The sequence below is a fragment of the Triturus cristatus genome, chromosome 12 (genome assembly GCF_964204655.1).
Source record: "Triturus cristatus chromosome 12, aTriCri1.1, whole genome shotgun sequence".
NCBI lineage: Eukaryota > Metazoa > Chordata > Amphibia > Caudata > Salamandridae > Triturus > Triturus cristatus.
This window is the reverse complement of record NC_140595.1, coordinates 516,789,815-516,933,993: the sequence shown is the minus strand read 5'-3', so window position 1 is coordinate 516,933,993 and position 144,179 is coordinate 516,789,815.

Genomic DNA, 144,179 nt, shown 5'->3' with positions numbered 1-144,179 from the left:
GGTGACATAACGGATGGGCCCCGAGTCCAACTCTTTCCCATCTACAGCATAGACGAGTTCAGGCGTGTGTTTGGGGAGAAGAGTGACCCCCAGCTTCTGGGCTTCGGTCTCGTCCAAAAAGCATCCTGTGGCCCCAGAATCAATCATGGCCCGAATGGTCCGAGTGGTATGGTCTATCACGACTTGAAGCGTGAGGAAGAAGTGGTCCGGCTCTGCCTCAGCATCGGCTTCCACCGGAGGGATGGAGTGGTAGCTTGAAGGCTTCCCTTCGAGGTCCTTCAAGCCTGGGCGTTTCCCGCCTCCCCTTCTCCTGTCACTGCCGCGGCTTGGCCTGCGCGAGGCCTCCTGACCTTAGGACAAACGGGACATTCTCTGAGGTAATGGCCTTTCTTGCCGCAGTACAGACAGAGGCCCTGCTTCCGGCGGTAATCCTTCTCACTCGAGGTTAGGGACGCTCTCACTGCCCCTATCTCCATGGGTTCGGGCCGGGCCGGCCCGTGATCAGGTGCTCGTGCCAGATCCGAGGACGGAGGGGGCCTTTCCTTTCTCCTATGGTCTCCTTTCCTTTCTCGGAGGCGGTATTCCAACCGCGAGGCAAGTTCCATCATCGCGGCACAGGAGCGGGGTTGGGGATCTATTTGTGCAATGACGTCCTTCAATTCTTCCGTCAACCCCCGGTAAAAGATGGCTGACTGTTTTGCTTCAGGCCAGTCAGTTTCCGCTACCAGCCTCCTGAAACTGTTGAGGTATCCGAGAAAATTGGAACTGCTCTGTTTGAGGTCGAGAAGATCGCGATCCGCGGAGAAGGTATCGGCTCTTCGGTCGAAGGTTTTCTCGAACTCTTCGCGGAACGTATCCCAATCATAGAGCAGGGCGTCGTCCCTCCTGACGATAGGCACCGCCCATTGGGCCGCTTCTCCTGACAGGTACGAGATGAGGAACGCTACCCTAGCCTGGTTAGTAGCGAACAGCTTGGGTTTACAATGGAAGTTGAGGAGGACCTGAGTCATGAAGATCTGTACTTTCTGCATATCCCCATGGAACCGTTCAGGAGGGGCCAGGGGAACATGCGCGGGCATCTCTACCACTACCTGGGGTGTGGAGGCTGGGCCAATACTCCCGGCATCAAAGGGATTCCGTTGGATACGGTCCATCCGGGAGTGTAGGGCAGCGGTTTCTTGACGTGAGGCGGCTAGTTCCCCCTGGACAAGAGCCAGGGCTGCCACCACGTCCTCTAAGGTGGTCATCCCCTATGACAGCGTGATCGGGAGGAGCGATAATTCGTGGGCCGATGATTCTGTCACGATGGCCGGGGAAATTCTCTCCTCAGGATGACGCTGAAGTTAATGGGGTCCACCTCCCATCCGTCCCCAGTCCGGAGAACGTGTAACACACATGGACTATGGAGACAGGTGGGCGAGGGAAGGAAGGGAAGGAGCAGCTGGGAGAGGGATCTGGAACGAAACAAGCACACCGTCAGACACCCGTCAGTAGTGACCCACTTGTTGCCTCCCCCCTCCCACTTTGCAGTGGTTTCTCACCTGTCACCTTCCAACCCGGGGTTTTGAGGGTTCTCTGGCCTGGCCTGCGTGACGCTCAGTTGAGGTTAGCACTGACGTATCACCGCAGAGCCCGGGCGGACCCTTGGGATCGAACCGGAAGGGCAGAGGGACTCTGCCCACTGGGAGCAAAAGCCAGCACTTGAATGTCAGTGCTTGATGCCCCCCAGAGCGCGTCCTGGATCAGGGTCACTCCCAAAAGAACGAGGAAATCGCCTCCCTGAAGGCTAAAGGAAAGAACAGTACTCACAGTTGTTTAGTGCTGAAAAAAGGAACGGGCGCTGCCACTCTAAACCCGGAACTCCATGGGCTGAGGAGCGCCCCAGTTCGCGCTTCCACTCTGGACCCGGTTCTCCGTGGGCAGAGGAGCGCACCAGTTCGCGCTACTACTCTGTACCCGGAACTCCGTGGGCAGAGGAGCGCGTGGAATGGATGAGGGAAGAAAACAGGAACGAGGAAGGTGGTTCCGACGCGTACCAGCGTCGGGGCTCACCGGCGAGGTTTTCACCTTCGCGCTACCACTCTGGACCCGGTAATCCTTGGGCAGAGGAGCGCTGATGGAGTTTCCCTGGAGTCTGGATACAAGGACGAGGGTAAGGCCGAGGACGCAGGGCTGGAACGTTGTTTCCGAAACAAGAGTGCAAACAGGACTGGCTGGAATCATCGGCACCGCTTGGTGTTTGTTGGCGGTTTTAACCGCTGTCGCGCTCGGCGCCGAACACGTGGGGCGTGTTCTGCCGGGCGTCCTGGGAAACGTAGTTCCCCCACGTGGCGGGGATGCGAGCGGTGTACTACCGGTTCTCGCCACCTGACAGCACTATTTTCAAATATAAACTTTAACAATTCATAATTCTGGTTCTACTGATTGGATTTGTATAATTTTTGTGTCATACAATTAATTTGACTTTATTTTTCTAAATTGTTTTGGGATTTATCTTATTTTGTCTTTTCAATTAATTACTTTTTGCATGCTGCATAAATACACATAACCTCTCAGTTAAGCCTGACTGCTTTTGGACAAAACTACCCAGGTTTAAGCACCGGTTAATTTAGTGACTCTTTGTGGGTCACCCTGCAAGAGATTGGGGCTGTTTTATGACCAGGGCTCACACCACAGTTAGCTAACAACCCAACTTCTCACACCTCAGTTACCATTCTGGAAGATTGACAGACCTGAACTGGTTGTGTGTGTGGCTTCCCTCAAAACAGGGTCGGACTGGCCGTAGCAGGCACCAGGCATTTCCCTGGTGGGGCCCTAGGGTGGTGCCGTTTTTAGGCCCCTGGGGGCCATTTTTATTACCGGGGTCGGCATTATCGGCCCCCTGTAACAAAATCTGCTGAAACCGGCCCTTGCAAACTGCTCAGCTGCATCCCCCCTCACCCCAGGGGGGCCAGTTGAGCAGTTTGCCAGGGTCGGTTTCAGTTCCCAGTCCGCCCCTGCCTCAAAATAAGAAAAGTATAGATATCCCTCTGTACTAGAAAAAAGAACTGGAGTTTTTACAAGGGAAGGGCCATAGAGGAATAGGTTACTGCACACTTCGTATTTTTGTCCTGAAGATTTCTTGCTGGGTTTGGATTCTGAATGAAAAGCATCATTCAACCTTTGTCTCAAATCACTTCTGCATCATTCACCCACATAATGTTTGCATTTTAGGGGGGGCAAATCAAGTAAGTCCAATTTAGTAATTTGACAAATATATGATGTTTGAGCAAATGCAGGCACTAATATTTGTTGAACTTTTTGGATTTCTTTCTTTTTGATTGTTAGATGACCAGGATTGTGGTGTAGTGAAAGCATTAAAATATATCTCACACTTGTCAATGTTTGTTTTTGGACAGATTTGTGCTCACACTGTGGTGTTTTACTGCTTGGGATCTAGACTGCTAATGGTCAATGTTTTTCTCAGTTATTTTAATGAATCTTTCACATTTTCACTTCTGCTGTGCTGGAAATATTTTAGTGCCTCTTATATGGCCTTGAATTCATGCACAAATTAGGTTATTTTGTCTGCATGTGTCTATTGTTGACTGGAGTGGATGTGGCTCTAGGAGTCCAGGTCCATGTAGCCAGAAATGTTCCTTTGTTCTCAGACAATTTCTTCCCCATTTGCTTGTCTAATGTTGTGTGCGTATGAGAGGGAGAAAGTGTATGTGTATAAAATTGGTTGATTATTATGCAACTTCTAAAAGTCTTTGGCCGGGAAAATTTCATGCCCAGGGCTTTAGGACATTTTTTATGTTTATTTTAATCTTTGTGTCCGTTTTCATGTGGCTGTTATTATTTTTGTATCTAATGTTTTTCCTTAATTTATTTTTTGCATTCTCATTGCTGCTCTTTGATGTGGGGTAGGACAGTATATCAGCTCAGATACAGTTTGGCTACATATTTAAGCAGTCCTTTGCTGGCATGCTGCAAGTGTTTGTTGGTGGATGAGGATAAGGGGATTCCAGAGGAGGCAGCCATGATCTATTTGTTATCCATATCTCCTCATACTGTTCCATGTGTGCAGGGGTACAATTAACATTACACCAGTGTCATTCATGTCCTTTTGGGAAAATGTATGTTACATTTGTTATGCAAAATTCCCCAAAATATGCCATTTTGACACTTCATGTAATTACGCGCCATTCGCAATAAGAGTTTAGAGCAAATGGACCATTCATTGTAAAATATTACAGCACAGGAACAATAGAATATAATTGGCTTTTGTTTAAAGTGCTTTTGCTTTGTCCACTATTCTGTGCAAAATGTGTTCTTATGTCAATTGAGTCAAGGATACATTTAGGGATAAAATATAGTACTAAAAGACAGATTTGCATTTTGCATAATTGTGCATAATTTCACATAATTTTCCTGTAAGTGTGCAAAATGTATACCATCCCCTACAAAGCAAAATGGAGCAAATAGGGCAAGGAAAAATAAGTGACTGTAAAGGGATACACAAAGAACTGTCAGAGCTTAACCCCTTCAGCGCGGCGCGGATTACAGCGCCGTGCTGAAGGTTCCGTGCGCGGGCGGGTCCATGACATAGCGGTTCCGTCATGCGCACAGCGCAACTGACGCGCATGACGGAACCGCTCTGTCACTCGCATCGAAGGGGTTAACAGTTACTAAAATAGATAAAAGTGATAGTTAAGAAAAATACAAAAAGAAAATTTAGAAGGTACTGCTTTATAAGAAAGAGGGAAGATTAATTATTGCTAAATCAATGACAAAATAAACATGACTTACCAGCAGTGGGCATGCCTTGTTTGGACATGATGGAGGTAGCAAATGTGGTGTTGCTGTGTTTGCCCTTCCCCCGGTCTTATTATGTTGCCTTGAGACACTGATGTAGAAACTAAAAAGCAATCTCCTGCTTCAGTGACCAGTTCTCTCCCCCTTTTATCCTTATCAGAATTCCCTGTCCTACAAAGAACGAGGCTTGAGTTCAGGCATAAGATTAACATCTTGTGATTTCGGGCAAATCGCTTTATCTCCTCATGCCTAAAAGATTGATTCTAATGTTGTGTAGTATAATGGGTGCTCATGTAAAGTGCTGCAATGCCCTTGGGCTGAGTTTGTCTCCTCCTTATCTTCATACAGCTTCTCTATCATCACACTAAAGCTATCCCAAAGTCACAAAACTTACACTTCACAGAGATGGAGACTGTGTTGCAACACAGGAGTCATTGAGGAGCTCCGTTAAACTTGGGATTTCCCCCCTTACTTTTCAATGAATCTTTTTTCTGAGTACTACCATGTCATTATTTAAGACTTTGTAATTATTGCTTACAAAAATAGTTCTATCTTTTTGGCTGAATGTTTCCACAGCCTGGCTGGGGGTCTCTAGTTGGCAGCGGTAGGTACCTCAGACCAAATAGGGACCCTTGCTTCTAGTCAGTGTAAGAAAGATACACGCTTGTCGATAACCTCTGCTCACTCCCTGGTAACTTAGCTCGAGCAGACAGGCTTATCTTCAAAGGCAATGCGTAAAGTATTTGTACCAGCACTCACAGTGATATTGCGATAGCACCAAAAACGGACTCCACACCGGTTTAGAAAAATAAAATCTTTACTAAACGTTTAACAAGACCAACACGGCAAAAAGAGTTCACATAAATAAGGTTACTTTGTTGAAAGGTTTTTCTTGGAAATCTCGTTGCGAATCAAGATTATGTAGTAGAAACAGGTAGCTCCCCCGGGGCTACCTTTGCGTCAACAACACCCACAAAGTCCAAAGTTCAACACTGCCTGCGATACTCGCAGCAGCAGGTGCAGAGTCACACGGACCCATGGCAAAAGTACCTCAGACAGAGATGGTGATGACGAAGCACGGCGTCAGGGGAGAGCGATGTGGTCTCCAGCAGGTTGCGACGTCGGCAATTCCTGTGTGAACGAAAAGCAGATTCCGCTCCTCTCATGCTTACACAGCTCCTCGGTGACAGAAAGGCTGTACTCTCAGCTTCAGGCCCTCCTCACGACTGGAACGCCCAGCAAGAAAGTTCAGGGGTGCTGGCGGTGAAGTCCTTTTGGGCCTGGGACTTCGTAACAGGAGACCAGCTCTACTCTGGTCCTTGGAGACGCTTCTGCTTCAGCTGGACACTGCACTTCAGCAAAAGTCTGTCTTCAAGTAGGGGGACAAAACTCACAGCTGAGTCCCTTCGTTTGCTCTTCAGTGGCAACAACAAACTGCAGGCCGACCCCAGACACACAGCAAGGGCAGTCTTCTCCTGAGTCTCTTCAGCTGTTCCTCTTCGGCAGGGATTCCTCTTGATCACGAAGGTAGTCAATTCAGACTAGTCTAATTCTCTGGGGTTTCGGTTGGTGTACTTATACCCCATAAAGGCTTTGATCTCTTTGTGTGAGGGGTCCAGGACCCAGCTCGAACCAGTTCGGGGTACCCTCAGCCAGGACACGTCTTTGTCTCTTTGTGCAGGTGGGCCAGGGTCCTCAGACGCACCACAGGACATGGAGCCAGCTCTGTGGAAGGCAGGCACAGCCCTATTCAGGCCCAGGCGCTAGTCCTCCCACCACTATAGATTTCGGTCGGCCTATTCAGCCCACTATCAGCTCATCCGGCCCTCCCAGGGATCATGCACATCACACCAGACCCTGTCACTCACAAACCCAGACGGTCAATACACACCACAGGCCGAGGCACATGGAACGGTCGAAGACGAGAACAGCCACTTTCTAAAAATGCTATCCTCAAACACAGAATTCAAAAACCATCCAGCCTAAAAGATGCGTTATCGAATCCTGCGTTCAGGGGTACCAGACTCCGACTCCGTATCTCGCTCCTATGGGAAGATAGACGGGTAACCATGATACACAGCCTTCCCCATTCTATCCCATCAAGCAAGATAGCCCCTCAATAGTGAATGATCATTTGGCGGTCTTTCACTAACAGGACATGTCACCCACACTAGGACATGTCCTGCCTTCCTCAGGCACTGCACCCTGCCCAGGGGGTACCTAAGGCCTACCATAGGGGCGACTAACGTGCACGAGAAGGGAAGGTCAGGCCTGGCAGGTGTGGACACCAGCAAGATTGTCGGTACAGTCGACAGACTGCACGGGCACGGAGGTGGCCGGCCCGAGACATCATTTCTGCGCTACTCGTGTGGGGGTCACAACCAGTGCTGCAAGCCCTTTAGTAGCATTTGACTTATCAGCCCTGGCACCTGTAGTGCACTCTACTAGGGGCCTACGGATAACACAAATCTGCCAGTCGTTGATAATCTATCACATACAAGGAAGCACTCGCACTTTGGCACTGATCAGCAGAGGCAAAGTGCCCGAAGCATTTAAACCAGCAAAACCGTAATCCGACACAGTGTCAAAAAATACAGGAGGTAGGGGCAAAAAGTGAGGGGTGAGGGGAAACCACGCCAAAAGATGCCAAGTCTAACACTGGCTCTGTAGTGGCTCCGCGTTTTGGCACTGAAAGTACTGACAGAAGAAACTGATGTCAGCGCATCAGAGGGCATCTTAAATGGACTCTGGTGACATTTAATGCATGGACAACATCGCTACAGAGTCACACAGTGCCCACTGCAAAGGCGCAGAGGCACTGCTGCTTGAAATTTTCTTGATCCAGTCTGGCGCCTGACGAGAATTCAAAGTTTAAGAATCTGCTGCTAGATCATATCTCTACTAGATAAGGCCTTACCAAAGGTAAGTAACTTCTCAGCTAGGTAATTTTTAATATCTTTATTTTGTGTATTAAATCTCCTTTTTATTTTTGAAATATATTATATATATATATATATATATATATATATATATATATATATATATATATATATATAAAACATCACACTATAGTACCCAGTGGCGGTCACCACTGGGTAGTTATAGTTAGGAAACATTTTTTGGGGTTTGCTTATAAATTTGGCACCATTTGACGAATGTTCGCAAACCTTACCAATAAAAGTATCAACCACCTCAGCTTCTTTCTGGAAAGTTTCAGGGTGATCCGTCAAGTGAGGCCAAGAAAAAGAGGGCGTTCCAAAACATTTTTTCCTCATTCTTTTTTCCATAGGAAATTTAGACACAGCTATAGCCCAAACTGCTGAACGGATTTACACAAAATTTGGCAGAAAGTTAAATCTTGGTCCAAAAAGCGTGATTTTGAGTAAATTGATACAGTAGTTTTCATGAAATTAAGGCTGAAATACTTTGTTTTTTATTTCACAGTTAGGAGGATCCATGGAACCGTCATGATTTCAAGACGAGATCTGATTGGCCGATGTTACACCAACCACGATGTGGTGGCAGCCAACTTAGCACTCAGTCCCTTGTCCTGAAACAAAGCAAAACTAAAAATATAAGGGGCCAAAAATGTTTTTTTTTAATTACTGCAAATTCACTATGGATCTGCGAATCTGGTAGAAAATGAATTTAAAATCGTGGGCACCTGCGCTATACAAAAAACAGCCCTAGGGCAATGGCTGGGTGGCATCACATATTGATTGTTAAGGGGCAGCCCCCAGGGATCCCAATCCCCAGGGTTGCATTGAATTTTAAGAGTATGGGGCATGCGACCACCTCCATGAACTGTGAAAAGGCTCCAGGGAACACATCCCCCAGTAAGTTACAAAAGGAGAAGGGTGAGCATGGGGTCCCCTTCCCAACCGATGATCGAATCAACTCCATCCCTTGGGACACTGCTGTTCTATGCTCTGCAGAGTAGGGGCATACCCTTTCCGCAATCTCTCAGGTAGAAAGTTGAACTTTGCTCCCTGCTGGCCAGATGTAAGCAAAGGAATGGTGCTGGCTCCCGCCAGCGCCCAGTATGGTGCTGGCTGGGGAGCCGACTAGGGCTGTGGGGGCCTTTGTTTGCTCCTGTAGCCCCAGAAGGCCTGGATGTGGGTGCCCTGATTGGGCACCAAGTCACCCACCAAAAAAGGAACTGATTGCTGTCAGGGGTCACGGGGGCCCTCGGACCCCCCCCCCCAACTTAAAAAATGCTCTGGGGAACCCTTGGTGGGCACAGGAGTACCCCAGATTCATATTTAAACAAAACATTTAATAAAAAATAACATGTTTCCAGCACCTGTGCAGCACATGGGGCTGCTTGCAATAAGCCAGCTGAGCCACGGGGGCTATGGGGCTCCCCCTGTGGCTCCAAACACAAATGAAAGATGTGGGTGATGTGGGTGTGCACCAGAGCACCCTAAAAAATATTTATAAAAAGATAAAATGAATACTAAAAGAGCAGCAGGAGCAGCTCATTTATTATTCAATGCTCCTTGCAAGGAGTGCTCCATAATGTCCCATGTGTTCTTTTTAAATATTTTTTGGAGCTTTGTTGTATCCCTAGAAGGGTTCAGGCACCATGAAGCCTTTTTTGTAATGTTGTGGGGCGGCTGCAGGGAGTGCAGCATCACCCCCAACAACCATAAAAAAAACAGTAAGTCTGCTGGGTCATAAAATCCATTATACCAGGAGAGCCTACTATATTTTTTAAAGCCCTCCTAGCTGGAGTTCTTAATTCTTCAACAGGACAGCAGAGCCCCCTTGTGGTTGGTTCCATAGCTGCACTTTTCAACTTGAAAACTTTTTAAAAAAACTCTAAGATGTTGACTTTTTTAAAATGAAGCTTTATTAAAATGTTTTTATGACAATCACTTTTATTAAGCATTGCACAGTGTGAATAATTGAAACATACATTTGATTATAACTATTGATGATTTGCTTTCTTGACAAAGACAATCGGTGTGCTTTAAATATGTTGATATTTTGACCCCTTCAAAAAGTCAGTAGACCCGCTTTTTATATTTTGGTGTTCTTACACGTTGACAAAGTCAGTGGGTCTTACTAAAAATTACTCCTTTTATATTGTAACATCACATAGTCAGCTGTGCACACCCATGGGAGTTTGGGTGGGTTGGGGTGCCAGGCACTAAACCCAATCCCCAACTCCCTATTGGAGGCCAGGCGCTGCAGCCAGCACCACTCCGCATAGAGCGTGGGGTTGGCTGCCCACATGTGTTGCACACTGGGGCTAGCCATGCACTGTGTAGGGTTGGCGTTATGTAAGGTAATAAAATATTACTTTATGTTAAAAAAACTGTATGTTTTAACGGACATGTTAACCTAGCTATAATGTTCCTTTAACTTGGTTTTTTTGTGAATGTTTATTTTTTTCAATGCAAAGTAAGATAATATTGCCATACCTAACTATAATGTCACTTTAACCTTTTGTTTTTTTAAGTGATTTTGTTTAAGGGTGATCCTGCAATTGCCTGAAAAATTTCCAGGACCCCCAGTATCACTTTCAAGAGCATGATAGTTTCAAAAGAAGTAGTACCAAAACAACCATACAAAAACTTGGCTCCACCAAACCAGAGGTTTCTGAAAATGGAGCAAACGCTAGGCATGCCAATTTGGTGTAAATACCACTGAGTATACAACTCTATTCCATGAACAAACGACAAAAAATTTGGGTGCTATTCACGGCAAAAGTGAATTTTCAATTTACGTGCTATCCTGTTCATGTAATTTTAGATATGTGGGGCGCACGGTATGTTAGACATGGCATCTTTTGGCGTGTTTCCCCTGAGTTTTTTTGCTTCCTGACCTCCTGGTTCTGACTCTGTTTGTGCTGGCTTAGTGTTTCTGTGCACTTTTCTCACTGCTAATCAGTGGTAAAGTGCAAGTGCTCTTGAGACAAAATGTGTTATGGATTGGTGTTTCCATGATTGGCCTGTTTGATTTATGTGTCAGTCCCTAGTAAAGTGCACTGCGTGTGCCAGGGCCTGTGAATCAAATGCTGTTGGTGGGCTGCAGCACGGGGTTGTGCCACCAATAGGAATGGCCCGTAAAAGGTACCTTAGACCCGCCATTTAGGAGTCTGCGTGCAGTTTGTAACTGCCATTTCGATTTGGCCAGTGCAGTGTATGTGAAAGGTAGGACATACCCTGGTGTGTGTGGGATGTCCTGATAGTGAACTACGGCCAATTTCTTTTTTCGCTATTGCAAGGCTACCTGTTCCCCATTGGACAGAATGGGGAGTTTGTTTATAACATCTTATAAACATAACTGGCCCAGGGAATTAGGTAGCAAAATAATGTTTAGTATGCCTGAACTAAGAATCTAAAGATGCATCTTTTAGTGAAGGTGATTATTACATTCTGTGTTTGAAAATACCACTTTTAGAAAGAAGGTATTTTCTTTCTCAGTGATCCCCTGTGCCTCTGCTGGAATGTGGATCGCCTGTCTGGCTTTTGGATGACAGAAGGCTGGGGAGCAGGATTGGCTCCAGATAGTCTAGGTGGGTCAGGAAAGGGCTGAATAGATCTGGCGTGCAATTGGGGAAGGGGGAGGAGATTTCCTTGCACCTCAAAGGGCCTGGTCTGCATCTGCCCATGCAGTCTCCACCTCCTGCCAGGAAGTCACACCAGAGAAGGCAGAACTGGTTCTGGCTGGGCACAGACACTCTCTGCCTAAGAGATCAAAGGATTTTGGGATCTAAATATTGGGTCCCAGACCCTTAACTTTTAGAACTCTTTTGGACCAAGAAGACTGCCAAGAAGAAGAGCTGGAGAAGCTGTGAGGAGGAATTGCCACATTACTGTGTGCTTTGCTGTGTTGACCTGCAGTGGCTGCTTCTGTCTTGTGCAGTGAATGGACTGGACTGAACTTTCTGCAATCTACGTTTGTGAGTTTCTCCAAGGGCTTGAGGTAGAGCTTGCCCACTGTTCAAGAAGTCTCAGGAACAGCAAAGACTTCAAGCTCTTCTGCCCTCAGCACTGGGGACTATGTGTTTTGTGCTGCAACAGGAGAAAAAGGATCCAACGCCGTCTACGACACTGCTGCCAACACTGTGTCCTGAAGGAACCGCAGAGGGCACCGCCACAACGCCACACCGTGACCCTGGTCTCACCGACGACAACTGCTGACACCGCCATCGATCGCTGCTCGCACTGCGACCTGTGGGCACTGCACTCTGCACTGCCTCGCTTCACAACGATGCCTTGGTATTCCTGGCTACGCCACTCAACACAGAAATCTACGCCACTGCTTCCACCGTGGTTCGAGGGCACCGCTCGTAAAGATACACGATGTACCGCTCTCATCCCGCACCGCAGCCTTGGTCTACCGGCGCAATCGACTCCAGTTCGTCAGCCGACGACAGCGCTTCGGCAACGACGATGCCGCTGCGTGCACCGTGACCTGCCAGCACCATGACGAGCACCACATTCACCTTGCACCACGACCCTGGTCTCACCGATGCCGCCATCTGAAGCCGCTACCAAGCCGCTGCTCGCACCGTGATTTGAGGGCACCGCACACCACACCGCTGCACTTCGCACCGCAGCACCTGACTCCAACAGGGAGGAGATCGATCTGCAACGCGTGTGACTACGAGGGCCCCGATGACTCCTGCGCCGACCTCCAGAACCAACGCCTGCAGACGCCATGCTTTTGGAAGCACAACGAGAGGTCGCCGATGCCCTGCATTTCTAAAATGTACTGTTTGTGGATCTTCCCGACACCGTAGCTGGCCCGCGACGCCGCGGTCAGCCAGAACTGTTTGGATTTGTTTGTTCACGACGCCATGATAGCCTCGGACGGAGCTATCAACATCAAGGAACTGTTTTTCAAGCATATTTTGATAACTGAAGATTTTTAAGTACTGTATTGTGGATTTTTATAGTTTTTGGTCTTGTCTTAAGTGTATAAAAATATTGGCTATTTTTCTAAACTGGTGTGGTGTCCTTTTGTAGTGCTTACACTGTATTACTGTTGGTTATGTGCAAATGCTTTACACTTTACACCTCTAAGATAAGCCTGACTGCTTGTGCCAAGCTATCAAGGGGGTGAGCAGGGGTTATTTTAGCAGTGTAACTCCCTTATCCTAACTAGAGTGGTGGTTTCTGCCTGGCTTTGGCACATGCCCTAGCCTACCAAAAATCCAATTTCTAACATGGTATTACAGGTACAGAGGAGAATCCTGCAGCATTTCAGGGCCATAAAAAACAAGGACTAGTCTTACCCAGTAGCAAGGCATTTTGATGATCAACACAACAATAAAATAAAACAGTTACAATATTTTGTGGTTGATGCAGCTCAACAGAACTATAGGTAATCGTGAAGGAGCGTTAAGGCAATTAGAGTCAAAACATATACTTGGGTTCGATAGCAAGATACCAAATTGCCTAAATAATGTAGATGATCTGCATACATTTTTATAATTTCTGGTAAATCACTTTCCTCCCTTAAGCCAATAGTGTTTTATGAAAATGTATATTTTATTTATTTACAATTATTATGAGCAAAAATAGGCAATTTTACTCAGTATTGCTTCTTCTTCCCCATTGCCATCTACATTTCCCTGGAGATTTTTGTAGGAGCTTTATAAATTATCACAGATTGTGTAATAAGTCACTTGAACAGGACACTTGGGTGGAATTGAGGGTATAGTTACACATACATAGCAAATTATAAAGTGATGTTTCTGCAGTGATGTACAAACATAGAATTAGAGTTGGGCGAACAGTGTGTTTTGCATATAAATCCACATGAATAGATTGTGGAATGAAATGCGCATATTTACCATTGATTTTCCTAGAGTGTGCTTAACATGTAACTAATTGTTCATAAATTGTTCATTTTTGATTCATTTTTTCATCATTTTGATGAATTATTATTATTATTATTCCCTAAATCACCCACTGTACCCAACAGAGTCAAAGTGATAATGGTAAGCAGGGTAAGAAGGGAAACAAAACAAGGAGAGGTAAGGGTCCCACGCCGAACCCCAGGCTGAAACAGAACCAGGCAGGGACAAGGCCTAAAGAGCTGTAGATAAGAAAACATAGATAACTGGTAAGTACATGGAAAAGTCACCTTAGTTTCCTAATTCTCTCTAAAATGCTATTTCCTACCTTAATAATTCCCTTCTTCTGAGGTATTCATATGAATGAACTTAACAGGCATATATCCAGGTCTAAGGGAAAAAACAAGAGACTACTTAGAGAAAAGGAGACTGACAGAACTGTAGAGAAACAATAAGAATACCCATGCTAAAAAACCTACCTTGTTGCAAGACTTCTGTATGTATGATACATTCCCAAGAAAATGTTTACTGCTGGCAAAAACTAAAAGTATGAACTTCTTTCAGGCAGAACAAAAGTGTAACCTTCTTTCAGGCAATTAACTGATGTCCCTTTTTGTGTTTATGATAGGAGACTATGCAGACTGAAGGAGCGGAGTCCACAACGTCTGGAGCACTAGATCAGATAAGTATGTATATACAAATGATAGTACATAAAATGGCAGGGCAAAGCGCGGTTACCGATAACACAGTAATGGAGCTTTTCTTAATGTCTTCTTCCTTTACAGGTACCACGTAGGAGAAGAAAACAAAGTCTTGTGATGCTGGAGGAACACGGAACGGAATCACCAGGACGAAGGACCGGGCAGGAGAGACACCGCCACGAAGCTGGACGCCGAAGAGGAACCCGACGCCCCAGGAAGAGATGCTGTGAACCAGAAGGTAAGTGTGGAACTCCCACGAGCTAGAAAGCAAAGTGTTACGGCTTGGGAGGGGCTGCGCTTTGATCCGACTAGTCGGGCACTGCGCTTGCGCGCCACCGAGTGTCAGCCATGTTCGTAGTCTTTGTACCTGCCCGGAGCCTGCAATCACGACACTAGTAAGAAGAAACGACCAAAAAAGGCACCCCTGCACCCGATGCCCATGGCCTTGCGTGGCCCAACTGATGGTATCTAACCAACCCTCAACATCCCAACTTGCCTCTCCAAGTGGTGGTCACACCCTGAAGACCTTTGTCCCCGAGCCTGCAGTGTGTTTGTAAACCGGAGACTCCCCATTGAAAGGTTACAGGGCACCCAACGCCAAAACAGCACTCTGCACCAGGCCGCCCCAGTGCCGCTGAGGGTGGACCTTTTATACTGACTCATACCCCCATTTGCCCTGAGCGTAAGTCCAGGCGCTTTGCTCCCTCAACCCAGTGGCCTGCTAGTCAGCAGCCACCATCCTGTTCCCCCGTTGGATAACATTGGGCCTCAGTACTCTGCACCTGACCGCCCTACTGCCGCTGAGGGTGTAACAAGAGTGCATCCTTCACCCTGGGGGACCCGAGTCTACCCCCAGAATACCAAATCCCACAATCGAATACTCACCTTTGAATGGATACACCTATTTTCCTCTATAGGATAACATTGACTATTTTTCTGTGAAAAGTTTTTAAGTGTGGAGTTGGAAAATCTAATAAACCCTTTAAAACTGTAACTAAATAACAAAAATGCTTTTACTTACCTGTTTACAGGAAATGTCCCAGTGCAGTATCCAGGTATAATGCAATGTGTAAGAAAAGTAATCTGTAAAGTTATCTACTTGACATTCTACTAAAAACCAAAATAAAGTAAATGTACAGTATATCAAAAGCATTGTATTACTAATATATCCACTGTAATCAAATCAAAGTGCATATACAATTGCAATTCAAAGTGTTTACAAACTGCATTACTACTGAAAAGTATTTATTGATTGCCTGTGCCAGGCTTGCTTGGTTCTAGAAAATAAAATAACTAAAATAATATTTTGATACAAAACCAATTGGTCTGAAGTTCATTCTTTGAGTGTGTGATATCATTTGCTGATTGAGTGTGTACAACAAATGCTTAACACTACCCTTTGATACAGCCTTACTGCTCGACCACACTACCACAAATAGAGAGTAAGGTGCTATCTACTTTTACCTACGCCTACCTTTGGGGTTCCACTGGACTCTGTGCACACTATACCTCACTTTGGTGTAGTATATACAGAGCCCGCTTCCTACAGATGTCATCATGGATGTCATGAGTGATGTCACGGACCATGTCATGGGTGATGTACTATGTGAGGTCATTAGCAGTGCATTGTAGGGGTTTAAGTTATTGTTAGTTCAGGTAACCCTAACTGCTGAATTTTTATGGTTTTGTGAGTGTAAAATCTGAGCGTAACTATAACATCCCTGTAACCTTTGTTTTTTTCAGTGAATTGTTAAGTTTTTTTAATGCTATTTCCTAACTATAATGTCCTTGTAACCATTGTTTTTTAGTGAATTTTCCCAGCTTTTTTCATATAATTTGCACTACAATTTCACTTATAAGTTCTGTTTAGTAATATACATTTTTACAAGTTCATAAACACATTTTATTCACACATTTATTCTTATTATACATTTTAAAAGTAACAATTAACAAAGGTAACGTGTGTACTCTTTCTATTAAGGCAATACACCAAGTATTTTTTTTTAATTCATTTTATGCCTCCATGGAGCCACCCCATATTCGAGAAGAGAGCCCATATGAGTACTCTATGGTTACTCATTTTCTTGATGAAATCATGGTGGATACAGGGATTTGATAAAATGGTAAAAACAAATTATTTTAATATCATAAACAGGCCCCACAAATTTTAACATGGACATCAGAGAAACCATATCCATACATTAATATTTGGAAGTCTATTTGTGTTTCACAACATACTTATTTATTTTCCAAGTTTGGCGAGTCCGCAAATTCGCCGCGAATCCACCGCGGATCCTTAGAGTTTCCAGGTACAGGAACACACCCAAACCTCAACTTCTCCTTGGATCCAGTAAGTCTCCACCCATGCAGATTGCACACCACACCCTAAATCAGTTATTTGAGTTTCACATCTCTCTGGAGAAAGACTGAAAACCACAGCTCTATCATTTTTTGTGTTTCCTTGAAAAGAAGGGAGTTTTAAAGCCAAGATGTTTCCTGCTGAAGATATGAGAGAAGGAGAGGAGCAGGAGGAAGAAGAAGAAGACTTGCCATTGCCAAAGAAGGCCTCTGATGTTTTAAACATTTCTCCAAAATTGGGCAATGCAATATATGCAGCAAACAACTGTCGAGAGATATGGGGACGATGTATTTTCATGGCACATCCTCCATGTGCAAACATCTGAAAACCATACATGAAAAGATGTATGAAAGGATGATCAGAGAGAGCGAAGGTGGCGCAGCATCATCAGCAGCTGGACCATCTGTGGGACCCTTACCACCCGACCAGATGGTTATCATCCCCACTCTTTTACCGAAACTGAAAGATATGGTGATTAACTGTGGTAAATACCATATGCCAGTTGCATTAAAAATGGCATCTGATGCCTAGTTTATGGAAGTTGTCAATAAAGATAATTGTTATTTTTTTTCACCTAATCCTTCCACCTACCATTCCTCTTTAAGACTCAAGCCAGTTGCTTCTTCCAAGGTGCCTTCCCTTACTCCTTTTACTACCCCTGTTATTTTTCCAGAAGAAAAAATCCCCCAAAAATCAAAAACAATTTTTGGAGAAAATCCACCGCAAAAAAATTGTTCTTGTAGAAGCAATTCATCTGGTCAAAGAAAGAGCAAACTACATGTTTTATGTTTTTGTACAAATGTATGTTCAAGTGTTTGTAAGTTTATCTATGTGTGTGTGTGTGTGTGTGTGTGTGTGTGTGTGTGTGTGTGTGTGTGTATGTATATATATTCACTGAAAAAACCATAGGTTTTACAAACGTTATAGTTAGGAATTAGCATTTAAAAAACCTTAGAAATTCACAAAAAAAAACCATAGGTTTCTGGGACGTTATAGTTAGTTGAACATTTGACTCATATAAAACCAGAGAAATTCGCCTGTTTTAGTTAGTTGAGCTAACTATAACTCGTACGCCCGCAATGCACTGTTGATGATGTCACATATTACATCACTCATGACATGGTCAGTGACATCACTGATAACATCACTGATGACATCTCAAATGACATCACTCATTACAGTGAATGTGTGTTTCTATAAAAAGTAAATATGGTTTATATATATATGCCAAGGTGTATTGAAGAATGAATGCATTTACAAGTGCCTAAAGGAATTATTTCATATGTGTGTGACTGACTGTATAAGTGAGTGATTGAACGTGTCTTACTGAATGCATGGGTTAGTGACTGAACTGTGTAAAAGTCTGTATTAGTCTCTCCATTGGTGTGTAAGCAACTGCATGGGTTGCTGAACACCTACATGAGTGTCTATATAGGTTATTGATTTGTTGTCTGAGTTTCTGTATGGGTCCCTGAGTGTCTGTGTGGGTGGGTGGGTATATGAGTCTGTGCATAGATGTCTGAGTGGGTGATTCAGTGGTTGTATGGATTAAAAAGTGCATCTGGAAAGGGCTGTGTGGGTGAGTTAGTGTGTCTATGGGTGTGTTGGTGAGTGAATAAATGTCTCAGTGGTATATCTGTGACTAACTACATATGTTTTAAGCCACTATATGTGAGTGTTGGAGTATATAAATGAGTATACGTGAGACTATGTTATTTCAAGAGTGGGTGTATAAATAAGTGTCTGCTTCTATCAGTGATTGTATAAGACAGTAAATATGTGCTAGTATCTGTATAAATAAGTGAAGTGGTATGTATAAAAATAATGAAGTTGGTGTGTATAACTGTATACATGATTAAATGGGTATGTGATTCATTCTTGCATTACTGAGTGTGTGAGTAACTCTATGGATGAGTGGCAGCGTGTGACTGCATATATAGATGTATGAGTGCATATTATAGTCCTCTATTGATGAGTAATTACATGTATAAGTGACTGGATGTGTGTGTAGACGTAGGTAATAGTGAGTGCTATGTAGTATATGGCATTCTTCTGTATATGGTTTCAAAAATAGTAGTCAGCATTTTAGAATGGGTGTATCAAAGTTTATATTAGAGCATCAGTATGTGCATCAGATTGTCACGTGGATGATGTCATGAGTGATGTCATTTGAGATGTCATCAGTGATGTCACTGACCATGTCATGAGTGATGATATATGTGACATCATCAGCAGTGCATTGCGGGCGCTCGAGTTATAGTTAGCTCAACTAACTATAACAGGTGAATTTCTCTGGTTTTATATGAGTCAAATGTTCAACTAACTATAACGTTCCTGAAACCTATGTTTTTTTGGGTGAATTTCTAAGGTTTTTTAAATGGTAATTCCTAACTATAACGCCTGTAAAACCTATGTTTTTTTTGCAGTGAATTTCAAAGGTTTTTTTAAATGTTAATTTCATATTTTAATGTTTATAAAACCTATATTTTTTCTATTATATTTTTAAATATTTTGGAACTCTATCATACTTCTTGTTTTTAACTTTAAAAATCATGTAATGTTTTATATCTTCCCCAAAAAATATGTATATATTTATTTTTGGGGGGAGAAAACTGCACTCCCATACCGGTAGCGTACCAAGCTCTTTCACCACACGAATCCTCATCGCCATATTGCTAAACTCATAAATGATGCGTATTTCGTGTCCGACGAGTTTGTGGCACCGTATCCCGCGTAACATCATATATGCATGAAGTCACCCTAGGTACTACTTTGGTATCCGATGGGTACGCATTACCAAGCCACGTGTTACGTCATGAATGTATGGGGTCGCGCTTGCTGCGCGTTGCGTATTCGACGAGTAAACGCTGCCAGGCCCTGTGTTACGTCACAGACGTATAGTAATGCACCGGGTACGCCATTCCCTTTTTTTTTGTCTCAAAAGTATATCTCAATAACTTTAAACAGTATATGAGAGCATGCGAAAATCTAAATTATTTTAAACATTTATATATTTCTAACTGTAATTTTGTCAAAATCGCGTCGGGTGCAGCCTCTTTGCGCGCTCGGTGCGCGATTGCCATGTGACCTTAAAAAAAAGTATTTGATTGGTTCATAACATTTCCCATTGTAACAGTTGTACGGCCCCACCCATTTTACTCATTCTCTCTACAGCGTTTGATGAGAGACACCTCTTCTGCTTAGATAGCTTTTTTGAAAAGTGTTTTCCTGTATACACATATCTTATACTACACACAACATGCAACGATCATCTTGATCAATATCCATGCTCTGTACATTAGCCTTCCACGTGTGATTGCCATGCATCCCAAACGCTCCATCAAAAAACAAATATGTGTTACACGATGCCCCTGGTGGGTGTGTCTGCACATTATTGTGCTCCCTTTCGGCCTGGGTATTGCTGGCTCTAAGGCGCATCATCAGCCACGGGCAGACTGCACATCCTAGATCACATGCCATCTCATTAACAATAGTTTCCGCCCTCCCGACACATGCTACACTAATCTAAATTGCACACTCTGCGAGGTCAAAACTACAAAAGAAACACACATAAGTACACTTCCTGGCCAGGCAGGAACTGAACAACACCCAAGTCCCCGGAATAATTATTCACACCTCTATGCTGCCCTGGAGTACGCAAGCCCAGCCCACTTTGCATACGTATAAATAGGATAACCACAACGCCACATGTCCCTCTTCTTCCACACTACCTCAAATGATTTGCCGCATCCACCTCGCATATCACAATGCGCAATAAAAAAAAGAAATGGATCCATGAGGTGTACTCCATCCTTGCAATCAACATGGGCTCTAAATTGTGAGCCCTACTGCCCGTCGTCTACGAAAGGGATCCATGAGGTGTACACTCTCCTGCAATCAACACTCCATCAGAATTGTAAGCACTGCTGCCCGTAGTGTTTGCTCACACAACAATGACAACAGGTAAGCAGAGCGGCCTGGGTGCACAGGGCCTCCAATTGAGCGCGCTGCGGCAAGATGGGTGGGGTGCTTCAGCCTAGCTGCGCAGGTCCATACAAACGATATTGCCATGTGTTATGATGTGATCTTTGACCTCATTCAGTCATATCTCTGTCTCATTTTAAAGACCTGCTGGACTGTACTGTAGGCCTGAGCCAGCGGGCAGCGCTGCCCTACAGACACCTCTTCAGCGCGGTGCTGCAGGAGGGATTGGATGCATCAGCCAGACTGCGCACGTTCGAATAAGCAATATTGCCATGTGTTATGATGTGATCTTTGAACTCATTCAGTCACATCTCTGTCTCATTTTAAAGACCTGCTATACCATAAGGTAGGCCTGAACCTATGGGCAGCGCTGCCCTACAGACACCTGTTGAGGGCTGTTCTGTGGGAGTGGTGGGGGTCCATCACCCTGAGTGCGCACATGCGAAAAAGCGATGTTGCTGTGCGTAATGATGTGATCTCTGACCTCATTCAGTAACATCGGTCTAATTTTAAAGACCTGCTGTAGGCCTGAGCCAGCGGGCAGCGCTGCCCTACAGACACGTGGCGTAGGATTTTAGGACACTGTAGTGAGCTCCTTACTAATTGTACATGCACACAGGCTCCCACCACTGCATTACATGCGCACATTATGCTTCTAGCATGCACTCTGTTCCTTTGTATGTGAACGTTGGCATAACATATTATTATTTAACCTTGTGTATTCTCGTGCACTCCAACTCCTCTTTGAACCACGATTACCACTAACAGTTGGTAGATCGTACTTCAAAAACGAAGGATGCACTCAACTCCTATTTTCTGTCAAGCTTGAAATAAACCTTCATTTACCTCCAGACGTTTCCACCATTAAATTATTTCTCCCTTTTCAGACATTCCATTGATTGCCACAAGAAGGGCGGAGCGGGAGCTGACCCGCAATGATGCCCTGGCATTCTGACACCTTCCATCGTGGTATCAAGACACCGTCCCCGACCGGAGACCTGGTCTATCGTACAAACATACCCCGGACTAGGAGCTTGCACCAACACGTCATGGGACACACCAGTGGTGTCAGGTGAGGAGTGAAGCCTCGGTGTGCAAGACCTACAATTGAGCACAGTGCGGGGGAAGGGGTTGGGGTGCAGCACCCTGGGTGCACAGGTGCATGCAATCGATTTTCCCGTAGCTAATAATGTAGGACTATATTATCAAACAACGGTGATAACATTATCACCCCTTTAGCGACAGGAAACTGCTGCTAAAGTGACGATAAGGGGTTGATAATATGCCCTTGTAAATTCCCATAGAAGCCCAGGTTCACACCAGAACCTGGGCTTCTAAGGGAATTCACAAGGGCATATTATCAACCCCTTATCGCCGCTTTAGCGGCAGTTTCCTGCCACTAAAGCGGCGATAATGTTATCGCCCTTCCTTCATAATATGGCCCATAATCTCTGGCCTCATGTATTTAATTTTAAGGACTTGCTGAACCACACTCTTTCTCGCAGACCCCAGCGTCCTAGACAAACGGGTGACGGAGGGTAAACACTAAGGGCTGGGTGCAATAGGCTGACGCTCTGTCTCCTCCTCCCTCTCTTCTTTTGACTCTCCCTCCCCTTCTCCCTTCCACCCACTCCCCCTCCCTTCCATTCTCACTATGATCCTTTCATTCGGACTACCTTTCTTTAACTCTTCCACATAGCACACATATTTATGTTTCATTTTTGTCTTGCAGGTTTCCTACGCTGCTTCTACTGGAGTCCAACCCACGTTTTTATTATTATACTGTTCTATTAAAGTTACATTTCTATTTATTTCTGTTTTAATAAAGGTTACTTATTTTTTCAAATAAATAATTGAGTGTATACAATTTCTTTTTCTGACGACACTTGTCTATTGTTTATTGCGAAAATCATCTGTTTATAGGAGATTTTAAGGACAACATTATTTAATATTAGAGTGCACCTACCAAACATAATCTAACTGACTATTAGACAAATGAAGCCTGGGTAATTGTACAACTGCAAGAGTTCTATGAGTGTATCACTTTATAACACCATAAGTACTGCCCGTGTGATTACAGAACAAATAAGGCACTGCCTAGGACCACCGAGGCTTCAGGGACTGCCGAGGCCCACCCTGCATATTTAAATAAAGACCCGGAGTGTGGCGATCCCCGGACTTCAGTTGGCCTCGAACCTCCCGAACAATTAGTAAACAATACCCGGGAAGGTGGAGTTCCCCTAGGCTGCAAAACGTCTCTGTGCCCTTCTGCGCCTAATTTACATGTGACATTAAGATCCCCAGTCCTACAGAGAGCCCGCAATATAATAATTGGATTGGCCACGGAACTTTACCCACCCCCCAGGGGCCTCATATAAAAGAACGGGTGAGACCCCGCTTTTTTTTGTTTTGTTCTTTTCTCTCCATTTTTACCATCCGCATCCCCTCTATTACAGCGATACAAGCTTTTCCTCCTCTCGCTTCAAGTAGTCGAACAAGTATTTGCTATCACAGGGTGGAAGCCATGCACCACCCTCTAATAGCAAACACAAATGTCCAGCGAATGCACACCCCGGGACATTGTATGAGCTGCGCCTGAGAGGTCGCCCTCCCTACTACCATGATGCATTTGTTAGTATAAACACATACTAACACTACCTACACACGTGTAGTACAGCGACCAGAATGTAGTGAAGAAGCAGAGGAAGCGCAAAATCTAAAAATATAAATCCTACCAGAAGTCGGATGACATAGTTCAATGAGCCGATGACCCTGGCATGAGTAGAAACAGCTACACGAACAAAACTGGTTTTCAGCACAACGCAAGCAATTTTGAAATATTGCCTTCTTTTTGCCTTTTCCCACTCGTCGCCAAATTTATGTAGTGAAGAGGCAGACAGCAGTGAATCCAATAAGTAGATTACTTACAAGAAAACAAGACACCTGAAGCAATCACCAACAGGAGCAGACAGCAAAGCAACCGTTTAATCCAGCACCGTGTACAAACTCCGCAATGTTCCCCTCATGACAGCCCTACATTCTAACATTCCAGACTGAGGGCCATATTATCAAGGAACAGCCTTAAATTTATTGCCGCTTTAGCGGCATGAAACTTCTGCTAAAACTGCCATAATGAGCTTGATAATATGCCATAGAGAATTCCAATTGAAGCCCATGTTCTTGTGTTAACATGGGCTTCTATTGGAATTCTCTACGGCATATTATCAAACCCATTATCGCACTTCAGCGTCAGTTTCCTGCCGCTAAAGCGGAGATCATTTTAACGCCGTTCCTTGATAATATGCCCCTTAGATTCTAGTAGAATTACATACTAACATTCTACTATGACTTACAATGGAATACTACACAGAGCACATGACTTTACAGCAATGAGCTCATAGTTTCATCCACGAGTCTTAACTCCGGTAGGGGTAAGACTTTCGCTTCCCACTCCCTATATTGTATAAACATAAACTAACACTTCTTCCACAAGTATGCTACAGAGCCCAGAGCACATCACTTTACAGCAATGGGCTCACAATTTAGGCTCACTGTTTAATCCTAGAGTCTTCACACCAGTAGGGATGAGTAGTTTGCTTCCCACTCCCTATATACTATAAACGCATACTAACACTACTTACACACTTATACTACAGCGGCTAGTATCCTACACTGCCCAGAGCCCATCAATTTACAGCAATCAGCTCGGTTTCATCCACAAGTCTTCACACCAATAGGCGTAACTACTTCGCTTCCCGCTTCCGGTATACTATCAACACAGTAGCGGTCAGTAGTTCGCTTCCCACTCCCTGTATGGTATAAACGCCTACTAACACTACTTGCACACGTATGCTACAAACACCAGACCACATCACTTTACAGCAATGACCTCACAGTTTCGACTCTCGGTTTCATACCCTAGTGTAGCACCATATCATATCACCACCATGCCACTCTGAGCCACACCGCACTTTCAGACCGTTAACAGTGATAACTACCTACTGGCGACCGCCAGTAGATAATCAAGAACAAATTACAATACTTCCTTGATTCTTTTAGCTTTAAAAAATTATCTCTGTTACTGTCTTTCTACTTTCCATATAAATAGTTTTTTTAATATTCAAGTAAACAGCGAGGTCAGAAATGCAACGTATTCTATCAACACACTTTCTAGAACATTCTACAACACGTGGAGCTTAAAAGTTCATCAATTTTTGTAAACGTAATGATATTTTTTTGCAACATTTCGCGAACATTTAACGGCACGTGCAGGTTAAAAGTTCACGAATGTTTTAAGTTCGAACAATGCCTTCCAAGTTAGTAGTAGGTGTGGTCGAGTTGAGCAAATTTTATCCTATATTATGTACTATAATATGTAAATGCAAACTGCTTTTTCTTAACCAATCACAAACATACTTTTCCACAAAAAAAATGCGCACCTTACTTTTAAAAAACAATGCTTTTCATCTCCCAATCAGGTACCGTTTTGTATGTGAAAAGAAACTATTTCCCTATCTTTAAACATATCTCTTATTCTACGAAGGAACTGCATGAGCTGCAGACATCTTCCATACCTTCCAGCCATACCTTCAAAATGCTAGTGTGGATCGTAGGACATAACTATGTTTTCTGGTGCAAGAGGTATGCAGAACAGAGACGTATTGACTTAGACCTAGGTTTACAAAATGTGGACGTTAAATGGTTTGGACAGAGAGGATTGAAGTGGCACCAATTGTTGCCTTTGGTTAAAACCTGTTTGCATCTCCAACACCCTGACCTCATGATTGTGCACTGTGGTGGAAACGACCTAGGCACATTGACTGGGGTAGATTTGGAAATGCTTATGAAGGACACCTTTGGACAATTGATGTTGCTTTTGCCTCAAACTGTCTTTGTATATTCCAATATATGCCAAAGACAGAAGTGGAAATGGTCCAAACAATGTTGTCCTCTGATTGAAAAATCTCAGAAAAAAGTCAACAAAGCTGTCTCTGCATACCTCAGAGACCACAAAATGGGGTCCATATACAACAACAACATACGTTTTGATATGGCGGATATATACAGAAGTGATGGAGTACACTTCACAGATCAGGAAAACCGAGTTTTTCTGAATAACTGGAAGCTGTGCATCCGCACTTATATGTAGCTCCAACTAATGAACACAAGGGCTCTTTTTAGAGCCACCCTATAACTTACAACTTAGGCCCCCTATTTTAGGGCCATATAACGCCAACTCCCGCACCCTCGCCAGAATTTATTCTCCACACAGCTGTGGTGCAGCGGCCAGACCATCTCACTTTGCAGCACAGACCTCTCGCTTTGATCCCCAGCTTTACTCACCCATAGGGGTGAGTGGTTTGCGCTCTACAAATACCATATTGATTTACCTTCGCACTCCCTATACAACACCAACTAAGCACCAAACACAAGCTACAATGTTCTAAACAAAAGTTCATCCAATTATCTATAACTACATGCTGACACTACTTGCACAGATGTGGCACAGCGGCCAGAGCACATGACTTCACAGCATATGACACACAGTTTGGGCTCACGCTTTAATCCCCGACTCCGGCAGCAGCTCAGTTTAGCAACATGAGACTCTAGACAATACCTCACATATGTTCCGTACCCCAGGACTTTCATACCAGTACGGGCCAGTAGTTCATCCTAGTAGTTATAAACACATCTGAACACTACTTCCACAACTGTAGTGCAGCGGCCACGGCACATGACTTCACAGCATAAGACACACAATTTGGGCTCACGCTTTAATCCTTGAGTCCCGCACCAGCTCACCTTACCCGCATCAGACTCTACCCAATACCTCACTTAATTTCCATAGCCCACCACTTACACACCGGTAGGGGTAAATACTTCGCTTCGCACCCCCTCTATAGCACACTCTAAACACCCCACAGAGGTTACAGTGCTCCTACCCTCCTATTTCCCATTTTTTCCCCCTTTTTTCACCTTACTCACTTCAATGGAATCACAAAATGGCGGCCAACACTTCCTAGTTGCAACCGCTCGCAGCCAATCAGCAACAATCTCATGCTCGTAAGATGGCAGATTTCCCAAATATCGATATCTCTCAAAAACTACTGAACGAATTTACACCAAATAAACAAAAGCGTGCTTTCTAGACCAAGACCCTTCTCCCTGCCAAATTTGGGGTAATTACGTTCACCCGTTTGACCTGTATGCTTGTCTAAAGTTTCCTATGGAAATTAACAGGGAGAAAACACGTTTTGGAACCCCCCTTTTTTCTGGGCCCCCCTTGACAAATCACCCCCAAACTTTCAACATAGGAGCTGATCTCAACAAAGAATTAGTTTTGAAAATTTCGCGAAGATTTGTCAATCGGCGCCAAAGTTATTGGGAATAGAATGTTGCCATTTTCCTATGGTAACTAGGTCCTAACTATAACTACCTATATATAACTACCATATATATATAGAGGAGGTATTGCAGTTGCAAGGATGATATACTTACTGGCCAAATTGACACTGTGAACAGATTTATACAAAGAGGTTAGCAAAAAGATACACTTCAGTCTACCTTGGTGAAAGCAATTTGAAAGAGTAGAGAGGAACTATTATTCAAAAGATACTTCAAAGTATCTGATCTGTCCATCAGATCAATAGTGGGATTCAGCAAACAAGATAAACAAATAAGGGCCATCTTGAGATAACAGTGGCCTTCACTGAAAAGTGATGTGTTATTAGGTCCTTCCTTGCCCAAAGTTCCATCTGTTGCATTTAGGAAGGCTCCATCTATGAGAGATGCTGTAGTAAAAAGTAGTCCAGAGGTTGTGGAGAAAAGAAGTTGGCTACAACCAAGAAATGGCTTCTAAGTGTTCGACATGTAGGGTCTGTAACTTTGGTAAAAACACCCATGAGTACTCCACATCATTTAAGGAAATCCACAGAAAATCAGAGACATATTCAGCACTGAATATGCAGTCTATGTTTTGGAGTGCAAGTGTGAACTAAAATATGTAGTAAGTACTAAGTTACAGGCCCACAACAGAATACTTCAATACCTTAGAGCGATCACAAACGTGGACTAGAATTATCCCATTGCACACCACTTTTTAAAAAAAAAAATATTTTTATTAGTGCATGATTTCAATATTATACAGTGATCTTATAGCGTAAAAGAAAAAAAAATCAAACACACAAAAAAAAGTAAAACGTTAAGTCACATTTGTAACATTTCAAAATTATAGTTTCATGCATATTTTTATACTTTTTCTGCCACCCCTCCCCCCTTCCCTTCCCTAGGTTGACCATCTAATTACATGTAATATCCTTTTATAAAGTCCTTTAATTCCCAAGCCATTTAGTCAATGGTTCCCAAATTTTTAGACCTTTTGAGCGGGATTGGATCCCTCTTTTCCTATATAGAGCTTTTTCAAAATTATAATTCGCAATTAACCGTGACAGCCACTGATGATATACTGGCGGAGATGGATCTAACCAGGCTAATGTAAGGGTAAGGCGATATATTGACATACTTATAAAAATATATTGTTCTCCGGGCATCCCTTGGGTCTCCTGATCTACTCCTAAGCAGATCAGGGCCGAAGAGAGATTAATATCTCTTCCTAAAGTCTCTTTTAAAAATCTCTTAATATCAGATTTTAAGATATTTAGTGTAGAACATGATGCCAGCATATGCTCTAAGTCCACATGAGGCAGCGAGCATCGCGGGCATAGAGTCCCCTTACCAGTTCCCCATTTAGCAATCCTTTTTGGTATAAAATAAAGTGAAAAACCGGTTTTATAATACTGCGCCTGCAGTCGTGCTGGTATTAAAAGCTTCTGTGCTAGTTCTGTGGAATATAGAAATAGATCAGGTGAAACATCTATTTCTTCTTTCCATTTGTTAGCCCGATGTCCCATGTCATCCATCATCAAGGAATTGAGCGAATTATATACCATCCCGATTGATAGACTGTTCTGTCTTAATTTATCTATAATGGAGTTGCTTAAAAATCCTATTGGTCCCCCACCCTTCCTACGTAAAAAATCACGTATTTGTAGATACTTAAAAAAATCTCTCTAATCTAATCCATATTGTATTTTGAGATTTTCAAAAGTGAATATATTCGTGAGAGAATAAAAATATCCAAGCTTGGTTAAGCCTTTATCTATCCATCTCTTAGTTGTAAGATCTGTAAATATTCCCGGCAAATTAGAATTATTATTTATCGGAGTGTAATAATTCAAACGACCCAGTCCCAACATCTTCCGAATTGCCTTCATAGTTTTATATCCTGCAACCAGCGTCTTATAACGTACCTTTTTGTAGTGGGAGTCATTTAGGAATTTCCAGGCCCAACCCCAAGCTTGATTGCCCATTATTAATTCTATAGGTGTGGGGACATAGCTGGGCAGCTCATCTAGTGGTTTATCAGAGAAAAGGGTATGATTATATAAAAGAGTAGTTGCCCAATAATAAAGTTTAATGTTTGGAAGAGCCAAGCCGCCCCTATCCCTTGGTAGAGAGAGGAACCTATATGCCCTTCTAGGTTTGCCATAAGACCAAATAAACCGGGAGAACATATCTTCAATCTTTTTTATACATTTGGGATTAAATTCCAGTGGGATAGCTCTTATCAGATATAGGATTTTAGGGAAAAAGATCATTTTATTTATATTGCATCTTCCAATTATAGAACGATGCAAGTTGTGGAGTCGTCTCAATTCTGGTTCTATTTTATTGATCATTGGATCGATATTTGCTTCAACTAGCGTTTCGATATTGGCAGAAATATCTACCCCCAAATAAGTAGCATTCCTTACCTGTCTCATGTCATCGCCCATGTTGACATTTTTACAAATGATCTGGGTTTTAGTTTTGTTTAAGGAGTATCCGGCCACAAGGCCGAATTTTAACGCTTCCTGCTCTACTTCTACCATTGATTCTTTCGGGTTGGATGTTACGAGTGCTATGTCATCGGCATACGCCAATACTTTTGTTTCCCAGCCTTGACTGACAATTGGCTTGATCCTCTGATTATATTCTAACATGCGTAAGAAGGGGTCGATATAGATGGCAAAAAGTAGTGGTGAGCTGGGGCATCCCTGACGTGTGCCACGGGTTATTTTAAAAGAATTAGTAAGTGAACCATTTATAAATATTTTGGCGGTTGGATGAAAATACAGCATCTTAAATGCTTGTATACACCGTTGGCCGATCCCAAACCTCGACAGAGACTCCCAGAAAAATGGCCAGGAGACTCTGTCGAAGGCTTTCTCGGCATCAAGTAAAATAAGTGCCATGGGATTTCCGGAAATTTGTACTGTATCAAAAAGTGAAAGGGTTCTTCTTATATGATCTGTGGTACCACGTCCCAGGATGAATCCATGTTGCCTTGGGGATATTATTTTATGGATCACCCCTGCTAATCTAGTCGCTAATATTTTCGAATAGATTTTACTATCCGTATTTAATAATGTAATTGGCCGATAAGAAGCAGGCTCTAGTACTGGTTTATGTTTTTTCAAAAAGACAATTATTTTTGCTTGCGACCATGATTCTGGTGGTCTTCCCCCCTTAAAGACATGTATAAATAACGGAAGCATAGCTTCTCTTATTTCTGTCATGAATTTCTTATAAAACTCGGCCGGGATAGTATCTAGGCCTGTAGCCTTACCATTAGAGAGACTATTGATACACAGCAGGACATCGACCCACTGAGGAGGCACCTCAAGTTGAGCCTGATCATCTGAAGATATTTGTTCTGTTGAGATTTGATTAAGATAAGACGTAATACGATCTGGCTGGGATTTGGTAGATTCTTGATATAAATTTTGATAATATCTAAAAAATTCATTACGTATCCTTTCTGGATCTGTAATTATAGTCTGAGAGATGTCATTCACGGCTGTAATAGTATTTTTTTTTGCTTTTTGTCTAGCTCTAACTGCAAGATGGTGTCCAACTTGTTCACTACATTCGTACGCTTCTTTTCTCCAAATCTCTAGTTTAAGTGCTGCATTTTTAGCAATGACCTCCATAACCAATGACTTAGCTGTAAGTATTTTCGCCAATGCTACTGCAGGATCCTCCCCCTCTCTATATACCTTAATCAGGTTTTCCTCTGCGGCTGCCAGTTGTATTTGTAAAAGATCCAATGATAAACGTTTGTCCCTATTAAAAGCTAACAAAAGACTCATTGTCTCTCCCCTTATAGTGGCCTTGAGTGCATCCCAAACCACTTCTATCTTGGTACTGGCCAAATTCTCTTTAATAAATTGGGGGATCCATTGTCTCATATGTTTGCAGTATGCGTCATTTGAGAGCAGAGAGAGATCGAATGACCAACTAATCATATCTTGGTTAACCCTTGTTTCTCCTCTTATTTCTAAAACCGGATTGTGATCCGACATGATTCGTGTATGTTTTTCAATTGAACACTTATGGAGAATAGTGTAGGATGCAAGAATGTAATCTAATCTGACCGGTTTTCTATGCGGAAAAGAGTAAAAGGTGTAGCCTGGGTCAGTAGAATAATATGATTGCACACCACTTTGCTGAGAAACATAATCACAATTTGAATTCTATCAATTATTTTGTTATAGATCCAATCCTAAAATTGATAAGGGGTGGTAATCGAAAATGGATGCTGAGGCAGTTGGAGACCAAATATATCCCTTTATTGTTCTAATAAGCACTTTAGTCACATGATGTGGTTTTACTTAGTCTTTTGTACTTCAGCACTTTATATGAGGGATGTGATTGATGCCAATACAATCCTAGATGAGATGAGATTATAGAATTTTAGAATTGATTATATTTTGGAATATTGCATTTATACATAAGGGATGGTGGCTATATCGGTTTCTTGATTGTGACTCACTAATAATTGAAAGTTTATGGATTTATCCAATAATGTTGCAAATTACTGTTAGAATGGTTTAAATATTTATGTTGGGATATAATTTGAAGAAAGCACAATAGCTTCTAATTAATGACAATAAGCCTTAAATTCTGCATTTAAAGATTAATGAAAACTTAATAAATTATTATATGATTGTCTTTCTGAGGTGGAAAAAAAAATGTAAGGAGAAAATAAAGTTCAAATATTTTTAGATTGTTATTATTGTATTTAAACATGTATTTCCATACAGTCATATAATAGGAAGTTGCCTCTTTGAATGCGATGTATGTCTATTGATCAAATAAACCTTCTAAATGTGTTAATAGGTATGTAATATTTTTTACTTAGATTTGTATATATATTGTGTGTCCTGCACAAAAATGAAGAAAGAAAAAGAAAAAAGAAATGATTTTGCACTTTTACGGTGATTTGCATAGTATTTTGTCTATGTTTACTCATCATGTGGTGTATTTGTCGTGTACTTAAGTCTGTCATAAATACGTAGCGTGTATGTGATCAAGGCCAGGACAGGGCCACACGTGTCATAAACAGCATTTTAAAAATAAATTGATGAAAGCAGCAAACCTGGTGTCCGCACCCGATCTTTGAATTCGGTAGATGGGAGGGATTGTGTTTATACATATACAGATATATATATTTTCAAACAAAGTGCCCTAAAGCAGCAAGAGGTCACTCAACGACATTCCGCCCTCCGGCTTGATAATGCAATCTGCCTTTCACATCCATAAGGTAATTCATATTGCCGACGCGTTGCAAGGCCATAGGCCCCTTCTTCTTGGGCTGCCACAAACCACACAGCTGAAACTCACATTGATTACATTGCTGACTTTATTCACTCTTAGACCTGCCCCCAGTAGGCATGTGCTGAGTGCAATATAACCTTGGTGCATTATGGGGCATGGAGTCTTCAATGCACGTGTGAATATTAGCTTTGAGTACGTTCAAATGTGCAGTTCAATTTCAGGCTTATTTTATCCTTTAGTAAGTAATGAACATGGAAGCAGATTTTGTATGCATGTGGAATGCTGTGCTGTTATGTTCCCGAACAGTTCGAAACATCATCCTCTCTCAGCCGGCGATTCTCTTCCTCACCAGCTGATGATGGTGCTCCTCTCTGCGGCTGGGCGGGCATGTGTAAATCTTTTCAAAGTGCCCTAAAGCAGCGAGAGGTCACTCAACGACATTCCGCCCTCCGGCTTGATAATGCCTATGGCCTTGAAACACGTTGGCAATATGAATTACCTTATGGATGTGAAAGGCAGATTGCATTATCAAGCCACGGAATGTATTCGAGTAACCTCTTGCTGCTTTAGGGCACTTTGTTTAAAGAAAAAAATATATATATGTGTGGGTGTATATATATGTATATATATATTCACTGAAAAAACCATAGGTTTCACACACGTTATAGTTAGGAATTAGCATTTAAAAAACCTTGCAAATTCACTGAAAAAACCATAGGTTTCACACATGTTATAGTTAGCTGGACATTTTACTGATAAAAAACCAATGAAATTCCCCCGTTATAGTTACTGTAGGCAACTATAACTCACACGACCGTAATCCTCTGCTGATGCTAATACTGTATTTAGACACTTATTTGCCCATGTCTTCTTCCATTAAATTTTAGCTATACATATATTACAAATATTTTTTTTTCATAAAGACACATATGTCATTAGCAGAGGATTACGGTTGCGTGAGTTATAGTTGCCTACAGTAACTATAACGGGGGAATTTCATTGGTTTTTTATCAGTAAAATGTCCAGCTAACTATAACATGTGTGAAACCTATGGTTTTTTCAGTGAATTTGCAAGGTTTTTTAAATGCTAATTCCTAACTATAACGTGTGTGAAACCTATGGTTTTTTCAGTGAATTTGTACGGTTTTTTAAATGCTAAGTTACTTTACACCATTTGTGGCGTGCGCGCCCACTTAACGCAGTTCGTTCCATGCGCGCACCGTGCGCGCACAGTGAGCACGCGGTGCACTTCGCGCACCGCGTGCCCACGTTATGCTAGATGGGCCATGAACGCACGATGCGCTTCGCGCACCGTGCGCACATGGAGGTCATATGATGAGCATCGTTGTGACAGGTAAAATATATGTTTTGTTTATCTGTGAAGGGCCATGCACAAAATGGGGCCTTCGGGCACCTTTTGCACACGGGGTGGGGAGAATGTGGATATTTTTTGTTTTTTATTATTATTTCTTACCGTACGCGTACGGTAAGCATAATCGGCGAAATTTTCGAAAAAATTAAAATTGCCTTTTTTCACTTGGGGGATTGTTGGGGACTCCCTCAACATGGCTAGGTGCTTGGGAGCTGTGTAAACAGCCCCTTTACATGATTTGCACTTTGTTTTTCAACCCCCTGTCAGAGTGCGAGAGAGAAAATGGCGGCCGCCGCTTCCTGGTTTCGACCGATTCGAATGTTTACTAAGATCTAAGGGCCAATCAGAATCGTGCTCGCGCACGCCACCGTACGCGTACGGTAAGCGCACCGTAAGCACACCGTAAGCAGCCACAGATATATATATTGATTTAAAGGCTATTTTCTCAGAATCTACTGAACAGATTTACACCAAACCTACAAAAGGCACTTCCTTGACCTGAGGACTACCTCTCTGCCAAATTTCAAGTAATTCTGTTCAGCCGTTCGGGCTGTAGCTGTGTCTAAAGGTCCTATGGAAAAATGCATGGGAAAAACACGTTTTGGGACCCCCCTTTTATCTCAGCCCCCGCTTGACGAATCCCCCTGAGACTTTCAGGGTAGGAGCGGAGCGTAGCGCCCCACCTATTTTGAAAAATTCACGAGGATTCGTCAACCGGCGCCAAAGTTATTCAAAATAGAATGTTGCGGATTTCCTATGGAAACGTGGTCCTAACTATAACTACCTACTGGCGACCGCCAGTAGGTAATATATATATATATATATATATATATATATATATATATATATATATATTCACTGAAAAACACAGCTTTCAGGGTCTTTATAGTTAGTTGGACATTTCCCTCATACAAAACCAGAGAAGTTCGGCCGTTATAGTTAGTTCAGATAACTATAACTCATGCGCCCACAATGCACTGCTGATGACGTCACATATTCCATCATTCATGACATGGTCAAGGACAGCAGTGATGACATCACTGATGACATCTCAAATGACATCACTGATGACATCATCCAGTGACTGTTTGTTTCTGTGAAGTTTAAAAATATTTTATATATATATAGGCCAAGAATGAGTGGGTGTATTAGTGTGTGAAGGTATGATTTAGTAGATGCGTGACTGTCTGTATAAGTGAGCGATTAAATGTGTCATGCTAAATGCATGAGTTGGTGACTAAACTGTGGTAAAATGTCTGTATCACTCTGTCAGTTGCTGTGTAAGCTGCTGCATGGGTTGGTGAGTAGCTACATGAGTGTCTATCTGGGTTATTGTTTGGTTGTCCGAGTATCTGTATGGGTACCTGAGTGTCTGTGTGGGTGGGTGGGGGGTGGGTGACTCTGTGCATAGATGTGTGAGTGGGTGATTCACTGGATGTATAGGTCCAAGAGTGCATCTGTGATGGACTGTATCGGTGGGTGAGTGTGTGTATGGGTGTGTTGATGAGTGAATGGATGTCTCAATGGTACATGTGTCAGTAACTACATTTGTAAAAGGCAGTATATGTGACTGTTGGAGTATATAAATGACTATATGTGAAAGCAAGTGATTGTGAGAGTGGCTGTATGCATGAGTGTGTGCTTGTATCAGTGATTGTATAAGAGAGTAAGTATGTGTTAGTATCTGTATGAATAAGTGAGGTAGTGTGTATAACTGTATAGGTGAGGAAATGGGAGTGTGGTTGATTCTTTGCATGACTGACTAGGTGTGTGTGTTACTCTATGGATGAGTGACAGTGCATGACTGTCTGTATAGGTGTATGAGTGCAAATGATAGTGCTATATTTATGAGTGATTGCATGTATGAGTGACCGTATGGGTGAATTAGTGGATGTGTGCGTAGACCTAGGAATCAGTGAGTGGGTATGTAGTAACTGGTATTGGTGTGTCTATGGTTTCAAAAATGGTAGTCTGTATTTTAGAGTGGTTGTATCAAAGGTTATGTTAGGATGTGAGGAGGTGTATCAGATTATCATGTGGATGATGTCATCAGTGATGTCACTGGTGATGTAATTTGAGATGTCATCAGTGATGTCACTGACCATGTCATGAGTGATGTAATATATGACGTCATCAACCATGCATTGCGGACACGCGAGTTATAGTTAGCTCAACTAACTAAAACGGGCGAATTTCTCTGGTTTTATATGAGTCAAATGTCCAAGTAACTATAACTTCTCTGAAACCTATGTTTTTTTCAGTGAATTTCTAAGGTTTTTTAAATGCTAATTTCTAACTATAACGTCCCTGAAACCTATGTTTTTTTCAGTGAATTTATAAGGTTTTTTAAATGCTAATTTCTAACTATAACGTCCCTGAAACCTATGGTTTTTCAGTGAATTTCTAAGGTTTTTTAAAATCAAATTTCTAACTATAACGTCTGTAAAACCTATGGTTTCTTCAGTGAATTTCAAAGGTTTTTTAAATATCAAACTACTATTCTGCTATTTGTCATTAGTACTGTTTTTTCTAACTTTCTAACATTTCACAAATTACAGTGACTTTTTAAATAATACAAAATAATGTAACATTCGGAAAACAATTTTCTCCCTTTTTTGCTGTCATCAGCTTCTGCTTAACTTCACTATTCACAGTGATGTCAGTGTAGTTTCATCATAAACAGCAGGAGGAAAAAAACAATCAACTAGATTGTTAAAAAAAAAAATCCCTAATTCTCGCGAATATAATACAAAATCAACACAAATATCACATCCAAAACTATTTATCTTCAAATCTTACCTTTACTTTGTAGTTTCTGTTCCCATTTTCCCAATACGCCAAATAATGTATCAAAAATTTCGCTTTGAAATCATCCAGTATGAATACCTTAAAGTATCTTTACACCTTCTCACAAGGCCAAGTGATGTATCTAAAATCTTTGTTTCAGAAATATCAAGTATGAGTTGGGTAATTCAGAAGGCAATCTCGGTTTAATTTCCAAGTGTGTATTGTTGCAGTGACTCCAACCATTATTACACTTTAAATACATTTTAAAATGTCCACTTGTGGTAGTACTTCCAGCATGGAAAACAATAGCAACTGTTGCAAAAGTTCTTCCAGAAATAGATACTTGACCAGCAACAACATTTTCAAATTTTGGTTTCCACTTTTCTTCCATTTGGTCTACAGCATTGCAGCATTATAATCAAATATTTTCCATATCTTTGTAGGCATAATGTTGATAGCATTGTTGATTTACAACGAGAACAGATCATCTCGTGATCAGCTTCTTTTACTAATTTGGAAAATGGTACAGATTAGCAGTCAGGTATTGTTAAATATGGAAATCGTTCTCTGTCAACTATAGTGCTTGAAGTTAATGAACACTGTTCACATTTATGTTCCCATTTGTAACTGAGTCCAAATAAACTCTCAATCTGAATTCCTTCATCTTCTAGTACTCCAAGCATAACCATCAGAAATTCTTGTGTATCTTGTTGTATATTAGCACTGAACGTTAAAGATCAAGTACATGTATCAAACAGTTGACGAATACCAAAAGCAGAATGGATCTTACTTCTATCAGTTCTCAATTCTTGAAATAAATTATAAAGTGGTGAACATAATCTTTTTTCCTGACTTTCCATAATTTCACCATAAACATCTTCAAGATAAAATATAACATTTAGAATAACATTACCATAGCAGTTGACACCAGAAGCATTTTCTAATTGGTATCCAACAACATCATCACTTGTTTGTCTTTTCTGCTTCTTTACATCTTTTCTTTTCTCTTGATTTTGTTTCTGCTTTTCAACCATAGTTGATTCTTCAACATGTTTGCGTTTTGAACACACAACACGTTTCTCATAAATAGGATATTCACCTAAATTTGGAGCATAAAGCCTTCTCAAACGATTATAGTCTCTTACACAATTAACTTCATCACTAACCTTGTTCTCATCAAAATCAATTAAATACAAACCAGACAATGTTCTAACTCGAGATAATGCAACATATACCATTCCCTCTTTAAACACAGTTCTTCCTACATTTACCAAAGCATTATCTACACTTAAACCTTGAGATTTATGAATAGTTATTGCATATGCTAAACAGAAGGGAAACTGTTTTCTACAAACATAAAAGTCTTTCACAAGCAAAAAACGTACAGCACAACGCGCAATCTGTTTTACATCTGTAATCTGATCAAATTTAACTTTCGAGAATTCAATTCCATTTCTATTTTGTTATTTTACAAAATCAACAACTTTCCCCATTGCTCCATTCACTAAACCTTCTTCTACATTCAGATTATGCCTCAAAATTACCCGACAGTTTAAACATACATCTAAAAAAAATTCTAAGCCAGCAGTTTTTGATACAGACTTTTCCAAAGAATGCAATTTAGTCTGTAGTTTTTCTGAAAGAAGAATTGTTATTCCTTGATGCTTAATTTTAGCAATAGCTTCGATGTGAACTATTTCTTGATTTTCCAATTTCATAAGCTCCCTATTAAATGTATTACACTCTTCCACTGTAGGCATTAAGCAAACTATAGACTTTTTTTCTTTCATTTTCTTGTACATTACTTCTGCTGGTGTGTTTTCATTTGTAAACAAGTTCTTTAGTAGATTACTTTGAAAAGCTTGTTTACCATGTTTGCTTAGAACACCATTTCTTACATCTTTTAGAATATTTGCATAATCTTCATCTCTTGCTTGTCGCATATTCTGAGCGAGTTCTTTATATTGAAAATGTAACCACAGATTCACATTTCCGATACTTCCCAGAGATTTCTTAGTGTCTTCATGTAGAAGAGTTTTAAACACTGGTTCTCCTTTTACAGGAGTTAGTTGCAGCAGATATCCAAATACAATTAAATATTTTCCTCCAAAGAGTACGTCGTAATCTGTTTTTAATACCTGTTGCATTCTTAAGTGTACAAAAGCAAGCATTAAGTTTGAGGCCATGCTCACCTAGTCAATAATTAATAGTTTCATTTTCTTCAGCACTCTTGACACTTCATAAGAAGCTTCTCCAGACAACTTCTAATATTGTAATTTATTATTATGCTCAACTGGTAACATCAGTAATCTATGCAAAGTAACTCCTTTAACATTGTGTGCAGCTTATCCAGTTAGAGCTGTTACCACACAACATAAATGTGATCCAGTAGTTTTTTTTTAAGATAACTGGTCAAAACTTTATTCTAAAAACTTTTACCTGTCCCAGCTTGACCACTGATGTACATCAGAAGAGGTTTAAAAGATGAACACACACATTCTTTTTTTTCATGCAACAAACCATGTTCTATCTCTTCTCTCACTTGTACATATATTTCTTTCTGTTCAACATTTAGTTGTTTTTCTACATTTTCCAATGTAATATTCTCCTCGTGTGCCTGTTGCATTGCAATTTCGACTTCATGCATAGCAATTGTTGCTTCATTTTCCAGTATTGGTTGTCCAAGAGGATCTTGGCTATATGGACCACTACTTTAACTATCTTGAGAACTTTCATTAGCTATTTCAGCTGTAATAGTCTTTTCCTGTTCAACTTCATCATTCAACATTTTTAAATATGTAGGGAAAATTGTACATGCAGTGCTATCTTTACATGCATTAAAATAATCTTCGTAGCAGTTAAAGCCTCCAAGTAATTCACTTTCGCTATGCCATGGTTTAAAGAGTTGGAGAAGTGCTAAATAGTAAAATTCTCGCTTATCTGGAGTTTCACAACTGAGTCTCTTGTGGTTTATAAGATTACCCTTTGCGTGTTTTACTAAACAACCATGACATCCAACCACTGCATATTTTCCTTCTTTTAAATTCTGTTTAACATTTCTTTTGAAGCTGTAATATTGAAGTACCTCATACAGACACAGCTGTTCCAGATGTCGACTCTTTTTCGGATAGTATGTGTCCAACATATTAGATTTAAGAATGTCTGCACTGTCAGGTTCATTTGCTGCTAAGTGTTCAATTTCTTCTAATGATTTCAACACTCTATTCCGTGAGCAGGCAAGACCTAAACTTACCCAAATGATTCCTTGTGACTTTGAATATAAACTTGAAGAGCAGAAGCGGTCTGAACATTCATAGGATCCAATTTCTCGGTGGGAAAGCACTTTCAAAGTAAAGCTGTACAATTTTTTGCTAAGGCTTTTCTCTTGTGCAATTTCTTCCCACATTTGTTCCATCTCTTTTTTCTTCTTTTGTTATGTACGATGTAACAAAACATGCAACAGCAATTGAGTTATCTGCAACATACGAGCTGCCAAGCTTTTCTCCCATACACTCATTGGAGTTCCCTGTGATTTTTTCATTTGAAATAACTCCATGCTGCTTCCTATTCTTTTGAATGCAAAGGACATATTGTGTAATGTTCATAAGTCTCTTCAGTCCTTGACTTGTCCACTTTCTCTATTTGACCACTTGAAATTTCAGATTCATCTTCTAAACCTATTACCTTTTCATCCACATTTACAGTTTTGTAATAAATATTGTTCTCTATAAGATATAAGGTAGCCTTTTCAACTTTATTAACATTCACAAAATCTTGCCATATTTTCCGACTCTTTGTTGGTACACCATTTACTAGAATGACTACTGCCTCATTTTCCTCTTTCTCTCCAGCAATAGTTTCAATATTTTTCTTAAAATCCAAAGGTAAGTACACCACTCTTCCTTTCAGCCCTCTTTGCATGTCTGTTGATGGCAGTTTACCTGTTTTAGGCTCCATCCGAATTATAGTTTGAAAAGGATGAACAGATTGAATTAGAACTGACTCATAAGTATTCAATTCTGCCAGTTCCTCTGGAATAGCTACTAATTCTAAGTTATTATGCACTGCTCTAGCAGGCATTTTGTTCTCTTCTAATTTGTTGTAACAATATTTACATATAAGTTGATCACTACCTAACTCAAATTGACCTTCCACCAACAAGTAAGTTGCAAATTCTTCCCACTTACCATTGTTCTCCTTTTCACTTTTCAAATACAAATCAACATTCCTAGTTTGACTTTTATAATGAGTGCGTCGACAACAAACACAAACATAGTTTGGTATTTCAGAGCACACTACATTAAACTTTCCAATTTCTTCTTCAAACTGATCAGTGCTAATCACTTTCCCATCTCCTTCAACATCTGTAATTGTCAAACTTTCACTTTCTATGGACTGCTCTTCTGAACCAAAATATTGCATTTGAATATCATCACACTTTTTTTGAACATCTTATAAAGAACCATGTAAAAAACCTGTATTCAGTTCACTTAAACATAATGCAAGACTTTTTACATAGTACAGTTTCCTTACAAACTTCTGCATTTGTGAATGGTGTACTGCTAACATCCTCAAGTGATGAAAAACACTTTTACACACTTTACTTGAAAGACAAGCCAGAGAATGCCCATGATTCTCAGTATATTTTCTTACATTACATGGATCTAGTCCTTGTAACAACTTAATCTTCTGTTTAATACTTTTCTGTGTATATTCTCGTAGCAAATTTCGCATTATATCAATAGATTCCTGTCGAATACTACAAATACTGCTACAACTCCACTTATACACAGGAGCTTGTGTACGTTTCCCTTGCACTTCTTCAGCTATTAACTCTTCTGCACTTTTACCAACCATTTCCGCTTTTGGAAGGGGACAACCATCCTGAACTTCGTAGCAACGGCCTCCAGTATCAACTGCAAATGGTAAACTATTTTCCTGGAAGTAATTTTCCTCATTAAAAAAAGGCTCACTAGTAGAAGTATGTTTCCAATGTCCACTAAAGATTTAGCAAAAGTTGGTTCTGTTCACGAGTCTTTTTCTTCTACTTTTCTCTTTCAACACTTTGATTATTTTATGCAACGCTTTGATCCTCTTCAAAATCACAATGAATAACTTCTGTTTTAAAGTGAAAGCAGTATCCACTATACTTTCAATACGCTGCTTCTGTTTGAATTGCAGCACTTTCTTTTTATATTTGCAGCATGTTTTCATTAAATTCGGAATCACTCTAGTTCGAAAACGTCTCTGACAAATTTCTTGAAATTGTTTTGCCTCTGGGTAACAGATACTGTTTCTTTATCATGTTTTCTTTTCCTGTTATTTGAAATTGAAGTCTGCTTCTCCTTACTTGAAAAATTCTTCTTTTTCCTTTGTGTGAGGTTATTTTCATTAAATGTTCGTAATATTTTTTTCAGAAATTGTTTAGCGTTTTTACCAGAAGAGACTGTTTGTGTAGTACTCTAATTTTTTTCTAATTGAAAATCTTTCCTTTTGTTCAAATATTTTTTTTTCTTTTCTTTTTTTTTAGTTCTTATAGGCATTTTCAAATTTTAATCCAAACAAAATAATTTTCTGAAAAACAAATAGATTCAATTATCTTTTACATCTGTTCAATATGTTAAAATAATAACATACAATTACATAAGTTCTACTGACGGCTTCCAGAGGCAGTGCAGCAGCGTGATGGAGCAGGGCAGGGGAGCAGTAGGATGACGGGTAGTGCCATAGAACATAGAGCAAGTTTTTATTTAATTATTTACAAACACCTTTACAATTTATATGTAACTGCACTACCTCGTACTTTTCACCTCTCCGCCGCACCCCACCACCCCACAGCACACCCTCTGCAACCCACCGCAGACAACTTTATAGATAGTATTTTTAAAAATTGGAATCTATGTACTTAGGATGATTATATCAACCAAACAGCACACAGAAAAATTGCCATTATTAGCCTAACAATTTTATCTACAACTTTGCAAACATAACACTGCACCCAAAGCTTTAAGTGGGGGAGGTCTGTGGGGGTCTGAGCACCGGCAGTTTATTTTTGGGGGCCTCAAAATGGGTCTCTATAGGGCTCTATTTTCGGGCCTCGCAAAGGTAGTCCGTTGTTTTTTGGTTTTTTTATTGGACTGCAGTGAGACAGTGAGAGCATGCACATTGCTCACTACTGAGAAGTGGAGACATCATGCCAGGTGAGTCGCGTTGTAGGAGAAGGGAAATCCTTTAAAGAGCCATTTTCTCTCAGGATTTCCCTTCTCTTTTTGCAGCGCAGGAGCAACATCATCGTGGCGTGATTAGCACAGAGACCACCAGGTGCGCAAGGCCCATTGCCCCGAACTCCCTGAGACAGCTTCCCATGCGCATACACTTAGCCGCACCCGAGTACTTCACTGGTCTTCAAAAGACCATTTGCTTGTAAACGAGGCTCTGTTCCTTTTCACCCCTTTTTAGAGCCCCTACATCCCCACTCTGCCTATTGCTGAAAGAATTAGCCTCCCCCGAAATTTCGTTCCGGTTGCACCGTTGGAGACGACCACAGGCAGCCAACTCTAGCACGACCCTGCTCTGACCTTTCACACTGTCTTGCTTTAGTGCTACGAAAACACACGCTTTGCCTGGCTCACTTAGGGGCATATTATCAAGAATGGCGTTAAAATTATCGCCGCTTTAGAGGCAGGAAACTGCCGCTAAAGCGGCGACAATGGGCTTGATAATATGCCCTTGTGAATTCCTATAGAAGCCCAGGTTCACACCAGAACCTGGGCTGCAATGGGAATTCACAAGGGCATATTATCAAGCCAATTATCGCCGCTTTAGCAGCAGTTTCCTGCCGCTAAAGCGGCGATAATTTTAACGCCGTTCTTGATAATATGCCCCTTTGTTCTCACACCCCTTCTTTAATAAGAAGATAGTAGCTTTAGAATTACTTTTATATTCCTATGCTGTGCTTCACATGGAAATATAGAAGTGCAGGTTCTCACCACCCCAAATTAGCTGTCTGGTATGCTCTCTCAAATGTAAGAACAACAGGTATTCAGTATCTGTCAGTCACTGCCAGTTTAAAGCAGTGTTTCTATATAGAAATGGAGAAAACGTTATGTTTCTAAATTAACGTCTTACACTGAAAAGCTGCTTTACATTTCTTTCGCTGGATCAACCTTTGTTTAAAACACCACCAGAGAAGGGTGGTGAACTATGGTCCACAAAGAGCAACTCAAAGCTTTCTTGTTCGTTATTAGAAACATCTGCCTGTCAATGCTTATCGCCAGCATTTTCGGCCCCGTAAGAGGCTGGGTGGATTAGTATAATACGCGGTTTTTAGGATCGGTGGCAGAGGGTGCACGGAAATAAGGACAGATAGTTGAATAAAGTGCGAGTGAATGGATGGCCAGATGGATGAATGGATAGCTAGATGGATGGATGGATGTATGAATGGATGGAAGGATGAATGGATGCATGAACCAGTACTTAGGATAGATGGGTGGGCTGATAGATGCTTAGGATTGGTTCTGGGACAGATGCATGTATAGATATATGGGCGTATGGCTGGATGGATGGCACAGTGCTTACCATAGGCGAGTGGGCTGATAGATGCTTAGGATAAGTGCAGGGACAGATGTATGTATGTATGTAGGTAGAAATGTATGGATGAATTGAAAGATGGTTGGATGGCGCAGTGCTTGGGTTTTAAGTGGGCCGGGTCTGAGCACCGGCAGTTATTTTCAGGAGGCCACAAAACGGGTCTCTATCGGGCTCTATTTTCGGCCCTCGCAAAGGAAGTCAGTTTTCTTTTTTTTTTATTGGACTGCAGTGAGAGCATGCACATCGATGTGTGCATGCTCATTTTGCTCACTACTGAGAAGTGGAGACATCATGCTAGGTGAGCCACGTTATAGGAGGAAGGGAAATCCTTTAAAGAGTGTGTTTTTCTTAAGCACACAATGCTAGTTATCTTGAATTAGGCCACGCCCCTACTTGGATAGCCCACATCCCTTTAAGAGGTTTGCCCTGCACCTTTTAGAGCATCTCCAGTTTTTTTCCCCACTTAAAGCCCTGACTGCACCATAGTAGCAAATACATGGTCCACGCTTCCATTCAAATCTACAATGGCACCAAGTTTCATAGTTTGCCATCAACGCTAGCAGCCTTCTACCACAGTGCAAGAGTGTCTATCAGCACGAAGATTTGTTATCCACAGAAATGTTGTATGATTTGCGTGTATTAAAACATGCAAATTTGCGAGTAAAACATATACCATACCATAAAGCGGTTAATGAATGGGCCCAGTGGGACTACATCACCTTTACTAGCTACACATGTGCACGTTACAAATGTCCATGTTATAATCAGCAACATACCCACCTCTCCCACCCCCACCCCTGCCCTTGCTTATCCTTAAGAAATCAAACAACAAGCCCCAGCACTCCCGTTAGCGCCACTATAGCCTTACATAGACTTAATTTCAACAGGTGTCTGCTGGAACGCTAATCAGCAAAAGGTATTGAAACCTGCAATTTTGCAAGTGAAACATACACCATACCATAAGGCGGTTTATAAATAGTCCCAGTACCACTACACTACCTCCACAGCCGCCCTTGCTTAACTTTACGCAATAAAACAAAGAGCCCCAGGAAACCTGGAAGTGCCACTATAGCCATACAGAGGCTTAATTTCAACAGATGTCTCCCGAAACACTCATCAGCAAAACTTATTTAAAACATGCAAATTTGCGGGTAAAACATATACCATGCTATAGGGTGCTTTATAAATGGTCCCAGTGGTACTACATCTCCTTTAGTAGCTAGACATCTGCACGTTACTAAAGTCTGTGTTTTAATCACCAACATACCCACCTCCCCCACCTCCCCCTTGCTTAACCGTACGAAATCAAACAGAAACCCCTAGCATTCCTAGTTTCGCCACTATACCCATACACGGGGTTAATTTTAACAGGTGTCTGCCAGAACACTTATCAGCAAAAAGTATTCAAACATGCAAATTAGCGGGTAAAACATAAACCATCCCATAGCACAGTTTATAAATGGGCCCAGTGGCACTACATCACCTTTAGTAGCTAGACATCTGCACATTACTAAAGTCGTTTAAACACTCTGTAGAGTGTATAGCAGAGGATGGGGAGAGTAAACAAAGTTCTAATTCCCAAACTTTTGATATACCGTCCCTTTACTGTATGTAAATTAAGGACATTAAATGGAAGGAAAAAATTGACGAGTGTCTCAAAAGGGATAGTGAAGCTGAGCACCGGTAAAACCCGGACCACTTAAACACCTACGTATATTCAGCACAGGGACACAGCCTGACAATTAGTATCACTTATAATCACATGTAGTTTACTAATGTCAAGAAAGTCATACAGAAAATATACCGAACATTTTAATTTCTTTTTTATCTCTCACACATTTATAAATCATCTCTTCTAAAGAAACACTCCCCAACCACTTCTATTTCATAAGAACAGACAATCATTAATATGTTTACTACCATATATTTTAGTATATCTACCTTTTAATTATTCACTAATCAGAAACTACTAAAACTATTAACTATTCCCAAATGCAAACCAGAAACCATGTTCATATTATATCTCAACCTATGATCAAATGATTCAAACTATGCGTACATATAAAAAGGAACGTATCATTTTTACTATCTCCATCTCCTCTCCATGTAATCTCCAAACACTGTAGACGGCCTCACAGTACAACAACCTACCTCGACTTATATTCAAATCTACCTCTCAGTGTCAAAAATGAGACCACAACCTGTCCACATAACATTTCTTGGTTTGGTTTTATCGCTTTTAACTTAATAACACATACATCTCCTACCGCCCCCCCTTCCCCACTATTTCCACAAAAAGTATAATTTGCAAACGTGGGACATTTTGTTTATCTCGCCTGAATACATTAGCAAACCCAAATTAACGCTGTACCTCATTTTCAAAACCATACAGTCCTTTAAAGATGACAAACTACACTTCTTCTTCCTAAACATATATAAAGTACTTATTTAACAACAGGTCAAACTTTATGCATATTTTATAACCAATATGAAACACCACACTTTACTAACAGTATATTATTTTGAAATAAAAAATACTTTCAAACTTAAAAATATCACCTTAAATACTTAATCACTACTACAGAACACATAACACACCTTGTTCATTTCTACCTCACCTTTGTAGTTGGTATGCAGATTTCAAATGTCACACACGCATGCAATTCTTTCTTTGTGACACAGTACATGTAATGCACCGCTTTCATCAAGAATGGAACGAGTAATGGCACAATTTCTCTGTCGCTCCACATATAAATACATGTAAAGAACAAATCAGAATACTTGATTCCTTCATCGATATTCCAAAACGCATCTCCATTGGTTATTTTTGAAGTTTCTATATGAAAAGCTATTTAATATTCCGCGCCACATACAGGTCAGAAGTTCAGCCTATTTTATCACCACACTTTCTGGAACATTCTACGACACCTGCAGGTTAAACGTTCATGATTTTTTTTAAACGTAACTTTTTTTTTTTCAACATATTCTCGAACATTTAACAGCACCTGCAGGTTAAAAGTTCACCATTGTTTTAAGTTCCAAATGTACCTTCCAAATGCAAGTAGCACGTCTGGTTGAGCTGAGCACATTTCATCCTATCGTATGTACTCCACGTTTAGACTGCTTTTTATTAACCAATGACAAACATGCTTTTTCACACAACTAATATGCACCCTAGTTTTTAGTACCTAATGTTTCTTATCTTCCAATCAATTATCGTTTTCTGTGGAAAAAAAAAGATTTTTCCCCATCTTTAAACATATCTCTTACTCTACGAAGGAACTGCATGAGCTACAGACATCTTTTCATACCTTCCAGCCATACCTTCAAAATGCTAGTGTGGATCGTAGGACATAGCTATGTTTTCTGGTGCAAGAGGTATGCAGAACAGAGACGTATTGACTTAGATCTAGGTTTACAAAATGTGGACATTAAATGGTTTGCACAGAGAGGATTGAAGTGACACCAATTGTTGCCTTTGGTTAAAACCTGTTTGCATCTCCAACACCCTGACCTCATGATTGTGCATTGTGGTGGAAACGACCTAGGCACATTGACTGGGGTAGGTTTGGAAATGCTAATGAAGGACACCTTTCGACAATTTATGTTGCTTTTGCCTCAAACTGTCTTTGTATATTCCAATATATGCCACAGACAGAAGTGGAAACGGTCAAACCAATTTTGTCCTCAGATTGAAAAATCTAGGAAGAATGTCAACAAAGCTGTGTCTGCATACCTCAGAGACCATAGAATGGGGTCGATCTACAACAACAACATATGTTTTGATATGGCTGATATCTACAGAAGGGATGGAGTACACTTCACAGATCAGGGAAATCAAGATTTTCTGAATAACCTGAAGCTGTGCATCCGCACTTATATGTAGCTCCAACTAATAAACACAAGGACTCTTTTTAGAGCCACCTTATTACTGACAACTTAGGCCCGCTATTTTAGGGCCAGGTAACGGCAACTCCCGGACCCTCGCCAAAATGTATTCTCCACACAGCTGTGGTGCAGCAGCCAGACCATCTGACTTTGGAGCACAGAGCTCTCGCTTTGATCACCAGCTCTAGCGACAGCTCAGGATAGCACCATGTGACTCTAGGCAATAGCTCACTTAATTTCCACGCTGGCCCCCAGCGCCTGCAGTCCCGTACGAGTGAGTAGTTTGCACTTTACAAATACCGGATTAACTGGAAATGGCAGACTTGAACTTCACACTCCCTCTGTAGCACCCCCAATAACCCTACAGACGTTACACTGTTTAAAACAAAAGTTCCTCCTAGTACGTATGCAAACATGCTGACACTACTTGGACAGGTGTGCCGCAGCAGTCAGAAAACATGAGTTCAGAGCACAGGGCTCAGAGTGTAATCCCCTGCTCCGGCAGCAGCTCAGCTCAGCACCATGTGACTCTGGGCAATAGCTCACTTAATAGCTCACATAATTTCCACGCCGGCCTCCAGGGCCTTCAGACCCATAGAGGCGAGTAGTTTGCGCTTTACAAATACTGTACTGATTTACCTTTGCACTCCCTGTATAACATCACCTGAGCACCATATACAAGTTACCGTGTTCCAAACAAAACTTCCTCCTACTACGTATAAAATATTGCTGACACTACTTGGACAGGTGTGGTGGCACAGCGTCCAGAGCACATGACTTCACAGCATAGGACACACAGTTTGGGCTTACGGTTTCATCCCTGAGTCCAGCAGCAGCTCAGTTTAGCAGCATGACACTCTAGGCAATACCTCAATTGATTTCCCGACCCCGCACTTTCAGACCGGTAGGGGTCAGTAGTTCAGCGGCTTTATCACCGAGCCCGGCAGCAGCTCAGCTTACGCCCCCAGCACCATCAGACTCGTACGAGTGAGTAGTTTGCACTTTACAAATACCGAATTGATTTGATAGCGTGAATTTACCTTCGCACTCCCTGTATAACACCCCCTAAGCACCATACACAAGTTACAATGTTTGAAACAAAAGTTCCTCCGAGTAGGAATAACTACATGCTGACACTACTTGGACAGATGTGGCACAGTGGCCAGAGCACATGACTTCACAGCATATGACACACAGTTTGGACTCACGCTTTCATCCCCGAGTCCGGCAGCAGCTCAGCTTAGCAGCATGAGACTCTAGACAATACCTCACATATTTTCCGTACCCCAGCACTTTCAGACCAGTAGGGGTCAGTAGTTCGTCCTAGTAGGTATAAACACATGCTGACACTACTTCCACAGGTGTGGTGCAGCGGCCAGGGCACATGACTTCACAGCATAAGACACACAGTTTGGGCTCAATCTTTAATCTCCGAGTCCTGCAGCAGCTCACCTTAGCAGCATAAGACTCTAGGCAATACCTCACTTAATTTCCGTAGCCCAGCACTTTCAGACCGGTAGGGATGAGTAGTTCGCTTTGCACCCCCTGTATAGCACACCCTAAACACCCCACAGAGGTTAGAGTGCTCCTACCCTCCTCTTTCCTACTTTTTTCGCCTTACTCACTTCAACAGAATCACAAAATGGGCTGCCAACACTTTCTAGTTGGAACCGCTCGCACCACTTGCAGCCAATAAGCAGCAATCTCGTGCTCGTAACGCCACAGTCAATCAGATGGGAGAATTCCCAAATATCGATATCTGTAAATTTCAATATTTCTCCAAAACTACTGAATGGATTTACACCAAATAAACAAAAGTGTGCTTTCTAGACCAAGACCCTTCTCCCTGCCAAAGTTGGGGTAATTCCGTTCACCCGTTCGACCTGTAGCCTTGTCTAAAGTTTCCTATGGAAATTAACATGGAGAAAACACGTTTTGGGACCCCCTTTTGTCTCGACCTCCCCTTAAAAAATCACCCCCAAACTTTCAACATAAGAGCTGATGTGAACAAAGAATTAGTTTGGAAAGTTTCATGATGATTCATCAAACGATGCCAAAGTTATAAGCAAAGCACAAAATGCTTTTCCTATGGAAACTTGGTCCTAACTATAACTACCTACTGGCAACCGAACATCAGAGCCCTCCAATTGGCCCGGTATTATCCAATGGCTGAAGTGGACACAGTATAATTGTCCAATCTCATACTGTGTACCATGGACAAGCTTCACAGCATTGAAAAGGCGATGAACGCCGAAACGCGTCTGCTGTTAACAAATAAAGCCTGAAATGAGCCTGCGAGTGCCCCAAATCAGATCGGAGTTGCTGTGTAGCAAGAGTGAGGTCCCACCCTCACTGAAGGGAGATAGCCCCCGCCCTGAGTTCGGAGTTTGAGGTGGGAGTCGTATGGCGAATTTTGGTCGAACTCCTGAACCGCCGCCGATGAGTTTTTCCAGTCGACGAAGGAGTCGCAAGTTATTCAAACTTGGGGATGCCAGTTATTTATCCGACACCTGTGGGGGAAATATCATATCAAATCCGGCGGCCGTGGCGAAGGACATGGGCAATGGAAATGGCGATGAAAGCAATTGAACATTGGCCGAACTGAACATCAGAGCCCTCCAATTGGCCCGGTATTATCCAATGGCCGATATGGACACAGTATAATTGTCCAATCTCATACTGTGTACCATGGACAAGCTTCACAGCATTGAAAAGGCGATGAACGCCGAAACGCATCTGCTGTTAACAAATAAAGCCTGAAATGAGCCTGCGAGTGCCCCAAATCATATCGGAGTTGCTGTGTAGCAAGAGTGAGGTCCCACCCTCACTGAAGGGAGATAGCACCCGCCCTGAGTTCGGAGTTTGAGGTGGTAGTCGTATGGTGAATATATATATATATGTATATATATATATATCCTGTTTGGCTGCTTTCTTCGTTCCCCAATTTTCCGAGATACAAAGCAGGCACGGACCACGTTTCTGTGCAGAGTAGTTTATTTTGCTAGTCGGCCATGACGCGTTTCGGTCCCTCCTGGACCTTGATCACATGACAACGCTTCTTGGCTTCAGCCACCATTTTATATTATTTAAAGTGCTAGTGCTTAGTGCAAAACGAAATGGAAAGCAACAACAGCCACAATCGCATGGAAAGTAAAGAAATACTTGTCATGTAAACTTATAAGCATTATTTGTTTTTAGCTGGTTATAGTGCAAATGATCTGATACCAATTTTAAACATTTGTAAAAACATAAATGCATAATATCATTCAATTTAAAAGCCCTTAAAACACATTAATAAATAATTGTACATCGGTACATAAAATTTAAATATGCTCAATTTGCTTAAAATTATCTGATAAAACGTTGTACAAATATATAAGTAAAATGCTGACGTTTCAAGTCTAATCACTTCATGTTTAGATATGATTGCATCAATGCATAATATCATTGTTCAAGTTTAAATGGCTTCTGAAATGATATAGACGTTGGACTAAGGTTGTTGCTTGGTTTCCCATTGATGTGATTGCATATTGTGCAAATTGTGCAGTGTAAAAAACATGCTGGATAAGTGAGCTGAGAATTAAAATATGGACCTATTTTGTGATTTGAATAGATTGAAAATAATGTGTGTACCCTGTTTGCTTCCTTTATCATATTTGCGGGGCCAAGGCTAAAAATCAAAGTTGGAACAAAAATAGTGGATACGTTTCTGGATCAGTTATAGCTAGGGGCATGGAAATTATTGCATTTATATCAAAACTATCTGTATATCTAACAACTGGAAGAGTATCAGCAAACTAAATGCATGTATAAAGGTCCTCAGTGGCATTGAGACCCCCCCGGTATTTTACTATTGAGATTTAAAATATACCAGGTTTCTAGTTTAAGTAATGCACCTTCTCTATCACCTCCTCTTCTGTTTTTAGGTACTGCATCTATGAGGTAATAGGACAAATATTTGGGGTCGCTATTGTGGAATTCTTGAAAATGTTTAGCGACTGGGTAGGTAGGGTCTTTATTGATAATGGCTCTGAGGTGCTGCAGGATTCTTTTATTGGCAGGAAGTTTTGTGCTGCCCACGTATTTGAGATTACATGTACATTCAAGGATGTACACCACGTTGTCAGTTTTACAGTGTAGGACTTGATTTGTTTCTACTTCCTTATCACTGAATGGAGTTTTGTATGATTTCCTGCTTGAACCATAAATACATGCTTTGCAGTTTTTGCAAGTCACAAACCCTTTCCTTTGTGTAAGCCAACTCAGAGGTTCCACTACCTCAGGGCTACTTGTCACTAACTTGTTGCTCACAGAAGGGGCCTTTTTGAAGGTCAGACCTAGTTTTGTGGGCAGTAATGTTCCTATTACCGGATCGTCTAACACTAACGGCCAATTGCGTTGCATTATATTTCTGATAGTTTTGTGTTGCAAGTTATAAGTAGTGATCATGTGCTGAATCGGTTTTGGGTTTGGTGATTAAGAGTGATTCTCTTTCCAGTTTCATAGTTTTGGCTATAGCCGTATCTATGATTTTGGTGTTATATCCTCTAGCTAGGAATCTTCTTTTGCAGTCTGCCTGTGCTTTCTGTAGGTCAGTTGGGCTACTGCAGATACGTTTGATCCTTAGCATTTCCCCATAAGGGATACTATTGATCAGATGTCGTGGGTGGAAACTATTAGAGTGTAACAATGGGTTTCCTGCAGTTTTCTTTCTGAAGAGTTTTGTCTCCAGTTTGCCATTCTGAACATAAACCTCCACATCCAAGAAATTAATATTGTACAGGTCAATTGTTGCCGTAAAGCAAGCTTAAATTGATTTCATTGGTGTTAAGGCTTTTAAAAAAATCATTTGCATCCTGTAAAGAACCATCCCAAACCACAAAGATATCGTCTATGTATCTGAGAAAAAGTTTTACGTTTTTATCCATCACAGACCTATGCGCCACACTGAGGACCAGCTCCTCCCACCAGCCCATGTGTAAACAGGCATAGCTGGGAGAGAAGCTGGCCCCCATCGCAACACCACACGTCTGCTGGTAGACAGTCTTACCAAACAGAAAAACATTATTATGTAGGCAAAATTGTGTCAGATCACTTAGCATCATACTGTGTGCAGAAAGTCTAGGTTTTCCTTTGCTGAGGAAATGTTCCAATGCTCTTATGCCATCCCAGTGTCTTATGCTGGTATATAAAGACACTACATCTAAAGTCATTAATTGGTATCCTTCCTGCCATTTGAACTTATTGATTTTTTTAGGAAGTTACTAGTATCTCTTATGTATGTAGGCAATGCCTGTACTAGTTCCTGAAGAAAAAAATCAATATATGGGCTGGCATTTTCCAATAGGCTGTTTTTGGCCGAGATAATAGGTCGGCCTGGAGGGTTCTTGGCATCTTTATGGATTTTAGGAATGAAATAGATGTTAGGTATAGTAGGGTTGTCCTTGTGGATAAATTTATATTCATCCATTGTTAGTATTCCTGCACATTTCCAAACCAGTAGTTTTCCATAAAAGTCATTCTGTATTGTTTTTAGAGCACCCCAATTACTGGTTTTATAGCAGGTTCTATCATTCAAATGGGACAGTGCTTCCTTCATATATTGTGTCCTGTCCCATAATACGATATTGCCTCCTTTGTCTGCACTTCTGATAATCACATTCTTGTTGCTTTGTAATTTTACCAACAGTTGCTTGAGCTGCCTGTCTTTAGGATGCCACTTCGATTTGCTCTGCATGATTTTGTAATTCAATTTTTTAATTTTGTTGGTTATTTGATCATTAAAAATATCAATGCTGTCTCTTGGCATTATGGGATTGAATGAAGATTTGCATTTAAAAGATGTATTTCTTCTTTCGGGTAATGCAACAAGCATGGGAGAACTAGATATTTGGCTCCAGAACAGGGTTGCCCTTTTGGAGAGAAGCCACATAGCCAGAGGTAAGGTTTCAGCGCTTTTATTTTGGTGAAAGCAGCAGCCTGCAAGTCAGGGCAGTATCTTCCTTCTTCAGATGCCCAACGCGTTTCATGCTAGTTCAGCACTTGATCACGGGCCAATTTTATAGAGGCAGTCACAGAGTCAATTACCCGCACCTGTGAACACAGTGACATTCGCCTCGGTGGACGTGGCAGGGTCAGCTGCCCGATGGTCTTTGTAGTGCTGTGGCAGTATTACTTCAGTGAGTTGCTTGTAGAATGCGTAAATAATGAAAAAGTAAAACCCCAGCGGGTTGAAGTACATTGTCCTGTGCACTGAAGGCTGTAACTCGTTGCTTGCACTCACGCTCATCTCGCCCTTAAATGCTGTCGTCGGTTGGCAACACTGCAGTTTGCTATGGCAGGGCGGGAGCCTCGCGGCTCCCGCCCTGCCATATCAAACTCTGCTTTGGTTTTTAGAAGAGAGAGCAGGAAACCTGCTCTCTCTTCCAAAAATCAAAGCCGATTGTCCCCTGGCGAGTTGTAAGTTGGGGAATTAATTCCCCTTGAATACTGAGGGTCCCTGGGGGCCAACTAGCCAATCAGGTACCTCCAGTATGCGCCAGGGAGCTGCGTTGCAGAGAGGTGTTCAGAGGCAACGCCCCTTTTTGCACCTCTCTGCAACACAGCTCTGTGGCACTTACTGGAGGATTCAAGGGGACTTTATCCCCAACTCAAAACGTGCCACGGGGTGCATTTTTGCTAAGTGGTGAAGGGAGGGGGCGGGGCCTGAGGTGACATGTGTGCAAACACACCCTGTGGCATGTTTTAAGTTGGGGAATTAATTCCTCTTCAATCCTGAGGGTCCCTGGGGGCCAACTAGCCCACCACTTACCTCCAGTAAGCACCACTGCACTGCGTTGCAGAGAGGTGGCCCTGCCCCTTTCTACAACACTCTGTAACATAGCTCTGTGGCGCTTACTGGAGGTACCTAGTGGGCTAGTTGGACCCTAGGGACCCTCAGGATTCAAGGGGACCTAATCTCCCAACTTAAAACAACCACAGGGCGTGTTTACACTGTGGTGAAGGGAGGGGACGGGGCCTGAGGTGACATGTGCAAACACGCCCTGTGGCGCGTATTAAATTGGGGAAATGATTCCCCTTCAATCCTGGGGGCCAACTAGCCCACCAGGTGCTTCCAGTAAGCGCCACTGTGCTGCGTTGCAGAGGTGGTCTAGGTCGTGCCTCTTTTTACACCTCACTGCAACGCAGCTCTGTGGCGCTTACTGGAGGTACCTAGTGGGCTAGTTGGACCCTAGGGACCCTTAGGATTCAAGGTGGCTTAATCTCCCAACTTAAAACGGTCCCAGGGCGTGTTTACACAGTGGTGAAGGGAGGGGACGGGGCCTGAGAGACGTGTGCAAACACGCCCTGTGGCGCGTTTTAAGTTGGGGAATTAAGTCCCCTTTAATCCTGAGAGTCCCTGGGTCCAACTAGACCACCATGTACTTCCAGTAAGCACCACAGAGCTGCGTTGCAGAGAGGTGATCCGAGGCCATGCCCCATTTTACCCCTCTCTGCAATGCAACTCTGTGGCACTTACTGGACATACCTGGTGGGTTAGTTGGCCCCCAGGGACCCTAAGGATTCAAGGGGACTTTATCCCCCAACTTAAAACGCCCACAGGACGTGTTTGCACACATGTCACCTCAGGCTCCCCCCTCCCTTCACCAGTGTGCAAACGCACCCCGTGGCGCATTTTAAGAGATAGTTTTAATCCCCCTGCCCTATTATATACTAGGGGCTTACAGGGGAGGTTATGCTAATCACAGGGGTACCCCAACGCATAGTGTTCCCTAGTGTATGTAGGTGTTTTCACTGTATTCTAAGTGTCTTTTAGCATACCACTGGCTCTAGGCCTGGTTAGTCAGAGTCAGTTAATACCAGTACCCATCTGAAAAAGTTGTGGCACAGGTTGATTTTGTAACAAGGCCTCTTTTTGCTCCTCTGTTGGTTCTTTCAGCACATATCTTGCTTCTTCCTGCACTTTTCTTTGTCTTTGAGGAATTCTGTTGCTTCTTTCTGCATTTCTTTTTTTTCTTTCTGTGCGTTGTTTCTTCTTTCATCACATGTCCTACCTCTGTAGGCATAGTTAGAAACTAGCATTTAAAAAACCTTTGAAATTCACTGAAAAAAACATAGGTTTCAGGGGCATTATAGTTAGGAATTAGCATTTAAAAAAACTTAGAAATTCACTGAAAAGACCATAGGATTTAGGGAAAGTTATAGTTAGTTGAACATTGCACTCGTACAAAACCCATGAAATTTCCCCATTATAGTTAGTTCAGCTAACTATAACTCGTGCCCCCGCAATGCACTGCTGATGACGTCACATATTACATCACTCATGACATGGTCAGTGACATCACTGATGACATCTCAAATGACATCACTGATGATATCACTGATGACATCATCCAGTGACTGTGTGTTTCTGTAAAGTTTAAATATGTTTAATATATATAGGGAAAGGTGTATTGAAGAATGAGTGGGTGTATAAGTGTCTGAATGGATGATTTAGTAGGTGCGTGACTGACTCTATAAGTGAGTGATTAAACGTATCTTACTGAATGCATGGGTTGGTGACTAAACTGTGTGAATGTCCGTATCCGTCTGTCTGTTGGTGTTTAAGCGGCTGCATGGATTTGCGAATACCTACATGAATGTCTATATGAGTTATTGATTGCTTGTCTGAGTATCTGTATGGGTTCCTGAGTGTTTTTGTGGGTGGGGTGTGTGTGACTCTGTGCATAGATGTGTGAGTGGGTGATTCACTGGGTGCATGGTGCCAAGAGTGCATCTGTGATGGACTGTATGGGTGGGTGAGTGTGTGTATGGGTGTGTTAGTCAGTGAATGTATATCTCAGTGGTACATGTGGGAGTAACTACATACGTGAAAGGCAGTATATATGTGTGTTGGAGTACACAAACGGCTATAAGTGAGAGTGTGTGATTGTGAGAGTGGCTGTATGGATGAGTGTGTGCTTGTATCAGTGATTGTATAAGAGCGTAAGAATGTGCTAGTATTTGTTTGAGTAAGTGAGCTGGTGTGTGTATAACTGTATAGGTGAGTAAATGGGATTGTGATTAAATATTTGCATGACTGACTAGGTGTGTGAGTACATCTATGGATGAGTGGCGGTGTGTGAATGTCTATATAGGTGTATGAGTGCATATGATAGTCCTGTACTGAGTGACCATAAGTATGAGTGACTGTACGGGTGAGTGAGTGGATGTGTGTGTAGACTTAAGAATCAGTGAGCGGGTATTTAGTTATAGGTCTTGGAGTGTCTATGATTTTGAGAATGGCAGTCTGTAATTTAGAGCGGGAGTATCAAAAGTTATCTTACGGTGTGAGAAGATGCATTAAATTATCACATGGATGGTGTCATCAGTGATGTCATTTGAGATATCATCAGTGATGTCACTGACCATGTCATGAGTGATGTAATATGTGACGCCATCAGCAGTGCATTGCGGGGGCGCAAGTTATAGTTAGCTGAACTAACTATAACGGGGACATTCTCTTGTTTTGTACGAGCGAAATGTCCAACTAACTATAACTTTTCCTAAAACCTATGGTTATATATATATATATATATATATATATATATATATATATATATATATATATATATATATATATACATATATAAATATATATATATATATATATACACACACAAACACCAAACAAAAGTTCGCTTCAACTCGTTCAAGCCGTTGCGGGTTAGCGAAACCCAAACATCCAACATTCCATTGTGATTCTCTTTAGGAAAACAACACTCCACGGCACCCATGATGCTTTTAGGTAGAATTTATTTTCAGGCAACAAATACGACTCTATGCGTTTCGGAAAACCAGTTTTCTTGTTCACGAGTGCCGAGGTATTGTGAAACAAAAGATTAAATACATGTCACGTGACCTGTGACTAAAGTGAAAAGAACGTGAAAACAGACTTCACCAATTGCGAAAAAATACATTTTGACAATATAATATTGTCTCATATTGCGTGTCAGTCATATAAACAAATTACATTGTTGGAAACATTTAAACACGTTCAATACATTCGTATTCGGACCAAAAATAGCGGGTCTACAGATTTTTTGTATTGTGTCCTCGAAGTTCCATTGAGAGAACTTTATTGTTCTCAGTCTCTTCTGAGAGTGACAATATTGAATATGTGTAAGTATTTAGGATTCCCTCGCTATTCTTTCAGGGCTCCATACCTCAATCGTATGTATGTTACACCATACTGACAATGATCAGACGTCCCAGCAGCACCAGGGACGTTTGAGCGTATTAGTCCAGAAGATTTTACTGGCTAAGTAGTGTTTTGCACTAGTGTGCAGGGGCTCTTAAAATACGAGGAAGATACCTGTATCACATTCAAAATCTGGCCACAGTGGGAAAATGGTAACAAGTGTTCTTTTTACATGGATCTTCATTATCGAGCAGTTTTAACACAAATAACTAATAGCAAACCAGAATAGTGTCCGCATCTAATTATGAAAAGAGCCGCTGATGGTCATTGTTCTTGTCTAGGTTGTTCCAACTCATTGGTCAATGCCCACAAGGTGATAAATCTGAAAAAATACACATAATAAAAATAATGTCACAAACTGACTAATATACTATGATGTTAAAAATCACATAGATACAAACAACAGATGAGGACAAACAGCCACCAAAGGTGTTACATAATTAATAATCCACCATGAGTCGAAAGAGATCAGAGGGTCACCTACACTATAGTTAACCCAAGTGAACAGAGAGTTCTTCGTCAGTATTATGCCCCAGAGGCTGTACTGTCTGGTATTCTATTATCATCCTTGACTCTAACCGTCTCATTTCAAGGACTCTGTTACCACCTCTCTCTCGCAAAGGAATGTTGAGGACACAGAATGAGACTAGACTCATGTTCTGTTGATGTTCTGCTTTAAAGTGTCTGGCTATTGGATATTGTTTATCTTCCCTAGTGATAGCCCTCAGATGTTCAAGGACCCTCTTTTTAGCAGGATGAATTGTACTGCCTATGTAATACTTGTTGCATGGACATTTGAGGGAATATATAGCAAGGTTGGTGTTGCATGAGACGTGTTTAGTTATCGAAAAGGGTTTTGTGTTGGCAGACAGAATGACCTGTTTGCAATTTTTGCTATATTTACAGGCCTTACATCTTTGACATGTGTAAAACCCATTTACCGGGTTAATAGACATAGGCATAGATGTCACCACACTTTGACATAGCGTGTCTTTTAAGGATTTGGCCTTACGGTATGTTACCTGGGGGTAGTGTTCGATTGCTGACGCAAGATCATTGTCTGTTTTGAGGACTTTCCAAATTTTTAGAAGACATTCCCTAACCTCATGTGCCTGATTGGAATAGGTGGTAATAAACCTAATCATGCTTTCAGACATGTTTTTATTTAACTCAGATGATTTAACTTGAAGAAGTTCATTTCTGGCTCTCTTATTTACTTCTTCACAAGCTTTGAAAATGTCTTTTTGAGAGTAACCCCTTTCAAGAAAACGTTCAATCATTGCCTCCTTTTCAGCCTCAAATCCCTGGGCACTGCTGCCTGCAGTTTCTCTTAGCCTGTAGTAGTTTTCGCAAAGGGATACTACGTATGAGGTTAATATATATATATATATATATATATATATATATATATATATATATATATATATATATATAAGAACAAAGTCCTGACCTCCCAAATACAACAAGGGGGGTTGGATACAGGTACGGACCTCTAATCCATGCACAATGCTGTCGTCCAAATGAATACACCAAGCGGTTTCACAAATTCGATTCTGACGTTTATTTCATTTCATTTTCAAAACTAATGGGGCGCTCCGCTCAGCTCCTACCCTGAAAGTCTCGGGGTGATTCGTCAAGCGGGGGATGAGAAAAAAGGGGGGTCCCAAAACGCGTTTTCCCCGTGCATTTTCCCATAGGACCTTTAGTCGAAGGTACAGCCCGAACGGCTGAACAGAATTACTTGAAATTTGGCAAAGAGGTAGTCCTCAGGTCAGGCATGTGCCTTTTGCATATATGGTGTCAATCTGTTCAGTAGTTCCTGAGAAAATTGCAGTTAAAAGTACATAAATATCTATATGCGCGCACGGTGCCGTGCGCGAGCGTAATTCTGATTGGTGGTTAGATGTCAGTCAACATTCGAATCGGTCAAAATCAGGAAGTGTCGGACGCCATTTTGTGTGTGGTAGTGAAAAAGAAAGGTGGAGAACGTGAAAAGGGGGCAGGGTAGAGAGTTCCTGACCCCCTAGTCCCTGAAGGACCCCGAAGGGTGAAAAAAACATTTTATTTTTTTTCAAAAAATCGCGGGGTGCGTGCACCGTGAAAAACCCTTTAAAAAAAAAAAATTTAAAACTGTTTATAAGTTTATAGAAGATATTAACTTTGCTGTTCAACTTTATCCAAATTCAAACTAAAAGGGCTGAGCCGTTCCATATTAAAGGATACAGTCAATCTATAACTATATACATAGGTAGTTTATTGTAAAATAAATATATAAAAAATATAATAATACATACATAAATTAGCATTTAAAAAACCTTACAAATTCACTAAAAAAAACATAGGTTTCACACACGTTATAGTTAGCTGGACATTTCACTCGTAAAAAACCATTGAAATTCCCCCGTTATAGTTAGTTCAGCTAACTATAACTCGCGCGACCGCAATCCACTGCTGATGACGTCGCATATTACATCACTCATGACATGGTCAGTGACATCACTCATGACATCACTGATGACATCTCAAATTACATCACTGATGACATCACTGATGACATCATCCAGTGAATATGTGTCTTTCTGAAAAAAAAACATTTTTTATATATGTATATCTAAAGGTTAATGGAAGAATAAATGGGTAAATAAGTGTCTAAATGGATGGGGTTTTTTGTAAAATTATTTGTATAACTGACTTATTAACAGTATCTTAGTGAATACAGTGATGTAATATGCGACGTCATCAGCAGTGGATTGCGTCGCGCGAGTTATAGTTAGCTGAACTAACTATAACGGGGGAATTTCAATGGTTTTTTACGAGTGAAATGTCCAGCTAACTATAACATGTGAAACCTATGGTTTTTTCAGTGAATATATATATATATATATATATATATATATTATCATACCCTGCATAAGTGAAATCAAAGTAGCATGTCTGACTACTTTAATATTCACCAAGGGGAATAAACCTATAAACTATTAAAGAAGACACTAACAAAAGTTTTGTAATATCATCTAGAGTACTAAAATGCAAGTAGATGTCTAAGTGGCTGTATGGGTGTCTCAGTGGATCTGTGAGTGGCTACATAGGTGTATCAGTGCTTGTGTGAGTGGCTCTGTGTGTGTGAGTCTATGAGTGCTTGTGTTAGTGGCTGTGTGGGTGTGTGAATGAGTGTATAAGTGTCTTTATAGGTGTATGAGTCTATGTGAGTAAGCGTGTGCATGTGTAAATGGATGTGTGAGTGACTAAGAGGGTGTGAGTGGGTATGTGAGTGGATGCGTGGGTGTGTCAGTGGGTTTGTGAGTGACTGTAAGGGTGTGTTATTGGAGATCTAAATGTGTGCGTAGATGTGTAAGTGGGTGTTTGTGTGAGTGGGTGTGTGAAAGTCTATGTGAAACTGTGAGTGGGTATGCCACTAGCTGCATATGTGTATATGTGGGGGTGTCTGAGTGGGTGTGTGCCTGTGTGCGTCTGTGAGTGGATGTATGAGTGGTTCTCTTGGTCTGTAAGTGGTTATGTGAGTGGCTGTATGGGTGTGTAAATAGATGTGTGAGTGGTTTCTGAGTCTCTGACTGGGTGTGTGTGTCTCAATTGGTGTGTGAGAGTTGGTGTGTGAGTGGATTTCTGTGTCTCTGAATGGGTGTGTGAGTGGCTGTATGGGTGTGTGAGTGGTTGTGTGGGTGTGTGTGTATATGGGTATATGACATAGGAGTCATATTATGCTTAGTGATGGTGTGTGAAAATCGAGGCTGAAACTCACCTATATGGCATGATGCCTGTGATGGCAGTAACATTACATGTGGGTGGCAAAATGTGCTAGATATGTCTGGATATTCTGTCGTCTCGTGAAACCAACCCCTCCCAGGATAGCTAATTCACTCAATGTCACATGCAAATGATTTGTCCACTCCTTAACTGTCCTTTAAATCCATGCATTTCGTGAATCATCAATCTTGTCCTTTGCTATGGAACAAATTAAACAAAAAAAAAATGAAAATAATAATTGTGAAAATGAGGCTTTGCACTATGAAAGCTATCTCCTGTGATACGGAGTCACCTGGTACTCAGCAAAGTGTGCCAGAGGATTGGCTTAAAAAAACAGATGCAGCATGGTGACAGACAAAAGATCACCATCTTGACAACTAGGTACCAAAATCCTTGGCCTTGATTTGAATCACAGTAGCGTTTTCTAGCTATTGTAGAACAACCTGGAAGTTTTCCAGGAAGGACTCAAGTGTTGAAAATGCATAAAGTACCAAATGAATCATTGGGTGAGATTTTGTATGGAGAATGGACTGAGTGGCCACCTGAGAGTCAGTCACATGCAACAATGTGTTTTTGGCATCGACAGACCCTCCTTACTTTGCAGGATGGCGTTAGGTTATTCTGAAAGCTGTTACCATCTCCTGTCAACTGATGTAAGACAGAGAAAGCATTAAACGGCCTGCAGCTAACCTTCACAGGTCTCAAGATTTCAGGAGTGAGAACTAATTAGCATATTAATGAAAGCGTGGGAGGTGATTTTACTTGAGTTTTGACATTGATGATATTAGAGAAAATCACTTCTGTAAACTGATGAACATGCTCAAGTAGATGTAAAATCATTAACATAACACCTAAACCTCACAAAATCAATACACAATTCAAATTCGCATTTAAAGGCTAATATGTTCAGGTGTCCAAGTGACACAAGGAAAATGTATTATGTGGAGAATATGTCTATGGTGTCCTTAACAGCTGCTATAGGAGTTCTACACCCTCACTGAGAGAACCTCCTGCAGCCTCCTTCGCTGTCGGAACTACTCCTAACACATTAGAGGTTTGAGTTAAGATGCTTCCAGTGCTCTAATTGTAATACCCCTTATTAAATGTGAGATTAAGCCTAGTGTGAATGAGCACTTAGCCTTGCCGCTTAATGTGTGATTCTCACTCTTGATGAGTGAGACTTGAAATCTCAGCCTTTGTGAGAAAAGATAAGTACTCTTTTACAGGAAATAACCCAAGAGGTTCTAGTCCAGCATGTCACTGGCCAGGCTGAATGGCTCATTGGGTCTGTGACTATTGCTCTTGAGGAATGCATCCCACGGGTTGAATTGTTTCTGCAAGTCAAAAAACACAAATAGTTCTGTAGAGTTAAATTGCCACAACAAATTACAATGTCAACTTATTCATTTAAATTAATCAGAAGTTATCTAAATAGATACAGGGGTCAAAGGAGATAGAGAACAGCCCCACGGGACGCATCTAAATTATTATCACAGTTCCGTTCATAGAAAAATAGATTTGATTTATTTCCCTGATTATACCACCCATGACCCTATATTTCGAATCGACTCAGCGTTGGTAATATGTTATTAAAAACAGACACCGCTGCTTACAATAACTGTGCGTGACGTCTTCGCGAGTCTGATGTTTGTTTCAGAAAAATAAAGGGACAAATACGGGTTTTAGCTCTATGACGTCTTAACGGCAGAAATAGAGTACAATAACCCGGTAGGGCTGGCTTCACGGCTTCTGATCGATTCCTTCCTGGGCGTAAAGTGAATACAAAATCAGCAACACCAGGGAATTTCCTTAAAACTATATTTGAGAGGAGCTCGGGGTGCACCACGGCGATCTCGGCTTTAAATAAAACACGAGGGCTGGTGTTCGGCTTATTGGGTCACAGGGAAAGAGATCTGAGCTGCCTAACCTTGAAGAGCATGAAGGGTGCCGCGGCCTTGTCGGCAATTTAAATATTTTCCATTAGGCTCCGTTGGCTCCTGAGACTTTTGTCCCACTTTTCTCCCCTGCGTGGTAGGCCTGCTGCTAGGTTTGGAAGACAAATCTTGTAAAGCCGGAACCCTGGGAGAGAAAAAAGGGACAAAAACCACGAGAACACATTCAAACGAAGAGCAGGCTGGGAATAAAGTTTCGGCGCAACGTTCCAAGGCAAGTGACTTTTTATCTCGAAACCTTTGAGTTGTGGAATCAAGGCAATGAAAGTACTACAAGGTTAAAGTGTAGAAGGCATGAAAGGTGCAGGGGGAAACCAAGATGAAACGGCCTCTATCTGGCCACTGGAACAAAGCGCCACAATCGCCGTCCGCGTGCCCGTCTGACGGGAGAGCGCCTCAGCGCGCGGAGTCCCACCAGGGGCATGCCATGACCACTCGTATTGTTCCTATTAAGAGCAGACGTAATTGAAAGGAAAGGAATGGCAAAGAAAGGAAAGTATCAGATGTGGCAGCCTGCATGGTTTAACACGCATTGAAAGGGGAAGGCGCTTTCAAGCAGTTCATTGTATGGAAATATGATCACCGAAGGGCGCACAGAACAAATGTCTGTTATGTTTTTCAAGTTCTTTTTTATTTCCGCGAGACTTCATTTTCAGAAATGACATTTTAAGGTTGAGTCAGGTTTTTTGCAAAAAAAAAATGTGATTTGGTTAGTGGAAGGCTGTAAGGCACGCTTCTGACACATCACGTCTCCAGTTGGTGAAAGCAAAACTCAACGTCTCCCTCAAGGTATTATTCATCATGTAGATTCATGCAGATGGTCTTTCAAGCGCAGCTGCGTGCTTCTCACTGTAAAGGTGTTCAAGAACAGGTCCTGAATCTCACACACAACCTCAGTCTCTAGAATAATTGAAAACCCAGCACCTTTTGCACAATGCTTCTATCCAGTCCGCACTTTGTCACTAGTTAGATGATACAACTCATCTTGTGAATCAGTGTATTCACCGAGTCAACTAATTCCATAGAAGTAAGTTGTCCATAAGATTACAAAAGCGTGTCTACATTAGGCCTGGGCAAAAAAATGTAATTACACAGGCGCAATTTGCATAATTTCACACTCCACTTGTTGCAGCACATTCCTGAAATTGCACCATTATGCCACTTTGCATCACTAGGTGCCGTTCGTGTAAACATTTAATGTAAAAATGCATCTTTCGTGGTAACAAATTACTGAAAACACATGGGAAGAAGGCAAGACAAGTGGTTGTTGCTCAAGGTACTTTTGTTTAAATGCATTCTCTTTTCAAAAATTGACTCAAAGACTCATTTCACACTCAAACATAGCAGTAAATGACAGATTTGCATTATACGTATTTGCGTGTAATTTTGCCAAAATGTTGCATAATTACGCAAAAGCAAAGTTCCATGAATTTGGCACATCCCTAACATACATATCTGTTACAATGCCTTGTGTTGTTCCAATAAGGGTAAATTCATGACGTCATTTTTTGGGGGGTATGTCTCTGATGCGACCAAACAGGGGAGCACTCGGAGCAGAACTTAACAGAAGAAACTAGTTCCACGGGCCCCCCAATAACAGTAATTAGGCACTATCATGAAAACTGTTATTTTTTTTAAGTTCAAAAAAGCTTTTTTTGAATACTGATCAGAGGAAAATACAGCAAAATATGTAAATCAAGTGAAGATTGAGACATGTCATATAGAAAACAATACCAATTATGGAGGAAAACTAAAATATGCATGAAATCTAATTTCAGAGGCTATAACAAATAAGACAAATCTCATAATGAAAATAAGAAAACAATAATGAATCGTATCACAAATGGCATTTTATAAATTTTGCGCATTTTGTAAAAGGGGAAGTAAAGTAAAAAAGAAAAAAAATGGAAGAGGAGAAACTGAATGATCTATGACCTAATAAAGAAAATGGAGGATGGTAAAGGAATGAAGATAATGTGAGAACAAGAGGTATACAAACATCTAAGTATTAAAATAGGATGTGAACAGAGGAAATATCCAGATATAATTGAATTCAAGGAGGTTTGGAGACTTCAACAGTTTTAACATTAATAGAGAAAGGGTGTGAAAGGTATGAGGTTAAAGGAAGCCAAATTAAATCTCTCTTAGTGGCTGTGTGCAGTGAAGAAGAGTGAGAGGTGTCCAATCTATGATTATGACATACAAGTTTCACCTTGTCACATACGACACAGTATCAAAATGTTTTCAGTTAGGAGTAATAACCTGAATAAGATGTATTTGGTCTTGTCACCTGACCATATATCTGAACAACTACAGATAAAAAGACTAACTATGTGAAAAGGAGATGAGACCGAGAATAATTGAGACATTGTATGCCACACTCGCCGCCAAAAAGTTGAGAGCTTAGGGCAAAGAAAGAACATGTGAAGAAAGTCCCCGTTAAAGGAGCCGCAAGACCAACAATTATTATCAGGTAGAAGTTTCATTTTGAATAAAGTAGAAGGAGTTAGAAACAACCCATCATAGAAAAAATCATGGTCTGAGTAGTACTGGCTGAACGAGAGGTATAATGACTCTTCTGCCACAGTTTTTTCGAAAAATCGATTGAACAAGTAGACTGAAGGTCCTGTTCCCAACCAAGTTTGGTTTTAGTTTTAACCCTGTCTGGATCTTGGAAGGAAAGTTGTTTGCATAAGAAAGCAGCTTTAACTACTGTAGAGAAGTCATGAGAACGATTAAAATCACCAAGGGTTTTATCTGAGCTGGGAGAGAGATCAGTAATGTTTTGATGAACAGTGTGTATGAGCAAGGAATATTTATTTCTATGAGAAAGAGGAATATGGAAGCGGTTCCTCAAAAGAGATGAACTCATTATTAGAAATGAGTTGGGAAATGGATGTAATATCAGAGGTGATCTAGGAGGGCCATTTAAGAACTTTGTTGGATATGGTAAAAGAAGGATTTTAACAAACGGGGGGATAATAACAGGAGTTGAGAGGGAGATTATATATGGGAAATGTGCTTTTTGGCAATGTTACTAGAGCAGCCTAATAAAGAGGAAGACATATGACTAGGTGTTTAAGAAATAAGGACACACTGAAGAAAAGAGAAGAGAGAAAGTTCAAGAGAATGCCTAAGGGAAGAAGAAGAATTAGAAGTCCCAAGAGAAGACCAACTCTGTTTGAGAACAAAGACCAAATGATATTGTGAGAAGTCCGGAAAATTGACACCACTGTTTATTTTCAGCTTCTTGAGTTTGGATAAGCAAACTCGGGGTGGGCACTTTTTCCATAAGAACTTGGATAGTAGATTATCAATAAAATGGAAAAATAATTTGTAAATAAAAGTTAATAATGGGCAAGAACATAACTTTAATGATGGCTAATCTGCCACACCAAGAAAGAGAAAGAGGAGACCATTTGGCAGAGAAGGTGGTAATTTTCAGTCTTGGAGCCTCTGTATTAGCCTTAAGTGTTTCTTCAAGGGATAGAGAATAAACAATTAATCTTAGAGGAAGACCATAAGAAACCAGTGTCCAACCCAACTTTCCTTTAACAGATGAATATATTTTTTCTAGGAAATGAGTTTCTTGGAATATAGCAACATGACAAGGCAATTTAGAGCGGTGAGTAAGAACTCTTTGCCTCTTAATAGGGCTACTGAGGCCCTTGACGCTCCAAGAAATTATTTAAAGCTTATTCACAATGAATGCAGAAAAACATCATATATTTAAAAAGAATAACATCACTTCAATAAAAAGGAAAAGAGATATTGTATCTGTATACCAACCAATATTATAAAGACAACTTATATATATGAAGAAGTAAAAGAATAAGGGAGGACACGAAAGGGAAAAATATGAAAGGAAAAAAACAGGAAGGAAAATCAAAAAGAGAAAGGTAGATGAATCCAAAAGAGCAGAGACCAAAAGAGCATGACTGGGAATCCAAAGGATCCGAACCATAAGATAGGAATCAAAGAAATAATATAAATTGAGAAGAGAGCGCAGAGGAACACCGTGATAGATGAAGCAGCCCAAGCTCCCGGTCCAGAAATAAAAAAATTATATTATAAAAGTGAATGACCAGAGTAGAGAAACAAGGAGAAGAAAAGCAGGAAAAGGGATGAGAGCAGAGACCAACAATGAACAACATGCATAAACCAAATAATGAACTTACCTGTCAGGGTGGGATATTTGGGAAGGACGTCCCAATAAAGGGAGACTAGATAACAGCTGGACAATGAACAAAGGGACAATGTCAACATTGACAGATGTGCAACCTGGGAAGGAAAAATAGGAGAAGACATTTGTGATAAAATAGGAGAGAACAACCATACAAAAATAACCTCTCCAATAGAGGTATGAACAGAAGACAAAGTAGTCAAATTATGAATAAGACGTCAAGGTCCACCAGTGTACATGGCTTCATTTTTGTGAAGATGGATACATTCCTTAAGTTGAACTGGGTAGTTGAAGTAAGTGGTCCTGTCCTTATAAGTAACCTTGAACTTGCATGGATGAAGAAGACCAAATCTGAAACTCTTTGCACGTACAGATTGACTAGACCCAAAGATTATTTGCGGCGAGCGATAGTAACCTGTTAGACATCCTGTGAAAGAAAGATCCAATGGCCAGACCAGATCATCTTTTTTCACTGGTTAGAGGCAGAAAGGACTTGCATGAGGTCTGCATATTGGAGGAAAAGGATGATAATTCCTCTGGGTTTGGAGAGGGAACTGGTACTAGAGGTTTTTGGTCCAAGACGATGGGCTCTTTGGATATTGAGGGGAGAACTACTAGTGAGACCCACTTTCTTGGGTAAGTTAATGTAAAGAAAAGCAATCATATCACCTCCTTCTGCCCCCTCTGGTATTCCAACAATTATTTCACCGGTTACATTTTTCTAAATCTTCGGTATGTCATTTCAGAGCCTCAATTTCCTTGGCCATAATATTTACTTTTGAAGAAGTGTCTCGAAATTCCGCAGAGTGAATTTCAATATCAGAGACCCATGCTTCAAGAGAGAACCATTTCTCATCTAGGTGGTGAAGAGTGGTGGTGGTTTCCAACATAAAAGGTTTTTGCATTTTAAATTCATCCACCTGTTCACGTGGGATTATGGCAGGTATCTGTGTGTGCTGGTCACCAAATTCCACCCCGAGTTGACAAGCCCTCAGTTAGGCAGATTTTGCCATGTCACCTTGCATTAGGTATGTATAGATTGCAAGCAAGGTGCTCTGATACCCTAACAGGTCTAGTTTGCGGTCTATAAAACACAAAAATAACTAAATAAATAGTGTCACAGTTAAGTGTTAGAATGCGCCAGTAGGTACACACTTCCAAGCCAGTACTAACTCCAATATACATATATATTGCAATGCAAGATATTCAGGTGCCTCAACGTTCTTCACTGGGGGTTTAATTGTTTCTTACATTTTGCACCAAACTTGCAGCAACTTGCTACTGTCACTGATGGTCATAAGCCATTCCCACCTCATGAAAAATAAAATGGCTATGTAGTTAGTAGTGCAGCTTGGCAATTAACTGATGGAACAATCAAGGTAGTCTTCAAAGGAACACTAGAGAGAGGCTCCTTTGTAAAACTTCACCAGGTGCACCATTTGGAATTCTTAGGTATGTGTGATGGATGTAGAACTGATCTCCAACTAAAGATGATCATGATGTAATTAGCATAAAGCAGTAGGCTGTAACTAAAAATGCACATCATAGGCATCAGGAGTAGGCCAATGGTCACTTCAAATTTAGTAGGTAAATCTGTCCAAAACACATTTGGAAGCTACTTGCATGAGGTACTCAGGGCAATATTCATTGCAAGTACGTTGCAGGAAAGAAGACAACATTGGGGTCACTGGGGTTGGGTATTGGATACAGGTCACTAACCAGCAGCACTAGAGGATCTCAGTGGCAAAACATTTTCCCCATTTCTTCCAGCACACTAGGTACGATGTGCAAAGGTCACAGTTATGTCTGCATTGTCTTCCATATACCAACAAGTGTTTGCAATGCAATCGGTCTCACCTTTGGGACCTTCTATGTATTTAGCAATGCATCACATTAGCCTGGGTGCTGAAATATCTACTGCTCTTTAACATGGATGGAGAGTAAGCACCAATCTACGTGACACGCCAGGTATGGGAACACATGGAGAGAAATATTGCCTTTCAGTGGGAAATGGTGTAGTGAAAAGCTCTATTTTTAATATAAAATCAGGGTCTTCAGTGTTCATATCACTGAAAATACAAGATTTGAAAAAAATATTATTGTCTGCAGGTGCTCGTGGAAGACAATTTCTATGGACTGGAAACTAGAGAATGCTAAAGTGATTCTGGTATTTTACTGACATCTGCTGGTCTTTTTCTATCAAGAAAGTTAAATAGAGGCAGTTGAACAGAAAAAAGTCCCTAAGCGGAAACAGACAAGTCCTAGGGCTGATCTCCAGAGCCCACAAAGTACATACACAAATAAGTAAATAATAAATATATACTAAAGTACATACAAGAGGTCTCGAATGCTCAACCTAAAAATGGACACAATTTGTTAGAGTCAACATTATGCCACAGGTGGTCAGTGCATAATACAAAGAGTCGTCACATTCTGGCAAAGATGGTTTCAATAAACGAGAATCACGGTTGTGTGAGCGCTGTGCACCGTGAAGGCCATCATATGCCAGACAAGATTGCCCTGATTTGTCAGGCCATTATGCCACATGCTGCACCATAAAGTCAATAGGCTTGAGGCACAACATGCCAATGATGCACCCATTATCAGAATTGTAGCCCCGGTGAAGGGCAAAATATAGCTTAAATGCCTTGAATTTGGCAAGATCCACCAAAGTCCACCAATATACCATGAGTGATGATCCTGAAGGTAATGGGTTCGGAACATAATATTCCAATGATGCACAGCTTTTCTAGGGCAGCCATTATCTCAGAGATTGCCTCTATTATGCCACAAATGCTACGGACATGACACTTGAGTCCCTCCAGCAGGCAAGCATACAAGCACACTTACACATAGTAGGTAGGGGAGCCCAATATGCAAATTTGCTAGGGACAATATTACAATCATTATGTAATGGCTGCCCAGTCAAGAAGCAAAAGGGTAGTAAGAAGGGAACTATAGGCCCAGAAAGCCATGTGTGCAGGTTTGCCCAATGCGCATGGATGGCTGGTGCTAAACTCATATGATGAGCAAAAGGACCAGCCTCTCCTTGAGGCTGCTTACTCTATGAAAGTTAAGAAGAAGTTAATGTCAATGAGACTAGGTGTTCTTCCCACCCTAACCTTTAAACCTAAATAGCAAGCGGAAGAGCATTGTGAAGAAGCAATGTGTTGCTTATAGCATTTGTCAAAGGAAACACTACTGCACGTCCTTTGCAATTGCCCTACCTAAATACGCAGAGGAGGAATCTGCTGTGGTGTGAATTTAAGACCCTAGGAATCAGTACCCGCAGGTCAGCAGCAATGGAGCCTTTACACCCACGGAAACGTTATGATCAACATCCGGCTGGTGCAGTTTATCGACATTTTCAAAGAACTTGTGAAGGCCAAAGACTTAATCCTCCGACTGCGATAGGAGCAGCTGAAAGGCTGGGGGGTGTATGGATGGCACCCCACAGGTGAGCTGCTAGGGATGCAGTAAGAATAACAATGCTCCAATCCCCCATCCCTCCTTGACTAGACCAAAGGTGGGTTGCTAGGGATGAAGGAAGAATAGCAATGCTCTAATTCTCTATCCGGCCTTGTTGAAGTCTTGGCCACATGCAGGTCTTGTAGCATGCACTCCTGCACTTTATGTATAGTAACCTCTTCTTTACGGTAATCAGGCACACCTATTTTTAGCAATACTTTAGTTTGGGTGGGTGTTAGGCCTGGCTTTTTCAGTGGGTTTATCCCCAGACTTTTTGCTGTTGGGCTTCCTGTTTTTTACCCTATTTTTGTTGGTTTTATGACTCTGGGCACTTTACCACTGCTAATCAGTGCTAAAGTGCATATGCTCTCCATGTAAATTGTGTTTATGGATTGGTGTTTCCATGATTTGCTTGTTTGATTTACCTTTAAGTCCTTAGTACTGTGCACTGTGTTTGCCCAGGGCCTGTAAATCAAATGCTGCTATTGGGCCCGCAGAACTGATTGTGCCACCCACACAAGCAGCCTTGCAAAAGGTCCTCAGACCTGCCACTGCAGTATCTGTGCAGTTTGGTACTGCCATGTTGACCTGGCAAGTGCACCCATTTGCCGGGCCCTAACCTTACCTTTTATTTAATTTAAGACCCCCCTAAGGTACCTCTGTGGGCATGCTGTAGTTTATGTGAAAGGTAGGACATGTACTGATGTGTGTGACATGTCCTGATAGTAAACTACAGTGTATTTTGTTTTTCGCTATTGAAAGGCTATCTGTCCTATAGGATAGAATGGGAGTTTATTTATACCGTTTTATAAATATAACTTCCTATTGGGACAAGCTAGGGAGGTAATGTTTAGTATGTCTGACCCCAGAATATAAAGATGCATCTTTTAGTAAGGATGATTTCTACATTCTGTGTTTGAAAATACCACATTTGGAAAGTGGGTATTTTCTTACTTGGCCATCCTGCGTGCCTCTGCTGGTTTGTTTATTGACTGTCTGGCTGTGGAGTGACAGGGGCTGGGAATGTGCATTCTCTCAGACAGCCACTCGGGGGGTTGATGTGTGTCCTGCCTTTCCTCAATTAGTCAGGGCTGAATAAACCTGAGCTGCATTTAGATTTGGGGGAGGAGATTTATTTGCACCTGAATAGGCCTGGTCTGCTTTACACAATGCTGTCTCCACCTCCTGCTGGTAAGCTGCACCAAGGAGGACAGCACTGGTTTTGACTGAGCACAGAGCCCCTCTGCCACAAGAGAACAAAGAGAAATGCTGTATAAATATTGGGGCCCAGACCCCAGAACTTGAGAATACTGCTGAACTAAGGAACCTGCCCGGGAAAAGAGCTAGAACAGCTGTCAGGAGGAACTGCCACTTCCCTGAGTGCTCTGCTGTGTTGGCCTGCTTCTTGCAGCTTCTGTCTTGGGCAGGGATAGGACTGGATTGTACTTTCATCATCCTTCTGTTAGAGTTTTCTCCACGGGCTTGAGGTAGAGCTTGCCTCCTATTGGAAGTCTCAGGGAGATAAAAGACTTCAGAGAACTCACTGGAATCAAAGAAACCTGCAGGGAAGAAGAGCTGGAAGAGCTGCCAAGAGGAGTACTGCCCCTTTGCTGTGTTGCTGCTTTGTCCGGGTGGCCTGCAGTTGCTGCTTCTGCCTTGGGAAGTGAAAGGACTGGACTGGACCTTCTTAAACTTGTTGCTGAGTATCTCCAAGGGCTTGAAGTAGAGCTTGCCTCCTGTTTTGAAGTCTTAGGGACCGCAAAGACTTCACCGACCTCTGGGAACCGCTTCTGGAACCATGGTTTCAGTTGCCACAGAGGAAGAAAAGCAACCGACTCCATCACTGGCTACATGTCCTGAATGCACTGCAAAAGGCACCGCGGCATCTCACACCGCAACCCTGGTCTCACCGACGATGACCATCACCACTGCCACCGAGCCGCTGCTTGCACCGTGACCTATGGGCACCACACTCCGCACCACCTTGCTTCACTGCGTCTCCCTGGTTTCACCGACGCCATCGTTGATTGCTGACTTAGACACCTGTGTCTGCTTCATGGCTTGGGGGCACAGTTCGTAACGCCCCTTCCCACACCGCCATACGGACCGACCAACGCCAGCTCCCCGCAACCGGCTCTGCTGCCTGCATCATGATCATCAACGAGCACCGCCTTCATTCCGCATCACAGCCCTGGTCTCACCAATGTTGCTGGGCGCCCGTCACCATGCCACTGCCTGCACCGCAACTTGAGGGCACTGCACACTGCACCACTATGCTTCACATCGCAACCACGACGGTTGCCATGACCGGCCTGCACTAATGTGACCGGCCACATCGAAAAGGTACTGTTTACGAGTCTGCTGACACCCCGACTGACGTGGTCAGATGAAAGTGTTAGATTCTGTTGTTCTCAGCACAGCAGTAGCACCGGACAGAGCTACCGACTTCAAGGAACTGCATTTTTTAAGTTATTCTTACAAAGTGAATATTTTTAAGTACTGCATGATGGATTTCTATTGTTTTGGTCTTATTAAAGTATTGGATATTTTTCTAAACTGGTGCGGTGTCCTTTTGTAGTGTTTTCACTTTATTACTGTTGGTAATGTGCAAATGCTTTACACACTGCCTCTGAGAAAAGCCTCACTGCTCATTCCAAGCTATTAAGGGGTAAGCAGGGGTTATTTCAGTAGGGTATCGCCCTTATCCTGACTAGGAAGAAGGGTTCCTACTTGGAAAAATATGCAAACCATTGCTAACTCGAGGCCTCCCATTTCTAACAGTGGAGAAGAGATGCAATAGCGCCTGGCTCTCTAGGTAGCGACCCCCCACCCCTTAGTATTAGGCCCTGGACACATGCGGGTTATGCACTATGCACTTTGTCACCTTATGTTTTCGACTCTCCAGCTGGTGCTAACGAGGCTGGTCCCTTTTAGCAATACATAAGTTTGAGTGGGCAAAGGTAACAGGAGTATCTGGCTCCCTAGGCACCCTAGCTACCCAGTTTTCCCGTTATGATTAGGCCTGGTTGTGTCACCCAAACTACTCTGGCCCCACCTGATGTTAATCAGGCTGGTCCCCCCTCAGTGCCATCTCAGCCGAGGCTGTGATGGGAAGCAGTAGTGTATGATCCATAGGCACTCCAGCCTCCCCCAAACACCATTGCCCCAGACATCTTGGGGAGGCCCTGCTAGGGGATTACAGTAATGCACCATGCACTTTTCGGTACATTAGCTTTATCTGCTTTTATTGGGAGGGATGTAAGGGGAGGCCCCATATGTGATGTTTTTATATATTTTTTAAAACTTTTATCGGTGATAATGTGAAATGTATGTTTTGCTTATGTTTATGATTTTTATTAACTAATAAACTATTTTACTCTCTCTCAATGCTCTGGAGACGGTCAGCTGCACGCTGTGGAGATCTACTTCCTGGGATATTAGGGATCTTTGAAACAGGCATATAACCCACTGTGGGAAGCAGTGCACCTGTAAGGAATAGCAGACAGGAAGCACTAAGGACAATGACGTAATTCAGGAACGTCATGCTATTTCCCCATCCTTGTGCCTGCCTCCACCTCTCATTTGGCTGGTCCTGTGCATGTCTCAGGCAGTGAAAAATTAGATGGGGAACTGGGGGAATGGCCAGCAGAGGACTGGGTAGCATTTGCGAACTTCAACCAAAGAGATACTGAGAAAACCTACACCAACCATTCCAGGGTCACCCCAATGCTCCTCCGTCCATAGCACATTTCTCCTCCTACCTGATTGGGTCTCCATACTGGGTGCTAATCGATCTGAACCTGCGGCTGCTCCATAGAATTATGGGACAGCAGCTTTCATTCAATGAGCTACTTTTATCCTGACACGTGACTTCGCATTTTGCATTCCCTGTGACAAGATCAGTCCACCAATGACGCACTGTTTTAGCAGCTGATATATGTCACTAGCGTGGGCGTTTCAGGACCAGTGAAATCCGATTTTAAAGAGAGAAAGCATTATGTTTGGTTCACAGAGCACCTGGGGTCCAATTCGATATTAATTGGACATCTTCAAAGATGTGTTTCTTGTTTTCTGTGTCGATCAGCGTGCGGCTTGTGTTGTTTTTCCGCACAAGGTTTGTTGCACCTTGTTCGATACGGTCATGTTTGCCATTATCACAATGCCCTCGGGCCTTCAGTCGCTTTAGGATTTCCGGCAGTGCTACTTTATATTAAGATGCTGTGACTAACCTATTGTCACTGATGTTCTCCGAGGATCCTGCGGGGTTTCCCCTTTGTTAGCTTCAGTGTGCAGGGGCTGCTCTGGAAGGAGGTACACAGCTGGAGGCGACGCTCTTGTGGCGGGGAATCCATGAAATATCCCAGATAATGCCCTTTGTTTCTTTTGTTTCGTTATGCTACTGGAGACCTCTGAAATGTTCTCACGTTAGGTGGGACAGGGAAAGAAAACACGACAAGCGAACTAGTCTTCGTGAGACGGCGAGGAATAAGAAATGAATTCCGTGCAGGCTAATGAAATATTGTAAGGGAAATCATTAATTAGAGCAATTTTATGAACTGCCTCACTGTACTCATCTCGGATAATTTGAAGCAGTGACTGTGGGCGTGAGTCACAAAAAATGAGTTAAGTTTTAAGTTGTGGGCTTGCACCAATGATTTTCGATTTTTCAGACTAACAATTCTAAGTAATATTTTCGGAAATCTGTTTAAATAGTAGATTTTTAAGTGTGCTGCTATTGCAAAAGCGAACCACCAGCAGAGGTAGTGTTAGGGTTAATGACACAGTCATTATCTTTAATTTTTTTTCTCCTCATTGTTTAATTCGAGCCGGTGGTTGGAGTGAGGGTCACCGGCACTCATTTTTGGGGACCAGCACTTATCTTTACACATCAGGCCAGTGCTTAATTTGTAAAATAATAAGAGACAGAGTTCTCGTCAGGAGGTCACTGCAGCTTGCAATACACATTGCCCCTGCCATGCTGCCAATTACAGTAACAACACAACTGCCGGCCATCACACTCCTACAAAGTGACAATTCGGAGTATATCAGGCCTCCAAAAGCTATGAGCATGGTCTGGGTGGCAGGTTATAGTACTTTTTAATGTATATTGAATTATTAATTACCTGATGTTCTGGTCATCTCTAAATTAACGAGACAGTGCCACCTTGTGGCAGACTGCCACAAGCCTGGAGTTGGCAATTAATTGCAGGTAAATACACAGAAGAGAAGGGGTGAGGGTAACGGACTCCTCTACTCCGGACCCCAGGCTAAACTGTATAGACACCAGAAGGAGTAGGAAGTGGTAAACTGAACTCTGTCAATAGTGGTGGCATGTGACATGTGTCTAAATACTGCCCTCACTCACACCGTGGTGTGACATGCTTCATCATAGGGCTGCTACTATACACCCCTGCATATCCCACGCTAGGGGTGTAGCAAATGGAGGGGGAAGACAAACAAAACATGTAAAGAACAGAAACAAATAGTTGCAATAAGTGACTGGGGCACCGGAAGTGAACGTGCAGTGTGAATTAAAACTAGCTCAGAGGTGTCAAAAGTACCTACATTTATTCCTAGACCCTCCGGCCAGGGTTAACAGAAGTGAAGGATGGTGGGAGATATAATGTGCTCCTAACACCCCTCCTTACTGCCATAGTGTCGACATGTTTCGGCCGTGTGATTGTGCCCATCAATAAGGGTCACACCGGCCTTCCTCAGGACTCTGCCGGTCCCAGAGCGTAAGTTTGAACCTCTCACCTCAAATAGAGATCAGGGCGATCAGATACCCATGTTCCGGAGAGGTAATACACTATTTTACAGCACTGTATCTCTAGTAACACCATACTACTAACGTTACTGTTCAGAGCATTTGCCAATGTATTTCTACGACATTGGACACTATAGATGCACCTATTTGGGGAATTACACTATATCTTCCGGCATCAAGCCTAGTCATTGAAGGACGGTGGCACCATGGAAACATCAATACATTGTGATTACATGATCATTAACAATCAACAATCCTGTCTTCTTTTTAACTTCTCTTCCCCAGAGTGTGACTACAGGGGGTCTCTCCTTGCCTCTCGCCATTTTTACCATGGTATAGGGTAAACTCAGTAAGTGAGATCCTATACCAAGTATATTTATTATTATTTTTTATAGGTACATGTTTTATATGGTGCACTCGTGTCTGTTATCTACACCTACCCATACGGTAGAGAAATGAATGGAATGTTAAAAACGATTGGTTTCTTCCACTTCTATTTGATGTGTTGTGGGTATGTACCCTTTTACCAGGTGGATCATTATGACTTCATTTGTAATAATACTCATAGAACATTGGACAACAGGGGTTGACAGATGGACTTACTGTTCTTTCTGTTCTTTCTGTTCTTGTGTTTTCTTCTTTTTTCCTATGTAGTATATCAATAGAGGAATTACATCTCCGGAACATGGGTTTCTGATCGCCCTGATCTCTATTTGAGGTGAGAGGTACAAACTTACGCTCTGGGACCAGCAGGGTCCTGAGGAAGGCCAACGTGACCCTTATTGATGGGTACAATCACACAGCTGAAACATGTCGACACTATGACACTATGGCAGTAAGGAGGGGTGTTAGGAGCACATTATATCTCCCAATCACCACCATCCTTCACTTCTTTTAACCCTGGTGATCCACATAAATGTTACTTGTGCTTGATGATTGCCACTTAAATGTGGGCAGGATCATCATATCTTAATTTAAATGAAAGTTGCAACTATTTCGTCCACAACACCCCGACTTTAAACCAGCGTTTTCAAATTAGCAACACAACTGCCTTCAAATCATCTTCCAGAAAGTTTAAAATGCTGATCACTTTACAATCAAGTATCCGTCTAGCTTCATTTCCAACCTGGCATTATTCTTGCTATCGCCTCCTAAAAAAATTATATGTAATAGACTTGTGTCCATTCCAGCTTTCTCTCACCATAAACTCAGCACAGCATCCCATAAATATTGAACTCATCTGATCTCCATCTTTCCACTCTCTCAGTTGTGTCATTTACTGTTAGACCTGTCAGCCGTGGGGTGATCTCTTCCTACACTTTTTGCCTTCCTTTTCCATTTTTTCTGATCTTGTCTTTGCTGGCCTTAGGACACTGCATACTTTACCACTGCTGACTAGTGCTAAAGTGCATGTGCCCCTCCTTAAAACAAGGTAACATTGGCTTATCCCCAATTGGCATATTTCATTTACTTGTAAGTCCCAAATAAAGCGGTACTATGTGTACCCAGGACCTGCAAATTAAATGCTTCTAGTGGGCCTGCAGCAGTGATTGTGTCACCCCACTTAAGTAGCCCTTTAAACATGTCTCAGGCCTGCCATTGCAGCCTGTGTGCGCAGTTCTTAAAGTGAATTTCGACACTGCCTACCTCTCCCATAGGCTAACATTAGAGTTACCTCCTTACATTTAAGAAGATGTAATTTCCAAATGGGAGCAGTTACCCAGTTTATATTTGGTTTATTTGGAATTGTAATAACCAATTCTCTCTTATGGTGAAGTCATATTTTAAATTACAATTTTGAAAATGCAATTTTTTGAAAGTTGTCATTTTCCTGCCTTAGGGCCTTATTTAGACCTCAGCAGATGTGGTACTTCGTCCCAACGGTGACAGGGACCCTGCCCGCTGAAATATAAATCGCAATTTGTCCTCTGGGATTTATATTTCGGTGAATGGGATATCTGTCACCATCGTGACAGAGTAACCAGTCCGTCGAGATCTAAATCTGACCCTTAGCCATTTAGAGCTTGTAGCCTTTCCCTGGGTCACATGACTGGGTGTAGCTGACAGTTGGGCTTTGTGTATTCCTCCTAGACTGCCACACAAAATAGAGTGCTTAAGTGTGTATGGATGGGCCATCACTCGCAGGATGAGAGGGCAGAGCTAGGCACAGCCCTATTTACACTTGAATAGGTTGTATCGTGCCTCCACACAAGGGTTTTCATACCCTCTGTAGTTACCCTGGAGCCAGGGCAGGGAAGGCAGGATGCATGTGGACTTCAAAGGGAAACCTCTAGAAGTTATCCCACCTCAAAGGAAGAACTGGCCATAAATATTGAACCTCAGACCCCAACTCTTCAGTACACTTCTGGAATTGTGGGTACTCTGCTAGGAAGAAGAACTGCTCTGCTTCTGAAAGACTGCCACTATGCTGGACTGCTGCTCTGAAGGACTGTACCTGTTGAACCCAGGACTTCAAAGTGATTCCAAAGGCTAGTTGGCTGGCCTCCTGTCTAGAGGCTCAGGGACGGAAGGCTCCAACAACCTTGAATCCAGCACCTGGACTCAGCAATCTGTGAGTCCTACCTTGCCAAGTGGTCCCACTCCAATTCTGAACCCTTGGTAGTGGGCAAAAAGGTTCTGTGCCAGCCCATCTGTGGGGCTAGTAGAACTAACATATCTCCTCTACTCCGCAGCGCAGCGCAGCGCAGCGCAGCGCAGCGCAGCTCCAAGCAGAACCAATGCATTGCCTCTGCTGCAAGGGCTCTCCCGATGGAAGGACTCTGCATCGACCTCAGAGCCTGCATCGGAACACCCACCTATGTGAAGCTTTCCCAACACAGGCTCTCTAATAGCAAATCTCTTGGCGGCAGCCTCAACAACGTCGCAGATTCTAGCATTGCAGCCTCACAGCTCCTAAGAACTGCCGCATCGCCTCAATGCCATGACACATCCTCAACACCAGACTTCACATTGCAAGCCCTTATCTATTGTCGATGATGACGCCTCAGCTGCGCAATGCATCCTCTGTGTGGCACCTCGCAATGCTCCTCAACAAGGACTAAGGGTACTCTCATTTTGGTTTTGTTTAATTTATTTAAAATCGCTTGATTTTTCTAAGCTGCTATTAGATCCTTTTGCGGTGTGTTTTCACTCTGTTATTAATTGAAGTGTTAAGCCTGAATGCTATGTGCCAAGCTACCTGAGGGTTAAGTATAGGTTAATTTAGGGTTTGCTTGTCACCTCACCTTGACAAGGATTGTAGTTTCTGCTTGAGAAGGGGTTTCACCCCCCCAACCAGCAACCCATTTTCTTACATATACAATCCAATCCTGATCCCGTGGGTGAGAGCCCCACTCCAACACAAGCTTCTCTCAAATTTGCCAGAATTAAAATTGTTTCATCCAAACACTTTCTAACCACACCTAAAATCACCCTTCTTGTTACCTCCTTGCCCTTCTCATGATAAAAACACCTCACCTAACTTTTTCTTCTGATCCCTACATGCTCCTCATAAATCCTTAAGACCTCTGTACCGAGCAAATACCTGCACGTGACCTCATTATTGCAAAATACAATCTTGTCCTTCTCTTGTTTTCTTTACTTTTTCTCACCATAATCCACAGCACCACACCCTCGATGGCCACACTCCTTTCACTCAAGCCTGTAGTTCCTTTAGCTCCTAATGCCTTTGACATCATAAATATGGTACATATGGAGAAACAAATCAAAAAGGTCGAGCAGCACATGTTCAGACCTTAGTTTGCTCTTTGTGGTTATTCCAAGAGTGTACTAAATGCCTCAAACGCTGTGCATCCCAATGCAATTTCTTTATGCAGACAAACTTGTTCATCAAACAGATGCAAGCCATCAAGCTAAACTGACAATGACCTAAACACTGACTTAATGTTACATTTGACCATTTCTCTTCCCTGTCAACATTCTCTTACCATAAGTACAGCTTTATCAATGTCAGGATAATTGAACAAACAATCCACATGGCTAATGCAGTTATACACTTTCTAGCACTCCAGTCAAGTCAAGCAATTATTCAGTTCAAATTCACCCTCAAATTATTTAAGGACTATTTCATTATTTCGAATGGGAACGTAATCATATCAGGTCAACCAATTATTTTTCAAAATTTTTGCTTATTGTTTCTATGTCTATTGTAGCCTCTGAATCCAGTTCCTTTTTCTGGTTCCATTCTATGGGATCCTGAAACGTTCTGTGAGAGCTGCCAAGATCATCTGAGACCTCCTACTGTTCAAGGAATGCTCCACCATTCAATCCAGGCAATCCACTTGAACAAGTGTTATGTGCCTTTTTTCCCAAAAGATCACATCACTTCCAACATAACATTTGCCTTCTGAATGAAAAACTGCCTCTGTGCCTCTGCGCATGCCGTTTTATTGTAGCATTGAACTGCATTTTTCTGCACTGTGTCTAAATGCACTTCAACTTGCATGGGTGTGGAGAGCCATTGTATTTTTAAATGCGCAAAGCTCACAGGGTTGGCCTTGCTCTACTTTGAAATTGATCTCCAAGGGGGTCGGTGGTGCTCCATAAAAGGGGGAAAAGGAACTGGGAGGCCACTGTCAGAGAGAAGTGCCAGGCCAGTCTTTGCGGGTATCTGATTATAACCATTTATCAGTTTGCAACTATCCATACACATTGAATAGCTATCCACATTAGCACATTTTTTATTGTCCAATACCCATAAAAACGCTTCAAAGTTAGCTTGTGCCTACTTTCAATGCATGAATTTGAGCCCAAATATGCATTTGCCCAGATAGCTCTCGTATACAAAGTCTACATTTCATAATCAGGGGCACTCATGCCATGTGCCGTAATTCTCAGACATCTTCTTGGCCCAGTTCTGACAAGTAATTTATCTGTGTAGGAAATCAAATGATACACCAGCCTCAAAGCTTTTACCCCCTTCCTTAAAGGAAATTCGAAATTGGATGACTAATGTAAAGCTAAAGTTTAACTCACAGAAGAGGGAACTTTTCTGTTTCTTCCTCAACAAAGGCCAGAAAATTAATTCTATGTGGACAAATCAACTGACGTACATTGCCTTCACATTTAAATTGACCATTTCAGCAGGATTCCTTAGCCTCAAACTTAACAAACTATATCACCATGATGTGCATGCCATAGAGATGGTTATAAATGCCAGATTCCATTTAAAATATCTATATAACCTCAAACCCTTCATTCCAAAACAAGACCTCAGGCCATAGTCATTTTATGTATGGATGATGGCAATGCTATTTTGACTGGCCTGGACAAATCTCACCTAAGTCCCATTAGAGTGGTCCTCCACATGGCAGCTTGCCTGGTTCCAACACATTACACCTTTTCATTATATCCCTAGGTTTGCATCCCTTGTAACATTACTCAAGGTATGTGACTGCTTGAATTACATGCAAGGTGATCTACCTGAATAGCAATCACAGAAACTCCAGATCTTTGACAGAAAAAGAATCCTAAGAAGCCAAGCTCTCTCAAGCTGGACACGCCATGATTTAGAAAGACTTCTACACTCAGATAATCCTTTTGTGGAAATGCACCAAAGATATGAAATTGTCTTCCAGTACACATCAGACCGGCAACAGCAATCTCCATCTTTAAGAAGGACTTGAAACAGCACTTTCTTAAAGACCTTACATGAACTGCATCAATTACCTGAACCAGTCTATCCAAAAGTGCATGGTAATGCCTCTCACATCCATAATAATATTCTATAAATTTTGCTGATATGTATATCGACACATTTCTACCTATACCTTCTGTACCTTGTTGTTAACTGGAGCAAAATCGGAAAATAAATGAAGAAATAAGTATACTGGTACATGCACTACACTCTTGAAAGGACAAGGGGTCGGTGAAATTTGCCCTTCCGCCAACAGAATTGGTGGAATTTTGGCAACTGCTCCACAGGCGTCGCTTGGTCATTAAGATTGGGGACGTGACCTTTAGATTATCTGACAATGAGACTGGCATATAATGTTTCAATACATTATACAACAGGCAGGGTGCATGCAAGGGGCCTAAGGGGCAGTGGAAAGGGAGAGGAATGCAGATTCGTAGGAGTACTAAGAGACAAAACACAATATTTTGTAAAAAAGCCATTATTTTGAGGACTTTCCAAACAGAAAGGGAGAGTGTGTGTGCGTTTTTGTCTGTGTATATGTAAGCATCCCTGATTAAATCCGACTGACATCTCACAAAATCCGACTGAAAGCACCTGTACCCAACTATTTATCTGAAAATGCATATATTTGGGGGTGTAGCACTCTAAACGCCCCCCTGAAGCAATGCCCTGGACTCCGCGTTGCAAGACGTCGGGCCAAATTTCCAGTTGCTAGGAGGACATCTTGTGAGATTTTTCTAGTGTGGGAGCTCTGGGTGGTCCAAAGACTGCAGCTCGAGTAAACAATCGGCAGGAAAATCAACTTGAACAGCCGTGCCCCCTGGCATGCCACGTGGTGCCGATTGCTCAGATTTTTCAGTGCAGAATGCATTCCTGGCACTAAATCACAGCACCAGTGGTGCAACATACCTATTTCCGCCCGGTGGCGGACCTCCACGGAATCTCACTGAGTTTTTATGTAACTGTGGGATTCTCCAGAGTTAAATTCCACAAATTCTACCCACCCCTAGAAAAGACCCCCTTGATCACCTCATCTTGGAGTAGCATGTTTGTTTCTCAAATCGTGATATAATTCACCAAAATAACATGAGTAGAGAATGAGATATTACTCACCACAGCTTGAGAAAACAAACACTGCTCACAGCTCGCCACTCTTGTTCTTGTATTTTTTAACTACGAAAATGAAATGTATAAAAATGTATTAAAATGTGAGACCAAAGAATAAAGCAATAGTGGAAGATTTTCTTGTGTTGAAGTTGTGATCTGTCCTGAGACAACAAGCCCCGAGCAAAAAGTCAAAGTGACAACGGCTAAGGCAGGACAAAAATTAAGCAGAACATCACAGATCCTTTGACCTCAGATGACAAGACAGAAAGTGACATTGCAGACCTATGGGTCCAATGCCAACCTTGACCCTGTGCATTGCCTCAATCTATTCTCCGTGTGGGAGGGTATTTATTAGGATGGTTGTAGGCAAACACAGTGGTATAACTGTCAATGTCTTGTTTTTCTGATAAGTGGGATATTAGATAAAAAGTAGAGCCCATTCAACTAAACAAAATGATACCATTTTTGGAGGGTGTTTTGACAAGTGTACTTTTGGTTCTATGCATTAAAACCTCTTTTCTAAACATCTTTTGATATTTTTTCCAAAACTTATTTGAGTTAATTTTTCTATGCACTTTCTTAATTTTACCAAAATATATTTTAATAAATCTTGACCTCTTCCTTAAATCTTTCTATTTCTATTAGAAATATTTTATTATGATAGTTTTTTAATCAAGCTTTTGTAATCGTGTTGACAAATTATAACTGAATATATTTAGATTATTTTTGTTTTTTTGTGCCATAGAATGCAATGGTAAAACTGGTCTAAGATATTATGAAAAAACAATGTTATTGAAAAACATAATTGGAAAAGTTAGCAAAAGAAGTTAAGGAAAAGACTTTATCACTTGCTTCCATAAACTGGCCCTTCTGTTACTGACCGTTAGTCCTGTCAGTACTAAAGTCCCTAATTCAGTCATAATTCCATAGAGAAACATCGGTACATTCTATATCAAGGTATCTCAAGTAAACATCATAATAACAAATTGAAACCGTTCAGTTCAGTTGAGTACAGCGTTTGAATGCAACATGTAGTTATCACATTTTCCTTCAACAACAGCCAAAATGTAAGCATTGGGCTTTATGGCTCATTTGCAAAATTGAGTTACACAATTATTATGAAAAGTACAGAGAAAACACAAGCATTTGGATCTCACGATAAGTTCCTATATAGCATGCTTCCTAAAATTGGCCAAAGCACAGTTAACCAGATACATTTAATTCAGCTTAGTGGTCAAATAAAATCCAGCTTTGTTACCACCTAACTGTCCATAAAACCATAGATTATACAGTATGCAATCTCTCTATGCCTGTACACTCAAACAAGCAGGGGCGGCTCCTCCACTAGGATGGAGGAGCGTCGCCCCACTGCTTCTCTCAGTGCGAGAAGCAGAAACATAAATTTGTAATAACTTTCCGTTATTACTATTTTATGTTTGGTTGCGGGTGGGGCTGCTCTGAGAGCAGAGCAGGGAAGGAGTGGAGTGTCTGTCCACTCCAGAGTGCCCAAAGACTGTTTGCATGCAGCATACACGGAGAAAATGTCCTCCCCTTTAGCCCCTGCGTTGTGATTGGCTTTGGGGAGGGAGGGAGACTGGCTGCCTGCTTCTGCTTCTTGTTCCTGGAGAGCAGGAGAGCAGAGAAGACGCGGGACCCGGCCATCAGAAAGGTAAGTTTGAGTATCTATATATTTTTTAAATTAAATTAACCCCTGTACATGATCCCCCCTCCCTGCACAACGCTGCATCCCCACCCGTGAGTCATGCCAGCCGCGACTGCAAACAAGCAGGTGCTCACAGACACACAAAAACTGGCGTGTCTATGCACACACGCACACACACACTCATATACACTCTATCTCTCTCTTTCTCTCTCTCTCTCTCTTTTTGGTGTAGAGACCAATCTGAACTCTGGGAAATCTGTACTGCCATCATCCAACCACTGTGAGGGACTGCATTTAAAAATTCTTCACATCAGAGAAGCCAACCACAGTACTATTAATGTGCCTGCCTGTCAATAAGCATATTGTAACATCACGCCCAATCTGCACTGATTGTAGGTCTGTGGTGCAATTTATTTTCGCTTCTGAGAGGGCTGAAAAAAATACACTAAACAGTAGCAAAGGATTTATACATATGACACAGAGGTCCTGATGACTTGGACTGTATTTTTTCTACCCCTCATTGTGGCACGTTGCCCTGATCCCATGGAGACGGAATAATAGTCAGGACATTTAGCCTGATCTGCCAGAGTGGTGAAGACTTCTATATTGAAGAAGTTGGTTGTGCCATTGGAAGAGCCCTATGGAGGTGAAAAATGGAAAACCTACCATAACCATCTCTGCTGCTTTAATGTCACTAACATATGAGGGTGCTAAAAATATATCATCCAACTGGGGGTACATTGTCTTTTGTCTCCAGGACATACTGCATCACACCTCCACCTGTAAGTGACGCCCCATTTTGATCACTGTAAAAAACACACCACTCTTCACATGGCTCTCTTTCATCAGGTGATGGCTCCAGCAGCATTTCTTGGGAAGTTACCTCTGAAGGTTGGTAGATGGTGCTGCGAAGCTGGAAGAGATTCTGCTAGCAGAATTTCTGCAATCTTCCTAACACTAAAGATATGCCCCTAATTTTACATAGTGTGAATTTGCTGCTTTACAGAAGATCTTCAGTTGACCCTCCTGTAAATTGTCCCAAAGCCACTATTGTCAGGCTATTAAGCCATCAATATTTCGAATTGGCCAGGTCCATCAGTTCATTGCTGATTTGTTCATTTGGCCACAGGTTGCCTTATTTGTTCTTAGTGGGGTGTTCTCCCACAATATCATGGCTGATATATCTACCTGCAGATCAGATGTCAGAGTTAAAAAAAAGAACATCTACATGATGATATTTCGATGTTAAATATTATGGCCGACAATATAGCCAATATATATCCACGGGTCAACATTATAACTGTGATGTTGTCATGTACAGCCTTTGACATTTGTTTATAAAAAAAGTCCATAAAGTTGATAGTGTGAAATATTATCCATAATTTGAATAGTTTTTTAAAGGATCCAGATCTAGGGATAGCAGTTTGGCTGTTGCCATGCGGAGTCCTCATGTTATCACCATGGGCTGTGTATAAGACTGTTATTATGCAGTGCTTTCTACCCAGATTAGGGTGGGCAATATATGGAGGTTGTTAGACTTGGCACCATGGTGGGTCTCCCTTTCATTTTTTGCTGTTGCCTCCTGTGTTTTTGCTGGTCTAGATGCCTTGGGCACTTTGCCACTGCTGTTCAGTGACAAAGTGCAAGTGCTCCCTTTTGTAAATTGTTGTTATGGATTAGTGATTCCATGATTGGTTATTTGATTTACTTGTTAGATCCTAGTACAGTGCACCATGTGTGCCCAGGGCCTGTAAATCAACTGCTGCTGGTGGGCTTGCATCACTGATTGTTCCACCCACAGAAGCAGCCTGTAAAATGTGACTCAGGCCTGCCATTGCAGAGGCTGTGTGCAGTCTGGGACTGCCATGTCGACTTGGCAATTGCACACACTTGCCAGTCCCCAAACCTTCCCTTTTCTGCATGTCAGTCACCCCTAAAGTAGGCCCAAGTTACCCCTGTGCTACGCAAACAAATGATGGACGGAATGCTGAACAAATCATACATTCACCCCCAGTCAAGAGATCTGGGTTAAATCCATTGTTCTTTTGCTCACCATGCCACACCAGTTTAGACCCAGCCATATGCAAATCAGTCTTGACCCTGTGCCTCATGGGAACAGTCCAGACCAAACTGCCAAGCCAGGTCCTCCCTGGACCGGAAGCAAGCATCCAGGGACCGATTTCTGGGTATTACCCTTCATCAGCCAGGCTAGCTTGAATCCAGTGGCACTATGAGCAAGCGACCCACATCTGGGAATATCCCACTTAGGGTGAATCGTGCTACGCAATCAAATGATGGATGGAATGCTGAATAAATCATACATTCACCCCCAGTCAAGAGATCTGGGTTAAATCCATCGTTCTTTTGCTCACCATGCCACCCCAGTTTAGACCCAGCCTTATAAAAATCATTCTTGACCCTGTGCCTCATGGGAACAGTCCAGACCAAACTGTCAAGCCAGATGCTCCCTGGACCGGAAGCAAGCATCCTGGGATCGGTTTCTGTGTATTACCCTTCATCAGCCAGGCTAGCTTGAATCCAGTGGCACAGTGAGCAAGGGACCCACGTCTGGGCATACCCATCCCACTTAGAGTGAAACGTGCTACGCAAACAAATGATGGACGGAATGCTGAATAAATCATACATTCACCCCCAGTCAAGAGATCTGGGTTAAATCCATTGTTCTTTTGCTCACCATGCCACCCCAGTTTAGACCCAGCCATATGCAAATCAGTCTTGACCCTGTGCCTCATGTGAACAGTCCAGACCAAACTGCCAAGCCAGGTCCTCCCTGGACTGGAAGCAAGCATCCTGAGACCGGAGCACTAGTGCTATCAAAAAAGTTGAATAGAAAGTTAGTAAGGGCCTGATTTCGAGTTTGGTTGACGGGTTACTCCATCACAAATATCCTGTCTGCTTTTTTGTAAGTGTCATAGGGTATAATGCACTTGTATTCGGCGGACAGAATAACCATCTCATTTATCATTAAATAACCCATTCACCAAACTCTAAATTGTGCCCCAAGTGTGGAGAGAAAAGTGCAGAGTGGTGATGAGAGCAAAGAGATGTGTGTAATAAAAACATGTGACCAATATGCACAGTCGGTATTGTACGGCAGCATGCAAACATTTGTAACCATAGTCATGGTATATATTTCCTTAGTAACCCTTGGCCTTTTAGGAGAAGTAAGGTACCTGCTACTTCTCTATAGTGAGTACTGTATAGCAAGTTTATTTAGAAGTGCACTATTATAGTGAATGTAGGCACCCTTTCAGTTAACATGATTGCACTAGGATTAAGAACTTCGTTCCTAGCCATGGTGTGTGGTGACATGTTGTTCTTGCTGGTTACCAGACTCACTACTTAGCATCTGGTGACTTTTGGTCATCTATTTAATTTCAGTAGTGCACTGGTATCATGCAGGTGCCATAAGTTCTTTCTGTGCGTTATTGCATTGGATGTTGATTTCACTGCTAAATGTGTAAGAATGAACATGTTTATGGCCCAAAGGTTTTCTTAGGAGCCCACCGACGACTTGACTCAGAGACAAAATGTTTGTAAAGTCCTTCATCTTACAACAGTTCTTGCTCTAGTGCAGTTATCTATTCCAAACCAGGTCACAGTGATGTTTTCTTTCTCTACATTTAATTATATTATGGCAAAGCAAGCAGCCATTTTTATTTTCAATTCATTTGATGTTGTGGGAGGACTTCCCAGGAAACCGAGTATGGGGAAGCAGAGTAGGACCTCTGCTTGATAAGGACACTCCCTCCAAGAGCCATAATTTTCTTTGTTTGTCCAATTTTATGGGATCCCCTCACTTTCTCTTTCCCAGGACACATAAGTGGTCATCCAGAGTGGCCTCTCACTACCCTCAGTTCCATAGGACCAGACGAAGTGTCCCTAATTACACTTTGGCATGTCCTGAAACTGCCTTGCTGGGCAGTGGTCCAACAGCTGGCTGGAAAAATATCTTGGATCAAGATGCTCGCCAAAGTCCTGCATTGTTGTGTGTGTACTTGTGGACTATGGACTTAACACTCAAATTCCTTCTAAAAGACTAACTCTTTTCTCCCATTTTTATTGACAGGATCGACTTATCTGGGTGTGGAGCCTTTTGCTAAATCTTGAGATAAAGCAAAGTTTCCACACCCAATCTCTATTTTCAGTGAGCAGTGAGACACTGTATATTACCCAGCTACAATCTGATTTCTTTCCCCACTGGTTGCATCATTCATACTGTGAGTTTAGTGTAATTATCAGAGTGATCGTGATCATGTATTTGCACGTGATGAGAAAACTGTGAAACACAGCTCGTTGTGCAATAAGTGCAAATACATGTTTGAAACATTGTACAAGGGAATGTTCTTTTGTTTTCATTGTATCGCCTTGACAAAGCCCCCGGAGCTACTAGCGAATGGTAAAACACATGTTGACTATGTGCAGCATTGTTTGGTCTGAAAATAATGAAAGGAAGAAGTGCCATTCAAAATGTTGATTATAAGAAGAAGGACCATGCTTTCTTGACTAATCAGTTCAATTAAATCTGGCAAATTCATCTCAAATGAATAAAAGTGCTATCCTGCCACCTATACTATAAGTTTAGTTCAGAAGTGGTTTGTGTAGTTAACTTGGGAGAGTATGCGTTGAGTGCTAACTAACTTTCAAGTATTTCTGCTTTGATGGGTTGTCCACTGCTTAGCCAGAGTAAAGTATTCTCTAACAGGGCATCACAGGCCAGGTAGATGACTGTGATGCAACGTTGTTCACATGAGGGTGGTGCTAGATCTATCCGAGGGGTTCTATGTAAGTGTGTTCTATTACAGAACAGATATTTTAGCTGCAATTTATCCTATTATATGGCTAAGGTATCTTGCTATGTACATGAAGATCTAAGGGTTTTATTTAGTATTAATTCATTTTTATTAACGACACAGTATATGGAACATGAGGTGAGGGTGCCTACAACCCAGTGGGCCGGTCAAGCTAAGGGTTTTATTTAATATGTGATGTTTGAGGAATGACTGTTTTACGTGTGTGTGGAATAATGCTGTATTATGTTATTCTTACCTACAGAGAGCTTTGATGAATCTCAATGAAACCTTAATTAAGGGCTATCAGACATGCGTTGGTTGTGTGTTTGTTATGGACTGTTTATTGTGTACTGGTGCATGGTTTGGGCTGTAGTGAGGTGTGCGTATTAAAACTGATTATTTCATTACAAGACAAGAGCCTAACATTATGCATTATTCCTTTGCCACTCCACGCATCACTTGTAAGAAGTTAACATCATAAAGAAACCTTCCAGTACAGAACATTCAATACATATAAAAAGGCCATGCACCGAGTAATCTGCCTCTTTCGCTGATAAGTACATTTATTTGCCTTATTTTCCCTTGTTATTATCGTACTGTATCGTTTTGGTATAATACTTTGTTAAGTTAAGCTTGCACATGGTTTCCAATCCATGAAAGCCTTCCTTAGGGATTGCTATCTTTTATTTCGTTTATTTAAGGTTATTTACCTTATTTTCAGGCACTCATAGTGGCGTCCAAAAGCTTTATTGTTTCTTTTTTCCCCGCTGTTTGTCATGTTGGCATGTCATTAGAGATGGAGCGTCTCCACTCATGAATCGCCAAGGGTCCAATCTCAGGCAGAAATCTTCCTGCGTGGCCCCGGACCGCCGAGTCCATCTCAATGCAACTCTGGCTGCTGCAAACCCTGTGGTGCAGCTCCTGCAGTGCCGCAAGAACCTGTACCGACGAGATTGGTTCGCCTGTCCGCGTCGTGAGATCAGCTGGGCAAGACTCCTTCGGAACAGCTCCTTCCTCTGAAGGGCGGCCACAACTCCATTTCCTGCTGGGCATCCTCAGGAGGCTGCATCTGACTGACACATTCTTTCAGCTAGTGAAGCATTGGTCAGGTTTAGAGGAATTCTTTGGGCAACGCCCTTCACGTTACCCAGTGCCATTTTGGTTTGGGCCCCAAGCAATATGCTCGAAAAGACTCTGGCGGGCCGACGGGGACACTGGAATGCAACACGTTGACAGTTACAGTGCCCCAACGATCAGCTGCTCACCTCTCTTCAGACTTTAGCAATTACCTTTTATTTATCAATCTCATGATTTAAGGCACTATTGGAAGCCTTATTGGAGCCTATTTACTTTCAGCGGCCTATATAGTACCACTGATTGACTCTTATTTACCTCTTTCTTTGGCATATATATATTTAGCCTCTCTCTTTGAATTTTATATATTTATTTATTGGCTTTTTATTAGATATATTTATATTTATTATCCCTGTGATAACATGTCTGATCAGTAGAGAGATAGCCCTGAAAATCCACAGAGGAAAAAAAATGAGGATATGATCAAAAATCTAATTCAGCATGAAATGCGCTCATGCGTACAAGAGACCCTTAATCAGGTCATGGTTATGAGAGGATCAGAGAATGAAGGGGACTATGGGTCCACCTCAGGGAAAGACTCAGCTCATGGCAGTAAAAGGGATAAGAGGAACAGAATGTCCAAGCATTTTGAGAGAGGGGCAGTACCCTTTGAAAAGATGGGCGGTCCAAGCACCTCGAGGGAAGTGGAGGTATAAGCACCTCAATAAGAGCATGTGGTCTAAGCACCTTTCAGAGTATGGGTGTCCTACATAGCACAAAATTGAAAGGTGTCTGATGTGGCGCAACGGATTCAGATGTCCCAAGCGGCATTCATGTTTCTGTTGTAGAGGAGGAGGAACTTCTTAACAAAAACCCCCTCGATTAATATTTTTGGGGATTTGGATCAGAGGGACTTTGATGGGGATGAACGCTTTACCGAGGACAATACCTCCTCTACCTCCAAAGATGTTATTAAAGATCCCTTAGTGGAGGAAATGTTTTCCCCAAACAACATTAAGCACCCTAGGTGCTGATTGGTAGCCCATTAACCATGTAGCTAAGTTAATCAAATGTTGGATTTAGAATACAATTGAGAAGGGAGCCCAAAACGTTTGAAGGACGAGTGCTCGAGGCCCGTTGTACATAATACGGTATGCCTTAACCCTAATTTAGACCCTTCCATTTCAAGCTGGGTAGATACCCAAGGAAGGGGCTCGAGTGGTCCCTTAAATCAAGTCAGGACTGCCTCCTCAGTGTGATTGGGCCCCTGGGAAGAATTATTGATATGGTGGAAGAGGCACACACTAATGGACCCCTGCTGGATATAGACCTCCTCAGAGGGTGTAGCCAGAGGTCCATGGTCCTCCACTGGAGTGTGAATGCCGGCCTTAATGCCAAAGGGTGTAGAGATGTGCTAATGAAAATAAGTCCAAATATTGGTGATTTTGCGAGAGAGAGCCTTCCGAAAATCTTAAATGTCTTCTCTTTGGCAAGAACCTGATTAAAACTCTAAGCAAGTATGTTGCAACAATTACAGCCCTTGACAAGGTGCACAGAGGTCCCACATCTAAGGTTACAGACATCCAAGAGGCTTTGGAAAAGGCTTTGAAGCCAGAAACTTCTACCCCCAAAGAGGACCCACAATCGTGGAAGAAGAAATAGGTCTGGCCGGCAAGGCTTTACCAGATATCAGCGTGAGTACTGCAACTTTACCTTCTTCCTTGGGAAGAGTGGGGGGGGGGGGGGGGTCACATCAGACTCTTTTCCCAAATCTAGGAAACAATTACACAATATATTTGGGTCTTAGAGACCATCCGTGGGTTCAAAATAGATTTCTGCAAAAAACCCTTTCAGGCACTTTTTCTAAGGGAGCTGACTTTGACCACTGTACAACAGCAAATTGTAGAAGAGGAGGTGAGAACCTTATTGCAAAAGGGAGCCATCGTTCAGGTGTCTTTAGAGCAAAGGGGTTTCATGAGTACATTGTTCCTGATGGAAAAGAAAGACAAGGGGTGGAGACCTGTGATAAAGCTAAGTTATCTGAACAAGTTCCTAGTCTACAGACATTTCAAAATGGAGGGGATTCATCTTTTAAGGGTTATGCTGTTAAGAAGAGAGGATCGGCTAGTGAAGTTAGATCTGAAAGATGCCTACTTCACCATTCCCATGGCCAGGGAGTGTCAACCTTATCTACAATTTACCTGGCAGGGTCATCTTTATCAGTTCCGTGCGCTACCCTTTGGTTTCTCATCAGCGCCATGGTGTTTTACTAAGGCAATGAAAGCTGTAGCATCCTACCTCAGAGAGAGAGCGGTATACAGATGATTGTTTATGCCTCATTATGCCCCAATGCAATGTGCTGACTTTAAAGGACTTGCCCATGGTCATGTCCCTCTTGGAGAGTTAGGGCTTCATTGTGAACAAGTAGAATTCCGCTCTCCCCACCCCCTCCCCCCGCCACCCCCAGGTCTCTAGAATTTTGGGGTTTCACAATAGACATTGTGAAAGTGATTCTGCTTTTACCCTAAAGAAGATTGCCAAATTTTGGAGAGAGATAATATTAGTCCTCAAACAAGAATCTCTGACACTGAGGGAACTACCCAGACTGCTAGTCCTTTTGTCATCATCTACTGAGGTGATCTTCCTGGGCCTTTTAAATTATCGGGTTTAGCAGAGGATAAAAGCAAAGGTCCTTCAGGGAGGATTGTGGTATAGAGACAGGGTGCTTCTAGATGGGTAGGCCAGATCAGAGTTATCTTGCTGGTTGGAAAATGTGGACGCCTGGAATGGCAGGACAATCTTTGGAAGCTCCCCAGACTTCATTCTGGAGTCAGATGCCAGCTTAGCTAGTTGGGGTGCACGCATGGGTGCTCAGGATACTGGTGGCTTGTGGTCACACATAGAGAGATCTCATCATGTAAGTTATCTAGAGTTGGCTGCAGGTCTTTATGCCCTTAAAGCAGAAGCTCCGGCTATTCTGCTTGAAAAACAAGATCAGCCTGAAATCAGAATATTTGCCTGGGAAGGCAAATGTTACTGCAGACAGGAATTCAAGGTTTTTACAGGATTTCAGTGACTAAAAGTTGAACAGGCATTGTTCCAGGAAACTGTCACAGTTCCGAGGCCCACTGGAGTTAGATCTCTTTGTGCGAAGGCTGACATTTCAACTGAAAAAATGTACAGTTGGATGCCATACCCGGGTGCTCTAGAAATGAACGCATTCCTTAAAACTTTGAAAGAGACAAACGCTTATCCGTTCCCTCTTTTCACTATGATCCAGGTGTTCAGGAGATGAGACAGGAGAGGTGTTTACTCAGTTTTGGGGTCTCACAGGCATGGGTCTCACAGGCCTTGGAGCTTGCTTGCCACATTCCCTTTCTGCCGTGCAAGGTCTACTGCAAAACGCAGATGGAGAGGAACATCCTCTGGCTCTGACTGGGACTTTGAACCTTCTTGCTTAAAGAGCATCAGGAGAGCTCTAGAAATGTCAGACCTTTTATGAAGATCTGTGGAACTCCTGAAGTAGTCCTGGGCTCCAGGTACCCACTGAAGATATAGAAGAATTTTGAAGAGAGACTTGGATCCCATGGAGGCACCTACAGTAGAGCTGGTTAACTTTCTTGTGAAGCAGTTTGATATGGGCCCTAGATATAGACATTAAACTGCTATAGGTCCACAATCTCAGCAGGACATAGTCTGGTTAATGTCAGGCGTGAGGGGAAGAATGTTTTGGTTTGTAGAGTGCTTAAAAGCATCAGGTTGAGGAGGTCCCATAGACCTAGGTATGACACTCTATGGGACATAGGTTTAGTCCCCTCAATGTTTCCCTCTTGGCCAGGCAATAGGTATGTGGATATGAAAAGACTTTCCATGAAGATGGCCTCCTTTTGCTTTGCTTACAATTTTGTCAATGAGTGTAGGACGTTAAGGCTTTCGAGGTAAATAACAGAGTTTACAATGCCTTTGGTGTTACTTTTGAGATTACTAGAGGAATTAAAACTATGTCTGACACTATATTGTATCCAATTTTTGATTCCTGCTTAAAGCTTTGTCTTGTGAATTACAGTAGGGAGAATGACTTCAGAATGAATGAATTTTGTCCCAATGGTACTGATCAGCTTTTCCTTTCCTTTGTAAAACCCTTCAAAGCAGTTACCGCAGCTACAATTACTAGGTAGGTGAAATGGATTATGCAACTAGCTGGTGGTGATTTACAGAAACTTCAAGCTCATTCTATGAGGGGTGCAATGGCTAGCCAGTCCTTTTTTAAAGGCAAAGGACTGGAGGATATTTTGAGAGCCGCTAATTGGTCTAATTACTCTACTTTTGCGAAGCATTACTGTAAGCCAACTGAACACATGTCTCATGTACTGTTGAGGGGCTACCAACATGCATAATGGTAGCCTCAGGTCTTGTCATAAAATAGCAATTCTCCAAATTAAAAATGCCAAGAGACTGAATTTCATTAAAAACACTGAGGCTAACATTATCTCACCCTCCCTTCATTGTGTAACGGGATACGTATATTTTTTTTAAACAAAAGAAAAAAGAGGGAGGAAAGTTGTAGAATGTTATTATGGTTATGAAAGATAATATTTGTGAGTTGATTGCTTTCTTAATTTCGTGTTCTTAGTTATACTTGTCTGACATTTTCCAGTTCCAGTGGATCAATTTCTTCTTTCTACTTTGATGGAAATAACCAATAAGACATTTAAAAGAGGCAGATTACTCGCTGCATGAACTTCTTATATGTATTGAAATGTTTTTTTATGATGATAACCTATTTCAAGTGTTGCGTGGAGTGGCATTAAAGGAATAATGCATAATGATAGCCTCTGTGTCTTTAATGGAATTCAGATTCTCTTGGCATTTAATTTGTAGAATCACTAGTCTCTAATCAATAACCTGTTTTGTTCAGGATGTCTTCCTAAATGTGTGGGAAAAGGCCAAACTGTAGAAAAAGAACTGAAAAGGAGGAGGTAAAGAAATGCAATAGCACTACAATATGTGTCATTCTGTGAGTGTGCCTGTACATAGTCTCTTTGTAATCATAGGTATGGTGAAAAGATACATGTTGTTGTATCTGCTAAGATATTTTAAATGTGACTTTGGTGGTCTGCAGTCATCCCTATGGAAGATCAATATTGAGTAAGAAAAGTGGGTTTCATGTAAATCACAACAGTGTTGACTCCCCCTTCTCTCAAGTTTTCAGAAATATCTGTGATTGGTTGGTTCCCTGGGTTCTGGCTAAACCTGGGCCCAAATAGTTTAGCTACTAGATGCCAAAACATCTGTTTCCTAGCAACGTTTTTGAATGTACCACTTTTGTGTTTTGGGGCTTTTCCCAAGGTGGGCACTGTTTTATAGCAAAAATCATAGAAAAGTTGCACTCTAATGGAAATGTGAGAACATTTCCTATTTTACCAAATGGTTGCCCTTTTGAGGGCCATTTTAGGTAAGAAAATGTAGTCCTATCCATGCGAGACACACCACCGTAGACTCACCTGTGTGCCTCATTTTCAGAAATATCTGGGTATGGTATGTAGCCATGAGTGGAGGCTGACACGAAGCCCAAATAAAGTAGCTACATCAAACCCCAAAAATTCCCTTTAACCCCTTGCATGCCCGCCCCTTTCCCCGCCCAGTGCCGCGCTTTGCATTAGCGGGCGGAGTTCATGACGAGCTGGACTCGTCATGGGCACAGCGCCACCGCAGCCCATGACGAGTCCAGCTCGTCATGGGCACTGAAGGGGTTAAAGAGGGTAAATATGAAGGACTTTTTTTTAATGTTACCCGTCCCAAGCGATAGGCTCTCGCACACACAAGAGATACTGTTTTTATTGGGAAAAGGATGTGAATGTCTGGTGGTAGGACCTTTCCCATTTCCCTAAATTTCCAGAACGTTCCATGACAGAAATGTAAGAAAATTGTGATTTTTTTTTAAAGACGTTTGTGGAGTTTGTAGAGCATCAGGGCACAAAAATACATGAAATCAACAGAAGCCGCACTATCCGGCACTTGCCTAGGTTTTTCATTTTCAGAATTGTCTGGCACACTTACTTAAGTGCCAAACAGCCCAGTGACCTAGCCTGGCAGAACACCTTCATAATAGTCTATCTTAAACAAACATTAAGTAACACAATGTTACAGATTAAACCTGTAAGAAAGTGGAGTATTAATTGGGGTTGATGTGAGACAACTACAAGGAATAAGTCCACAGACTTGTCAGGTTAAACACACAGTTTCAATAATATAAAATTGGGCACTGACTCTGTTATCTATGGCACAGACCAGACAGATTTAACTTAGAAAAAAACCTTGTCGAGCGTCATCATGTTTATTCCTGCAGAGCAGTGAGGACAGGTGGTAAAGGACAACATTTGGCCACTGTCATATTCCTCTCCAACTTTCTGGATTTCTGTACCATGATACACAATAAAATCCAGCTGTTTCTCCGGTCTTCTTTGTTGGCAGTGCGGCACAGTGGTTTAAACATCATGGTCAGTGTTTCAGGCTCCTTATGTATTCTATGGCAGTCTGCACAGTTTGTGCTTGCTACTGAAACACACCTGCTCAGAGCTCCTCATAGGGTTCCTTAAAGTCCTGAACACACAACTGATTTTAATATCGATCCTCTGGGTAGTGACCTCCAGCTCCGGTGGTGTGATCCAGGGGGTGGTTGGTGGACTGCTGCCCCCTACAAGCACTACACCTGCGACCAAAAAACCTGTTTTATAAAGGCAAACCTTCAATCGATGTAAGTAAAGCCAACAGCTCCCATGGAATCCAGCCATGGCTGTGATCTTTACTGCAGTAGCCCAAATCAGTTTTAGCTTTTATTTCTGTTTCTGCTTAGGAAGGAGCTGGTGGAGGTTTTATGACTAAGAACAGTCAGTCGTTCAAGCCCTTCACTGATGAACGGGGATGTTTTTCACTGATTATTCAAAGCACATTTTTTCTTTATGGATGAATTAGTGAGCGTGTGCCTTAACTAGGAAACACACGCTACGGAGAAAACCCCTCACAGGCACTATTATGTCATGAAACAAGGTTGTGGTATCATGGATGGAAAACGTGTAGCAGGCAGACACAGTCAATAACAATTATTGAGTAACAGGTATATAAATAATATCTACATCAATATGATCAGTTGCGGTCTCCAGTTTAGAAAGAAGCTTAAAACCTGTCTTTTCGAATACATTTGACCACTTGTTTCAGATCTATCTTAGCGCCAGGATACCCTTTGGGTTTTTTGTTGCATGTTAGAAATCTACTAATGATATTAACAGCAACACCAACAACCAATACTACAGCAATAACAGATATTATTGTTGTCAGTAGTAATAATAATAACAACAACAAAACAACAGCAATAATAATAATAATAAGTACACAAGTACATAACACCACCAGAAGCCAGGTGCTGAGAGCTCTGTCCACAGATATCATCTGAATCCATCTGTCACATACAGAATGTAGTCATAGAATCAGGTGATATCACAACAGCAGTTAGCACACTGCATAAGATAACACTGACAAGAACAAATGCTACTGATGACCATCAATTGGCACAGCAGCAGTGTTACTAGCAAACTATCCAGAAAGGGCAAGTAACAAACAAGCTATGCACAGTATTTTGACTTTCTTTTATTAGCAAAACTACTTAGTACCAGATGAGTCAGAGTTCCAAAGTGTCAGCTCCTTCGTAAGGAACCTTCAACTCTCTCCAGAAATTTGCGTGGAAGGAAGACCAGTAGAATTTGGCTACCTTACTTCAGGGATATTTCAGGCAAGTATCTGAATACCTATGATGGTAAGTAACACGTGGGCAAATCTTTCAGCCATGTAAATGTGAACACCATTCTTGAACCACATTGAATTTTTTAATAGCAAATCAAGAAGACAGTGGCTCAAATTTATAAAACATTGGGCACTGCAGCAGTGTGGGAAACCCCAGCAGCTGTGAACTGCATAAATGATAAAATCTTTTGCTGCACCAAATTTACTTAGGGTCCAATTTACAGTTCGGCAGGGAGGGTATTCAATCACAATGGCAATGGATAAACCTCTCCACCAAGCTCTCGATCCAGCTGCCCACCTGATTTTGAGTTGGGCAGACAGCCAGATTTATGCTGACAGTGCTAAATTTACTGCATCATAGTAAACCTTCCTCCAATGATTTGATAGAATGGAGACCGTCAGAGGAAGCACATATCGTCATCCACCAATTTAGGGTGGATGGCATTATGTTTTTTCTTACAGTCTGTCACTGTCAGGTTAAACCTTGCGGTGAGGGGCAAGAAAGAAAATAATGACCCCTGCTCCAAAATCAAACTCTTGCTTGGTAGGGTTTATTTTTGAGGAACAAAAACTTTTTAAAAGTTTGACCTCCAGCCATCACGTTTGAAAGAGCCTGTTGTCAAACTTTTTCAACATTGGCAGAACCACTGTGTCAGCACATCCTGCCAATATTATAGAGATGTCAGCGGACTGGCGGACACCTCTTAATTTGGTAGGCGGAGCAATGGCAGAGTGGCTGACATAAAGTCTTTCACTACTCTGCCTGTCTCTACACCATCCGCCAAACCATAAATCAGGCCCTCGGTCAAGCACTTGTAATGTCATTGGCCAAGCTCAAGAGAAGAAACCCATGTTAGCATGTTGCTAAGTAGTTGAATGGAGAGAGAGGAGATTTGTACTTTGGAGACCCTGATTAATCAATAGTAGATCTGGGCCAGTCATTCTTTAGGGGTGTTGTTGTAAGGTTTAACAGGGCCCGTGCATAAGTCTCCATTTTATTTACAAGTTTAAAGTTGACATGTTTTTCCAAGCGGTGACTTTTAACATACCTGGCACGTACACAATAACATACTTAAAAATTATTATGCTTGCAGCATATTTCTTAGTGAGTATTTATCATGTCGTTCGTACACTGGCTAAGGAACACTGGAAAGTGATGCCCTGGCCGGTTGGAGACAGCTCTGAGTCAAAAGACAATCAATCACATCAGCGCTGCACCTTTGACACAGTTCGATTGGAACAGTACTTTTATTATATAAATCACTTCTGAGCAGAACTTGGCAGAGGAGCACTTCAGTTGAAATTATCCTGGAATGCTGTGCCCTTCTGACTCTAATCTTTATCCTGCACACGATGGTAGCCTGCTCTACACCAGATCGGCTTTCTGATACATCACATACAGGCATGGACATCTGGTTGTCCCAAGGGATCTGGTAGAGGGTACTCCCACTATACTCTTGATAGTGTAGGTACTAGTAGGTAGGAGTATAAGCATAATATATCATTATGTAGTCCTATGAGCACACAATATTTTACAATGAACCATTCTTATGATGCTGATTACAATGGTTTGTTTTATTCTACTAATAATTGCAGCTCACACTTTTAACACAAAAATACAATTGTTTCAGCAAATGTTTAAAGAGCTAAGTTGTACCTTTCTTGTTTCTTCTTTTGGGCATGCCTGAGTAACAACGAAAGGTAGATCTGTTTCCACGATATCCTTGGGGGATTAGCGTGGTAATGTTCTGAGGTTCCAGATCCCAGCTGGTACCCCATAAGGTTAGGGGTCCAGATGGTCCACTGTGAGCTAGCTAGAAAATAGGCCAACATACTATGATGATGTGTGTGGACTCAGTCTCCAAATTATTACGGATATGCTGTCCAAATACATAGTCCTACTTGATTCGTAGGAACCGTATGATAGTGGGCTGAACTCACAGTTTCATTCTACAGAATTTTGCAGAATTACATAACTTTGCGAGATTCCATGGAGTTCCACCAACGGGCGGAAAATATGCAGCTTAGCACAAACTGCTCCATGCATTTTGCAAGAGCGCACAGCGATTCGAGTTGATTTTGCTGCCGTCTGAGTAGAAAATCTACTTAAGCAACAGCAAATCTACTCAAATGGCATCACTCTGACTGCGACTGCTCTCAACCTCCCGCATTAGAAAATGGCATTAGGGGATGCCAAATCTCTCTGGCACATGCTTGCTTGCATTTTCTGGAGCCTCAAGGGAGAACAATTCGGTCATGAGGCAATTGATGGAATTTGCCCAGAACTCTGCATAATAATGTGGAGTGACCAAAATTCTAGCTATTCCGCGGGCGGACAAAACAATCTGCCCACCCCTATTATTCTCATGACACAGCTGCCTTAATTCTGGAGGCCTTATGTCTGGTCAAGCCAGTCTGTAATGTGCAACAGCCACTTTTCGTCTGTCTGAAATCCGAAAATGTTTAAAAAATACATTTGAACCAGGCCACCTCTTTAAGGAAAAGCCTGTCAGTGTTCAGCACTGGCAATTGGCCTCCATTATGAGGTAGCGGCATGGGTTACATTATTTAAAAAACAGATAATTGATAAATGCGAACAAACTTTTCCGGTGGAGTCTTGTATGAAAAGCCCCTTTGTTCATCCACAATATTTAAAGGATACATCCCATTTGAAAAATATTTAAACAATGTAACCAAGTATGCTTTATGTGTTTGTTCCTGGTGCAACTTAATGTTAAAATAGAAATTGTTCTATGCATGATTACTCACATTTTTTATATAGCTTCGAATTTACAAATAATAACATGCTTATTTAAAAAAAAAAAAAAAAAGGATATATTCAGGAAGTCTCTTCATTGATAGGCTACTTTTTGTGTGGATTTATAACATATTCCCAGAGTTAAGGAGAACATATTCTATTTCCCTGGTGTTCCTAGTAGAGACCGGCATCGGGTCTGGTTGTTATTTTCTTGAATGAGAAGTTAACATTCTATATACGTGCATACTTTCTTTTAAATGCTCTTTTTCACATTTAAACATCGAGATGTTTCTCTCTAATTCTCATGACTGCATAAAACCGGACTATGTGGACTTCCAACCAGTGACTCGTATGACAAAAATTCTCTGCAAAGGTGCAAAATGTACAGCAGCCTCCCTGCTGTGCAGTTAACTTTATTTATGTGCATAAATCATTTTTAGTGGCTAAGGCCAAGGGAGGATTACTACAGTACAGTGTGTGATTTAATATTACACTGCATTCAGGGCTGGAATGAAATTCTAAACTACGTCCAACGAGAAGGTGCGTTCTGGGACGCCTGGACCACAATGCATGTCTGCCTCATGGACACAGGCACTTTGTTATCACATTTCCAACCGCTGGAAAAAAAACATTAAGCTTTAGATTTATGAAAAAGAGCGTCTCATCTTTTGTTGCCCCTTTTGATAGATTCTTTTTGGATTAAATTTGGGATAGAGTGGTCATTCTTCTCCACATACCCACTATTCACGTTTCACATTATTATCCTGCAGTGGTTTCTAATTTTTCAATCGTTCATGTCTTAAGCATGCAGGAATGAATATATATTATTATTTTGTTATATGGTAAGTAAACAAATTGTCGCTTTGTTGCCCTATGATGCCTGCCTTGTAACGAATAAAATGTTTGGCGTAATCAAACGAGGTATAATTTGATTATTATACATGAGATCCTGCAACTCCCTGGATTTTCGCCTGTCTCTAATTTCTTTATAATCGGTGACTTGGGATTCACCCAGTTGCTGATAAAAAACAAAAGACATCAGAACCTGACTATTATACGTTATTACAGACGAGCACTAATGTCACCATGCCTGCTGCCAGAGCAGAGGCCATGGAGCATAATTGAAGCAGCTGTTTGAAGCAATGACAACAGATCATTGCTTCTATAGTTTCTGCTCTATTTTTAGCTTACAATGACAAGCAGAGAGAACATATTTACTTTTTGCATTTCTCAGTTAGAGAAAAACTAGAATCTTTCTGCAAGTTTCTGAACATTCTAAGCTAGTGCAGCTTTTTAAAATGTTATTTTAAACTGACTTGTATTGACCTGTTTCTAATATCGTTTGCAACAAATAAAACCATCACACTCTAAAAAGAAAGGGATGAGAAGATAAAGCTTCCCTAGTCCTCCCTAGGTTTACATCACACATAAAGAAGGGAAAGCCTCTATGTTCATTTAATTTTTTGCAATCTGTGTTAGGGAGACCCTTAGGGTTTATTAATAGTGGCCACACGCACTAGTTAGTGACATGCTTCATCATAGCTAGAAGTACAGTTGTAGCACACACTCAGTAGTCACAATGAGTTCAACAAAAACATATAACCCATGTATAAGTATGTCCCGGCAATATATATTAAAGTCTCAGAGTCCAAAGGCGAATGTATCCTGTTCAGATCACACGCAGATTTTCAAGAACCATCCACAAATTGAATGAAAAAGACCTTCTTTATTTATGTATGACAAATTTCCAGCAGTCTTTGAAGCCAACATGTGTTTCGTCTGTACATATCAGTATTCAGACTTTTTCAAGGCAGACTGAAAGAATTAGTCAGGGTTCCACGACGCAACGGGTCCTTCTTGTTAATAATGTCCAAATGTACACTGCCAAACTCAAGACAGTAGTGTCCCACGTGGAATTTGGGAACACTGTCACTCTGGCGGTGAAACGGAAACAACCTCTATTTTAGGGAGAGGACCAGACCCTGATACATCGGTCCCCAGTCCACCAGAGTGATCAAAAATCACACCGTCCATGTGCTACTCCGTGTCGTCCATCATAGGGCCGCTTCTACACCCTGCTGCAGGCCAACAGACAGGGTGGAGCGCAAAAATTATTTTTTATTAAAAAAAACTCAAGGGATCCATTTATACAGAGGCAGTAATTCAATGAAAACTATCTAGGAGGGCACCCTCTCTTTTATTTTATTCCTGGGTCCTTCCTGATAGGGTTAGAATGATATGTTGCGGGTGTACTTGGCGAATTAGCATCACTGTCACCCTCTCTGCTTGTATCAACATGTTTCTACCAAATTCTATAGCCAGCCATTAGCGGTGTCATTTTGTTTTGAAAAAAGAGTTTTAAGCCTGGCAAGAGGGTTTAATTTGCCTGGTCGAATTGGCAGTTTCAATTGCACAAAGGCTGCAATGGCAGGTCTGATACATGTTTTAAGGCTCTACTTAAGTGGGTGGCACAGTAAGTGCTGCAGGCCCACTAGTAGCATTCAACTTACCAACTCTAGGTATATTGTATACCGCTTTAATGGAGACTTATACGTAAATTATATATGCCAATCAGGTGTAAGCAGTTCTTAAAATTGTTCACGGAGTGAGCACAAGCACTTTAGAACTGGTTAGCAGTGGTAAAGTGCACAGATTCCTAAGGCCAACAAAAACAAATTCAGCAAAACAGGAGTGGCGAGGGCAACACATCTGGGAGAAGACCACCCTAAGGCTGGCTGGTTTAAGATTCCTGATATGTCATCTCTCTCTGGCTATCTGTTCCCAAGTGGTACCTAGTAAAGTGGACTTACACTGGACCTCAACAAGAACTTTACTTCAATGATCTTTTGGCTTGGCTGGAACCAAATCAGAGGAGTGCAAGAAGAGCTGGTGCTCTTTGAATGGCAGCTGTTGGCTAAGTTGCTCGGGAGGCCTTTTATACTGGTGTCCTGTCTGACGCTTGAACTCTTTTGAGATTTGAAGGAGTCAGAAAGTAAAGAGGATTGCAGATAAATCCAATGCAGGTAGTGTCTCTTAGTGGGCTTAGTTTATCTTCCTTTTGAGAGTTTTGCCACTTTTTTTGAGGATTTAAAGCAACATGCTAAGACTAATTTGTAGCTACTGTCCATGAAAGAAGTTTTGACATCTTACATCGACACAATGTAAGCAGCTCCAGAACAGTTTCAAGTGCCTAAAGTTTCCACTCATTGTCCAACCTCCGCATACCATCTCTGTTCTTAGGCTGCACCAATGCAGTGCATTTATGTCCCAAGCATTTTCCTGGGGGAAGAAGTCTTCCTGGGATTCTACTTTTATTAAACTCCCATAGCCTGATTCATGAAAACAAATATTTTGATATATAATGTCTATTTGGATGCTTAGGAAGAGGCGCATCTCTACTTCTGTGCTTGGAAATCTATCCACAATCCAAACTACTTTTCGAAAATATCACACAGAGCCAATGGCACCATTGCTCTGATTGTCAGGAATATTTGGAGGAGAAGAGAAAGGATAACAAAAGAAGATCTCACTTCTCATTGTGGTTGCAAAACAGTTGTTGGGGAAGTGTTATTTCCATCCACATGGGATCTCAGATGTATTGGGCAATAGGGAGGTGAAGCTCACACCACCATCTGCCTGCTATCATGTGGTGTTCCTCTTAAATACAATGCAAAATTAAAGTGTAAAATAATTTTTTTAAACAATATTAACCCTGGACTGCTTAAAGAAAAAGGCATAATACACTACCTTCTCAATTTAACCCTGTGTTACTCTGTACATTAATTTCAACATATTAATAAGGGCTATGCAAGTTACTTTTTTGAACAACTTTTCAACATTGACATCATTAACCCTCACTAACATTAGATTTTTTTAAAAATTCATAACAAATAGCATCTACCACCATAGATTACACATGTCATCAGTGATGTTATATATGAGGTCATGAGCATTGCATCACAGGTGTGCAAGTTATACTTAAGTCAACTGAGCTACGTATAACTAGTGATGTCAGTGTTCTTTTGGTTTCAAAACAGTTGTTTTTTTATTATTATAAGACCTATTTATAACTTCACTTTAATCTTTATTTTTTCAATGAATGTGAATGTTTTTTTTTACATAAAGTAATACCTTTTTCCGATATGTCTGCCACCAAGCCCCTGACACCCATGCATGGCAAGGAGACAGCCCTCATCTTGCTAAAAGTACACCCTGTTGCCCTCAGCATGGGACACGAGCTGGACGCACCCTGGCATGTGCCCGGGCAAAGACTGGACAAAGACTGGGCCAAGACAGGCCCATCTTAGCCCATCATAGACCGTTAGAGGGCAGGCTGGGCCTATTCTCTTGGTTCTGCTTTTACCGCCCTATGGCTGGTTGTTCTGCCATTCCTCCTTGAGACATTGGTGACCCATGTAAGTTCAAACTTTTGCTCCAGCTTTTACCATCTAAAGTATAGTGTATTTCAAAATGTCATGGGGAAAAGAAGGCAAACCTCGTGAACAGTTCAGACACACAACATTTACACCCACGCACTACCATCAACAGCTTTCTGGTGAGGGCAGTGCACCTTGTGTCAAATGAAATAAAATTAGCAGAGCGACGTCTCTCACTAACTGCAGAAGACCTCCTTATTAGAGGTGGGTAGAGTTCGCGGACATGTACTATGCGGAATTCCGCAGAGCTGCATAAAAACTGTGGAATTCCGAGGAGTTCCACTCTGCCCTAGTAGCAGCCAACCATTAGCATATTACTGCTGTAGCTCAGCTATGCAGCCTGGTCCTTTAAAGAACTACTTACAGAAGCATACCAATAGCAGGTGGCCCAATAAATAACAGTTGCTTACAGTGTGATTGAACTGCACATGCTCTTACCTGGTTGAAGGAGCGCGACTTTCCAAGCCGGAAAGGGATATCCCCTGTGGGCTTTTCAATCACTGGTGTGTGTGTGACAGAGGGGGAGTCCTTAATACATGCAATTTTCCCAGTAAAGAAACTTTAGGATGTCCCCAATGTTTTAGCAATCTCCCTCTGTCCCCTGCTTTGCCAGGTGGGATCCTGGGAAATGGCTGGTGCTGGTGGCTGTGCGTAGGCTGTGCGCGAGAACTTGGGAAAGTCGGACTTGAAGCTTGACTAGGAGACTCATCTGAGGAGATGATTCCCGTGGCGCCTGACATCATACGTCGTATGGCGCTCAGATCCATGGGAAGTGAAGTTCGTGAACACAGTGTTTGGACTACAGAAAAGCAGAAGCACTACATCAAAAATGAAATTGTTTCCAGTGCCACCTTCACATCGTTGCAAATAAGCTACAGCACAAACCATCTTAAAGGGGTGCCTTCAACATGTGTATGAAAGAGCTGCATGTGAGGAGAGGCGAGTCTTTGTGAACTGGTACATTCTGCTCCTGAAAATGGTAAAAATCAGCTAAATGTTTTGGGGGACTAGGGCCAGAAGGTGGGTGAGCCGAGATATTGTTTTGAACTCAGACTTTTTGTTGCAGAGTTGACTTCGTCCCAGAGACAGGGAATAAAACCATGGCGTGGAGTGTGGTCTCAGAGTCTGAACCTGCAACAGAACTCAGGCACTCACCAAGGAGTGGGACGTGACTCCTGTCTGCCCCCTTGTGAGGACCAGATGAGCAGCAGCACATTCACAGTGAGTACCTACGGCATGAATGACCTGCACACCTTCCCTCAGACAATGTGAGTGCTACCAGAGTACTTGTCACCAAGAGGGAGCTGTCCCTAGACTTAGTGAGTACCACCAGGGCCATCCCTAGACACAGGGAATTCCAGCACCCTACTTCCACAGACACAGTGAGTAATAACAGGGACATGTACAAGGCTCGAATGCCATCCTGCACATGCCTGGTGATCACCCAGAGCAAATTCCACAGACACAGTGAGTACCAAGGACCTATTATCCACACGCCGGACTGCCTGAAGCAACCTGTCCCTGGCTTCGTACACACTACTAGGGGTAGGTGGCGGGGGCAAATTCCGCCATGGGGCGGAATCAGAGTTTTTTGCTGAACTACGTGATCCCAGCGGAGCCCCGAGGGGGCAAAACTCCACTGGCAGAGCAGAGTTCACCACCTACTTCTTATGTCGCAGCTAACCACTATGCCTGTGTCAAATGCACCAACATGCCCTGAAATAGTTGTTCCTTCTACCAATATGCGAGTGCCCTAAATGGGATTGAAGGACCCTTCATAGGGGTCTTGGGAACGCAGGTTTCGGAATATCTGGAGACTCATGATGTAACTTATAACTCTGCTACAGCCTCAAGTTCAACGAAATCACAGCCTTTATCTAAGTGCAGGAAAAAAAAGCACACAAACAGAAGATGAATAAAATTAAGCAGCCTCCGTATGTACATAGGAATCTCAATCTAGCCCCCGCTCCACCTTCAACTGTTGAGCCCTGGGACACACTATAGATTCATATTAGTGATCTCCTTGAGGCCAAATTGTCCCCTATTTATGATCGCCTCATTTTTATCGAGGCTAACATAAGTCAAATAGTCAAACTTGTAGAAGGAGGCTTCAATACCCCAGGTCAGGGCCAAAATCAAAACATTAGTGAAGTACCACCAGACAGACCCCTGTCACCTTAGCCACAAACACATCTAAATCTGTTACACAACCACACGTCATTACCAGGGGAATGAGTAACACAGATGTATCTATCAATCACATTATGGCTGATAACTGTAACACGGCTACCACCTCAGCCGCATCCACTACCATTATTCCAAAACCACAGACCCCCAACCCCTAAATGCCATTCTAATGGTCGGGTGGGAATAGTACCTCAAACCAAGTCCATTTACTTGTGATAAATCTTCTTCCAGCTTCCTGACCATATGTTATGATTCTGGTAAACGTACCCCAGTTGCTGGTAGGTTCTGTAGAATCACATGGTCTCTCAGGGATAAGGTTTTGTTTTGGCTAAAGAGCTCTTTCAACTCACAGTGGGGCCTAGGTAAAGAAATCATATTGGTACAGAGGATTGATGGCGTTAGACCACTATCAAGAAACTATTTAGGAGACGCTATCATTGTAAATATGTGTTATCCAAAGGTTGCTGAACACATTTTGGCCCAAGTGAGAGATAGTAAGATGAAACCTTGCTCCATGAAGCTACTGCCACTAGTTTTGTTTTACAAGTGCTTACAACCAGTTCTCCCAAAGGTTTATAGGTTCAGGGGTACTTGTCATCCCTGTAACATATTCGGATCTAAATTTCCCTTAAAGAAGGAAACTTACCCACATTTATAGGTAGGGGGATTTTGTCTTGCTATCTGGAGACTTAGAGCAGCATCTAGTGGGCTATGAGGTGTACTGACTCCTGCACAGTGACCATAATCCCGTCCTTTTACATTTTAATTTTTTTTCCCCAAGGTAACCCACCTAACAAGACCATACCTCAAGAATTATTCAACAAATAAGGGAGACATTTTAAGGTGGGGCTCTCTTGACCCAAAAACATTTTTTGAAGACTTGATCAGTACAAACTCCAATGAGATTTCAGCCTGCTTTTCTGCAGTAGATGACTGTGGGTAAATTTTAGATAGTTTTCTGGGGATCATTAGAGCAGTCTCTGGCAGGCTTACCTCTAAACAAGCAGTTGCAATGCAATCGGTCTCGCCTTTGAGACCTTATATGTATTTAGCTATGCAGCACCTTAGCCTGGGTGCTGAAACATTTACTGTTCTTTAACATGGAGGGAAAGTAAGCACCAAACTGCATGACATGCCAGGTATGGGAACACATGGAGAGAAATATTGCCTTTCAGCGGTAAATGGTAAAGTCCAAAGCTCTGTATTTAATATAAAATCAGGGCCTTCGGTGGTCATATTTCTGAAAATACAAGATTTGAAAAAAATATTATTGTCTACAGGTGCTTGTGGAAGACAATTTCTATGGACTGGAATCTAGAGAATGCTGAAGTGATTCTGGTATTTTACTGAGCTCAGCTGGTTGTTTTCTATCAAGAAAGTTAAATAGAGTCTGTTGCAAGAAAAATAAAAAAAAAGAAATTCTCTCAGCAGAAAGCAATTCTGGTATTTTACTGACCTCTGCTGGTCGTTTTCTATCAAGCCAGTTAAATAGAGGCAGTTGAACAGAAACAAAAGTCCCTAAGCTGAAGCAGACAAGTCCTAGGGCTGATCTCCAGAGCCGACAAGGAACATACACATATAAGTATATAATAAGTATATACTAAAGTATATACAAAAAGTCTCAAATGCTTGACCTAAAAACTACCCAAAGAACGTGGTGGCCACTCCTGGTTTAGCCCAGAGTGTGCTGCAGCACTCAAAGTGCTGAAGACGGCCACAAATGCCATTCCTTAGAAATGTTCTGGAATTCAGAGAAGCCAGATTTAAGTATAAGCATGCATTACAGCAAAGGAAACTATTCTTCAGAGCACATGCCTTGGAAGGACCTAAATAGAGCAGCACAGATGAATGATTGTATACTTTTTTGGGATGCAGTCAACAGCCCTAGTTTTCAGGATTGTTCGTCCACAGAGATAGATTGCAACATTCTTGAGCAAGACTGGGCTAACCATTACTCTTTAGTTTATAACCCAGATCAACTTGAGAGACAGAACATCAAGGACAGTAGTTTGGATTTTTATTCTGTAAGCGATGACTGGATAGCTGACCTTGTAGACATGCCCTCTATAATTGAAGTTACTAGGACCACTGCAAATGAGAAGGCCCCAAGCCCTGAAGGGGTACCAATTGACTTGTTTAGATCTAACACTGTGATTTGGGCCCCATTGGTTACTAATGTGCAGAGGGCAGCAGTGAAAGGAGGCCAAATCGATTCATGAACAGATTCCATAATAGTACCCAATTTTAAAAAGGGCAATAGGAATCTACCCTCATGTTATCACCCATTATCATTAATAGATAAAAAATGTCAGGCTGCTTCATTTTAATGAAACTGTAAACCTCCTTTTTTCTCCAGTCCAATTTGGCTTTCGGCCAGGTCTAGGGACTGTAGAATAAACCCTCAGTCTCGCACTTATTGTGAGTAAATATGCAATGCCATGCATCAGTGGCGTAACGAATGTTGAGGGGGCCCCCCGCCACGTACACAGAGGGGGTCCCACTCCGGATCTAATCCGAGCTCTTGGGCCAGAGTATTGTGCTGTGGGGGCCCCCCTGAAGCTCAGGACCCCCGCACCGTGGTGGCTGCAGGGACCTGTGTTACGCCCCTGCCATGCATATGGCCTTTACGGACCTCTCCTGTGCCTTTGACCTTGTAGAAAGGGTCTTGTTGTGGGACCTGATGGAACAGGCAGGAATTGACCCCACACACTTGACCTTTGCACTGGGACACCAGTGCGATATACACAGACTGGGGATTACACAGCCCAAATAAAGGTTGTAAGAGAGGTTAGGCAAGGCTGTATTTTAGCTCCTTCCTCTTCTTCTTTTTTTTATAACTTATTTGGCTTCAGTACTGAAATCATGCAGTAAAGATGTCCCTAGAATTGGTTCTCAGGTAGTCCCTGTATTGCTGTACGCAGTCGATGCGGTTTTTCTAGCACGAACAGCTAATAGCCTCCAGACACTTTTAAATGGTTTTAACAATTTGTAGCTCAGTCTCAGACTTAAGCTGAAAAAATATAAAATCCAACATTCTTTTATAGAAGGGAGACACATCGAGAAAGTGCTTATTTTTAATTAATTATTTCGGTATTCTATTGAATACCAACAGGATTTGGAGAAAGCTAATAATTCAAAGAGATCAGAAAATGGGGGTGGCTGGTGACGCAATATTTAGATTTACCAAACGGTTGGATCAAAAGTCGATCTGGAAGATGCTTCAGCTATATAAAAACAAATGTTTTTCAGTGGGCACTTATGGGACTGGTGTTTGGGGTTACACTTCCTCAGGGAAACTTCCGGTCGGCAAAAACTGCTTTTTGTGCAGACTACAAGCAAATCCACTGTGAGACTCATTGCAAACATGGAGTTGGGTTTAGGTTTTATTGAAGATCAAGTTTAGCATGGTCCTGCTTTTTTTATTGCTACAGACAAGGAATACCCTTGAAACCCAATTTCCACAACAGGTGAAATCTAACCTTATAAATCCAGAGAACATGATTGCCATCCTATGGCTAGTTTAATTAAAAAACAGCTTTTGGAGCCTGGGCCTCAGCTGCCTCTTTGACTGCTCTGTAAACATTGGTCGTAGATCTAAAGAGATAGTTGTAGGGGCATTCGAATTACTTAGAGAGGAAATAAGACTCAAGAAATTACTGGATACGTCATCTGTTATTAAATGTATGCAAATTTCCACGGAATGCATCTGGCATGCTTCTCCCCCATGTTGTCCATGTGATGCTGTCACTGCCCAATATGCTGTGCACTTTATGCAACTTTGGCACTTTGTATGAATCCCTTAGACTATGTTTTTATGCATCCAATTGTATTAAAAAAAAGAACTTTGTATTTCATAGGGAGGAGATAATTTATTTGCAAGATTTATCTTCTATTGAAATTTGTACCGCTGTCCTTAACTATATTGTTACTGCAGTCAAATTAGGAAGAAACCTTGCAATTTAACCTCTTGGTAGACAGTAGCTATTAATTCAAGCATTACTGTCACTAGTTAATTGCAGTCATTTTAAAAGCTTTTATGCATTTTTAATCTTATTGGATTGGGTCAAGGTGATGATTTATTTTTAAAGGAATTTTGACATATATGTTTTTTGTTTTATTGCATTAACTGCATGCATACAGAATGGTTTTATTTTGTGCTTTTATGGTCATATGTATTGGGGAATAAAGATATTCAGACTGAAATGAATGTTTCTAGCTCAAACAGATCAAAAGTTACTCAAAATACATTGACACATGTTGACACACGGTAGAAGGCCATTTATGAGGGTTGTACCAAAACAAAAGGGGGCAGTAAGAGGATACACTGGGTTTAGCCTCCTCTACACATAAGTAGTTCCAACAAAAAGAAACCCAGTACAGTTATTTGCACAATAACTCTCTACTAAAGTAAAACAAAGGTTTTTCTTGTAAAACCCTCAACTACCAGGGTTACCCCTTGGTGGCATGGTTCATCATCGGGTCCATCCCACTCCGTTGTGGATCGGGCGTGCTGTGACCTATGTGGGAGCACATATTGATGTTATATACAATGATAAAGATGTTGTTCTAAAAAGAAAGGGAGTGGGGGCTGATGGTGTGTGGTTTAAAAATACCTGGCTAGTAGGTGTTCCTTAATTTATTTTATCCTCTAGTCGGAATGATTAAAAAAATAGGGGGGGATTTTATGATAAGAGACATTAATGGATCTGTTTTCCTAAATGGTGGACATGTTCCGAGCCCTGCCCCAGATTATCTCTTCTTCAGGACCTGGGGAAGCTAGTTCCCTTGTACCACTCCCATTAAATCACACTGGAAGCACACTAATGCATGCAAGAAAATGTTTCAAGTATACAGTTACCACCCATTAGGCATTCATAGTTTGATAATCAGTTGGAATATAAAAGGAGAGTTAGGTGTACCAGCCTTTTTATGCTGTATACATATTTAATCTTTACTTTATTCGAGTGTGAGAGCACTTCTAAGTGAAGGAAACATTCCAGCATATATGATTGGTGAGCATAACTAGTGTCTTGAAGAAAAAAGTAAATAATCACATTATTTACAGCACATGTACCTATAAATATATATATTCATACCATGCGAAATGTAATGAGCACGAAGTCATAAAAATAAGAATGAAAAAATCAACATACATATAAGATGTTCCATCATGGCCTGTAGTCACACTCTCTTTGTTGTGGGAGATATAAATATGTCAGAAATTATTTGTGGCAGAAAAGCTCTCTATACTCTACACAACATGGTCTTTAGAGACCAAGAGGAGGCAACATTGGGACTATCCTTAACATTAAGGAATGTAAATGGATGACACATCTGGATTCGATACAAAATGGACTTAATGAATTCGATTCCAGCTATGCACAGTTGGCATGCCTTTCATCTGAGTAAGGACCTTCTCTCCTGTTTAATTCGATTGAATTTACAATTTCAGTACACGTTTGTACTATGTCTAAAATGGTCAAGACTATTTACCAGCATACTGGCAACTCTCACCCTTCCCTGACGTCACCGATGCATACACATAGTATGCACACAATAATATGATAGAGGATGTGCTATTGATGTGTACCCATACGCAATTTCAACATGTGTTCAATCCCATGTACTTCAGGCACTATGGTTAGTGATCCATTCAGGCGCTCATTAAACCTATATAGGACTAGCAAGCCATGTATATCTTTGACCTTGGGGCTTTGAATTAATAATATTTCTATGTTAACTATGATTGCGATGGAATATGCCTGTCCCTATACACTCTGGCGTTTAACCATTGAACAGAATATCCATTAGTTGGGTGTCCCTATTTATATGTATAACTTTGACTTTGTGGCTGTGATGTAATATTCTCCTCTCTAGGTCAACTAAGATTGTGATGGATCATTCTTGTACCTATCTAACATGCAGACCATCTATATGTAGCTTGTTTTTTATTTATTTATTATGTCTATGTATAACTCTTTTGGACCTTCATTGTAACAACAACTATAATGATGCTATTGGATTCACCTCTGTTAATAACTGTCAGCCAGGCACTGTTATATCCTGGTTTTTGCGAGTTTACATCCACAACTCCCTTTTTTTACAAACAAAATCCGAAACTGTTGTGGTTTCCAGTGAGTATACAGCACCAACCAGGAGTCTGTTGCCTTTTTTCCATTTAACGGAGGACTACACGGTGAGGCGGTAGCAGCAGCATCCAGCGACTTCGGCGCGTCATTCTAGCACGTTTGATGATGCGCACGTCTACATAAGGAATGCGGAGGTTTTGTTCGGTTTCCTCCATCCTGCCACAGTCCAATGCCGACATGTAGCGGTAAGCCTCCACATGGTGACTCTGACACAGTTTTTCGAATAATGCATTTCATTCGCACCCTGACTCATGCTTGCCATTTTTGCATTTTTATATTTCTGATCCAGATCGAGCACTGCCCGGCATTGATGTTTAAATACCACGAGGAGCTGTGAGTTTTTCTCGGACTCTGTCGTCTCTTGGCGTGTGTATTGTAGCGCACTAGGCACCATTGGGCATTTATTAATTACTCCATGCCCCTTCTGTTTGCCCTCTTTTCACAGATGCTTTGCCCTCGTGTATGCGGTAATTTGGTGTAAAGAGCAGGTATTGCTTCATTTCTATAATATGTATAAGGTAGTTGAATAATTGAACTTGTAATGACAGCAGGAAGTCCATGTAGTTTTTGGTTTTATAATTCCCCCCTCCTCTCCTGACTTACAGATGTGTGCTGCTTAGTCTCTAGCTGATACTTTTTGGCAGGACTTCCTGAAGAATATGGCTGGGACAAGTCAGATTTTTTCGGATTAGCGTGAGTGCCCCTGATTCTTCCTTAGGCCTGTTTACATTTTTGCGTTTTATACCTCTGATCCCTGCACACAGTTGAGGGACCTAGATTCACAACTACGCCTTACTTTTGCAGGTGCTGTTTGTTCCGCTCTCGTTTCCTTGGAGCCCACGGGCCCGCACCCTTGCCCCACAATATAGCCCTGTCCGTAGGGCTGCTACGGTAATTTCCAGGGACCATGCTGCCCTTATTTTATTTTACTGTCTTTTATACAAGTTCCCTTCCCGTTGAGGCATTCACTCAAAAAGTTTTTATTATTCCATCCTAGGTGCCCTACACCACCCGCACCCCCCACCCCCTCCACAGTCCTGATGAAGACCCGCTTGTAAGATGTGAACCAACGTACAACCAACTGGGGTCGAAACGTCTACACTCCCTTCTGAGCCAGCTACAAAACAGCAGAGATTGTTCCACTGTGTTTTTGCAATTCTTAGGCCTGGCTACATTGAAATCATGAGGCCTTGCGTATCTTAACGTCAGATTCACGCCCACTTTATGTCTGTGGTTTATCTAAATTTTTATCATGGGCCTGGTATCTACGTAGCAAAAGGCTTAAATTTAATGTTTAATTCCTTTTTATTGTTAAATTGTATTTATTGCTTTTAACCTGTGTAGAATGTATTTACTTCTTCGCTGAAAACTTATGAAATTTAGTGGTTGTTGTAAATGCTTTTTTAAAAAGAAAAATTTATTTATATTCAGCTTTTATGATATGTTTTTATCGAAATAAAGCCTTTTTGACTTGACTTGACTTGAAATCATGTATACTATGATGCATTAATGGCATAAATTGAATTTCGAATCTTTTGTTGACGACTATGAAATAATTGTCTGCACAATTATCACTGGCTCACACGCTTTACCTTCACGAAATCACTTCTTTTATTATCCCTTCTTTCCCTGTTGCTCTGGGCACTTTGTGTATGCATTCTGATTATGTATTGGATGTATTTGAGAACATGACAGTGTGAATAAAAAACAATGTTCAATCCTTCACTCTATGTATGTTTTTTCCAAAATCTGTGATTATTCTTCTTAAGCTTTGTGGCAAAGTACATTTTACTGGGACCACTTTCCATTGTATTGCCTTTAACCCAGGTCTCAGTACCATTGGGTCTACCCATATATATAACTAAGATCACTGTGAGGCAGAGACAGAATGCTACTAAATGTTAGACAAGAGCTTCTTTAAAAAAATGATGAAGGAATTCAAAGCTCTATGATTCTGCTAGTCTTCTTGGCTGCATTTGGGACCATCGACCACTAGGTGGTGCTTGACAGACTGGCATACTTGTCTGGTATAAGCAATACTGCACTGCCATGGAGTGCATCTTTCCTTAACAACTGTATTCCTTAAGCTAGACTTAGTCTATTCTTTTTAAGAACGGTTAGTATTTCATGTGAGGTACACCGCAGCTTGTCCCCCTCACCAACACTTTCAACACCTGCAAGGTACTGCTCACCATCATTCTAAGTTTCTTCAAGATTGGCTATCGCATGTTTGCAGATGCTACCCAATTTTATGTCAAGTTAGAAAATTACTCCTACAAGATACCAACATTTTTTCGGGCATCATTGGCCGCAAAAAAACTGTATTTGTTTCAGTAGTAAAATATATGAAATTCTGCACATGAATTTGTCACCCAGCTCCACTGGCCATGCAATTGAGGCACAAGGAGAAATTTGGCAGAATATCTCTGAATGCAAAAGCCTCCCTTCTGTGGAACTCTGATCCTACACTTCTCAAACTAGAAAATAACTTTCTTTAATTAAGACAGTCTCTACAAACGGACATATTCAATTTAGCACAGTGGTAATCTAATCTCACTATGTCTACTTAATATGTCTACAGCCTCTTGACTATTTGTGGCACTGACCAGACATCTAACACTGCTAACTCTTCTAGCACATTATCAATACATCTTTCCAGATTAGACCAGGAGTCATGCCTGCAGATGCCATCGCCTGGCTGGCTGATTAAGCATCCCTCAGCTTTCAAGTTCTATAACCGATTCTACACATTCCAGCTGCCCCGCGAAAGCACTATCAGGCTACTGGCTGGTTGTAGGCAGTACATTACCACCACCCCATCAAGTAATAAATACACAAAATAAAATAATAGTTTACCTTTCTGCTTCCAAAGTTAATTTGAAATTAAAATGATGACTCTTTTGAAATGCAATTTACTGTAGGTGACTTCAAGAAACACTGCCTGGGTTTTGCTAGCAAAAATTGTCTCCTACACAGAAAGGAAATGGAGGGCGGGGGGTGAGAGTATGAGGAGTTATGGCTCATTAATGTTTTATTTCTTTCATAATTTGTGAAGTGCTAAGGAACTCAAACAGTTTCATGGTGCAAATCTTCAGTAAACAACAATATTAAAAAGAACAAAAGCATCAAAATGAGGTATGTCTTTCTACGATGATTTCTGACACAAACAGCAGCAAACTATCATTCAATCTGTTTTTTTAGGTCGAGTATTCAAGACCTCTTGTATATACTTTAGTATATACTTATATGTGTATGTACTTTGTGGGCTCTGGAGATCAGCCCTAGGACTTGTCTGCTTCCGCTTAAAGACTTTTTTTTCTGTTCAACTGCTTCTATTTAACTGTCTTGATAGAAAACGACCAGCAGAAGTCAGTAGAATACCAGAATTGCTTTCTGCTGAGGGACTTTATGTTTTTAAGTTTTGTGGCAACTGCCTCTAATTAACTTTCTTGATAGAAAACGACCAGCAGAGGTTAGTAAAATACCCAAATCACTTTAGCATTCTATAGATTCCAGTCCATAGAAATTGTCTTCCACGAGCACCCGTAGACAATAATATTTTTTTCAAATCTTGTATTTTCAGTGATATGACGACCTAAGGCCCTGATTTTATATTAAAAACAGAGCTTTGGACTATACCATTTCCTGCTGAAAGGCAATATTTCTCTCCATGTGTTCCTATACCTGGCATGTCACTCAGATTGGAGCTTACTTTCCCTACATGTTAAAGAACAGTAGATGTTTCAGCACCCAGGCTAATGTGCTGCATAGCTAAATACATACAAGGTCCCAAAGGCGAGACTGATTGCATTCCAAATGCTTGTTTACTTTTGCAAGCCTTTGGGCTAACCATACAAATAGTAACAAGAAAGATACATTTATTGTGCTAGGAGGAGGGAGTTTTCAAGGGGGCTTGCTTACACCTTGGATTGCGTGACTCCTTTATTTGTATTTTGTGTTCAACAACTAATAATCTTTACTGTGGTAAACTTTGTTCCGTGCAATGTAAAAATGGCCTCGGTATTTCACCTGAGTCTGGATGCAGTGCCGAGAGGAGATAGAAGCATGTTTTATATTAACTATGGAACATATGTGGCCCTTTCACTGGTAAAGCCATTAGCTGATAGATTTCTAAGTACTAGAATCTCATTGGGAGAAATAGTTACCCTTTTACCTTGAACCTAAAATATAATTACATTGTCTTGCAGCGTTGCAAAACCAAGCTTACAATGCTATCTAAACAATTTCCAAACTTAAAACAAGGGAACACCATCACTCTTTAGCCATCTTCATTTTTCAAAGCTTGAAAACACACCTTCCTTCGAAAAACGTGTATTCATAGATTGAGGACAATGAAAAGAAACGCCGGAGTTCAATAAATATTTACATTTCTGAAACTGCAGGATGTTATTAAACTCTACCTTTTCTTTCATATAGAAAATAAAACTCCGTAATAATAATGCTCTTAATAGTAAGACGATTTCTCCATTATGAAGAGCATTTCAGGTACTTCACAAGCCGGTCATGAGGGAACACTTTTTCTAGATCTGAATTGTCTCACTGTCAAAAACCGAGCAATGCTAATAAAAATTACAGTAGATAGATATTACACCAGCCACGAAATGTCATATCTTTTGACTCACGCATGTTATATTAATTCATATATCAAACATTAGTAAGCCAAGAGACTGAAATCCTATATAGAAAAGAGAAAGCAACTTATAATGCTGAGGGCTATGGTAGGCAGGCATCAGCGTCCTCTACCATAGCCATCAGCATGGTCCTGCTGACGGCCCGCATGTCTACAGACAGCAGATCTTCCTGAACTGTGGAATCCAAGTGGTCAATTCTACCACTTGCCCTAAGGCTCCCCGGTTGCCCTTACATTGTGTCTTCCCATCCTGGATTACCTTGTTGTTTCGGATTAATTCCCGGTTGACCCAGCAGATAAAAATGCTCACACAGCTCATCCTGATGATGACGCCGCACCAATAAGTGTCGAAACGTTGTTGACTATTGACATAGTGACTCCTTTTTACTATATAAAAATAACTATAGGAGTCAATCTTCTAACTGTTTTGTGTTGATGCATGTTTTTACTTTTTCACTTATCACTGCATATTCTCTTCCCTCAATTGTGAGCAGGGGATCGTAACATAGACTATCGTAGATCTTTGAGTTGCCGCCTGAGTATGCAATGAATAAATTATTTGCATTATAAGCATTGTTTCTTGGGCTGCTTCTATATTGACCCTGATGCACTAGTAACTATCTAGTCTTCAATTTACTTGTTGTTGTTCCTTTTCACCCATTATAAGCCTTCTGTGAACCACTGTTGTTTACAATACGGTTTATCACCCCGGGTTCTCAAAAGTTGTGTAGTTTCCCTTGTTATGTAATACCTTTACAAAGTTGGCATTTTCTTACTTTAACCATTCAGTGCTTTCTACCTGTCTCTGAATACACAACCAGGGTGGGTGACAGCTGGACTTTGTGCATTCCTTCTAGACAGCTACACACAAAGGATGCTTAGGTGTGACTGATGGGCCATCCACATCCTGATCAGGCATCCTGAGCAGGATGGGAGGGAGGAGCTTATACCTACACCTGAATGGGCTGTGCCTGCCCACACACAAAAGGCTGCATACCTTGTAGTGAGTCTGAAGCCAGGGCAGAAAGGGCTGGAATCCTGTAGACTTCAAAGGCCTCTCTTTGATGTTTCCCCCTCTTCAAAGGCACAACTGGGTATATGTACTGGAACTCAGACACCACCACTTCAATACACTTCAGGACATGAGGATACTCTGACATGAAGAAGGACTGCTGTGCTGCTGAAAGGACTGCCACTCTGCCGGATTCTGCTGAACTTCGCTGGGCTCCTGCTTTGCTGTGCCTGCCATGTTGCCTGAGAGTGAGAAGGACTGGACCTGCATCTCTTCACCCCATAACCAAAGCGACTCCAAGGGCTTGCTGGCTTGCCTCCTGTTCTGAAGTCCCAGGAACATCAAAGACTTCCAACGACCCTTTTACAGCACCTTGTAAGCTGGTTTTCTGTGCTGTTTTCATCAAATTCCATGCAGCGCCATTGTTATGCCGGTCGGAACCGACGCATCTCATTCGGCGCCAACACATCACCTGCTTCGAGGTCATTGCATCACCAGCTGCGTGACACAATGTTGACACAACACTAACAACCAGTGCTGCTCGACGATGACGCATCGCCCATGAATTCTAAGGATCAGAACCGACAAATCGCCTCCCTGCTGCTCGTATCTCGCCATCGACGTCAACTTATACTCCATCCAAGGTACTTTTTCAGTGGCTCAAGGTTGGACCCTGTATCCAACCCGTGCTCCATTGTGGTCAGCCTGAACTTTTGGAATTCGACCCGGTCAAGCATGACCAGATAGCCCCGGTTGGTGTTTTATAGTTTTAGGCACTATATTTGCAGATATTCATTCAAAATTAATTAATTACTCCATTTCTACTTATTGGATTTTTGATGTTTTGGTCTGTTTTGTTCACTAAATTAAGCTCTATTTGTCTATCTGTGTGTTATATATGTTTGTGTGGTGTTTATACTGTTTTAAGTGTTGCACAAATAATTTACACATTGTCTCTTAAATTAAGCCTGCCTGCTCTGTTACTTTAGGTTGTGTATCTGACTAGGATTGTGGTCCCTACTTGGACAGGGTGCATACCTCTGCCAACTAGAGACCCAAAATCTAACAACATTTGTTTAAAATACATTTATATTCCTTTATATCCAAAATACCATATTATAATGTTTTCCTCCCTTCCATTTCCTGATTATTCTCAAACTTTAAAACTAGATTACTACTCATTAGTTTTAAATAACAGTTGGAATCTCCAAATTGCTACTGTTAAGTGACCCAAATGTCCTCCTTTTTACTGATTTTCAAAGTATTTTTATTGATTTTAGCAGAGATATTAGCATACATAGACTTATAAATATTGAAGTGAAAACAATTATAGAGTTTATTGAGACAGTGGACTTAAAAAGCTTGTAGCTTCTTCTGCTCAAGGCAGTATAAGGATTATCTCTCTATGAACAACATACAGTACAGTGATAACATAGCAGCATTATACCAATCTGGGATCCGAGACATACTGTATTAAGCTGTCATTAATTAAAGTGCATCAACATTACTAAATGACTAATAATTACTAAAGTGCCTTGCTTGAATACTCCAGAGATCGATTCATTGTGCTCAGCTTATCTTTAAATAGCCATCACTGCTTATGTAGCAACAGCATACTGTGCTTGACATTATAGCAGCTTGGCCTCTACTGCATAGGTGCCCATTTCCCATCATTGCAATATTGTAAATGAGATGCTAGTGAGATCAAAAGAGTAGAGCTGGAACACACATATTACAATTCATATTTCTTGAGCAGCCACAGATGAAACCCTAGAATTCGATTAAAAGTAGTGCGATGAAACAGTCCTAATGAAATGGCTTAGCTCTGCAGACACTGGAATGCATGTTATGGACATTAAAGATGGAGTGGTCCCATTACAAATTAAAACACTAATAGCTTACTCATCCATTACCACCTTGGATACCACTTAAACAATCATTGTTTCTCCTCCTATATTAGATCTGGTTGTTTCAACCCTAGCATGCACTCCATCCACTATGTTACTGGACCCCAAATAGAATCTCCTTGTTTCCTTGCTCTTTGCCCCTTCAGTTCGTAAAGATCTTTTTCCATGTTGTACATGTCCAAAAAGTGGGACCTCCACTCTATGAATATAGGGGGATCTGGGCAGATCTATCCAGATGCTGTACACATTCGGACCATGGCCATTGCCACAAAGAGTAAATACGTTCTCTCTTTAGAAAGTCCCTGACCCTTACTAACCCCTAATTAAATTGCGAGTACTTTTGACCTTATGATTGAAGATTCATCCAATAAAGACTTCAATTTCTTTAAAATACTTAAATAACCTGAGACAGGCACTAAACATGTGGATTATGTCTGCTTCTTCAGCCCCGCATCTATGGCACTTTGAATCAAATGTCTTTCCCACCTAAACAGCTTTCTGGGTGTATAATATAACTCAAACGCTGGTTTAAAGTGTTGACTTTTGAGGCTGGCAGTCAGAAGTGTCTCTTTACATATCTCAAGTGAACTCTCCAATACTGGCCCTGTTACATCTAATCTTGATTCCCACTTCATAATCTGGATTTTCTTATCATCTGACCTCTATTAGAGAATCATAAGTTCGCTTGATTCTGCTGTCTTGATCCACCACAACTATAACCAAGCATTTAGTGGTCAATAATTGATTTTTATCCAGTTTACTGAGATAATCCAGGATCTGGAGATACTTATAAACGTTCCTCTTGCTCAGTCCAAATTTATCTTGAAACTCCAAAAAGGAGTATAGTTGATCATTATTATAAATATACCCTAACTGCGAGATCCCAAAGGACTATGCCTCTTATACATGCCATCTTGAAATATACTTGCCAGGGCCGGAGAGCCCCACAAAGGAGTATAGTGATTCAGCTTGCAAATATTAATCTTCTGTCTAATCTGATGCCAGACCTTAAACACCCCATCCAGCATTTTAAACTTGGTCTTCTTATAATAGCTTCTCTCTAGGCTCCTTAAAAAACAACTCTTGACCTCTGAACCCACTGTGAGTTGGCAAATGGATGGAGCTGCAGCAGGGTCAATATTATAGATATTGCCCATTATCAAGATAGCAAAGTGTTGCAAAATACAGGCCCAATAATATAATACAAAACTAAGGACTGACCATACTCCTCAGCATCTAGGGAGAATCATAAATCTCAACCCTTCTTTTTGCTTTTTGAACTGCCACATAAAGCTATAACAAAGACCTTCCAGCTTAGTAAACCAACTACTATGAATCACCAATGGAATAGTTCTAAATAAGTTTAGTACTTTCAGGAGAACAAGTGTTTTTAGCACATTACATATCCCTCTCAACATTAGATGCAGATTACCAATCCTAAATAGTCGTTGTTTGGTTTTGTTGAGTAATGAGGCTATATCCAGTTACACTATCTAATCCAGAGTGGGTGTAACAACCACTCCTAGGTAGGTTGCCTCCTCTACCCAGCGCTGATCCCCGGCTTTAGTGCCTTCAGTACTTATCAGTTGGGTCTTACCTCTATTGAGATGGTACCCTGTGATAGCACCAAATTCGGTAACTTCCCCTTCAATAGCCTTCAAAGCATTACAGGGGTCAGATGTTATGACCGCAATGTCAGCAGCATATGCTTATACTTTTTAATGTATTTGGGCTACTATGACTGGTTGGATCTTATTGTTGCTTTCCAATCAGACAATAAAAGAATCAATGTATAAGGCAAACAGCAGGGGTGAACAAGGACAACCCTGCCTTGTTCCTCTAGTAATAGAAATATGACCTGATCCCTTGTCCATGATCGGCAATCTAGCCTGAGGGGCTTGATACAGAGCCCTGATAGCCTTGATAAAGCCCGTACCGAGTCCCTTCCACTTCATTACCTTCCAGAGGTAGCCCCATGAGACTCGGTCAAAGGCCTTCTCTGCGTCCAGATTCAAGCCCCATAGGTTCTTTCATTACCGCAGATGTATCTAGTAAGATAATTACCCTGCACACATGATTGACCGTGCCGAGACCGGATATTAACCCGTGTTGATAAGGAAAGACAACTCCAGCAATGACCTTCCCCTATCTGCTAGTCATGGTGTTTGCATAGACTTTATCAGCAAGGTGGGTCTGTATGATCCGGGGTCAAAGGGGATTTGCCCTTCTTCTTAAATACCACTATGTTAGTATCTTCCCATGAAGGCGGTAAAACCCCCTCTGCCTGGGCAGTGTGAAAAGTAAGGAACATTGCCTCTGAGAGCTGGGGGAAGAAAGTCCTACAAAATTCCAAAGGAATTTTATCTGGCCCTGCAGCCTTCCACACAGCCAAGGAGCCCAATGACTCAACCAGCCCTTCAGTAAAAATTGGTTGTTTGAGGGAAGCCCTTTCCTCCTTCTCTAATGCATTCCCTCTAACTGAACAGAGAAAGCTTACATAGCTATCTGGTTGTTGGAAAATATCCTCTCACTATAGCTCTGCATAGTAGTTACTAAATACTTTGAAGATATCTGTAGGGATTTCGATCTTGCGACCCTGTTTGTCACATATAGCCTCCACCCCTGTTTCTACCTCCCTCTGTCTGATACAATGTGTCAGTAGCCTGCTAGTGCTCCCCCATATTCAAAACACTCAGCCCTATAGCTCTGGTATTTAGCAGCCACCTCCTTACTATATTGCTCATTGATTCTGGTCTTTATTACTGCAGTTTCCTAAGTGATGTCTTCACAGTCTTGCCCTTCCTTTATTAACCTTGCCCGATCATATTCATATTGAGAGAAATCATTATGGAGTTCTTGCATAAACAAACACAAAGTTGCTTTGAGACTAAAGCTCAGTGTCTCCCCCCTTATTCCTGCTTTCAGTGTGTCCCATACCATCTTGGGGGCAGCATACCTTAATTTATTGTTAAGAAACCCTTCAACCACCTACGCATGTGTTTCACATAATCCTCATCATTCAAAAGTTTCCTCTTGAATGTCCAGGCCCTAGATTGTCTTTCAAAGTTCGCCATTGCACAATCCAATACTAATGGATTGGGACCCGACAACACCCTGGGAAGATATTCGATTCCGACCTCACCCGCTAAAGTTGGCAAGACAAAAAGGTAGTCAAGGCACACCAGCTTATTATGCGGGTGAGAAAAGAATGGGTATCCTGGTTCTAGATTCATAAGCACCCCCCTAACATCGACCAGGCCATGATCTTTAATCAGCTGCTAAACAGCCCTGTATACTAGTGGTTTCCTACCAGAGTATTAGGAGCATTCCTTAACTTCCCGGTCCTCATCTATATGCAAATTAAAGTCCCCACAGAGAATAAGAGCAGCTGGCCATGCTGATTATAGTAAATTAAGTGCTTGGAAAACAGCCGGATCGTCCAAATTAGGACCATATACCCAACACAGTGTGGTCCTCTCTATACCAATGCACTGATCTACATTGACCCCTCTCTCCATTTTGTCAGCCTTTGTCTTGATTGCTGTGCTGGCTGCCTTGTTAGCCACTATGGCTCCCCCCCTCGCTGTGGTCCCCTGCGTTGTACAGCTCAATAATGAGGACCCTAGATCTTTAAGTATTTTCCTACGCTGTCATGGAACATGGGTTTCTTGTATACACACAACATCAAGCTTCATAGCCCTGAGCCCCAATGCGACCCTGTCCCTCTTGCTTCTGTCATTCAGACCACATGCAGTCATTGTAATGACATGTATTTTATCCCCGGTTGGCACTTTATGCTTTTAAGCAATATATATTTGGAGATTTTCTTTAAAAATTCAGAACTCCGGTTCTACTTTTTGTATTTTTGTCGTGCGGGAGTCTTGTTTTGTTCAATAAATTAAGCTCTATTATTCTATCCATGTGTGGTATATTTTTGTGTGGTGTTTGTATTGTTTTAGGTGTTGCACAAATATTTCACACATTTCCTCTTAAAATAAGCCTGCCTGCTCTGTGCCAAGATACCAGAGGGTGAACATAGGTTAATTTAGGGTGTGTATCTGACTTACCCTGACTAGTATTGTGGCCCCTACTTGTACGGGGTTCATACCTCTGTCAACTAGAGACCCTATATCTAACAACATTTGTTTAAAATATATTTATATTCATTTGCATCTAAAATACCATATTGTAACTTATTCCTCTATTCCATTCTTTGATTATCCTAAAGCTTTAAAACAAGATTACTGCTCATTAGTTTTAAATAACAATTTGGAATCTCCAAATTGCCACTTTTAATAGTGACCCAAATTTCCTCTTTTTTACTGACTTCATCATGTTTAATAATCTTACATTAAGCTCATCAAGTCTTGAAAATGAAACTTTTTATAAATTTGAATATTTCTGGCTCTCTATACTTTTTTCCAATTAAGTTAGGTATTCAGTCTTCCCTGGTCAGTTTGATCAATCACCATGATCATTGCTGGTGCTAAATTAGGAAAATATAATCAATGTCTGCCTCTTGTTTTAGTTGCTCCAACATATATAATGTCACAACATTGCTTGTTAAAAGTAGGCTGGGCTCCATACACCCAATAGAATCACTCTCAAAATGGGCAATAATATATTTGATAATCATTGCATATAAATGTCCTTTTGTATATTCATTAGTGGTATCCTACAAATCTGACCACGGTTTTTCTATTTGTTTGCTTGCTGAGCCAGCCTTAACTAAAGGGCAATTTAGGGCATTATTTAGAACTTGGCGGACAGGTTACTCCATCACGAATGCTGCAGATGTTGCATTCAACATATTACAAGTGCTTTATAGACAATTACACTCTAATTACTGAGGACAGAATATTAGATAACAGATTGTCATGTCTGCCAACCTGTAAATAAAGCCCTAAATGTCCTCTTTGCTGTAAATGTCTCTTTGACAGAATTAGCTTTCATTTGGTAAACCTGTAAAATCGTAATTGTCCTATAAATGTAAGTTAAACAACCATAATCTGAGTGGGACTGATATTGAAATTTCAACTTCACCCCACCATTAACAAAATTATATTTCTAAATGTATAGTTTATGTACAACAAGTAATCATATCTATTATACCCAAGTAAGTGTTGATCAGGAGCATGTACTTGACTGCTTGCCCACCAAACACTCAACTAATTTTCCAGTCTGGGCAAGCACTATGTTGGAATGCTAGGTTTCAAGAGCAGAAATGACAAATACCTTACATAATGCATGTAGGAAAGTGGAGTATTATGTGATGTGGGGGTTAGTCCTCACCATGTAATACTACAACAATGTCCCAAAGATGGTCCTTGGATTCACACTCATAAATCCTTAACTCGGTCCTGGTAGAGTGGCACAGAGCATTCAGGCTTTACTAGAGGAACTTGTGTAATGCATTTCAGAGTATCAACATAGACGATAAGTAATTGACACGACTGAAGAGAAATCCGACACCAATTTATAAAAATAGAGTGTATTTTTTATCTTAATTTAGACACCAAAAAGAATGGAATAGCATACATGGAACAAGAGTTATAGATGCTTGAAACAATATTAAATCAGTCCAAAATAATACATAGAAAATATAAAATTGTTGTCAATGGCAAAATCCAGTAGTGACAACCGGTCATTTGCATGTCAAGTTAAGTGGAACGCTGTTATATTCCTGAGTTAGACCCATGTAGGGAAGCATCTTCTTTCTTACATTGTCCTCACAAATAACATTTTCAGGTTTGACCTTTTGCACATATTTGTGTGCACAACAATGTTGGGTTAGTTTCCCTGAAACTAAACTTGGTTACACATCTAGCGTCGCACAACATTATCACAACGCCCTGAACATCATGTACAAGGTCAGGTTTTGCACAATGAAAAAATGTCAGCACTATCTTCATCCACAGGGCGACAGGGCTATCTACATATCCAAAACATCACTAATCTATACATACACCGCAAGGCTGCTTTCTGTTATAAAAAGATGAGCATCCCGATAAATTAGTAAAGGAGGTACTACCACTGACACCGATTGCCCTTGCATGCTGAGAAATCACCATGGAGCGGTCTGACCTCTCATGAGGGGTGTCCAGTTCGTGACCAAGACAGGGTCCTTCACTTTATCCCACCAAGTAATGGGGTTGAATCTTCACTTGGGGGATTCTTGGCTTTATACCTACACACACTCTAGGTACAATTAGAGTAAGGTCTGCATCATAGGAGTACGCCCGATTACTGCCTTGTTTTATATTCCTGCATACATTCATTGTTTCAGCATCATAGTAGAACTCTATCTACTATTTACACTTTTGGTGCTTGTACTCCTGTTTATTTGCTCCTGTCTCCTAATCATTGCAGCACACATTTTTTATGCAAGAATGACATTGGTTTAATAAATAATATTGAAAATGTCCCAATGTGTATTATCTGTATATTTCTCTGAGATTTAGTGAACACAAGAGACTGAGCAAAAGGTTCTGCACTGTTTCGACGATCCCGGAGGGGTCAGGGTTGTCATGTTCAGTGGTTGCCAGAAATCTTTCACTCCTTGGTAGGTTAGGGGGGCTAACGGTGGCACTGTGAGCTATAGGCCGACATATCCTGTGGGGGGTGTCCGGATTCAATCTAGACACCAAGCCCTTAGTTTATGTTGTCCAAACAATGTGCAGATCTTATGGATTGGTATAAACTACACAACAACCCTTACTAGGGTAAAGGACATGCAGGCCCCTGGACCAGGCCATGAAAGTCAAATCAATTTTACCAAGCCCGTGGACTCCATGTGCAGAGTTGTCCTGGCTTTCCCTGGTGCTGAAAGGGACCTGAAGGATGCTAATTGTTCTCCTTACAAGGTGCTGCAATACACTGAATGCAAAAAGACAATAGATACACAGCTGCTAATGCTAGATAAAAGTTACTTGGTGTGCCCTATAGATGCAGCGTCTAGTGTGGGTGTTAGTTGCTGGCTTGGCAACAGTGGGGGCTGGTGTACTTTGAAAGGTGTGGGGCGTAAACACCTGCCTTGAACAGGATTAAACGAGTGACGTGAACACGCCCTACTCTCTACCTTGGGAAGGGTTTGAGGGGGTGGCCCCACTCCTAGCAGCATTATTGTTTTTTTAATCCAAGAGGTGCATTTTAAATCATATTTTTTACATAAAACATGGCCTGAAATAACTATTTAAATAATATTGTGCTGTGCCATGCCTTACACTCCAAGGGTTAGTGGGGAATCGCCTCTCCCAAGCACATTGTTAGCAAAATGGCAGATTGGTGCCATGGGCTCCCTGTGTTCATCATGGAGTGTCTACTATTATGTCATGGAAAGTCTGCTGTGCCCAAAACATCCACATTATATCAAAGATGATTGGTCATTATGAATCCATCACACAGCAAGCAGCACAGGGCAAAAGATCACCCAAAAACACAAGATATTGAGTCAGAACACACTTTTCGGTGTTTGCCTAGGATCCTGTTTACCCACCACCTCATCTCTCCACCCACCATGTTTCATGTGCTTTAGCCTGCTTTAAAGTGTCTGTCCCACAATACTGTTTCTATAAGGATACTCTCTCGTTAATAATACGCCTTTGTCCTGTAATTCGTTTTTTTAAACTAAAGAAACGTTTTATATATTTAAACCAAGTAACATGGCTACATAATATAGCCTTATAGCCCGCCGTAGCGTGCTATACCGGCTGTTAAAGGCCTGCTGCAGCGTTAAAGGCCCGAGCCGAAGGCGAGGGACTTTAACAAAGCAGAGGGACTTTAAAAGCCGGTATAGCCCTGCTAGGAAGGGCTATAAGGCTATTAGAACATTCTGCCACTAGAGGGCACAATGTTCTAACAAAACAAAGCCTTTAGGGAGCGTGAGGGGATTGAAATCCCCTCAGGCTCCCTGAAGTCTTTGTTCACAGCCAGAGCTGTGAACAAAGACACATTGGAATGTTGGTGCTCCGGGCTTATCCCAGCCATTATAAGCCCAGAGCACTCCATTGTTTTCAATGGAGCTTCCAACATTCCAATGTTCTAATATCTATTGAGCGCTTAATACCGCACTTGTGTGATTTCTAGGTATGGTGAATAACAGACGTTACTTTCGTACATTTTACACATTACATCTCAAACAATATATACCTTCTACTTCCATGATGCACTCCAGATCTGTTGTAGTTGCACTGCTTAAAAGGCTACGTTTCGGAGAGGAGCTTAGCGCGCATCCAAGATGGTCGCGTGAGCACAGGGCTCCCCGGACCCTCGCCACTCCTCGCAATTTATCCTGATGATATCCTGATTTCTCAGACGGACTCTCGAAGGTGAACCTCGACTGAGTCCATAACTCTTTCCAGAATTTAAATCGGACTTGGGCGACCAGAATTACAGCACTTTGAACTTTTGAGGCCCACCTGGAGGCCGTACCGGGGACTTGGTGATTTGTGGAGCCGGGACGTAGTTGAACCACAACGGCAGTGGGACCTCATCGGTGGCCGTACCCCCACTTTCGGTTTCGTTTCCGGATCCTGACATGGTCTGATTGAGAGACCGTTTCGCTCGGCCGGAGACCAATCCAGCCTCCATTTAGTGTCATCGCTGCCTCCTCATTATAGCCTCTTGGGTCAAGTCGTGACTTTCTCCGGACCGTACAAGCCAGCTTCTTGGCCTGTTGGTGCCCGACCTGCCGGCGGCCATTTTCACCAGGTCTTGCGGGCCCCTCCGGGGTGCATCTTCCAACATGACGGGCAGGGGTGAACCCGAGAAGCGGAAGACCAAGACGTCTCTTCGTAGGGGACCGTTCCAGACAAATGTTATGGACCGTTACACTCAAGCCAAAGGATCCCCCGGGCTCTCCAGCAGTACCCCGGAGGACGCCAGAGAAGACCCTTCTGCTCCTGTTGGCTTGTCCCTGCAGGACATTATGGGCGCCATCACCGGCATGAAGGAGACCATCGGCCAGCAGTATGAGGCTCTGGCTCGTAAAATTGACACGGTCGCCATTGATGTCACTCTAATCAGGGCCGACCTGTCTAAGACTAACGAAAAGGTGAAGTCATTGGATTTGAAGACTTCCAGCCTCACGGCCGATGTGTCGGAACTTCAAACAGACCTTGGCACTCTGAAATCGGCCAACGACCTGATGTCCCATCGGCTGGAGGATTTTGAGAACAGGGCAAGACGCAACAACATTCGCGTCATAGGTGTTCCAGAGAATCCCGAGACTCGTTCGGTTGACCTCCTGGTCGAAGATCTAATCCTCACCCATCTTGCCCCTTCTGGACTGAGCAAGTTTTTCGCTGTGGAGCGTGCACATCGTGTCCCGGGCGGTAAGCCCAAGCCTGGCGCTCCTCCGAGGCCTATCATCGCAAAACTTTTTCATTTCAGAGACCGTGATGCGATTTTGCAGGCTTCGAGAGTGCACGGCCCGGTGAAATTTGAAAACTCCTCTGTCAATTTTTTCCCGGACTTCACTCAACTTGTCCAGAGACAGAGGAGGGGCTTTCAGGGGGTTAAGCGACGTCTCCGGGACCTGGGATTGAAGTATGCGATGCTTTTCCCTACCAGGCTTCGAGTGGAATACGAGGAACGGACCTTCTTTTTCGAGCGACCAGACAATGTGAGTGACTGGTTGGATTCCCTACCTGGTCGGGGCGATCGAACGGGGCACCCTGGCGGTGCTGAGGGTGGTGAGCCTACACAGAAGTGACCTTTCGGTCCCTAACCTTGACAATCGGACATTGCTCAGTTTGGTTCTACTTCTTTTGTATATTTTGCCTTATAGTTGTTCACGTCCGGGTGGCGGGTGGAGACGGGCCTCTCTCCTCCTCCGGGGTCTTTTTGTAGAATGGGATTGTTAGGGCGACAGGCACACTACATTTTGGGGTGGCTTTTTAGTCTGCAGGGGTGCAGGGAGGGGGGAGTTGTAACGGGTTTCGGTTGGGGGGTGGGAGGGGGTGTTTGTGTTAGTGTTTTCTTTTCTCAAGGCGGCATATTGGTTCTTTCTCTGCTTCAGGTGTCCTGCTCTCTGTGGGGAGACTCATGCAACTCTTGTGGGGATGGGGGGTAGTGGGTTGAGGTTGATATCTTGGAACGTCAATGGATTGGGGGATCATATTAAACGGGGTGTTGTACTGCAATATTTGCGTCGTTTGACTCCTGATGTGGTACTCCTGCAGGAGACGCATTTGGTCGGCAATGTGTGTCATACTATGAATAGGAGGGGATACCGATTGGTTGCACACTCCGGGTTCACCACTGGTTCCAGAGGGGTTGGTATTCTGGTCCGGTCTTCCCTCCCACTAGAGATTGATAATGTCATCCTTGACGACAGAGGGCGTTATGCCGCCCTAACCGGTAGGTGGGAGGGTAAGACTCTTTCTTTAGTCACGATATATGTTCCCCCAGGCCTCCAGACCTCCACTTTCTCTGATGTTGGTCGGAATTTGCAGGAACTCCCCGATAGTCTTCTCCTCATGGGTGGAGACTTCAACTCCATGCTATCCAGCGATCTGGATCGCCACCCCCCCAGGGCCCTTCCCGTTTCCCAATCATGGCTCGGTGGGTTTTTGGACACCTTTGGTCTGGTGGATTGCTGGAGGTTAATGCATCCGACGCAATGTCAATACACCTTCCACTCCGGGGCTCATGGGAGTCTCTCCAGGCTTGATTACTTCCTCATGCCCGCGGCCCAGTCCTCCCACGTTGGGGAGGTTAGACACTTGGCCCGGGGCATTTCAGATCACTCCCCTGTGTGGCTTCTTTTCGACACGGGGACGCAAGCCGCGGGGCGGATCGCCCCTATTAACCCTTGGAATCTGCGCAACCCCAAGACTCGCAACAGCCTCATTAAGTCGCTCGACCACTACTTCCTGGAGAACGAGGGGTCTGTTTTGTCCTCAGTGTCCCTGTGGGAAGCCTTCAAAACTGTTATTCGTGGACAGGCCCTATCTTTAATAGTCGAGACCAAGAAAGCTAGGAATGGGGAGGTCATGAGGCTGGAGGCTGAAATACTGGAGTTGGAGGCTGATCTAGACTTAGGTGTCACCCAGGATAGGCTCCACGCCCTTAGCTTGAAACAGTTTGAATATAAATCCCTTGTTACGGATGCTGCCAAGACAATGTACAGGGAACAGCAAGGTAGACTGTATGATGTTGGGGATAAGGCAGGTAAAATGATTGCATGGCTTGATAAGAAGGAGAGAGCGAACCGTGTGGTCCCTGTGCTTCAGAATTCTGACGGTGTGCATGTGACTGACCCTGGCGAGATCGTGGAGTGTTTTGCTGACTATTTTCATGTGGTCTACTCCCCGGTGTCCGATAGAGATGAGGATGACTCTCGTTTATTGTTGAGGGACATCACGCTGCCCTGCCTGTCTGAAGAGGATCGAGAGTGCATGGAGGCATCGTTGTCGGCCGACGAGATTGCTTCCGCGATTCGTTCCCTTCGTTCTGGCAAAGCTATGGGTCCCAATGGATTGCCTATTGAATTGTACAAATTGCGCCCGGATAAAGTCGCATCGTTTCTCCGTGATATGTTTCTGGAGTCGCGTGAGCTTGGTTCCCTCCCTTGTGACCAGCGTCTGGCCACTATAGTTGTGATTCCTAAGGAGGGCAAGCCTCGTGATCGTTGTGCCTCATACAGGCCTATTACCCTATTGAATGCTGAACCGAAGATTCTCGCCAGGGTCCTTGCTAATCGCCTACTCGCTGTTATCTGTGACCTGATTCATCCGGATCAATCTGGTTTCATTCCGCACCGGAACACTGCTCTCAACTTGCGGCGCTTACATGGCGTTCTCGCCAGGGCGGAGTTTCTTTCTGAGCCGGCCATCTTGGCTTCCTTGGACGCCACGATGGCCTTTGATACGATAGAATGGCCATATCTTTGGGCCACTGTGGCGAAGTTCGGTTTCGGTGCGGGATTTATTAGTTGGGTGAGACTTTTATATACGGATCCACTAACTCATGTTGTTGTCAATGGTAGGGTGTCCCAGCCCTTCGCTCTCGGGAGGGGTACTAGGCAGGGGTGTCCGTTGTCCCCCCTGCTCTTTGCTCTTGCTCTAGAACCGCTTGCAGCCTGTCTCCGATGGGAACCGTCGATAAAGGGCATTCAGTGGGCCCCTGATTTTGAAGACCGGGTTTCGTTGTACGCCGACGATATTCTTTTGTACCTCACCTCCCCGCGTGAATCCCTTAAAGTCCTATTTGACGTCCTCACTTCTTTCGGTAACAACTCCGGTTTGATCATTAATTGGTCTAAATCGTGTGTGTATGTTATCTCCGGTGGCCTTCCCCCCTTATCGAATAGGTTTCCCATTCAAATTTCGCAATCCGGTTTCAAGTACTTGGGGGTCTACGTATCGTTGGACCCGGCGGTCCGCCACAAGCATAATCTCCTTCCTCCTCTCCGGCGATTGAAGTTGGACGTGGCTCGGTGGCGTAGATTGCCGTTGTCGCCACTCGGTCGAGCGGCACTTTTTAAAATGATGTCCCTGCCCCGATTTCTCTACGCACTCCAGAACTCCTTTGATATTATTCCGGCGGCCTACTTCCGGGAGGTGGAGGGTTTACAGAGGAGACTTGTTTGGGACGGTCGCGCACGCATCGCTCTAGCAAAACTGACTCTCCCCTGGTATGACGGGGGCATTGCGCTCCCGGACATCAGGAGGTACTATTGGGCCTCCCAGTTGTCCGCCATCAACCATGCTACGTATGCACCCGGTCCAAATCCGGCTTTCGAGATGGATAAATATCAGTTGCCTGGTGGCAACTTCAACAGAGCGCTCTACTCTCGGACGGCGGGGAGGAACCTAACGGGACCCACTAAGATTGTAGTACGTGTGTGGAAGGATGCCAATGTGGCCATGGGATGGAATGATCGCCTGACACGAGCGGCCCCCTTGTTTGCATCGGACAGATTGGGATGCCTCTGGACAACGAAAGGTTTTGAGAACTGGGATACGATTGGCATTAGCAGAGTGGGTGATCTCTGGGTGAAAGGTGCGGTCAAATCCTTTGCGGTGCTTCAGAGTGAGTATGAGTTGAGTGAGAGGGAGTTCTTCAGATATGCACAGGTTCGCCACGCTTTGCTGTCGGTCTTCAAGGCCGGTACCACAGTCCCTGCATCTTCACCACTCGAGGACCGTATACTTGATGGTCATCTGCCCGATAGTACGATTTCCTTGATTTATAAGAAATTAATCAACAATCGGGCGGACCTCCTTGTGCGTCTTAGGGAGGCCTGGACCGGAGACGGGTTGGAGTTGGATGACGAAGACTGGCAGTCCGCACTATCCTCCCCGAAAGAGGTCGCCATTCCTGCCCGTCTCTGTCTCGTCCAGCTCAAAATTCTTCACCGTGTTTATGTGACGGGTCCTCGTTTGGTTGTGATGGGTTTTTCTTCGGATGGGTTGTGTAAGCGCGGCTGTGGAATGAGCGCCACCTTCCTTCATATCCTTTAGGAGTGCCGCGAGGTTGCGGCATATTGGCACCGTGTGCATGCTGTAATGGAGTGTGTCACTGGGGGCGCTCTGCTGCCTGAGGCTCGTCGATGTTTGTTGAATGTATGGGAGCCGAATGACTACAACGTCGCCCACTTAGGAACATGATTGCAAAGAGGGATATTGCGCAGCTTTGGGGTTCCCGACGGCCTCCCACCGTGTCAGTGTGGAAGGAGAACATGGACTGGTGCATGTTCAGAGAGAAGACGGTATATCTGGTTCGGGGCAAGCCTGGGGCGTGGGGTAGAATTTGGGGTCAGTGGAACACCTACCGAGGCAACATCTGTACGCCCCCTTTTGTAGATACTCCGGACATTTCTCTGTCCCCCTGATCCTGAGGTTCCTGGAATACTGTACCCTTTTTGCTGATTGTTCTAACTTCCCCGCTGCCGCCCCCCCTCGTCATCTCTATTGGCCTCCTGATTCTCTACCCGGTATGGAGGGATCCCCCCATCGGCGCTCGACACCGTCTAGACTGTTTCTCGCCTTGAGTTTTGTTTCATTGTTTCTTTGTTTGTTCTTTTCTTTTAAAATTTAAAATATTTGTATCCTGCCTAGCTTCTGAGTTGCCGAGAATATCTCCTGTAACCCTGCTGAACCTCTGGGGATCAGTCGCTGCTTCGTGACATCAAGCAATTGACATGCATATACTAGCGGCCGGCCCTGGTGGTTGTAGGCCCATATTTGTAATGATGCTATTTTGCACAATAAAGTTTTAAAAAAAAAAAAAAAAAAAAAAGGCTACGTTTCGCCATATCATCTATTTAATTTATTTTAGCCTACGTAGATCCGTTTCACATTGTACTGCTAGATGTGAGTAGAGCAGCTGTGCAATGTAACCATTTGCAAATATTGATTTGATGAATTTGCAACAACAAAAAAAACATGACAGTAGCAGCTGTCACAAGTGACAAATACGTATTTAAAGTGCTGCCTGGCTAAAGTGCTGCCTGGCTAAAGCAAATTAACAACTATTCAATGTACATTTTAAACACTTTTTAAGTTAATGTACAGATTGTTGCTATAACTTGAAGGGGTGATAATTCCACGAGTTATGCACACGAGTGGTATGTATCGGTAAAATATGATACTTCTCAAGACAGACGTAATATTTTTAATTGGAGAGTACCGGCACTTCTCAGGAACAAGCAGGTACTCTGGTACGAAGTTCCTGCACTTCTCTTTTCCCATTTCAAGCACTGCTTTACACCATTATAACTAATCCATTCCCACTTATAATGCAGTCAAACTATAGAAAACTACTAAATAAATAAATATTGTAGTGTTTGATTATTTCACATGTACCTGCACAGTCGGATCACAAACCCCACTGCATACGGCAAAACATTTCACAGTTGGAAAATAAAATAAGCATGTTTGATACATGACTACATCTTAATAAACAAGTAACAAACCAAACAGCTTTCATAAACATGTATTGACTTGTAAGAAATAGTACGCTTAATAAGAATGAAACACCAGGTTCAGGCTCCCTGATTGACAACAAAAGGGGAGAACTACATTTTGTGTGTTCTCAAATGGGCATGTCCTTCCAAGTTGAATGTAGTGACTCATTTGCAGAGCTATGGACTCCTTTTCTCTGACATCCTATTCAATCTTATTTTCTTCCCAATGCTATTGCTTCTTTTATTGGTCCCTATCGCCTTTCCTTACCTGCCTCACTTGCTATTCCGAGCCACAGCACCCATTCCATGCGCCAGCAAGCAGCACTGCCACCTGAGTTGGTCTTAGTTCATGTGTTGACCGAAATCGCAGTATCTCTGGCGAAGAAGTGAAACAAACGTACTGTTTGATTGCAAAAGGGACTGCGTGCGACAACTCTAGAAGAGGTCAAGCCTCATTAAGATTTTGGTTTAAAGCTCTATGAAAAATATAATTGCAGCTTTCCAAAAACTCCAAAGTGATTTAAAGACTGTGCCTCTTTTGGCGTCGGAGATTTGGCTAGTAACGTAGTAAAGGCCCAGTGGCGTTTAAAAGCTAGACTGCTATAACTGGCGACTTTGTTTTCCCCCAGAACTCTTATGTCTGTGTCAGACTCAGCGGCGGCTGGCATGCTCGAGGGGGGGTTGTCGCGGGTGGGGAATAAAACAAATTAAAATTAATATAAAAGTAAACGTACCGGAGTGCCGCCGAGATACCGCACTGCCTCCGCTCCGGCCTGTACTGGTGGGTCCGCGTGTTCCTGCTGCAGGAAGCAGCCAGCAGGCAGCTTCCCTCCACCACGCAACGCAAGGGAAGCCAATCACAATGCTAGTAGGCGCAGCAGGCTAGCGCCCCAGCCAGGACATTTTCTCTGCATAGAGAAAGACGGAGAGTAGCCGGTCCTGCTTGAGGGCCGGGGGGAGTGGCTTACCCACTGTTGTGGGTACTGATTGTTTGGTCGTCCTTGGGCCGACCAAACAGTCAGTACCCACAACAGTGAGTAAGCCACTCCCCCCGGCCCTCAAGCAGGACCGCCCACCCCCCCGCCCCCAACCAGGCACAGAGGCACTTCTGCTTTCTCGCAATGCGAGAAGGCAGAAACATAAATGGTAGTTTATACCGTTTATGTTTCTGCCTTCTCGCACTGCAAGAAAGCAGTGGAGCAACGCCCCCACGCCCCAATGGGGGAGCCGCCGCTGCTTGGCAACCAACAAGCCTTGGCAGCGGTAAACATAGCAAAATGGTACTGGAACTTTGCTTCGTCCCGGGGAGTGAGATAGTGAAACTTTGTGACAGGTAATACTACAATTCCAACAATGCACTTAACCACCTGGATTTGGGCGATCCCACGGGGGGCCGATGGCCAGCAATTCTTCAGATCTGGTGAGGGTTTTTACCTGCAGTTTGCAGGGGACTAGTGCCACTAATCCAAGGGAGTCTGAGAGTGCTTCTGTCTTCCAAGGGATTCCCTCTCTTTGGGAGTGCTGAGTTTAAGCCAAGGACAAGGCTTGTTCCCTGAGTTCCAAGTCTGTTGCCACAGGGACAAAGTATCCCTCTTTTGCTTTAGTGATGTGGGCAAAGTCCTGTTGTCGGCGACACAGGTCTCCTCTTGTTTCTTTCTTGATGCAAGTTGTTCAGATGTGAGGTTCTGGTGTCAGGGGGTCCCTTAAATCCTAGATTTAGGGAAGTAAGGGGTGTGGGAGCTAGTAGCCAAAGAGCAGCTAGTCCCTGTAGTTAATCCACCCCTGAGGTGACCACATCTGGGGTGTAGATCCCCTTTTCTACCCGGAACCCTCTATTCTGTCATTCCTATAGATGGAAGAAATCAAATTGTGGTGTACAGACCAGGCTGCTCACCCTGGAGGTGGGGCTGGCCTTCTGAGGGAGGTACACCTCCCTGCAAAGCTAATTTCCCAACCGCCCCAGTGCAGATGTGCCTGGGGCAAGGAAAGGGCCGTTTCCTTCACTGGGAGTCAGCCCTTTTCCATATCAGAGGAGGTGCAGTCTTTGAAGCGTACCACTTTGATGTGCCAATTCACTAGCCTGCTTGAGAGGAGGGAGGTGTGACCTCCTGCCTGACCAAGCCTTTGTGTCTGACTCCTGGGAGTGATAACACTGTCTGGCAGGGTGTCAGAATCCTGGCTTGGTGGCAGCAGGCATGGGTAATCACTGGCTGGCCAGCCAGAGCACAAAAAGCTGGGGCAACCAGGTGAGAAACATCTAAGGTCGCCACCTTGGTGCATGCCATGTCACCCAGGGCAGGAGATTCATGTCAAGGGGGAAAAGGCATGTTGTTTAATGCCAAACATGACATATTTCGGCGGTACCATAATGGAACTGCCAACCTCAAGATTGCCCGGGTGGCAGCCCATGTTATCCTATGGACCGCTAACACTTATAGTAGTTTCCAATGGGGAACACAGCGATAGGGACATATAGGATTGCCCTCGAGAATGCTCAGGTGGTAGCCATTGTTATCCTATGGACTGCTAACACTTATTACCCAAGTAGTCATTGGGGAACATCACTATAGGGACATATAGGCTTGCACTTATATATCTTGGCCTTTAATATACTGCACCCTGCCTCCTTGGCTGAGGAGGCCTAACTTAGGGGTGCCTGACATATATTAAAGATAGTGTCTTTGACTGTGCCACACATGCTGAAGGCACAGTCGAGTTCCATCAGTACTTGGGTCACCCAGCCCTGGGGACCCCTTTACCACCTATGCCCTGGGTACCCCTGGTACCATATACTATAAGGAGGTAAAGTCCTTGTCAATGAGGATTGTCAATTCACACATAACAGTTTTGGGAGAAAGCACTGTTACTGGAGCATGGTTAGCAGGCTTCAGTGCACTGAAGAGTCGAAAACCAGCATTTTGTAGTCCAAATGTGGGCAAAAAGTTGGGGGCATCTGCAGATAGTCCCATTTTCTTACACTGCAAAAGCCTCCAAAGCATGTGGGTCCTTCAGTCTAACTATTCCTTTCCCTTTCCCATCTTCCTCTAAAGCAATCCTCTACAATGCAGAGCAGTTCCTATTGCCACAAAAATATTTTAGGAGTGGTGTGGCCAATAGGGAGCACCCTTTTCACTGCCTGGAAACACACTGGCCATGTGCAGTGAGTAGTAACCCCATCTCACTTTTGCCAAGTATAGAAAGCACCATTCCACATTTCATCAATATGGAGGGGCCATTCCCAATTGCTTGGCTATCCTCCATCCAATAATATTTAAATGGAATGATTCCTAGCCAATTTGGCAAAGCTGCCTATGGAAAACATACATTGGAGCTCGATGGACAGTCTTCATCAAGACTCAGAGACAGTGGGTCAAATCCCATCTAGTATGCAATCACTCAGCACCCTCAAGGGAGTGTCAGAAATTAAAAGGAGTAATCTATTTTTACATGCTTTGGTTGTAAAAATATAATAAATGCACAAAGAAGACATAAATCTCCAAATGCTTAGGTGTACCCCAAGGTATTCTTGAGATTTACAAATGTATACTCAGTTTATAAGACTTGGAGGCATAAGTGTACATTCCAAACCAGTTTCACAACTTTCATTGTAAATTTGTGCCATGTACACACAAATTCAGGTCTCCCCATGTTTTCCCTAACCCTATTTGTGTTGATCGTCTTTATTGTAGACTATCAAAATGCACAGAGGCATTTGAAAATATATGTTTCTTCGTGTACGTGGTGCAAACCAAGCACGGATTCAAATCTGCTGCTTCCCACACTGCCTCAAAGCTCCCAAATGACTATGATGGTCTGGTCTCTGACTTTTTGGGTCTGGCTATGGAAGGCTTTAGCTGTTTGGAAGATTCTATAAATGCAATGCTTTTAAAACGTACATCAAAAATCATAGAGATACTAGGCTTTGGGTTAGCTCTCTTCAGCCACTGGCTTTCACATGTTGTCATGCTTTTCTATCACTTGAACGCACTGTCCATCAAAGCCATGGCATTTTATGGGTGGTTCATTGCCCCATGTGTGTTCCCATCAGGTTTTGGTGATAGAGCTCCTATTCTAGTAAACTATTGCCAGTTTGTGCACTTGGACATATTTAGTTTGCTGACACAACATGTAGGAGAGTAGGATCTGCACTTATGTTGCCCCCACTTTTTTTCTGATGTATACACTGGTTTCTGGCTATAGTCTGGCTGGGTCCCTGCTAATCAGGGCCCCAGTCTCTCTGTTCTCTCTAAACGACTTGGTGTGCATATTAGATGCACTAGTGATTGGATACTGTGGTACCTTATGAGCCCCTAGTATATGGTACCTTAGGTACCTAGGGCATAGGTACTTCACAGGCCTACCGGGGGCTGCAGCATGTATTATGCCACCCCTGGGAAGCATTCTAAATCTGACATCACAGTCCTGCTACTGCAGCCTGTGTGAGGTAGTGTTAGCACTCCTCACAGAGATGTAGGTTTCTATATCTCACCATACACACACATATAAACTTATCAGTCACCCCTATGGCAGGCCCTATCAATCCTGAGGGCAGGGTGCGTGGTTTACAATGTGAGGGGGTGCCTCTGCGTGAGCAGGGCCCCTCTGCAGCCACCAGAGTCTATTCTCTATGGCTGTTTGTGGATGCGGTTAAACCATATACTCTTAAGTGCATTTAAATGCTAACTTTGGAATGACTGCATCAAAACATGTTGTGTTTGGTATCAAACAACTTAGAATCATACCCCCACATCAGTCCATTATGTGGGAGCATGATCCCACCCTTCTAGAGGGGACGACATGTAAAACAACATAAATCCTATAGAGCCCTGGCATCACAAAACGGATGCCACCAGCACAGACACTGGGCTGCCCTCCTGCTGCTGACTGAAACTCGCAGTGGAGAAAGCCCAACAAAAGGCATCCTGTCACAGGGAGGTGTCACCACCTTCCAAACAGGATTTAGTGTATTGGAGCTGAGTGGGTGCACTCCTAGAGTGCTTTGAATTCCTGCACTGGGCGAGCAGTAGGCTCCTCTGCTCATATGCCAGCTCAAACCGGTTCAGGGGCTACCTGTCCCTGCTCTGGCGCGAAGCTGAAGAAAGGGAAGTGGGTGTAACCAACCCCTACCCTGACCCTCCTAGAGGAATGGTCATAGAGCTAGTCCCTCCCCTATCTTCACTATAAGATAGCAAGCATTGCCATTGAAAAGCAGATAACCCTGGACGACGCTCTATAAAGAAGAATCCTGACCCTTCGATGTTTCACTACCTTTGGAAGACGGAAGAATCTCCCTTGGAGCGAAGGAGTGACTCCCCTGCTTGGCAGGCACCAAAAACCTTAATCAACGGTTGCAAACTTTCCCGCTCCCGCCGGAGTTCGAAGTCCCTGCTGCCCCAGAAGGGGGTTTCCTGACTTCTCAACGGCCATTGTGAGTCCCCAGCAAAGTTGTGGTGAGTGGACCCCACGAGTGACGAGGAACAGCAATACCCGGGGACCGCGCACTATTGTCAAGTGCAATCCCTTCACGACGTTCTACGACCTTGTGCTTTGGACCATTTGTGGCCCAAGCCTCCAGCAGATTTTGCAGCGAAAATCAGAGGCCTACCCCATCCTGAGTGACCCTGGACTCCTGTGAAGCATTTCCTGAAGAGGCATCTTCACGATCACTTGCCCGTTAGCTAGTGGGTCCCCCGAAGACTTTCCTATCAACTCAAAGGGTTCCTCTGGTGGCTACAGGTCGGCCCTCACTTACCCTTGCTTGGTGAGTCCCTCAGACCTTGCTGATTTGCACCATCAACTTTCTTCAGTTTACACAAGACTTGCAGTTGCCAAGGCTTGTTGGCTCCAATCCAGTTACCGACACTGCAGTCAGCTGCAGACGTTATAGAACACTCTGAATCCAGCTGCTGGTTATCGTCGATCCTTCCTGGACCTCGTGAGCGAAGAGTCAAAACACCATCGATGACCTGAAATCACCCCACATCTGTGGTCATCCATCTTGCTGGTCACTGGCAAGTGACTTTGAACACTGTCCCTTCAATTTTCAGGTCTTCTGCATCTTGAATCCACCCTTGGATTCCACGGGACACTTCTTCAGTCGACGCAAGCAGCAAGTCTTCTTTGGTCTCCATAGAAAACAACGATGCGACCCGACACCAAAAGACACCTATGCACCCGGCTTCCCTGGATGAGGTAACTCGTGCACTCCGGTGCCCTAGTGTGTGTTGGCCCTCGAAGTACTTACCTTGTAAGTGGCTTGCTTGTAGACTTCCTCGAAGTACCCTAAAACTTTAAAAATCAAACCGCGACTTGCACCATTGTAATCAATAGGGAACCCGCGGCAGTGTTCACACACTGCATGTGTCTCCTGTGGGCCTGTTACTTACCTGCTAACACTGCAGTAGTGAAGCCCCAGCGATTCCCCAGGCCCTAGGCCTTGTCATTTTGCAAGTCGACATTCTTATACCATTTTTGTAGTATATGGTCTGGTACGCCCCTAGGGCTCCAGCCATATTTGTGCTTAATTTATTGTGAAACGTTGACATTTGAATGTGTATCTGGCTTCTAATCTCATAAAGAGATTAGTAGAGTGTGTCTAGTAATAGATACATATATATTTGATATATATACCTGTGTGGTGTCCTTTCATTTGGTAATCATAAGGTCAAACAAGCTGCTTTACATTCCTCTGAGACTTAGCCTGAAGGCTGCTCTCACCAGCTACCACTAGT